At 44.4% G+C, this 126765-nt stretch overlaps 1 protein-coding gene across 2 annotated transcripts; it reads left to right on the top strand.

Annotated features, from left to right (window-relative positions):
• Nucleotides 1-30349: 30349 nt before the first annotated feature.
• Nucleotides 30350-117200, top strand: Entpd1 (ectonucleoside triphosphate diphosphohydrolase 1). Of its 2 annotated transcripts, none has more exons than XM_041662039.1 (10): nucleotides 30350-30448; nucleotides 85393-85520; nucleotides 94724-94841; nucleotides 99172-99322; nucleotides 101067-101226; nucleotides 102183-102419; nucleotides 103469-103729; nucleotides 109867-109986; nucleotides 111613-111750; nucleotides 113838-117200. In XM_041662039.1, exons 1-10 carry the CDS (start codon nucleotides 30433-30435, stop codon nucleotides 114042-114044), a joined length of 1536 nt encoding a protein of 511 aa, XP_041517973.1. In that variant the 5' UTR covers nucleotides 30350-30432; the 3' UTR covers nucleotides 114045-117200. The 2 variants fall into 2 exon arrangements, with proteins under 2 accessions (XP_041517973.1, XP_041517974.1); XM_041662040.1 differs by having other exon boundaries at nucleotides 30368-30448; nucleotides 85468-85520.
• The last annotated feature ends 9565 nt before the right edge of the window (nucleotides 117201-126765 follow it).

Below are 126765 nucleotides of genomic sequence, written 5' to 3'. Positions count from 1 at the left end.
CACATTGCTTGACTGTCTTGTTGGACTCCTTCAATTTAGTTCTTGGGTGATTATTTTATAAACTCCGCTTTATATCGGATCATAAAATCTTTTAGATCTCAAAGTGGAGAATTCACATTTCCACTCAGCCTTATTTCTGAACGATTGTTGGGAAACTCGTCTGATTGAAGTAATCTCAGGGTTGACTGATAAGGGAGTGCTGTTTGGCAACATTTCAGTTGCTTTTTCTTATCTTCAGGTTTCAGCACTTCAGGACTGGGTTCAGCTCAGTGCCAGAGTGCTTGCCTACTGCGTTGCAGGCCCTGCACCCTGGCCCCAGCACTGAGGGAGGGGCAGTTTAGGTCTCCATCCAATTGTTCTGTAATTTGTCGAGAGCTGGGAAAGACGGAAGAAGAGAGTTAGAATTTGTTCCCAGTCTTCCATCTTGATCCAATCTGCTATGTTTTTCAACCACATGTTGCATGCTTTTCCTCTCAAACAGAGACAGTTTGCTGAAATCATATGATCTAATTCGGAAACATCTTCTTCTAAAGTGATGTCATATTATCTCATCCAAAGACTTGGCTCTGTCTTAAAATTGGCATCTGCTTGGCACATGACAACAAACTTCATTCTCCTCAAAATCATCTTTTAGATTTTATTTATTTATTGGTTTTTTGAGACTGGGTTTCTCTGTGTAACAACCCTAGATATCCTGGAACTAGCTCTTGTAGACCAGGCTGGCTTCAAACTCACAGAGATCCCCCTGACTCTGCATCCCAAGTGCTGGGACTAAAGGTGTGTGCCACCACCACCTGGCTAGATTTTACTATTAGATCTCCAAAGAATTGGATTTCTTTTTGTTCTTTTGTTTGTTTTTCGAGACCGGGTTTCTCTGTAACAGTTCTGGCTGCCCTGGAACTCACTCTGTAGACCAGGCTGGCCTCGAACTCACAGAGATCCACCTGCCTCTGCCTTCTGAGTGCTGGGATTAAAGGTGTGTGCCACCACCGCCCAGCAAGAATTGAGATTTTTGTGGTACAGGTTCCAACAAACAAAGTAGGAAGAATTTAGGCAAATTTTTGGCGAACTGTTAGAACTGGGAACAAATTCTCTCCTCTGTTGTAAATCTAAACATCACAGCAAAGGTTGCTGAGTGCACAGACTCATGTGCAGAAATGAACACACCTTGAAACTGAAAAACAAGAAAAGGAGAAGAGATTACGAGCAGACAGCTGTGAGCTGCCCACCTGCTGTAGCTTTTGGTGTTGTGGAACCTCAGTAGGCGAGGCAGTCTCTCATCTACTACCTCTTGTGAAGTTTTTGATCTTCTGCTATGTTTTTCTTTCTTTCTTTCTTTCTTTTTTTTTTCTTTCCTGCTTGTTTTGGGAGAAACCTTATCAACAAAAGAGATGGCTAGCAATGTTACCAACAGGACGGCCCCTGGATCCATGACATCCCCAGTATTCATTGGGAATCTCAGCACTCTGTGGTCAGGAAGTCTGGTGTGGAGACAATCTCTTCGAAGTACGGCAAAGCTAAGGGTCGCTCTGCCTTTGTCAAGTATGTTAATGAGAAAGACGCCTGGGCTGCTGTAGCCACAGAGGATGACAGAGTGATTGCTGGCCAGAGTTTAGATGTTAGTTAGGCTGGCTGCAGAACAGAGAGGGAACTGAGGAAGTGTAGGCGTGGAACCATAGGCAGCAGGAAGGTATGGTTCCTTGTTTGACTTGGACTCTGACTCCCACGGAATTATCATGACAAGATGGATGTGCAGTTACCCATCCCATCCCCAGTGGAGATGAGGAATGATCTAGAGAAGGGCTGAGCCGCCTGTCTGTGAGGAAAGATGGAGTCTGAGGCAGATAGAAATGACTCTGCTGAGCAGGTGGCCGGCTGGAAGATGTGGGGAGGGTGTGACGAGCTGGAGTTGATCAAAGGTGATGAGGAAGAGGCTGAGGAAGGAGAAGATAACTCTTAAGCACAGGGTGCAATTTAGAAGTGGTACCCTGTTATTCTGTTACCTAGGTGCCTGTGAGAGACTGAACTAACAGCAGCTCCTCTCCCCTGGTATCTTCAGCAATCCCCATTGCCCTCGCTCTCCTTCATAATTGCCCTACACCTGGTTCCACTTCCACTTCTTCTGATGCTCCTTGGTAGTTCTGTCAGGTCTTTTCGCTTTACATTTTGGTACCTCTTCGGTTTCACAAGAAGGTTTTTCGTTTTTAATCAAAAAAAAAAAAAACCAAAACCATGAAAAGGTGTTCTCAATAATTGTTTATGATATATATATATATATATGTTTGTGTGAAATAAAGACTTTTACCTAAACTATATGAAGAACCCATAGGAAAGTAACAAAAATTGACCAAGACTTGACCAAGCCCTTTATGGAAGAGGATGTCTACTCTAATTTGGATCTGAAGTCTCAGAGGACCGGCCTCAGAGGCTGTTGTGTGATGATAGAACCTTCTAGAAGTGGGGCGTGGCAGGAGGAAGTTTCCTGGGTGCCACGAGGTGAGTACCTTCCTCTTGCCTTGCGCTTCCCTCGTCACACTCTGCCTCACCCAGGCACAGAGCCTGTGGGGCCGGATGACCATGGGATAAAACCTCTCGTCTAGACCTTTCCCTCCTGAAAGCTGTTGTGTCAGGCATCTTAGCACAGCGCTGGAAAGCCGCCTAACACGATATCCAAATGACTAATAAACAAAAGAGCAGAAACATCGTTGATCAAGAAGACCAGAATAAAGACACCAATAAAATACCATAACCCTCAGAAGAGCAAAAGATAGAAAAAAACAGCTAATACAAAGTTTCAGTGAGGGTGCAGGATTACCAGATTTTCCCCTCTCCCCTTTTTGAGACAGGATCTTATTTTGTAACCCAGGTTAACCTCAAACTGATGTAGGATGTCCTTCTGTATGCTGTGAATATGCTTTCCTCCCATTGGTTAATAAAGAACCTGCTTTGGCCTATGACAGGACGGAATATAGCTAGGTGGGAAATCCAAGCAGAGACAGAGAGAGAAGGAAGGTGGGGGTTGAGGGAGATGCCAGTGAGCCGCCCAAAGAACCAGATGCCAGAACACCATGGCCCCTAATACAGACTATTAGGAATGGGTTAACTTACAAGTGAGAGCTAGCCGGTAGTAGCCTAAGCCATTGACCAAGCAATTATATTAATATTAGCTTCTGAGTGATTATCTTATAAGCGGTGTGGGCACTGGTGGGCAGAAAAACCAGTCCAGTGGAACCTGGAGAGATGGAGGAAAGTCTCCGTTTACATTGAACTCACAGTGATCATCCTGCTGTCAGACTCCTGAGGGCTAAGATTATAGGCCTAAGATATCATGGTAGCTTCACATTTGTTACTGGGAAAGTAAATTGTTATGACCAAAAGGCTTACATGAGAATATTTATAGCATAGCATTGTTTATATCTCGCCAATGATCACACAGCAACAAATGTATATGTCATAGTATAGTATAGTCAGTCCTATGAAAGAACAATTGTGAAGAAAATGAATAACTTTTTATGATTTTATTAAAAATCTGTTCAGATGTATTTATTTTGTATGTATAAGTGTTGTGCCTACATGTATATATGCACTCATGGAAGCCAGAAGAGGACTCAAGAGCCCCCGGAGCTGGAGTTACAGATGGTTATGAGCCACTATGTGGAGGCTGGGAATGGAATCTGGATTCTCTGCAAGAACAAAGTGCTCTAAACCCCTGAGCCATCTCCCCATCCCCTTCCTCATTTAAGGGAAACTCAAAATAAGGCAAAACTGTCCTGTTCCTGGGGCCAGGACACTGGCTTGTCTGAGGAGAGCCGCGAGTAGGTGGGAGGGCAGTGGTGTGTTCTGAGCTGACCATCAAGTTCCTCAGTTTACTGTATGACTGTATGGGGCTTTTTGTTTGTTTGTTTGTCTGTTTTCCTGAGACAGGGTTTCTCTGTGTAGCCCTGGCTGTCCTGGAACCTGTTCTGTCGACCACACTGGCCTCAAACTCACAGAGATCCGCCTGCCTCTGCCTCTCAAGTGCTGGGATTAAAGGCGTGCGCCACCACTGCCTGGCACGACTGTATGTTTTTGGTAGTTCTGCGCAGTGTTAGTGAATGTGTGCCCTCATGTTTCTGCCACGACAGAAAAGGCACAGAGCTCTGTCTCCTTCCTTGTGCTCCTCCCCATGGTGCAGTTTTAACTATCATTAATTTATAATAGACATGATTACCATGATCATATAAGTTATTTAAAAATGGATCACAGGGCTGGAGAGATGGCTCAGTGGTTAAGAGCATTGCCTGCTCTTCCAAAGGTCCTGAGTTCAATTCCCGGCAACCACATGGTGGCTTACAACCATCTGTAATGAGGTCTGGTGCCCTCTTCTAGCCTGCAGGCATAAACACAGACAGAATATTGTATACATAATAAAATAAATAAATAAACATTTAAAAAAAATAAAAAAATAAAAATGGATCACAGAAGGGTGTGGTGGTACTTTTAATCCCAGCACTCAGGAGGCGGAGATAGGAGAATCTCTGTGAGTTTAAGGCCAGTCCTATCTTCATAGCAAGCTCCAAGACACCAAGCACTATATAGAGACCTTGTCTCAAAAACTAAAACGATAGTAGTAATAGTAATAATAATGATAAAGCAGCTTACCAACATTTATCAAGTATCAGATGTATGGTGTTTGTATGTTACCTGGAGATAAAAAGTTGGATAACTCCAGAAGAACTGAGTCTGCCTGCCTGCCCTCCTCCTCTCTTTCTTCTTTCTTTTGAGACAGAGTCACATTAAATAGCCCAGGGTGACCTTGAACTTCAATCCTCCTGCTTCAGCCTCCTGCGCTCTGGGAATACGTGTGTGTGTGTGTGTGTGTGTGTGTGTGTGTGTGTGTCTATGCCCCACTTCTGGTCCTTGCTTTTCAGTGACCCAACCATCAGCCACTTTATATATTCTTGCAGTACAGTTAAAAACAAACAAACAAAAAACAAACAAACAAAAAAAAACCCTCTGCATTGTCAGTATTGAGACCACACTTATCAAAGTCTCCCTGAAGCAGTGTCTCTGGTCTTCAGTGAGCACCAGCCTCACTCTTTCTGCAATTCTATTGTCTCTGCCATTAGCTAGAGCTACATAAACTCCATCTTTCCCAATTTGGGGTACTGGAATGAGTTTTCTTTTTTAATTTATTTGTAGTTTTTTTTTCTTGTATATTTGTAAATCAAGAATCAGGGAACTATGAGCAGTTTTAGAAGTTATACTTTTAGTTTCCAGGTGTCAGTGCTAGGGTTTCATATGAACACGGTAAGTTGACTTTGCTTCTGACGTACAATAAATCACATGGAAGTTGGTTGAGTCAAACAACAAACCATTCTTATGATTTATTGGTTCCAGCCTTCTGAGCTGGGCGGGCTTGGCAGGACTGGATGGTCTCAAATGACCTCACCCAGCAGCCTGGGTGGGTCGTGGTGGGAAGGTTGGGAAGACACACATCTGGAAATTTGGACTAGTTATATTTTTGTTTGGTTGGTTTGTTTTGTTTTGAGACAGGATTCCTCTATGTTTCTTTGTTTTCTGGCTGTCCTGGAACTAGCTTTGTAGACCAGGCTGGCCTCAAACTCACAGAGATCCACCTGCCTCTGCCTCCCGAGTGCTGGGACTAAAAGCGTGTGCCACCACTGCCTGGATCAATGAGGTTATTTCTATATGTTCTTAGTCATTTTAATTTTATATGGTTTTAGGAAAAGGTGTGTATATATTTATTTATTTATTTATTTGGTTTTTCGAGATAGGGTTTCCCTGTGTAACAGTCCTAGCTGTCCTGGAACTAGCTCTTGTAAGACCAGGTTGACTTCGAACTCACAGAGATTCACCTGCCTCTGCCTCCCAAGTGCTGGGATTAAGGCGTGCGCCACCACCACCCAGCCAAAAGGTGTGTATTTTGAAAAGTACATATGGTAACAGGATGTAGGAGTTATATGATGACTGTATATTAGTTTACTCTTATTTAAACAGCTAAGTTTAGGGGTGAACCCTAAGTTTTAAAAGGTCTTAGTTAAATATGAACCTTTTAACTCCCACATATGACCACATTCCAAAAATCACTTAATAGTTTCAGAGAACATAACCATGTTTATTTTCAACATATTCAATCAAGAATTACTAGATAAATAGGTTGGTCATAAGTTTTAAGTGGAAAATCTTATATTTTGATTTATGCTATTAACTCACCGTCTAGGTTATGGTTTGACAGTGTTTACAAGACACCAGATATTTAAATAAAAAAAAAAACAAAACTCTTGGGGGTGGCGAGCTGGCTCAGTGGTTAAGAGTGCATGTTGCTATTGCAGAGGACCGGTGTTCAGTTTCTAGCACCCACATTGGGCAACTCACAAGTTCCAGGGGACCTGATCCCCTCTTCTGGCCTCTGTAGGCACCCGTACACATGGCACACAGACATGCGCTCAAGCACACGCACACCGAAAATAAAATAAATCTTTAAAAAAAGCTCTTAAAGACTAGTTTTTGCGATTAGATTTATTTAAACTCTTTATACAGATGATCTTTATTTATAAAGATGTACTTAAACACATTTAAGCTAGAAATCTAAGGAATTTCGGGAGTCACTCAAGGCGGACTCTCTTGAGAATGTGAAACACGTAGGGAGCTGTTCGTGTTGGGGAGTTCTCACACTTCTGCAGGCTCCAGCACCCTGCCAGCTCTAAGAAGGTCAGGAAGAAACTGTAGAAAGTCCTCTCTCTTCCCTCCCCACAGTGATGCTAGAAGGAAGTGGTGCCACCGTGCAATCCTTTCAAACATCTCCGTTTCAGAACATAAAACTTGATGTACAAAGTGTTCATGTGGGAGAAACAGTCCTTGGCTTGTAGGCCGTGATGAAATACCATTGTGGGGAGGGCTTGCTGGAACTTTGCTCTCACCTCACCTAAACTTCGGAAGCTTTACTCAGTCGGGAAAGTCCCCACAGACAACAGAGCTTTGGGGTGACTTCGAACCCCAGCCCATAGATACCTAGTGCAGCCAGGGCAGGGGTGTGGGACGAGGGTGGGGAGTTCTTAATTCCTCTCTGATCAGGAGCAGAAAGGAGGGAAATCTGCCATCTAGCTATATACCGTATCCATGAATCAATTTAAATAGTCACAGCTAGTTTGGTTTTAGGGAATAAACCCAAAGATTTGTGCAGATAAAAATTTAGTATGTCTATATTTTATTTTCTCTGTGTAATAATGACATTGTCCCAGAAATAAAATATAGTTTTTTTAAAAGTTTAAACTTAGAAAACTTAGTTTACCAGCTTTATCCTTCTTCCAATTAATGATTCCCAAATAAAAATTATAAAACTGTATCGACCTTAATGACATGTTTCTTATTACTTAATATTAAATTATCTTAATTTGTAGTTAAAATTTTGTTTTAGGTTAACAGACAGACATTTGTAATGTTAAAGGAGACAGAGACCTTCATAGCCTTATTTTAGCTTGGAAAGCAGGACCATATGATTCTAACTAACTCTGAAAGAAAACAAAACACTTTCTCCCAGGCCTCAGGTTTTGGGGTGTAGCCGGTCATGCTTCCTCTGGGAGACGGGTCGCCTCTGTAAAGTTACCCGTCACACCCTGTGTGCAAGTTACAGTTCTGTGCGAAAGAGGCCGCCTTGTGTTCTGAGCTGAAGATTATATTGAAAAACAGAATAAGAAGTTTAAAACAGCTTCATTTATGATATTATACCAAATAGACCCCATCTTGAACTAATTAAGTTCATAATCTCTTACCCCTTGCACAATACTTTTCTTTGTTTATTTATCTGGTGTTATTTTTATGTCCAGTCTGGAGTATATATAATTTATATTCATTTTTCTAGAAGGAATTTTAAAAATTATTTCCTTTATTATAATTAATTAATTTATTTTTTTAACTTTTGAGACAGGGTCTCTCTACATAGCCGTGGCTGTTCTGGAACCCACTATGCAGACCAGCCTGGCCTCAAATGTACAGCAATCTCCCTGTCTCTGCCTCCTAAGTTTGAGCCCAGGATCAAAGGTGTGCACCACCTGTCTTCTGACACCAAGCTATCCCTGCAGCTAGAAGCTTGGGGATCCAAGTGTAATACTGGGAACTTCTCACTGGCCAAAAAGAAAGAAGGAAGTTGGCTCTGCCGCTTGCTAAAAATCCATGCACCCTCTGCCTTGGGCTTCTTTCTAACAGCAATCCATCGTGTGTGTGTGTGTGTGTGTGTGTGTGTGTGTGTGTGTGCGTGTGTGTGTGATCTCCTTTGGGACTTAAGGGGAAGGGGAGCCCTTGCACACATGCTGATGCTGGTCCTGGCTAGGAATGACCAGAGGCTATGACTTCCATCTCTTCTGCATTTTCCCCTAACAACTTTACCTAGCTACATGATGATTCGCTTTGTTTTTATCTTACCTGTGCTTCATCGATGCTTGATTTTCCTAGATTTTCAGGTTATTTTTAAAAATCAAATCTTTTTTTCCCCCTAAAAACTTGCCTGAGATTAAACTCCAGAGTCATTAAACCTCTGACTTCTGTCTTCATGGTGTGTAGCCACTAGGCTGTCTACCCATGCTTCTATTCTTGTGTTTTGGTCTGCTTCCCTACAAGTTGCCCAATGTTTACCGTACTTTAACGGAGGGTGCTATAATTGGGTGTAGCTTGTCCCAGCAAAAGCTCAGTTTGAAGTTTGGTTGCCAGTGGAGAGAATCACCGGTGTTAGGAGGCTGTCTTCTCAGGGATGGCCTAGTGTTCGTATTAGCATATTGTTAGAAAATGTCCTGAACCTTCTTGACGCCTCTTCTTTTTCCTGTGGTGGAGACATTATTCTCCCAGCGCGCCCATTCTGTGAAAAGTGATGTAGCATGAAGCCTCAGCAGCTGTGCTGCCAGCTCAAGAATGTCTTTGCCTCCAGAGCCATGAGCCAAAAGATTCTTTATAAATCTTCCAGTCTCGTGTATTCTGTTAGAGCAATAGAAAACAAAGATATCAGCCAATGTTAGGTAGGAAAAAAAAAAGAGTCCATGGAATTTCACACTGCCTATAAATCTGCGTGAGTTAGGACTTGTGTCCAGCTCTCAGGCCTGGCTCTCACTTTGGTTAGGTTTTTTTAGAATCTCTCACAGAGCGATCCGAAGACCTTCTGTCGATGCAGAGAACCTCAGTAACTTTCTGGATGGTCCACCTCTAGACCCCACTGGAACCACAGAGCTGCGAATCTCCCCCTTTCACGCCCAGTGACTGCCACTTCGTCTGACAGGCCTAGCTTCCTCCTTCCATTTTGGATGTGAGTCAGACTTCTCTGGGAGGAAAACTGCTGGGCTCCACGGCCGGCCCTGTACTGACAGAACTTCACTCCTGCCAAGCTTGTGTGTTGGAGGTGGAGAGGAAATAAAACACATCCAGGAAGGCAAGTCACAGTTCCCATTGTCTTTACCCAAAGTTTTGGCAAATTTTCAGAAACAAATGCTCTCCAACTTCTCTTCTTTAGTCTGATTTTCTGTGTCGAGAAATGTAGTTGATAGTAGGAATCTTTTTCTCCCTCTTTTTAATTTCTTTAAATATGCCTTTTACATACATATAAGGCTTGACAGAACACAAATGCTATTTTTTCTTCATTCTTCAAACAAAATTTAAAAAGCTCAAGAGAAAATTAAAGACTGTTGTGCTCCCTTGTTTTTTTGGCTCTGGGTCCTCTTTATCCTGATGTTACCCAAGAAATTCGCCTGCCTCTGCCTCCTGTGTGCTGGGATCATAGGCGTGGACCTCCATGGCCTGGCTTTTTCTTGGGTTTTAACACTGTTAGGCCTTTTTATTCAAAACTATCAGTCTCCTCATGGAAGTATCCTTTAGAAGTAGATGGATTTTGCTGGATTCTTCGCTTGTGGGTTTCATTTATGGGCATCCTATAGGTTCAGGCCTTGAGCCTCTTCCAGGTTAAAGTAGCACTGCTTCTCTGTAGGCAGAAACTGCCCAGGTACTTGCTCACTTCTAGCTGCAGTCAACAGCTTCCTTCTGATCCAGGAGCTTCCCAGAATTCCAACCCCACCTCCTTTTCCATTTATTTATTTATTTATTTATTTACTTTTAGATTTTATTTTTACTTAGTTACATGTATATGCGTGTCTTTGTCCAAAGGAATGTGCACTGCCCGTGGAGGCAAGAGTGGGTGTTGGATCCCCTGGAGCTGGAGTTCTAGGTAGCTCTGAACTCGGGTGTAGGGAGCCAAACCCAGCTTCTCTTCAAGTGTGTGTGCTGGGAACTGCTGCCCCCTCCTGAGCCCCAAGGCGGTGATGTTCGTTAGCGGTGTTTCTGCAGGAAATTACGATCCAGCACAGGTCCAGGAATCAGTAAAGATCCTCTTTGTTTTACCTGGTGATGTTCCCGAGCAGTCTCATCAGATTGCGAGCCTTATTTGGAGCTCTACCATTTGAAAATGGGCTCACTTTGCTATCCACAGAGTTTCCTGACCTTCAGAATCCAGCATGGCTTGGCTACGTGGAGTTTTCCTGTTTACCCGAGGAAAAGAAAAGGAGAGAGTTGTTTAATCAAGAGCAGGTCCTGTCTTAACAGACCTGGAAGACCAGCAGAGCACAGGGCTTCCATCATGTTTGCTCTCAGGAAAATGTCTCCCCCACCACTGAGAGCAGTGGGCAAATTTCGCCTGGAAATGACCCCCAGATCCTTATTCGTGCTTGGAAGTTGTGTAAGAATTCCCTGCAGATAATTTTTATGCGACCAACTTTTTTAATATCATAAAGATTTCCTTTAATTGTTACCCATTTTGTTCACGGAAAGAATCCTCATCATCCATCACCTTTATGAGTTGCCAGTGTCAGAACTTAACACGTGGGAGAGTATGATTGCTCTAACTCCTATCTCCTGTTTATCGGCAAAGCCAATCCTTATAATCCACATTAATATAAATATTTATCATTCATTCCTTCAAGTGCATGCATTTTCTTATTTCAGCCTACAAGTAGTCTTACTACTAGGTGAAGGTTGTTTCCCTTCTGTTCTTCTGGAGGAAAGAATTCTAAGAGACACAGCTAGTTTATTTAGCAATACAAAGCAAAGCACTTCAGACACACACACACACAGGACAGGACTGGACAGTGACTTGAGGAAAGGATGGCAGCTCATTCAGTTCTGCATTATGTATTTTAAAGAAGACTTTATAATGAAGTGGGCGGCCTATCCATGGAAGTAAGGCAACCTTTCTTGATGTCCCAAATCACAGTGGACTGAATCTCCCTTTCAGGTATCTCTCCTCTTGATCCTTGTGAAATGTCCACAAAAGAGGCTCAGAATCACAGTGCAGATAGTGTTACAATGAAGCTTGGTGCTTCGAGGACGCAGATCTTCGTCAGTGTTCACACATGGCCGTTAGGGCAGTCTGCCAGGCTTTGCTGATGCAGTGGGAAGAATCCACCTGCAGCTTCAAGGATGATGAGGGGCATCTGCCCATCGGGAGGTACAGTTGCATTTCCCTTGGTTCCCTCCCATCTAACTCCCTGCCTTCTGCTCTCAGTACCTGTTGGCATGACTTTGCTCATGGGTAATTACTACCAGCTGTCAGCCAAAAGCACTCCTTTGCAGTTTAAAAAATGTCAGGTATTGTGGGGCACGGTGGCACACGCCTCTAATCCTGGAAGAAGCAGGTAGATCTCTGTTGGTTCAAGGCCAGCCTGGTCTGATAGCAAGTTCCAAGTGGGACTCTATCTCAATAAGATAAAATAAAAGCATGATTTCAAGAGTTCTTGCAGAAGATCAGAATTTGGTTCCAACCTCCCACTTTGGACCACTCTTGACCACCTGCAGTGCCGGCTCCAGGGGGTCTGATACCCTCTTCTGGACACCATAGGCACGTGCATGCACACAGATGCACAATATATACATAATTAAAAATAAAATCTTTAAAAAATGTAAGATGTAGGGGGCTGGAGAGATGGCTGTTAAGTATTTTCTCTTAGACAAGCCTCTCCGCTGATGCAAATAATTCCAATCAGACTGAATCAGATGGAATAAAAGATGCCCATGTTTAATGGAGTCCTCCCGGGTGACCCCGGGGAAATGTGGAGAGCAGGAGAGAGAGAGAGAGAGAGAGAGAGAGAGAGAGAGAGAGAGAGAGAAGGGGAGGCCACGTGAAACCTTGAGATCGCGTGTTTATTCTCTGGGAGGCAATTTAAATAGCCTCTTAGAGTGAGTGGTCTTGACCTTCCTAGAGAAAGGTCACCATTCGGCAGGCTTTCTTGACCCTCCCTGGTGAGGGGTCACTGTTTGGTGGGCTTTATCAGAGGTGGAATTTGAACTGAGGCAACTCCCAGGGGAGGGGGCTTATGCCAGGAGCTGGAGTGAAGCCCAGGCAAACAATGGCTTAGTGGTTAAGAGGACTGGCTGCTCTTCCAGGGGTTTTGACTTCAATTCACCACAACCACATGGTGTCTCTGTCGTGGGATCTGATGCCCTGTTCTGTCATGGAGGCACACATGCAAATAGATCACTCATATGCATAAATAAATGTTTAAAAATTGAAAGATGAAATCAGACAAACAGTAGAAGACTTTTACTTTGATAGAGGTTCTCTTAGCAATAATCTTCAAAAAGATACTAAAATATCTCCTACTTAATGTGGTTGTTTCTGGCAGTCTGATTGTAAAAGTATAACCAAGCTGAAGCTTTCATTTTTGAGATGGTAGTTGTTGTTCTTAATTTCTGTTTGTCCTATGGGGTAAAGACGATTACGCAGGGAAAAGACACAGACACGCGGCGGTACCACGTGGTAGGTACACTTTTTAATGGGAAGGGAAAACACACTAGGAAAAGTGAAAGGAAGGGACCAAGGGAAGGGTTAAGAAGGGAAGGGAAGGGAAGGGGCGAACTCGTGGCTTGTCCTTGCTTTTAACGGAGGATGCAAAGGCTTCTGGGAAATGTGTCCCGCGCTTGCCGTCCAGAGGGATGTTGGGAGTTGTAGTGTTGCAAGGGAACAACAGTAGTTATATAAACACCAGAATATTCACCTAGATATTCTGTGCAAGTTTAAGTTTCTTTAACCCAGGTTGTTGTTCTTAATTCTGCGGGTTAGACGGTAGAGACGTTACGCGAGGAAGAAGACACAGACACGCGGCGGTCCCACGTGGGTGCACTTTAATGGGGGAGGGGCAACAGGCAGGTAAAGGTGTGTGAACACGTTAGGAAAGGCGGGGGAAGAGAAAGAAGGGAGAAGAGAGAGAGAGGGGGGCTCGTGGTGGCCCCCGCTTTTTAACGGGGAATGCAAAGGCTTCTGGGAAATGTGTCCCGCACTTGGTGCGCTGGAGTCCAGTGGAACGCTGGGAGCTGTAGTCTTGCAAGAGAACAACACAGGTGAAATTAAATCTTTATGTCAGTTAGTTAATTTTAGTTTTAGGTTTGTGATTTGGAGCAATCTAGTTTGAGAATATAAAACTAACAGCCTTGTAAGGCTAAGTACAGAATTTCTTCCATATTACTTGGATTTTCAATTTCTATCTATCTATCTATCTATCTTTCTATCTATCTATAATAATTTATTTATTTTATCTTGTTTTTCGAGACAGGGTTTCTCTGTGTAACAGCCTTAACTTTCCTGGAACTAGCTCTGTAGAGTAGGCTGGCCTCAAACTCAGAGAGATCTGCCTGCCTCTGCCTCCCTAGTGCTGGGATTAAAGGCGTGCGTCACCACTGCCTGGCTAAACATCTATTTTAATTGTAGCCCTTACAATACTGTTCCCACCAGTAATCTACAGAGAAGCATGCTGTGGGCCCTGAAAATTATCTCTGGAAAATGACTTGTCTCCTCCTCTTCCTCCTCACTGGAGACATTTTACAGGCTTTCCTATAGAACCCAGGTTAATCTCAAATTTGCCTCGGACTCAGTCTCCCTAAACCATAGTTTTGGTTTTGGTTTTAGGCAGTGTCTCGTGTAGCCCAGGCTGGCCTGGAACTCACAAGGTAGCTGGTGATGACCTGGAAGTCCTGACCCTCCAACCTTCACTTCCTGTGTGCTAAGATTATCCACACCTGGCTTGCTTGGAGGTTTTCAGAAGCCGTTTCCAGCAGTGTAACTGGGAGTCTGTGCTTTGCTGGGCTGTCAGGCTGGAGCTGCTGCATCTGTTGCTCCTCCACAGAGTTCAGGAGGGCAGTTCCGTTGCTTCCTCAAGATGGTGTGATAATGTGTCACAGCGAGAGGCAGAGATAACCAAAGCCCAGCAGACTTGCTTTACTAAAAAGGGCAGCCCCTTTCCTTCCCTCCATTCTAAGTCTTCCTGTCCTCCACCCACTGTGGGAGACTTGAAACAATGGAGCCAGCAGAGAGAATGGCACCTTTGTGTTAGGACCTTTGCTTAGGAGAGTTTGTGTTTTGTAATGACGTCAACTCTCCACCTTCCTCTGCTTTGTCTAGGATGAATAGGAATGGTAGATGCTTGTTTTCCCAGAGGCGGCACATTTACAAGGTGTCTCCCTTTCCCAGAGCTTCTTTTGAGAACTGGCAGGCCAGCCAAGCCAGGGTCTCCACGCCGGGTGTGAGCTAAGGCTGATTCAGGCTTACTGTGTCCTAGTTCTCAATCTGTCACAAGGCAGAAACCTTGACATCTCCACAGAGAAATGATCATTTTGCTAATTCACCGGCTTTGGTTATGGAAAACACAGGTGACGGTCTGTCGAGTATTTCTTACTAATGCTACCGCTGCCGTCATTGCTGTGCTCTTCCCACTGAAAGGGAAGTGAAAGAAGGGATGACTGGAGGCTGCTACTGGGCTGTCAGGGTGGAGTTTAGGCCTAAGAGGAAGTGGTTGAAAAAACAAGCACCCCTAAGAAATAGAAGGAAACAAAAACTGACTTATGTTGTGGTGACCATGAAGAAAAGAAAGAAAGAAAGAAAGAAAGAAAGATCTAGAGAAACAATGCATGAATCTGTTAGAAGCTGACATGTAATTAGGCTTATGTTGTCATCCCCCACCCCCCACTCTCCCCACCCCCACCTCCCCACACCCCCCTCCCACCCAGAGCACCCCCCTCATGCCTGCCAGCTCCCCTGAGTGATGGAATGCAGGAGGGCTTTCTAGGGCTGGTGGGCGGTGCTCTGTCTTGAGCCATATTTCCTGCGAGGAGTATAAATAGAATATAAATTCATTTTTATTGGAGAGGGGGGATTAGTGGAAATAAAATAATTATCAATAAATCCTCCCTTTGAGAAAGCTCTGTGATGGTAAATATTTATGTAAATGTCATTCTAAAGAAGCAGTGGGAAAAATTGTCTTATTTGTTTCTTAAATGCATTTAAAATTGGATTTGCTCCTTCTAGAACTGCAAGAGAATACCAATAATGCACCCTTGATTTTCACAACTGCTGCTGCTATGGTGTTGCAGCCCACCCAACCCCCTCTGTTTCACCATACAGAGCATGTTGGTCTCAGATCCTTGACCCTCCCGCAGCTATCTGAGTGCTGGGATTGTAGGCGGGTGTCACCAGACCTGGAACACAATAGTTTCTTTATGTCAACAGGACCTGCCCAGTTAGAAGAGTAAGAGAACACTCAACTGCCAAGGATTTATCCAACTAGCAATTTTAACAACTAGTTCAAGCCAGAGCTAGAATGCAAATTTCTGTTTAGAATTTCTCTTCCACTTGCTTAGACTGCCAGGTAATGCTTTCCAGTTCCTTTCCGGTTTCACTGGTTTTAGCTAACACCTAAACATAACATCTGCATAGCCACACAGAGCTATTTGAGGTTTTAAATGTTGAAGCGTGGCAATGTCTGAATGAGGAAGCCCTGGGTATTCGCTGCTCACTGTCTTCTTCCACCTTGTTGGGTGTCCCGGTTGGCCAGCCAGATGAAATACATCGAGGCGGGGAAGAGAGTGAGCTCTGGCCTTCACTTTTCAGCTCCTTCCACACCTCAGTGTTGACCTTGTGACTCCCTGACCCACACACCTAACCTCTCTGCCCCTTATGCATGAGGGTAACTCCTGTTGAATATATCTGACATTTTTACTCCCAAGGGATTCTTTCCAATCACAAAAACATGCTGAGTCCATGCACAGGGCAGGTTCACAGGCACCAGTCAGTCTAGAGAAGGTCCGTGTGGCAGTGGTGCAGGTGAATTGGCAGACCAAAGCCTCCCCCTCTCTTCCTTTGGTTTGGAACATCAGTAGCCTTGTTCTTCCCCCTCCCCGCGGTCCTCGTCAAGGCTGAGCTTCCGTGGCATTCAGCAGTCTGCTTCTGTGTTAACCTTCCTCCCCAGCTCATTCCCCACAACTCTTCCAGTGTTTCCTGAGCTTGCCACACAGTGCTCACACCTAAGCCTCAAGGCAGGCTGCAGGGAAGCCTACCTCAACACTGAAGCCACAGCTGTTGCCACACAGCTGCATCCTTACAGCCATGCTGCTGGACTCTGGGAACTTTTCTCCCTCTCCTTGGGTCTTCCGGGCAATGGAGTTATTCAGGTTCTTCATGGACACACAGTTTTTATCTAGACAGCAGTTCACTGCCCTTGTGAACACAGCCTTGGGACAAAGGGCGGTGGAATCTTTCCTTACTATCACTGTGCATCCTTTTCAGTCAGGAAGGTGAGGCTAACAGCACTGAGTCCCTGCTTCTTCTACTGAGGTACACTTGAAAGCTGAACTGTGGAGGTACAGTAGGCTAACCAAATGCTTGGAAGCAACAGGAGTCAGGGCAGCGAAGGTTGTAATGTGGTCTGTAATGCGGTCATAACCATGACGTCAGAAGAAGCACTAAGGGATGGCCTGTAGGTTTTCCTCAGGCTTAGAGACTGCTGTTAGGGAAGAGCTGCTCTGGGCCTGGTTGTGGTCTTCTCAGAGGCAAAGGTGATCTTAGGTGACAGCCCGTGCCTCTCAGGACAGCAGAGCTCTTCTACCCCAGGCTGCCTCATCTCTGGTATTGCTGTGACCAAATTTACAAAAAAAAAAAACTTTTTATGAAGTTTTGGAGGGACCCCTGAGAGGGATGTGCAGTGCTGAGAGTTGGGGCACCTTAGAGGATACCGGCCGCCTTTCCTTGTAAAACTTTGGGTGTGGCAGAGGTAGAAGGGTGGGTAGGAGTGAAGGGAAGTTTGAGGTAAGAAGAAAGAACAACATGAGCCTGGCCAGCCACTTTAAGAAGTCATTCATTAATGTGCAAATATATACGGTGGTTTGTGGTTGTTTTTAAGACAGGTTGGCTTAGAACTCACTATAACCAGAGTGGCTGCAAGCTTGTGTGTGTGTGTGTGTGGAGGGGCGGTTTCTTCTTCAAACTTCCACCCACATAAAAGATGGCAGTGCCATTATACTAATTACAAGGCTACCCACCACACACTTGTATCACACCTACACCGCCTCAGGTCTCCACTGTTTCTCTGACCCAGTACTGGCTCCTGGTTGTGTTGGCCTCAGGTTGGGAGAGCATTCTTTACCTGTGCACACAGGGAAGTGCCTAGGAATGTATCTTCAACTTTTACTCTTGGAGACATGACTGGCAGATGCAAAAATATAAAGTTGAATTCTCTTAGCTCTCTCCAGATAGTCATTTCAGGTAATTCCACACATCTTGGGGGGGGGGGCAATTCTGGGTGTACAACTTTGTTTACATATCCTGAGTATTTACTAAAAATGGTGTTTCTGCATGGAAGACGTCCCCCTTGAATCTACTTGAACTAAGCCAATCTCTGCAATAGTAGATAAAGTAGTGAGCCTTGAGATGTGAAAAGTGACGTAAGGGAGGAACCAGAATCAAGGACTTAAGCGCTTCCTTTTAGCCAGTACTTGCTGCCGTCTGATGGTGTGCAGGATCTTTGAGGGGCTCGGTACTTAGTGGTGAAGAGCTGAGCTCTTGTGGGCTCATCTAGCAGATGAGTGAGATGTTCAGTGATCTCATACGTAAGTCTTTTCACAATGGTTTAGTGTCACATAGAACACACTGAGTATCTCTGCAAGGGTGCATTTGGGAGGCTAATTTTAAAATCTGACAGCTTTTGGTGGGGGGAGAAAATTTGGTTATTAAATTTTAAAATTTTTCTTAGTGTTTAGATGATGTGTAATCCCTAATTTATTGCAAAGAATTGCTTTGCAATTTATACTTGGAGTTTGAAGACTTTGAAACCACAGCTTCTCCTCACTAAAGCCAGGTGCGGCAGTCAGCTGGGGTCTGAGGAGCTGTTGGAAACGTGAGTCAACACGGGCAAAACTGGATAGAGACATGCTTAAGTCTGTGGGCGAGAGGGGAAAACCAATTTCTTCTCACCTCAGCCAAGACTTGTTACATACAGGTAGGCTGCCCATAACCATGACGACCTCCTGACTGTTTGAGTGGATAGCTAGAAGCGTAAACTCTGATGTACAATTTGTTGTCCCTACTACAAATTTCAAAGAGATCAGAGTAGCCAATGAAGATCAGATATTAAGTAAAGGACTGATTACCTAAAGCCCTCAGACCTCAGCTGGGCTGAGGAACTCCAGACAGGAAATTCAACTGACAGCAGCTTGTCCGGATCCATGAACTCCTGATGAAAAGATCAACACACCAACCTCCATTGGCGTTTACAACTTTGAAACAGCAGGGAAGAGATCTGCCAATGGAATCTTCCACCCCAAAGTTCTCTTTTCTGCCCTCAAAAGCTCCCACTCCCCCTGCATCCTGGTGCATAGTTTCCACTCCCGGAGAGAGATTGCTGGCCTTCATTGTTACGATTGAAGGATGACCTGCTTCCATGGGGTAGGGGGGTCTCCTTTTTCAGTTATTACCATGTCACCTCTGCCAATACCAATCTAACATTAAGTACATATACAAAACGCTACATGTGCCATGGGATGTAGGAAGTCGAATTTGCATTCAGGTCCCAGAACTCCAAAATACACTCTGGGTTGTACACATGAAAACATTGCTTATGAAACGCTAGGTGTCCACAGCGTTAAAGAAGGGACAAGCTGCTTGGAACTCAAGAGAAGCTAATTATAATCTTAGAATTGGAAGGAGAGGGAGATGCTGGGAGACTTGAAAGATTTATGGTTTGAACGAGACCTTGAAAGGATGAGCTGGAATAACCCCATGGGCTAAGTGAAAAAATCCACACGTCTGTAAACATAATCTCAGAAGTCTGAAAATTGTGTTATCTTTTCCTGTCCCCCCATTTCCTTAGGCTCTGCTGGCCCTAATGTAGAGGGAAACAGGGGCCCTTATTCTGGCATTGTCTCCATGGCTTGTCACCCTTGGCTGATCTCTGCAAAGGTGGAGGCCTTCGAAGTGACAAGAGCGTCCAGCTGGAGCCTGGCCTGATGCTATTGTCTTTAGGATCTGGGTATGTGAACCCCACTTGTGAGGTCATCAGCTCTCGCTCAAAAGGTCTCGTGGTCTTTAGAACTTTCCACTGCCTCCCAGGAGTGTGAGAAGATAGACTTAAGCACTTTGGGATCTTGACTGCGTGGAAAGTCTAGTCCTCTGGCAGCTAGGGCCTGGTGAGTGTGGTGAAACCAGCTTTCCTGCCTCTCAGAATGCTAAGTTTTCTGGCAATGTTCCCATATAATTTAGCCTGTCTGGGGAAGCCCAAGCCTTTTCCTTCCTTTTTTTTTTTTTTTTTTTTTTTTTTTTTGTCTTCAAGGCCTAGACTAGCAATCTTCTCCTTCCTGCTCTCCCCCAGTGTGAGTTTCTGACATCTCCCCGGAGACTCGCATTTGGAAACTTTTCCGAGCTAGTGAAGAATCAACTTAGAGCGCTTTCCTTGCCCTGACCAAAGGGAATATTGTGTGTCATGGAATGGAAAGATTTGAATAGCACTATCACATTGAGGATAACAGGCTACTTGCCTGTTTTGGCACACAGCCCAAGTTTGCTTTGCTTTGCTGAATGTGGATACAATGGGTTCTGTTTGAACAAGAAATCATGTGTAACAGACGATTTTGCAAAACCATGGCCACTTAGCAGTCACTTCCATAAAAGTGGGCTTCAGCCGCGGACTTCAGCACGAAAGTTGCATCTGAACTTTTATACCGTGTTGGACTTAATACATTTGTAAGTAAAACTTCAATTTTAGATTAATTTTCAGTTTACAGAAAAGTCACGGTAGTACAGATGGCCCTCATATGCTGCACACTGTGACTCCCCCTAGTTTTAATGTCTTGAGTTAGAATATCATGTTTGTCAATTAATGAACTAACATTCTTTTCTGTTTGTTTGTTTGAGACAGGGTTTCTTTGTGTAGCCCTGGATGTCCTGGAACTTGCTCTATACACCAGTCTGGCCTCGAGCTCAGAGACCACTGTTTCTGCCTCTTGAGTGCTGGGATTATTTATGTGGGTGGTTATAATCACTTAATACTAATTTTTAATGTGTGTTTGTGTGTGTGTGTGTGTGTGTGTGTGTGTGTGTTAGTTTTCTCCTTCCACCATGCGGTTCTCAGGGGCAGAACTCAGGTTGCCAGGCTTGATGGCAGGCGCTTTGACTTGCTGAGCTATCTGACTGGCCCTGACACATTCTTAAAACTAAAGTTCGAATCTGTTGTGGCTTGACTATGGGATGTCCTTTATAGACTCACCTAGTGATCCGGGCCCCAGTCCTTGCTACTTCTCTGCTTCCTGTCATGAGACACACTGCTCTGCAGTCACCTCCACTTTGTTGATGCTCAGCTTCACCACGCACTCAGAATCAATGTGGGTTCATGGACTGAAAACTCTGGGTCCCTGAACCCAACACACCTCTTCTCCTTAGGTTGCTTCTTTGAGCTCTTTGGCCACAGAGATAGAAAAATCTAACACAAGATTTTATTCATATTCCCTTAGCTTCCCCCCCACAGATGTCACATATTATTTTTAATCCGCATATTTTTTAGACTCCTCATAGCTGCTAAGATTTCTCAGACTTTATTTTTGATGACCTTGATAGTCTGAAGTAAGGCTGGTCAGGATATGACATGCGTGTCCCTCGGTCACGATAGCTGTGTTCTCTCTTTCTTATGATTAGCCTGGGGTTAAGTAGCTTTTGGAGGAAGACCATCGAAGTAAAGTTCCATTTGGGAATCATCATCCTAATTGTGTGTACAGCAGGACTCGTCACCATCGCTGCTGATTTTCCTTCTCTCTTTTTCTCTATGGTCTACTCTTTGGAAAGAAGAGATGAAGTACATGCCACATGCAAGGGGTTTTGCTTTGTCTCCTGGGTAGCAGAATACCTCTGTGAAGGTTTTTGAGTTCTACTGAACAGAAATTTGCTTCTTTTCTTCCATTTAATTATTTAAAAATATATCAATTTATTAAATAGTCTATATAATAAAGTCTCATGGATACTTACTTTATAGTATAATAGAATCTGTTTTGTTGCTTGGATTGGAACGTCTTCAACTGGGCTCTGTTTTCATTTTGATATACCTATCTTTGCAAGCTTTAAAAAACAGCTTTCAAAAATTGCTTTGGGACTGGAGAGATAGCCCAATGGTTAAGAACATTGACCGCTCTTTCAGAAGACCCAGGTTCAATTCCCAGCACCCATGATATGGCTCACAACAGGCTGAAACCCTTTCTGGCCAATGCGTAGACACATGCAGGCAAAACATCCATTCACATAAAATAAAAAATAAATTTAAAAATAAAACCCCGCCTTGTGGCACTCTGAGATACTCAGCTTCACCACACTCATTGCCTGTACATCCCTAGAAGCAGCTATTTCTTAGAATAATTTTGGTTCCTGGGACTGGAGATGACTTTAGAGGTAAAGGCCTGTGGGTAAAGCTTATTGCTACTGAGGCATCTCTGTTCACTGATACTGTCAGCTGATGACGTGAAGAAATATGTGTGTATTCTCAGCCTAGTATCCGTGTGCAATGATAAATATTGCTCTTTGTCCACTGTATCTGTATTCAACTGAACATGAACTCATATTGACCCTGATTCCAGTCTACTATGACGTGTATCATTAGAGCAGCTTCTCCTTGTTTAAATTGCCCCAAAGCTGCTACACCAAGTGACCTGCTTCCTACTGCCCATTCTCCACCTCCTTGTTTGATTCCAGAAGTATGAGCAGTGAGTGGTCTTTCTGCCCCCTTGTCTTATGGCTGCCACTCAGCTCCAGACTGATTTAAGCCAGGGCCCTTTTTCCTCCCAACCATTCAGTGAGGTTGTTCCCACACTTTAAACACAATCAGACACTTTTTAAAAAAGCACAACTTACACTTGGTTTTGGGATCTCTTGACCTGTTGAATTTTTTTTAAAAAATGTATTAAAGTTCATTCTTTGTGTGATAAAGTTTTCTAGGTTTTGACAGATATATATTGTTGTGTAGATAGCATTACAATATCATATAAAATATTCTTGTGGTACTAAAAATCTTTTGTTTTGTCTAAGGGTCAATTTCTAGTCGTACCAAAACAAGAAGCCCCATACACACGTATTCTCGCTCACCTATTTAAATCATTCTCCATTTCCAAGAGTCTCAGGCCACACTGATATATTTGCTGTCTTTATAGTAATTTGATAGATTAAGGTTTTAAACTTTAAATATTTTCAGATTGTTTAATATTCTAATATGAAGTCTTATTTTTTAAGTTATATAGGTATTAATTATTATAGGTCAATAGTCATTCATGTTTGTCATACTTATAGTCAGACTAATCAGGTTCTTTAGATACATAGAGATTGTATTCTGCATAGATAGGTAATCTTCAATCACTTCAAAGAGCTGTAGAATATGGCATTTAAATAACTTAGGGTTCTGTTGATGTGACACTGGATTGCTCCTGCCAGCACCGATCTATTCCCAAGAGAATGTTGAGCACCGAACACACTCCACTTGTTTTCTTCTTGGCAAAACTGGTCTTTGGGCAAGGAACTGCCCATGCCACGACCACTGATAAAATGCATGATGTCTGGACAGAACATGCAGGATACAAGCAAAAAGACTACCAAACCTTGCCAAGACCGGGTAAGATGGTTCTAAAAAATTTTCCTGTCTTGGAAAATGGTCTGTCAATTATTCTAGGCCTTAGCCAATGTTGGTTGCTTCAACATTGCAAATGAGACTTTGGGTGATTGCTCAGGTAGCCAGTTGTCTCTGTCATCTACTACACATTTTGGAAGCTGCTTGATTGTACTTCCTGCCTACTCAAGTAATATTATCTCTCTTCCCAGATAATATTGATGGGGTTGAAGATTAGATAGTCATAATTACTTTCCTCTTATGATTTAGCCACACCATTTCTAATATAAGACTTAGACTTATTAGGGTAGAATGATTACTGAAACATTTAGCATATGTTCCTTCATTAATATTGTTTATGATGGTTGTAATTATAGTTTTTATACTTGATATTTGTTCTTATTATACATAGCTTTGTATTAGGCTTAGAACTCTTTTAATTTAAACAAAAGGGGGAGGTGCTGTAGAAACTCTTTCAGCAGTAGCCTTTAAGATACCAGCCCACCTGTGCCTGGCCTCTTATACTATAAATGACGATGACATAAAGTGCACTCCATGCACTCCGCGCATGTTCATTCAGAGGACTGTGATCTGTGAGTCTACCTCTAAATAAATAACCCTTTATTATACACACTTCTGAACTAGTGTGGGATTATTTTGTAACTTCCATCTTCTGGTGAAAATTAACAAAATCTCAAGACTGGATTTTGTATTGCTTTATAATGTATATTTTCCCCCAATTCAGAGAGCACCTTGACTCACTAATTTCATGGCATTGCTACCAGTGATAAAACCCATTACATCCCATTACATCCCACCTGCAGTTTCCCCTCCCTCCACTCCTCTCAGTCTCCCTCCTCCCACCTGCCCTTTCCCCCAGATCCGCTCCTCCTCCTTTCCCTTAACACAAACAAACAAAAACAGGTCTCCCAGGGATATCAACTGAACATGCCATAACAAGTTACAATAAGACTAGTCACAAAACCTCATATCTAGGCTGGACAAAGCAACCCAGTAGAAGGACAAGGGCCCAAGTGCAGGCAAGAGTCAGAGACACCCTTCCACTACCACTCTTAGGAGTCCCACAAAAACCCATTCTTTTCATATCCTTTTTACCTTGAACAGGGCATGGTGGTCACTCCTATAAATGCTAGCCTTTTGGGAGGCTGAGGCTGGAGGGTTCCTACAGGTTCAAAGCCAGCTTGAGCTACACAGTGAGAACCTGTTTCATCAAAACAAAACAAACAAACAAACAAAAAGACAACAAAAACCAAATAAAACAAAAAAATCCCAAACTAAACAAAGACCCCTTCATTAAATCATGCTATTTAAAAAATACCAAAGGAACATAACATCTTGAACACTGAAATACTGCAAAGAGTCTTTCAGTATATTCACTCATAACAAAAGCTGAAGGGATAAATACAGGCATTCTTAGAACTGGAAGAGCAAGCCATTTCTACAATAGTTACCCTGGGCATTTATTTATGATACATAAAACCCGAGTACCTCTTTTCATGAGTTTTATCAAAGGACTACTGTTTTAATGGAGGCTTAGAAATGAAACAATATGGAGACCAGAATGCCCATTGTCCACGCAATTCAACCAGCTGCTTCCCCTCCCCCTGCCCTAGGGATGCAGACATTGCATCAGCCCTGAGTCTGATGAATGTGGCTTCTGCCTGATCACTACTGTGTATATAGAGAGCCACAATGCATGATGTATATTGGATGGAGTATATAGTCCTTCCTGACTTCTATCATATCAAAATAAATGGAGATGTGATGTTGCTTCTCAGTTTTGCTCTACAGACAAACTGCTCGGTGAATCTGTTTATCTTGCTTACACCGGTGTTTCTTTAAGGTTTGATCGGCTTATTGCTCAATCACTTTTATTTTTCTTGCAAATGATCTCTTTCATCTGACCATTCAGGGACGTGCTTGACCTGGTATTTTTTTATTTTTTGTTCTGTCGTTGTTTTTTTTTTTTTTGTCATTTTTGGAAACTTACAGGTTTTATTTTTTTTTAATTTATTTATTTATTAAGGATTTCTGCCTCCTCCCCGCCACCGCCTCCCATTTCCCTCCCTGCCACCGCCTCCCATTTCCCTCCCCCTCCCCCAATCAAGTTCCCCTCCCTCATCAGCTCGAAGAGCAATCAGGGTTCCCTGACCTGTGGGAAGTCCAAGGACTGCCCACCTCCATTCAGGTCTAGTAAGGTGAGCATCCAAACTGCCTAGGCTCCCCCAAAGCCAGTACGTGCAGTAGGGTCAAAAACCCATTGCCATTGTTCTTGTTTTTGTGAGGCATGGTCTCTCTGTGTAGCCCTGGCTATCATCAGGTTTGCTGTGTAGACCAGACTAGCCTTGACTCACAGAGATTTGCCTGCCTCTGTCTCCTGAGTGCTGACATTAATGCCAATGTTACCATGCCAGACTTGACTTGTTTTGTAATGATCCATCTGCCAGATTACAGTTTTTTTAGGATGAACCTTGCCACAGTTGAACACTGCTACCCTGAACCCCAAGCTATTGTAGCATATGGATATAGACTCAGTAAACACTGACCAAGCTCTCAGCCTCAGTTCCATCTTGCAGCCAGTGCATATCATGAATTCAGCATCCACTCTTGGTCTAGAATCACTTTCTAACCTTTTATTTCAGGAAGCTTCAAATGTTCAGATTATAGAGAAAATAGTACTTCATTTCCTCTTTTAATAGCTCACCTGTGTGCATTTATTTCATCATGTATCTCCAACGGGTAGACTTAAAATTATAGCCGCAACAATATTATGCTTAAAAGTGAAAAATAATAATAATACAAAATAGCCAATCAGTGTTAAAATATTCAACTCTCTTGATTTTTTAAGGTGTTGTGCTGTATATTCTAGGATGGCCTTGAACATGAGATTTTCCTGTCTTATCCTCCTGAATGCTGGGGTTATAGGAGTGCGCCACCATGCTTCGCTCTCTAGAGCGGCCTGATGTGTTCTGTTGTTCTGTGTCAAATATTTCCATTGAAATGGTATTTAGGTGTAGAAACCCCTCCTCCTTCTGTCCCTCCCTCTACTTCTTCCCCCCTCTCTTCTTTTACAAAACAACTTCAGACAGGATGGTTTATGTGTCCATCAGAAGATACATAATGAATGTGTTGTACCTCCTTTTGTGGTGCGGACAGCACTGATGATTATTACATAAACACATGGTATAATCAGTTGTTGGAGAAACAGTGACAAGCAAACGCTGTCAGTGGTGTTCCTTTCTTTTCTGTAAGCCTTGAAAGAGAACTTTCCTCATGAACCATTGAGTTGTATGGTACAGTTTGTGTAACCCAGGTGGTGGAGTGTTGATATCCCCCATTATAAACACTACCCATCCATGTTTACATATCAGATGAGTTCAACCCATTGTGCTTATTGTTTTGATTTTTGCTTCAACTTTTCCCACTTGGACTAATGGTGTCGCCCTGGGGTTGGCCCCTCACTCTGGTGTGGCCCTAGCTGTTTTGGATAGCAGTCCTGTTTTCTGGAATAACAAAATGCTTCGGATTCATATTCTCATATGCTCTCTGCCTTAGGCTTGGGTTCAGCTGTGTTTCCAGAGAGTCTGGTTCATTACTGGAGAATAATAGTGCAAATCCCAGCCTTGACGGTAGGTTGTATAAAGGAGAATTGCTTAAAGAGGCTGTGTCCACAAACCGCTCAAACTGCACCTATATGGAGATGTTAGAATGTTACAGGTCCAGAGGCCAATTCCCTTCTTTCGGGTAATTAGCTCCTTGAAGCCACTTCTTGCCCATCTGAGTGTCAGAACTAACAACCTATAACAGAACAGCTAAAATCCTTTGAAATCTACTAACTTAGCAGGTGCTAACTTCTACCAACTCTAAGCTCAGAATGCCATCAGATATCATCTTGGGATTCTAGAACAGCCTCCCTCCCCATCTCTTATGTAACTATAAAATCCATTTATGGATTGCTGGGAGCTAGGGGCCTGCTAAGTTTCAAATGTTTTTTATCTATTTGCCTCCGGTAGTCAGTTCTGACACTCAAGTGGGTCAGGAGTGGCTAGCCCAAGATAAGGTACTGAGCCTCTGGGACTGCAGCAATCCCAGTTCGCCACATCACCGTCTTTTGATTGGTCAAGCAGTCTTTGCAGACACAGCTTCTTTCTCAGGAATTAGGAGGGTGTGGTGGTGACCCAGGGAAGGCAAAGTCACAATCTGTGAAAAAGGAAAGAGGCACCAGGCTGGTAGCATATTTGCTTTTAAATAAATAAAATCAACCAACATTATGGAAAACTACATATAGCAGTTACACTATTAACATCTTTGGCTAATAGTTAAGCCTTGTTAAATACATTTGCACTTGAACAACTGATCTCCAAAGTGTTGTCATCTTGCAGAACTGAATTCTCTATGTTCATTAAGTCCCAGAATTCATCTTTAAGAGTAGGAGTTATTTAACTTTAGATGCTAAGGGAGGGACTGACATAATGTAGGAGATTGAAAGTATAGGAAAAAAAAATCAAGCTTTTTTCTAAGAACATGCGTTAAAAATACATTCCATCAGTAAAAGGAGGACTGGTATATTTAGTTGTAGCAACCCCCACCTTTCTTGAGTGCCTTTCTTACTTTATACTTTCTTTTGGAAAAAAAAACCCAAATTATAATGATGGAAATTTTTTTTGTACATTTGTACAGAACACTGAATTTTAAAGCAATTTTCAGGCCTTTACACAGCACTTTGATCCCTGCCATCTCTCCTGTAAGCTGCTGCTCCTCGCATGTGAGATAACATGCCTGCCTACCATGCTTTGCTGATACCAAGGAGCTGAGCAATACAATTATAACATAGAGCAAACTACCATCAAAATCGTTAGCGGCTGGCAGGCGCTTTGTGTACGATGAGCTGGGTGCCAAGGCTACTTCCATTACTACGTGTTCACTTCAGGTGGACTTTAGTTTTTAAGAACAAATTCTGTGTGGGAGGGTGGGAGAAGGGTGTGTGTGTGGGGGGAGCATGTGTTGCGGTCAGAGGAGAGTTTGCGAGAGTCTGTTCTCTCCTTCCACAGAGGATGCTGAGGACTGAACGCAACGCAGGCTCTCAGTCTTGGCAGCAAGCTCTGTTATCCACTGAGCCTTCTCACCAGTCCAGAACTTCACCACATTTTTAGGGAGAGCTGGTAACTGATGAGATTTCGCCTCTCCTGGCTGAATCAGAAGTCAGATATTAGATTTCTCTTCTCTACCCAGCCCCATCCACTGCTGACCAAGCCAAAAAGACTGAAAGAGAAGGAATCAGATTTTTAAGAAATCTTTAGTTGACAGAATCTGAGTGGGACCCGAATTTTAATTTTTCATTTTGATTGATTGATTGACTTTTCAAGACAGGGTTTCTCTGTGTAGCCCTGGCTGTCTTGGAACTCCCGCTGTAGACCAGGCTGGCCTCAAATCCCAAGAGATCTGCCTTGCCTCTGTCTCGAGTCCTGGGATTAAAGGCGTACATCACCACCAACTGGCTTTGATTTTGTTTTCAATAGAGCACTGTGACCTGGTAGCCTCAGTGGAGGGTTCACTGTTAGGTTTGGGTGAGTTCCTGACCCTTTCTTTGCTCTGGGCCTTCCATTAATCACGCCCCCCCCCCTCTCTCTTTTTTTTTTCCCTCCCTCCGTACTCCCGCCCCCCCCCCTTGCATTGGTAGTTCAGTCTCCATCCTGGAGTACACAGATTATTTTGTATGTATTCTGTTTTTTTTTTAATTGTCCCCTAAATAGTAGCGGTACGCATGCGATCACAAAGTCTCAAAGATGACTGATATTTGCAAATATCCCATTATGCCACTTTAAAACAATGTTACTCTTACAGGACAAACATCAAACCAATATTCATTATTAGAAACGTAGGTTGAACTGGCCCTAGAGAAGGCATTCATTAGATTTTTCATTTAGTGTAATTAATTGCTCTTCTAAATGCAAAATCCTGTAGTTATGCACAGAAAGACACAGAAAGTCTTGTGATACAGTTCTAGATTTAGCTAAGTACCCAGAATTCCCTGAGCACATGCTGTGTGGCAGGCACTGCCCTGTATAAGGCCACGGACCTCTAAACTGAAAAGTCAGCCCTGCCCCCTTATTATCTGTAGTAAAATAGTGTAGCAGGCTGAAAGTGTAGACGAGGATGTACTGCCGTCAAAGCAGTATTCAGTAGTCACAGGGTAAAGGCTTTTGTGCAGAACTATGTCTTGTGGTATAATTAGCTTCAGACACGACCTCTCTGCTATAAAAGAAATACAGAAAAAAGCAAAACCCAAAGCAAACATGAGGCAGGAATCTGAAGGCGGTGTCTGCAGTCCTGCATTGCTGCTATTCACAAATCCGCCATTACCCCGTGTTTAACTGAGTACCTGCACTGTGGGAGGAGCTAGGGTTGGGAGCGTGGTGGCAAACAGCAGAAACTGGACTCCATGCTCTGTGGCATGTGAATAGGAGCAGGTGGCTCGTTTCTTGCTGTCTTGGTTTGATGGGATGCCAGAGGTCTCCTTTAAGCCTCAAATGCTAACACATATTGTTTGCAGCAGCCTTTAAAGGAGCAACTGTTTATGTGATTTTTTTCCCTGAGGCCCAGCCCTTGTCTTCATTTCAAAAAAGTTCATAGATAGTTTCAAATTTATTTGGTCAGCCTCTTGCCTACATTTTGGTCACCTTGCAAAGTCTGGGAGTGGCTATCCATGCTTATAGGACTGGAGGTAGGGAGTCAAAGCTGGGCAAAGGTGAGTGATTTTTGTCACTTGAGAGGTGGCAGAGGTACCTGGTGAGCAGTTTGCTCTGTGAGGCTTTCCACAGTAATAAGGTTTTCCCTGCAGCTGCTGGTATTGCTTGAGTTCTTCTCCGAAAAGAAAGGATTGCTCATCAGGAAGTGATCAGCTTCACCTGGCGAGAATAGCCACACTGGCCTTCCACAGGCCTTGACTATCAAGGGCACAGGTTTCTCATTATTTGGCTTCGTAATTACAGACACAGAGTTTTGTTGTTATTTTTCCCCTTGCAGTAAAAAAAAAATTTTTTTAGGGAGATAAAAACAGATTTTATTTATTTATTTATTTATTTATTTATTTATTTATTTATTTGTAACAGAGAGGGTGAGGGGTATATAAAAGAAGAAGGGGAAGGAAAGGGCCTTGAACACATACTGCTTCACGCCCAGGAAAAAATAAACTACAACCCGTTACAACCCCAGTAAGCTTTCGAGTAACTAGGGAAATGAACCGCCTTACTCTTCTACCAATCTGTATTTCTAGTAAATGAAAAAGACAGAAGCTTTGAGAGGTTCCTTCAGAAACCGGGCTGGCTAATTTAGCCCCTCCCACAAGCCCTAGGGTCTGTTATATCTCTGATCCGTGAGTACCTCTCTCACAGAAAGCCACCCCAGCAAGCAGAGGCAGCAAAAACAAAAACACCCAAGACAAACGAGGAAAGAGGAAGAAAACAAAAAGCTGCCCCTTATGGAAGATATAAAGGGTAAGACCAGAACTGATTTGATCCAAACCCTTCAGGGGAAAAAAACGCCCAATTCCAGAGCAAGTTCTTGAAAGAGGCAAAGGCAAAGCGCCTGAATGAACTTTCCCACTCCTCCTGAGCGAGGCGGAGGGAGCTTTGGGAAGCTGAGCTCCGGGCTGCCTGCCGTGCAGGCTGGCTCTTGATGAATATTCATAATTAATTGGTATGCAGATCTGCTTTTTTCCCCCTTCTTAGCGGCAAGTAACTGTTTTTCAATCCTCCAGTACCTAAAGAGGCGGCTGTTTCATCCCGAGTCATCTCGTCTCGGTTTGAGTCCCTGGTTAGCAGATGCTGGTTTCTGCGTGTAGATTTGTTTTGTTCGAATTTCCTGCGTTCTTACTTCTGGGACATTAGCAAAGGCTCCTGCTCCTCTGCCGGGAGTTGGACAGGCTAGTTAATGTGGCAAGAGACTGTCACAACAGGACCCTAGAGTGCGCCTTGTAAAAAAGACTGCAAACTTCTTGAGCTGTGTGGGGGAGTGCTCTTGTCCCCGCAAGCGAGGGAGAGAGGGCTGGAGGAAGGAAAAGGAAGCGATCCTCCAAAAAGAGCAGGTCGTATCTGACTGACCACATTAGATTTTGTCTAGGAAACTACAAGGGCAGACTGGTTTGCACAAATGGTTTGCAGTCTCTGCCTTTTTACCTCTTTTGGGCATTTTCTGCCAGGACGGAGAGCCAGCTGCTTGCCAGTTCTGGGGAGCCAGGAACAAAGGGGGGAATGTAGGGTCGCAAACCCACTTCATGGCCAGCTGCTAACAAGCTCACAGGTTTCTGTCACAGGTTGCAGAGGGGACTGGAGGATAGCAAACAGATTTCTTCCTAATTAAAGTAGAGTCAGCTGTGTGGGTTTCCTAAGTCTTTACACTGTGCTGGGACCTGTGTCCCCCTTTACCGTGCCTGCTATGCATCTCTCTCATCCATATAAGGTAAGTGCTATCCTTATCGCGTCTGTTTCCCGTGGAAGAAGAGGGCAGCTCACCTTGCGATCTGATCTGGTACTTAGGAAGTGACACCTGTGAATGCAGGCAGGCATTCTGTGCTTAGACAGTGGGGAGCATGGGTGCAGGGGGCCAGGGCACGGCTACTGTCTACTCCTCCACGCTGCCGCTCTGTTCAGAGGGCTTGCTGGGACACAGAGTCTGGATCACTGGGTTCTAGGCTTGTGGATCTCTGAAACTACTGGGGAAGAGTCAGTGATGGACTCTAGTCTGTGAATGAATTCCTATTTTTGCAGTCAAGTTTCCACTACCAGTTTCAGTTGGTTAATGGTAATTCTTCATGGGGGAGAGACAGACATTATTATTATGTATGGCCTTTACCGAGGGAGAATCTGAGCTTGGAGGCAGGACTCAAACATCTCTCTGTCAAAAAGTCTAGATCTGAGGAGGTTCCTCTACTTCTGGTTTCTCTTCTGAACATGCGTCCCCACCCCCAAGTAGCCCTCAGCAGCCACTTTCAGTTCCCTGAGGAACTGGTATTTCCTCCTGCCCGGTCTGCTCTAGGGCACTTTCCTCTATCTTGAAAGCATAGCTGGCCACTTTCCTTCTTCGTCCTGGAGCCAACCCACCTCTGTTTGACTTCCAGTGCCATCATTTGTACTGTGAGCCTCAGTTTCTCACCTATGAGTTGAGGAGAATAAACCTGCCTCAGAGGGTTATAAGGATGGAGGAACGATCTACACGAAGTTCCTAATGTAGACCGTGTACGCAATGAATGCAGATTGCTGCTGTTGTTCCTGGATTTTTCTTGAGTATTGCTCTCCCTTTAAGCCTCTCCCATACTTTCACCTAGGTCAGTACCTGCCTTGGATGTTTCTGCAATACCTCACTTTTAATGTTTAAGATGGTACTTATCATGCCCACCTGTTTTCCTTATCTCTGTGTCATTTTCCAGCCCCAAATGATAACTTCTATATTCATCTTTGGATGTATGATATCCAGCGCACCTTTTTTCCCCAGCCTTAAAAGTCATGGTCACTTTGTTGTTCGTGCAGGCAGAGGGATGGGAGAGAGGCCTCAGTCGTGACAACAGGGCAGAAGGCAGCTGTGGTGCTAACACAGTAGCCTCAGACATTCAGCAAGAATCCTGAGCCTAGGTACTGACTCAGTAAGAGCCACAAGACAGTCGTGGCCTGTGGCTGGGCTAACAGTTTCACCACACGAGGTCCACAACAGGTCTCTGATGTCCTTATTACAAATCAGCTTGGTGCTCATAAGCCACAAGGAGAAGTCCTGGGAGTTGATAACTAGCCTCTCAGAGAAGATGCTAGTTTCGTCTAGAGGGTGGAGCTTCACAGGCAAGTCTAGAAGTTCTTGTTAGTCACAAGCACCTTGAGCTTCTTAGCGGGCACTCAATAAGCTATTGCTATTCTAGTTGATGTTCATTCAAGAGCCCAAAGGGTTTACAAGGGACCTTTGAGTTTGTAGTACGACTCACCCACCCCCGATTGATGCATACAACTCCTAACCAGTTCACAAACAACTTTCTTGGTAGATACTCAGAAAAACAAAATGCCCCCTACCTCTAGGTTGATGGTCTTAATTGATGATGTGACTTGATGCCAAGACACCTGGTTTGTCCAGTAGAGCTCTGGATGAGCTTCAGTCTCTATCCCTACTCAGCCAGACACCAAAGTGGAGATTTTTAGGATCTCTCCTAGCATACCTTTACTGACTCTGAACAAGATACCTGGCTTGATAGAGCCTCTCTAGTCCCACTTTCTAGAACCCTTGCTGTCGGAGGCAGAGTGTTATGGTAATGAAAGAAATGCAAACACTGCCGAGCCTGGCCCTGGGTAAAATCATAATGTACACTGTTTGTTCCCAGCACCCTCTTTTCCTCTTTCTGGCATGCCTTCAAAGACGTTTGACAAATAGTGTTTGTCTGCCATTTGTAAGTACCTGTGCCAGCTCCTTGGGATATAAACAGTCTGCACATGATGTGGCAGGGAAGGGAGACATATGAAACCAATTCTAATGGAAGCCAGACTCTGTCGAGTGCTAAATATAGCTCGCATTGATTATTAAGAGCCAGGCATTGTAATGTTTTATGTATTTCGTCTCATCTAATGTTCTCATCAACTCTCTGGTATGGATTTATGTTTGTCACCCTTATGGAAGGAAGTCACTCAGCCAGAGTCACTCAGCTGGTAAGAGGCAGAGGGACCATTTTTGGCCAAGCGGTCAGTCTGTAAAGCCTGAACTAGCAAACAAGTCCCCCGCCTCCTGAGAGCCACAAGAGCAGTCCGACGGCAGTGCCGTGAGGAACACAACTCCTCTGATAACTTCTCAGAACACTTCTCAATGCGCCCCTTTCAGTTGGCCTTACAAGGTTAAGTGAAGTGCAGTGCCCACAGAAAGCCCCTTCCTTCCCAAGTCAACAACGCAGAGGGAGTTTTTCTTTTTACTAAAGCTGCAGCCTGTCCTGTGGAGTGAAAAGCTCCCTCTCGTTTCCACATTCCGAGCAGGACCTACTTGCTTCCTACCCTGGAGATTCGAAGGCAGAATTGCAGGGAGTCTTGACCATTGTTGCGGCCAGTCCTGACAATTGTAGAGAGTTGGGGATGACCAACCATGCAATTAAGTAAACATTTACAGAGTGATCAGCTGCACATTAACTGATGTCCTTATAATGATTTCCCTCCATAGCAACCGAGTAAGTGATGAGTTACATCTGGCAGCAGCAATTGCAATTCGAATTGCTTTTAATTGGCCAAAGCGTCTTTTCCTCCCCTGTGGTGCTATAGTTGCTTCTCTGTTCTAATCAGTAGTTATGACCAAAGGAGAATTTAATTCAGGTGTGCTGGGCTCGTCCTGTGCGGGGTGATGGAGAGGTCTGCGGGAAATTATGTAGAGTTTATTCCTTCAGATATTTCAGAGAGGCCAGATCTGAGAGTAGCCCTTGTGGTGAAGAATCATCAGGCATCCTGACAATTTGACGGAAGGTGGGAGGGGAGGCACGTGCTTAGTTGTGTGTGTCGGTGTGTGCGTGTGTGCATGCATGTGTGTTTCTGGGATTGCGGTTTTTAGACCTTAACATGCATATGCATCTTTGAAGATAATAAAATTCAGATCCCTTCAGAGGTTCTGGGGTGATGCTGAGGTCCTACAATCCTCTCACAGACCAGGTGGTGATGCTGACCCTCCATAGCAATCCGACTGACTGTGTCAGAAGGTCATCTCTTAGTCTGGGGGTTTATTTGGTACCCATGGATCCACCTTACCCCTCCTTCACCCTGTACTCTCTGAGCTGCCGCGGGGAGCCACCAAGTATCCAAGCCATGCAGGATAATGGGAAGCCAATTCATTTTTACTTTCAGAAAAATATATGCCCTACGACAGGATGTTCAGCCTCCAGTCTGCTATAACTTAGAAACAAGCCCACCTTTTCAGCACACAATCTACTACAGAACAAAAAGTCCTTCTGTTAGAGCTCATAAATATCTTCGCATTTAAACTTTTAGTTACGTGTATGTGTGTGTTTGTATGGGTATATGCATGTTACTGAAAGTGCCCATAGAGGCCAGAGACGTTGAATCACCTGAAGCTGGAGGTACAGCAGTTGTGAGCCACTGACATTGGTGTTGGGAGCAGAACGCAGGTCCTCTGCAGGAAAGGACATGCTCCGAACAGCTGAGCCATCTCTCCAGGCCCAGTCTCAACTTTTCTCTGCATTTCCCCATGGCTCCCAGGTCCCCTAAGCTTCCCTTAGTCTCCACTTTCGCTTGAGCACGGCTTGAAGTTCATGCGTGGCTGCCTACAGAATCCTGTGCTAGACTCAGAAGTGTCAGGGGAGCTGGGGGCTGCAGAGACGCAGGGCTCGAACACTGGGCATGGTCTGTGGGAAGGATCCCAGTTGCAAAGGTAGGAAAGTGGATGCGGAGAGTGTTGGGATTTCTTTAGGTTTGGGAAATTGAGGGAATTCTGAGCAGAAGCCATTGTTGGAGAGGTGAAGCTGAGGAAGATGTTTGATGGGCACACAACTTGTACTTTTTTGATTCTGTACTATCAAATTATAGAGACCAATTTATAGAGCTTGATCAACATGAATAGGGGTTTCCTTTGGTTTTTTTTGAATTTTTATTGTTTTATGTAATAGTTTTTGACCTAGACAAAATGTCTTTTGCACACACACACGAGGCCTGGGATCCTATTGCCTCAGACCCCTGGTATTGGAATATGGGCATGTGTCACCAAGCCTGGCAAAGGAAAATGCTTTATAAAAGGAGAAAATAAGTAACAATGGCATTTCAAAACAAAATGGGAGAAAAAAAAAAGACTAATGCCCTTGAGGTTGAGTAGAAAGTAGAAGATGAAGGAATGTAAGGAATTATTTTTTTGCGGTCAAAATTCAAGGAATCATTTCAGAGATGTTTCTCTTGGCCTCATGCAGAGTATGTGTACAGTTCCTCTGTGTCCACGAGGAAGCCAGTGGTCCAGTGCCTACCGTGAGAACTCCATGTAACCCCGATTAGGGTGAGGAGAGGGCCTCGAGAGTTGGGGGTCTGCCCCTCTCATTTCACCTTTTCCAGAGTACAGCGCCATGTCGCCAGGCTGTGGACAGTTTTAAAGTCTGGCTTTAGACAGGGCATGAATCACAGGTATTTTCCATTCGTAGCGCACATTTCACAGTCTGTCGTAGATTTAACAATTTCCATCTTTTGCAATGCCCCTAAGACACGGCTGTGCAGGAGCTTCTTCCCTATAAGTAGGGGTGCACTCTGAGGATGGAATCCTAGAAGTAGGATTACTGGTTTAAAACCCGTAAATATTTTCTGAAGTTTTCTGTCACCATTGCTAAGTTACCATCCCAAAGCCAAGTTGGTTCCCAAGGTCAAGTTAGTTCCCAAGGGGTGGACCCTTTGTTCCACTGGGGCTCCCTGTGTTCTGGCATTCCCAACAGTGCTCATGATTGGTTAAAACTAATTGTATCAACTTTAAAAGTCTTTGTAACTTTTTTAGTGACTAGGAGTCTTTCTGGTACTCTTCACACAGTATGTTTAGTCTTTTGCAAATGTCTACAGTCTTTTCCCATTTATGACTAGTTTACATTTTATGTTTTTAATCTAATTTCTGTGAGTGATCCATCACCTAAAGATATTTAATCTTCCGCCATACTTTCAGTAGTTTTGTGGAATCTCTTCCTAGTGGTTGCATAATATTTTATACTGTTTTTATGAAGAGATCCAACAAATTTTTAAAACAGCTTTGTAGTTTATAAGTAGTTTGATACTGTATTTTTATTACCTCCTTAAACCATGGTAATATGTTTTAAGTTCTAAATAATTCCTATTTTTGTTTAGATTATTATTAATTTTTCATTTGCTTCTTAATAGTTAGAAGATATAGTTTTATAATATCTGAAATATCCTTGTAAACATGATGAGTTTTTATAAACCTGTGAATAGTTATGAATGTAATTTATTTTTTAAAAATATAAAATTGATATTAATCAGTTTAATCTCTTTAATTATGTTGTAATTTATCTCCAGTTATAATTTTCCTCCATGTGAAATTATAGTGTACCTGCATTCACTCCATTTGATAGCATGTTAGTGTGTGTGTATGTGTGTGTAGTGTGCATGTGTTTGCACGTGTATGGGTGTAGGTTGATGCCCGAAGTTCATGTTAGTGCCTTCCTCAAAATCTGTCCACCATGTTTATTAAGGCAGGGTCTCTGACTGAACCAGAAGCTTACTTGCTGGCAGGCCAATCTGCTGTCTATATTCACCTGTCTCTCCTGCTCAAGACAGGCATTCCCAGCTATGTCTGACTGTTTACTTGGGTGCTGCAGGTTTGAACTCAGGTCCCCATGTTCTCACAGCGAACATGCTTACCTACTGAGCTATCTCCCTATCCCCAGATTTCAAGTACTTTGAGACAATAAATTGTCTTGTTTGTGCTAATTTGTGGTAGCAGCCGTTATTAGCACACTATTATGGTAAGTATTTAATAAATGGATATGAAGTTACTTTAGTTACCACACAGATGGGTTTGGGTCACATGCTGTTCTAATCACTTTATAGATGTTAATTTAGTTTTGAAACGACATTAGAAGTCGGTGCTGTTTAATTTCACTCTTACTGATATTTGAGGAATGAGAGCAGTTAAGCAATTCAACTAATGTCTCTCAATTGGAAAGTGTGGAGTTCAGACTCAAATTCTAGGCATTGGTCTCATTATTATTTGGAGATATGGTTCACAATGATCCTTGTATTTGAAGCCTACAATGAGGTGGGTGCTAGTATAGTTCCATAATTGTGGATGATTGTCACAATCAATTTTTATCATTATTGTCATTCCAAAGCCTCTGCACCCACTAATAATCACTTCCCATTTCCTAAGTGCTCCCCCACCCCTCCCCTGTCCCAGGCCCCAGGCACACACAGTCTAGTTTTCTTCATAGCTCCGTGTGTTCCAGCCATGTCTTGTCTATGACGTTCTGTGTCACATCACACTTTAGCTGTCTGTGCATCACTCGGTTGCTACGGGAACTGTTTTGTATTTGTTTTTTTTTTGTGTGTGTGTGTGTGAAGGATGCCACTTTGCATGTGTCTGGACAAACGTGTGTGTAGACAATACTTCAATTCTGTGAGTCTAAACCTGGAGTGGCATTGTTCGGTCCAGTGTGTCTATGTCTACTCATTTGAGGTTCAGCTAGACCATTTACTGAAGTAGGTGTGCTGTTTACACCCCAGAGTGTGATGTTCCAGTGTCTCTGCATCATGGCCAATACCTGTTGTCTATCATTGATTAGAGCCTTCCTAACAGGTGGGGAGTGGTGATTGGTGTGCTTTGGGTCTTGTTTCTGGATGGTTGATTGCTGTTCTTCATGAGTTCTCAAGGAAATCATGCATCCTGTTTGGAGAAATGTCTATTTGGATTGTTGTTGATGGAGGCTGTTTGTTTGTTCCCAGTAACCCAGACCCGAAATAAACACACAGAAACTGTATTAATTAAAATATTACTTAATAATAAGCTTATTATTATTATTATTATTAGCTTATGAATATTTCTAGCTGGCTCTTATATCGTAAATTAACCCATTTGACCTACTGGTGAGGCTCTGTCTGGCGTCCAGTGTCTGTCTTTTGCTGCAGCTACTTGGCTTCTCTCTGACTCCACCTCTCTCCTTCTCTATCTGCTTGGAATTCCCACCTTGCCCTATTCTGTGCTGCAATAGTCCCAAAGCAGCTTCTTTATTAACCAATGGTATTCACAGCATACAGAGAAAAACCCCACATCAATTGGTTTTCCAATTTTTAAAAGTTTGACTTTTTATTGTTGATTTGCAATAATTCTTTATGTATTCTTTTTGTTCAGATGTATGGCTTTCAAAAATTTTCTGTATTCTAAAGTTCTTTCCATTTTTATGATAACTTTTGCTATACAAAAGTTTTACATCTTAAAGATATCCATATTTTCTTTGTTTCTTTGTTTTTGATGTCATCTCTAAGAACGCAATGCCTAGTCCATTTATACCTGTGATTTTTTCCAATTTCTTTTATTGTGTGTGTATTTTGCAGTAGCCATGGAGGCCAGAAGAGATCATCAGACCCCCTGGAACTAGGTTGCTAATGGTTGTGAACCACAATGTGTGTGCTGGGAATCAAACCGGGGTCCTTAACTGCCGAGACATCTCTCTAGATGCCTATGCTTTCCTCAGCATTTTTCTGGTTTTTATCCCGATATTTAGATTTCTGATCCTTTCTGTTTCTCCCCCCTCTCTCCACCCCCTCTCTCCACCCCCTCTCTCTTCTGAATATCCAGTTGCCCCAGCATCATTTGTTGAAAAGTGTTGCTATCTTTAGTGAATTATCTTGGCATAGGTTGAGAATGAATTTGCTGTTCATGAAAGTCTGTTTCTGGAGTCTCAGTTCTGTGTTCTCTTTAGACTGTCCTGGTCACTATAATTTTGGAGGAACCATCACAATAAGAAGTTCAAGTTCTATAACTTTATTTTCCTTTTCAAAATTGTTTTGAGCCCCTTGGGTTTTGAAATGAGTATTGGGATCATCTTGTTAATTTCTGCAGAGAAACTGCTTGAGATTTTGATAAGGATTATACATTATACTGATAAGGATGATATATTATGCTGAACATAAATGTGTTTGGAGAAGATTGCCTGTTGTTTTATCTCCAGCGCAGTGGTAATGCCTTAATCTACTGCTATTTCAGCCAGCAATCGCAACTCCACAGCTACTAGCCTGCTTCTGTACCAGAGACCTAGCTGCTCAGGCTGTATGTAGCCTGGCGGGAATTCTGCTCCTGAAGGCACTGGCTTTGCTGCTACACTAAAGGTAGCTTTAACTAAATCTCTACTGTTCTGTTTATAGATAAAGCTTGAGGCTCAAAGGCTGGGGTGGAAACCTGCTAGCTCAGAGAGGTTGAGCAGCACCTAGCTAACCTTCTGTTCTTGCTGGTGTCTTCCCAAAGCCCATCCTTCTGCTCTGCCAAAACAGAAGAGCCTGTGCCTCTCAAAACTCCTCCCTAACTCTTCTAGTGTGTCTCTCTATTTCTCCCTAATGCCCTCTGAGGCTCTGATTACTTTCTGTCAACTAGTTGCTAACTCTGCCTCCTGACCCAAGATTAATTTTATTTAATTAATGCAAAGGCAAGCTTGGGGTTCACAGTGTGATTGAATATTTCCCAACAGCTGTCATTTTAAAACTATCAAAGACAGGTGGTGATAGAGTTCTCAGTAAACTCAAGGCAGCCCTAGTACTGGATTTTAAATAGATGGATGAATCATCATAAAAATAAGCCAGCTTACCCCTGAACATGTGGTAGCTCTCTTTTTATCTCCATCTTTAACTTTTTCAATAACATTTTCTGCTTTTTAGACCATAGGTTTTAGGTTCATTTTATCACATTTATTGCTAAGTTTCCTCTCTCTTTTGATGCCTTTTTAAGAATAACTGGAGCCAAGCCATGCTTTTAAAAAGGATTTATTTATTTATTTTATGACTATGGGTGCTCTATCTGCATGCATGCCTTTATGCCCGAAGAGGCATCAGATCCCACTAGAGATGACTGTGAGCTACCATGTGGTTGCTGGGAATTGAACTCAGGACCTCTGGAAGAACAGATTTTAACCACCGAGAAATTTCTCCAGCCCCAGATGCATGCTTTTAACTGCAGCACTTCTAAGGCAAAGGCAGGAAGAACTCTGTTGAGTTCTTGGGCTCATATATACTGTCCATCTTTATTTCCAGTGCATCTATGTCATTTTATCAAATACACACACACACACACACACACACACACACACACATATATATATATTTCCTCATTTCCTCATTTAAAACACTAGCTTTTGAAATGAATTTTCACATTGTTTTGATGAAGAAATTGGAATAGTCCATATTTGTTTCCTTCCCTTTTCCTTTTGACCCTGGACCTTTGCTTATTCATTGTCATGAATGCACCTTCAAAGATGTGGATGATAGATATCTTACTTTTAAATCTATGGGAATCTGAAAAGGAAAGCACCTTGTGTTTATATGTATCTTAATATTGAAGCAGAAATGAGCAATTTTGATCTTAACGTGAAGAAAGGACTCAACAGCACCAGCTTCCCACGCCCACTTTTATCTTAAGTGCCTAACCTGTGCCTGTTGTCGGCATCAGTGCTGGGGACATTCGTTGTCACGCATGATGGCTTTCCTCTTTAGCTATCAATGAGCAGACTCCTTCCTGGAGACGCGTGCTGGCGCTCAGCGTGATTCATTTCTCACTGCGCTGTCTGCATTCTTGAGCTCTTAGTCTGGGCTCCTTTCCTGATGAGCTATTCTCTTAGCACAGCAAATTAACTTTCCAGAAAGATGATCATCAGGAGGAAGGGTGACTAGCTGTCCTCAGGGCAGAAGCCTTCACTGCCACGTCCCCAGGAAAGTTCCTCCAGTGTTTCGGGAAGCCTGAAGCCATAGAGAAGCTGAGGACGATGATGGTTTTCTGCCAGAGCTGTTTGTCGTGTTCTGTATCCCAACGTTATGGTATTTGCAGCAACGTAGCTGAGGCTAGACTTCCTTCTCCAGAGTGGCCTAGGATAACCCTGCTGCTTTCCAGATGTAGCTGTTCTTGAGGGAGTGGGGGGCCCCTCCCGTGATTGCTTTGGTCACTACCCCTGCCTTTTGCCTTAACTCTGCAAGGGCTTATTATTTAGATGCCTTTAAACTTCATATTTCTTTATTTCCTTTTTACCCTTCTTCCCCTTCATTTACTTTCAGAACACTCCAAGAGTGGTTTCCTAAGATTCCCCTCTACATCATCCAGTTTCCCATAACTAGTATCAGCATCCAGTTTGATTTTGGCTTCCGTGAAATCTCTGCGTTTGTTCTTTCTCATAGCAAAATCTTCTATCCAGTTAAAATCAAATATTTCCCTTTTTGTCCCTCTTTTTGTCATTTTATTGATGGAGGTGACTTTCTCCTCCATAGTTTAACTTTATTGCAAAAGTTTTTTTAAAATTATTTTCTGTGTATGGGTGCTTTGCCTTGTATATGCCTATGCAAACACATGCCTGCAGTACCTATGGAGACCAGAAGGGAGCGTTGGATTCCCTGAAACTGGAGTTCCAGAGAGTTGTGAGTTACCATGTGGGTGCTAGGAATTGAACCCAAATCTTCCTGTGGAAGAGCAGCCAGTGCTCTTAACCAATGAGCCATCTCTCCAGCCCCATTTTTTTTTTTTAAATGTAATGGTTTGAACAGCTTTCACTGATGTTTATCTCCAGCAAGCCTGAGAGATTTGGGGTGGGTAGTTTACCCATAGCTCTTGTGGAGTCAGCTTGGATCTCGTTTAGGAGTCTCAAAGACTAGACTCTCACCTCAACGTGGGAGGAGATCTACATCCTCCGGGCGGGGCAGCTGTTTCTGACCCAGGAGAGAAGGCAAAAGGCATCTTGAGTATTTCCATGTTTCAGAAGACATGGAGACCAGGCTGTCAGAGTTCTGTCAATAATGTTGTCCAGGGGCTCAAGACGTCCAGGAAGGACCCCTCTCTGGGACATGTTCTTGCTTTGCTTCTTCCTCAGGGAGGAAAACTGTGGAGCTGGGCAATGAGCTCTGCCCTGTGCTTAGCACGTTCCCCACAGTGATGCTGTCGTGGGAGAGGGGCTAGAATCAGAAACAGGGCACCAAAGGTTACCCAGACATTCCTTTGTCCCTCCTGTCACGCCGTGTTGTATTTCCTTCTTCATGTGTTCTGTTGTTTCCAAGTGTAGCAGGGCTGGGAAGACATCTGAGTCCTTGCTTTACTTGCTCCTGGCCATATCATCCAGATAAGGACATGACGATCACTACTGCGTGTTCTTTATCCTTACATAAAATTGTTTCATTTTGCAAAAACATTCTTCCTTTTGGATACACAGGTAGATTTTTACTAAGACCGTGGGAAAATGTGACAAAATATTTTGACTTGATATTGACGCTGTCATTATGTTCAGTGGTCACAAGATTGTGCAATTGCTCTAGGGACATTCTAAGAAAGAACCAGCCAGTTAGTGAGTGGTGCTGTGGGGGTTTGCATTAGGCATATGCAGTAACACCTCAGTAAATGAGGGGTGACGGGGTCACACACTAGAACAAGGACAGAGGAATGGGCAGGGGGAGTTCAGTTTTGACAGTGTTTCTGAAGCGGAGTTGGAGAGGTAACAGTTAGGTGGCTTCCTGCGGGGAGGGGAGGGAAGAAGGATGTGAGGACTTCTCATGAGTCACAAGCTAGATGGTTGGATCAGTAATTATCTATAAGCAAGGCTGAGGACAGGTGAGGGAGAGCAGATTTGCAGGCTAGACAGCAAACACCTTGGATGCTAAATTGAGATGTCTATAAGATATCAGGTAAGGCATAGGTATTCTGTTGGTTGCTGGGAATTTGGATGTAGATCTCAGAGATTGGGAGACTAGAGGAGCTGCAATTGAGATGTAGAGTTAGTGGTTGGGAGTACAGGCAGGGATAAGTCAGTCTGTAGTACAGAGAATAAAGATGGGAGACTGGAAAATGACACCTAGGGAAGCACCATGTTAAGAAAGGAGCAAGGAGAGAAAGGGCTTAGGAAAAAAGACTCAGCAAGAATACCTTAAAAGGTAGAAGAAAGTCAAAGAGAGGGTTTGGACCTGGTAATCAGGGGACCAATGTTCAAGTTCACAGCTGCAGAAAAGGCAAGAAGGATAGTCAGACTATATGCAGCCTCTCTTGGTGGCATACCCTCCTGCATCCTCCGTCCCACCCACAGTGTGAGGCTGCATCCAGCCTCTCTCTTGTAGCATTCTCACGCATGTCCTTCCTACCCACAGCCCAGTGCTTTGGGAACTAAGATGCATTTTATGCTTGCTGCTAAAAATGTTCTTCTCTGAAAAATGAGGACCAACAAGCTGGCTCAGTGGGTAAAGGCATTTGCCATCAAACCTGCCAACCTGAGTTTTATTCTTGGGACTCATATGGTTAAGAGAGAGCAAGCCAATTACCCTGCAAGTTGTTCTCTGACCTCCGTATGAAAGTTGTGGAAAGCACAGAAAAATAAATAAATGTAAGGGAATAAAAGCTCCAATGGTATGTTTTACCATGGAGGAAATATGGTGACAGGATTGTGGAATTGTTAGTCATGTTGCTGTGCGGATAGAATTCACAGATTAAGAGACCAAAGTACAGGAATCAAGAAAGTAAGAATGGAGGGCTTCATGTGAGAAGAATGGTGTTACTGGGAAACTAGTTAGACGGAACAAAGCGTGGATTTGGTTAATATTTGAATGATAAAAGTCAGCCTATGGGAGATAACCCAATATTCATTCATCAAACTGTACTTACTAAACAAAGCATGTGCAAAATGCTATTCTAGATGCAGAGAAGACATCAGGAGACAAAATAAACCCCTTGACTTTTATGAGGCTCATATCTCAGAGGAGAGGTCGCAGGAGAAGTAAAGCATCTGTGTGCTCAGTCACAAGTGTTCAGAAGGGACGCAACAAGCAAGGAAGGTCAGAGGGGGTGTCCTGTGGCAGTTTCTGGGATGAACATTCCAGGTGGAGGGGCCATTAGCTATAAAATCCTAAAGGGAAGGGAAAGGCGTAAGAAACAAGGACTCCAGCATAATTCCAGGTGAGTAAGGTAAGAGCCCAGGGACATAACGTCTAGGTTTTTGGGGGCCGCAGAATAGGCTTCGGCTTATATTCACAGAGAAATGAAACATTATGGCAGATGCCGAGCACAGCCGTGGCCTTGTCCAGTCTGTGCTTTAATAGGGTCACTCTGGAGAGAGACTTGCTAGGTTATCACTGTAGTGATGCGGTCCAGAGATAAGGAGTCGTGATGGCAGCAGCGGAAACATTGAGAAAAAAAATTGCATTGTATCTATTCTGAAGATAGAGGCTGTAAAATTTCCCAGTTGAATTTAACAGGAAAGGGAGAGACGGAAACTTGACTTCAAAGACTTGGCACCTTCTGAGGAACTGGAGAGACGGAGTCCTTGAACTGAAGATGGACTACAGATGGGAGAAGTTTGGGTGGAGAGATGAAAAGAGTTTATGTGAAGTCTAAGTCTATTGTCTTTCCCCGTGGATGTGATAAAATACCTTATAGACGCAGCTTAAAGCAAGGAGGGTTTCTTTGGGCTCAAGGTTTAGGAGGTAGAGACTATCTTGATGGGGAGGGAGTGGTGGCTGGGATCAGCGTGGTTCAGGATGTTTGGGCATAGATTGCTCAGCTCTCCACAAGGTCAGGAGCAGAGGGCAGTCGATCAGGCTGGCCGTACCTGCCCCTCAGCCACTTACCACCTGTAGCCAGGCCCTTCTTCTTAAAAGTTCTCCTGCCTTCCAACATGGTACCACCTACTGGAAACCAAGTGTTCAAACGTATGAGCCTGTTTTGGGCCAGGGTAGGGGGTAGGCATTTTCCAGTTAAACCACAATAGACAGCTATTTTAATGTTAGAATTCAGGGCCAACTGGTAGATACATACAGAAATCTGGAGTTTGTGGGAGAGCTAGAGATAATTATTTGAGTTACCAGGAAATATTTAAGTTCAATGAAACTGGATTTAGTTGCAAAGAGACTAGCTGAGAAAAATAAAAAAAATAGGTATAGATAGAAAAGCAAAGAGGTTTGGGGAACAGAGCCTTGGACTATTCAAGAAGCATGCTCCCTCTCAGTGTGTGTGTGTTGCCTAGGGGAGAGCATAAACTAAGGGAGTATGCTGACCTGGGGAGCCAGGCAGAATGCTTCGAGATGAGGAAGTGGTGAGCTGGGTGTGCTGCTGTTCATGAGTCAAATTCAGGTGAAACTGGAGGTGGGGGACATTAGGTGGCCTTTGTAAGACATTGGTGGAGTGCCAGGGACAAATTATCCATGGAGGAGGTCCTGCTGTTCTCCTGTCTCCTCACCCCTATCCCTTTCCTCTGTACCAGAGCTACGGAAGAATTTGTAACATCTGAAGAACTTGGTTGAGAGGGAGGTAGACAAGGTTCCTCAAAGGAAATTTTGAGAGTTCTGGTGTCAGAGGAAGAGGAAGTGAACTCCTGGCACTGAGTAACAACAAGCATCCACTTTGGCTACAGATAGTCTGTTGCTGTCCTTTGGAAACATTTGTGTTCCTGTCGTCAGCTCCTCATGAAATCATTTAGGATGGAAATTCTTCTGGGCAGGCTCAAGTCCCAGCTCTTGGGTATCCAGATCTTAACATCTTCTGTGAAAGAAGGATCAGCCGAAGAACAAGCCAGTCCAGTTTATCCGTGAACACGGCGCATCCTTGATAAACAGAGGTGCTCTTTTCTAGCAGAGAAAAATGGTTCTCAGATATTGGCTTAGTTAGGTTTTCTATTGTTGTGAAGAGCACAGCATAAACACGGCAATTCATAAAGGAAAACATTTAATTGGTGCTGTTTACAGTTTCAGAGGTTTAGTCTATTATCGTCATGACAGGACATGGCAGTGTGCGGGCAGACATGGTGCTGGAGAAGGAGCTAAGAGTTCTACATCTTGATCTACAGGTAGCAGAAGGAGACTTTGTCCCACACTGGGGGAAACTTGAGCATGGGAGACCCCAAAGCCTACCCCCACAGTGACATACTTCCTCTAACAAGGCCACACCTCCTAATAGTGCCACTTTCCATGGGCCAAGCATTCAAAGACATGAGTCTATTGGGGCCAATCCTATTCAAACTGCCACAGATATTTTTAGGGTTGTGAATATTCTCCCTTAGTCAAAGATCACCACCATTTTTTGATAATTTTTTAAGTATATATGTGTGTACGTATATGCTATATGTACGTGTGTAGAGGTTAGAGACAACGGGCTGGACGTGATACTCTCCTTGCGTCTTGCTGAAGCAGGGCCTCTTCTATAGTTTCTGCAGGACTGTGTACTCCTGGCTCCCTACCCCCAAGCTTCTAGGCACTCTCCTGTCTCTGCCTCCTGTCCTGCATAGGAATGCTGGGGCTACAGATTTGTACATGGCCTCAAGGTTTTGAAAGCTAGTTTGGAAATCAAATTCAGGTCATCAGGTTTGCCCAGCAAACACTCTCACCTGCTGACTTATGATGCTGGTTGCTCTCTGACTGACTTTTAACCTTATTGGACTCTAGTTCATTTTGTTTCTAAAATTCTCCTTCACTATATGTGCGGGTCTTTGCAACTACTATGACCAACAGAATGATGTCTGTGAGAGGCAAAAAGGTAGTTCAGTTCAACAGGACTCAGTAGCAGGTGTTGGTTTAGGCTTCAGGAGTCTGACCCCAAGTAGTTTATTTCAGGCATATTTAAGCTTAGCACAATTTGGTGAAAAATCTAGTGATAAATAACTCAGTTCCCTGTACACAATAAAGCTTAAAACATGAATGACTTTGTAAACTCTTTGTAAAGTACAGGTGACACTTGCCATAAAGATAGATTCTGTAGACTGACAAGCTCATAATAAGGGCCTGGAGGAGGATCCAGTGTTGTCTTGGACACACAGATATCACAAAGGTCACCCGACTTTTAACCACATCCAGCCCCCTGGGTGGGTAACAGGTTATACATTCTTCTTCTCTTTGAAAAAACAGCTTTGTGTGTTTGACATTCCCTGTTCCTTTAGTGGCTGTCTGTGAGCACAAGGACCTACGTGCCTCCCACAACTGCTGTGCTTCCTTATAGAGAGATCGGCTTTTCATGTGTTTTACCAATTGAAACAACTCTCCCATTCCTGGTTTACTGACTAACTCCTACCCATTCGGCTAGGTTTGAGAAATACACCATGGTCTACACAGGAGAGCAGGTCGTACTGATGATTCTTCTATGGCTAAGAAACCTGGGAGGGAAATGGCAGCTTGGCCAGTACTGAACTCACCTATAATACCTTCCTCTCTTTTACAATATTTGTTTATATTACATTTATGGACTAAACCATCTTAAGTTGATAACTTTGTATTCAAAACTAAATGATTGACATTTCTTACGAGTCATCCTATTGCATACAGTTTTTCAAGGTATCCAGGCAAACACTGCAGCTTATCCCCAGGATAGTCCGGAAGCACTTGCCATGACTCCCAAGCACTCAAACAGCTGCTGTATACAATGGGTATTCTGTGTGAGTTGGCTTCAGGTCTCTGGATGGTCTATGATGTCAACAACACTCCTTGAACGACAGACACATCGTGCAACCTGCACCAGGCCTGTTTTTCCTCCTGAGTCTAAAATCAGTTGCTAAATCAAAATCTACCAATTAATGCACCAGATATCATGATTATCATAAGTAGACCCTTTTCTACTTAGTTGTTAGATTTTCATACAACATCATTCCAGTTCAAGCTGTGTGTGTGTGTGTGTGTGTGTGTGTGTATGTGTGTGTGCCTGCCTTATTGATTCTTGCAAACACCCATCCTGATATACTATACGGATATTATTTAAAGTGTTTATAATGAGTGATGAGGCAAAGGAAATTGGAAAGACTCAGGCAAACCACTAACAAAAAAGTGTGAAGCAACCATGCCAAGCCAGATGACTGGGAGAAGGGAAGCCACGCATGGTACTTTTTGTCTACCACTGTTGCCTAATTGTTTGGCACACAGACTGTTTCCCAGCAAGCCGATCATGTGACCATGGGTGGGTAGATGAGACTAGACTCCTGCTGGAGCTCAGAGGCTGGATTATGAGTGAGGGATCTCAGTGGCTAAGACTATGAGAATAATATGATATCCCCCCAATCACTAGCAAACCAAGACAACTGCAATGGTGAGATACTCTTTTTCACGTGCCAAAGGGAAGGGCTTCTCTTGCTGTTTATTTTGTTTGTTTGTTTGTTTTCATGGTCAGTACCACTGAAGATACAGGAAAATTAACATTCTCACATTGGCCAAAGTATAGGTTAAACTTTTCTAAATGGTAGTTTGAGCACCAAGAATGTTATTATCCTGACCAAACATAGCTACTACAAAAATTGTCTAAGTAAGCTATCGTATGTGCATAGCTGGTCCTCAGAGGATGTGCTTTGGTATGTTGTCTGCAATAGTGACCAGAGGGAAATAACCCAACAGATAGCTATATTCCAAAGAGATCAGGAGAAAACTTGTGAGAGTAAGGGAAGTATTGTGAAGTGGAAAACCAGGTTACCAAAGTGAACAGGCAAGGCCTACTGGTTAGAAATAATATCCTTGACACCAAATACATACATAAGGAAGACTTAAAAAGGTGAAATATTAAAATAGATTGTTTACATAGATTTTATTTTCCTTTTTGATATTTTCTGTACCTTCTGAATTTTAACAAGCATATATTATTTTTTTCTGCTATAAGAAATACTAAATGCTACTTAGAAATAGTTCTCATTTAAAGTTAACTGCAAAGTTATTAATTTACGAGTAAAAATTAATCAGATATGCTGGGCAGTGCTGGTTCATGCCTTTAAACTCAGCACTCAGGAGGCAGAGGCAGGCGGATCTCTCCAGAGCTAGTTCCAGGACAGCCAAAAGCTACACAAAGAAACCCTGTCTCGAAAAACAACAAAAATAACTGCAAAAATAAGCAGATTTAAAAGGACTCTGTGAAGCACGGTAGCCTGCTTATTAGCCTTATTTTCAACTATATGTGTAATTCCTCTACCATTTTACGAACATACAAAATCTGTCTTTCTGAGAGTCAGTATCATCCCAGAATATCAAAAGCTTAGCTAGATATGGTTCAGAAAACTATTCTAGAAACTAAAAGCGAATACATTTGGATGTGAATTAAGCAAAAAGGCAGTAAAGGAACTAAGATGCAGGACTCAACAGTAGGTTGGCACAGGAAGCCATGCATGTTGATGTGAGGTGAATGTGTGAAGGGCGGAGCTGCTCCGGAAGTGGGGATCTAATTCTTTTACCATCTGTAGAATAAAAGTTCACGGACAATGAAAGAAAAAAAGCCACGTATTTAAAACAAAACAGCTAAGCAATCCCGCAGTCAGATCTGCAACAGCGATATTAACAGTCTCCTGCCCGAACAGCAGCCCCTCCAGAGAACATCGCAATCTAGTGCTGCTTCAGGGCAGAACAGACCTTAATTCAGAGGCTCTGGGAGCTTTTACTTTGATAGATGAGTAAGATATTTTTTCTTACAAAAAAAAAAATCAGTGTTTTGTCTCAAAGAAATATAAGTGCAACTTAAACTCAAGTATACTTAGTGATAACAAGAACTGCACTCGCCCCTCCCACCACTGCCCCGTCTTCCGTTCGTCCTGTCCAGGACTGCTGCCTTTAACCTTCCTACCACGTCATCTGGCATGGTAGGCGCATTTGCTGGGTGTCGGTTGAGATAGCTGTTTCTTTCCTATCGTGACAGCCAAATGTCTCACCTTCCAAACCTTCCCTCTGCAGTGATGGACAGATCTGGGGTAGGCTGGTATTCCCTGCCTGCATCAGCATCTGAGCAAGTGTTTTCCCCTTCGGTTTCCTTCCCTATGTATCCTTTACCCTGATTCTCTGCATGCTCAGTTTGCTGTTTTACTTGGTAGCTGGTTTTTTTCTCCCTAAGCCAAGGTAAATTCACATTTGGTTTACTTTCCGTGATCAGGAATCTAACAGGTGTTTTATTCTTTTTTTGGTAGTTTTTGTTTTCTTTTGTGTTTCCCCCTCCTCTTCTTTTCTTGTCTGTTCATTTTCAAAGTCTCTCTTCTGAGACTTTTGTCCTGTTTAGTTTCAGCCGCTCTCTCTGCTGGTCTCTGTCCCATGTTGACTTTCGTCCTAACATCCCTTCCGCTTTCTAGGTTCCCAGCCTCATCTGAGTGGAGCACCCCCTTCAGGAACTCCCGAAACCAGGCACACTGAAGGAAATGTCACCGGAGACTCTCGGATCTTTTAGGATTTCCAAATTACAGCTCTTCTTCCCAAGTGTTTTTATGTCGCTCGCTGCTCCCACCCTACCCGCTAGTTCCAGGAAGGATGAAAAGTCCTTTTCCTTCTAGTCCTTTGGTACTAAACCAGTTTACGGTGATGTGTTTTGACACACGTTATTTCCTCTCCACTGTGATCCACTTGCTTTGTGTGTTGCATGGGAGCATTTGCTCCCTCCCAGCCAGGGACTCGCATCTTCCAGTTCTCGACACTTCTCTCGTCGGCTCTCTGATTTCTTCCCATCGCTCTCTGTGTTCTTTCTGCAAAGCCTCCTGAGTTGCAGCTGTGCTCTCTGACACGTACGCACACTTTCTAGGGTATTTCCTTGACTTTGTGTTCAACACTTCTGTGAAGACACTTCTTTTGGTTACTTCTGTATAACTTCTGAAAGCTTACTTAAGCAGAACCATACTCTGTCTGCTCTCACAGATGCGGCATCTCTTGGTATAGGGACTGACATTTTCTGCTTTGTTTGCTCTGTTTCTAAGTGTTTTATTTTTGTAGATTTGTCTTTGTTATTAAAGATCTTTTCTCATTCTTATTTAATCTTGTCCTATATTTCAAATATACCCTCCCCCTTGTTTTATAGTTAGTGATCTTAAAGAACACATCCGTTCTTACTTTTGTTCTCGCCATAGATGTCTGTAGTAGTTTTCTCTTCACCATGACCGAACACCCAGCAGAACAGAAACTTGGTAAAGGAAGAGTTCTTTTCTCACTCACAGTTCAGAGGAATACAGTTGTCGTGGTGGGGAAAGCATGCTGGGAGGAGCAGTTTGGTGTAAGGTGCCAGACAGTAAGCAGGCCAAGAAGACGAGGGCTCAGTGTTTCCCTTTTGTTCAGTCTGAGCTCTGATTGAGCAGCGAGAACCATCTATGTTCTGGGTGGGGCTGGAAATGACCCCACAGATACAGCAGATCTGTGTCTCCTAGGCAACAATAAATCCAGCCAATCTGGCCATGAGAATTAACCCTTACAACACCTAAACAATTTATCATGGACCAATCAAAGCCACAGTTTAGTTTCTTGATCTAGTTGACTCATCTACTGAATTCTCTTTTTTTGCATTTAAATTTTCAATTGATTTTATTGAACTATATATTTTTCTCCATTACCACCCTTCTCCCCCCTTCTATTCTCTGCCATAATCCCCAAGCTCCCAATTTACTCAGGAGATCTCGTCTTTTTCTACTTCCCATGTAGATTAGATCCATATGTCTCTCTTAGGGTTCTCATTGTTGTCTAGCTTCTCTAGGATTGTGAATTGTAGGCTAGGTTTTTCTGCTTTATATCTAAAACCCACTTATGAGTGAGTACATATGATAATTGTCTTTCTGGGTCTGGGTTACCTCACTCAATATTATGTTTTCTAGATCCATCCATTTGCCTGCAAATTTCAAGATGCCATTATTTTTTTCCACTGTGTAGTACTCCATTGTCTTTATCCATTCTTTGGTTGAGGACATTTAGCCAGGTTCTGGCTATGACAAATAATGCTGCTATGAACATAGTTGGGCACATGTCCTTATAGTATGATTGAGCATCCTTTGGGTATATACCCAAAAGTGGTGTTGCTGGGTCTTGAAGTAGGTTGTTTCCTAATTTTCTGATTTCCAAAGTGGCTGTTCCCAATTGCACTCCCACCTGCAATAGAGAAGTGTTCCCTTTCCCCCACATCCTCTCCAGCATAAGTTGTCATCAACGGTTAAGGATGTTGAACATTTCCTTAGGTGTCTTTCAACCAATATGGAGTCAGATGTTGAGAGTTCTCTGTACCCCATTTTTTGTTATTGAATTATTTGGGGTTTTGGTTTGTTTATTTGTTTTTGTTTTTTGAAACACGGTTTCTATGTAGCTTTGGGGCCCGCCCTAGAATTAGCTCTTGTAGACCAGGCTGGCCTCAAACTTACAGAGATCCACCAGCCTCTGCCTCCTGAGTACTGGAATTAAAGACATGCATCACCACTGCCCAGCTTGGATTATTTTTTCTTTTGATGACAAATTTCTTGAGTTCTTTGTATATTTTGGAGATTAGACCTCTGTCCAATGTGGGTTGAAGATCTTTTCCCATTCTGTAGGCTGCTGTTTTGTCTTGTTGACCGTATCCTTTGCTTTACAGAAGCATCTCAGTCTCAGGAGGCCCCATTTATTAATTGTTGCTCTCAGTGTCTGTGTTACTGGGGTTATATTTAGAAAGTGGTCTCCTGTGCCAATGCGTTCAAGTGTACTTCCCACTTTCTCTTCTAGTAGGTTCAGTGTGGTTGGTTTTATGTTGAGGTCTTTGATCCATTTGGACTCGAGTTTTGTACATGGTGATAGATAGGAATCTATTTTCATTCTTCTACATATTGATATCCAATTATGCCAGCCCCATTTGTTGAAGATGCTTTCTTTTTTTCATTTTATATTTTTTGCTTCTTTGTCAAAAGTCAGTTACTTGTAAGTGTGTGAATTGATATCCGGGTCTTCGATTTGGTTCCATTGGTCCTCCTGTCTGTTTTTATGCCAGTACCGGGCTGTTTAAAGCACTGTAGCTCTATAGTAGAGTTTGAAGTCAGGGATTGTGGTGCCTCCAGAAGTTCTTTTATTGTACAGGATTGTTTTGGCTATTCTGGATTCTTTTGCTTTTCCATATGGAGTTGAGTATTGTTCTTTTGAGGTCTGTGAAGAATTTTGCTGGGATTTTGATGGGCATTGTGTTGAATCTATAGACTGCATTTGGTAAGATTGCCATTTGTATTATGTTAATTCTACCTACCTAAGAGCATGGGAGATCTTTCCATTTTATGGTGTCTTCTTCAATTTCTTTCTTCAAAGATTTAAAGTTCTTGTCATACAGGTCTTCTACTTGTTTGGTTAGAGATACTCCAAGATATTTAATGTTATCTGTAGCTAGAGTGAAAGGTGATGCTTCTCTGATTTCTTATCAGTCCATTTCTTCTTTAAGGGCCTCAATCATTCTCCTAAAGTCATTTTTTACTGGGGTATTCAAGTCTTGCTTTTGTAGAGACACTAGTTTTTGTTGGTGTCATGTTGCTCTTTGTGGTGTTGAGTGTGTTCTTACCTTGCCTACCCATCTTTTCCTCTGATTGGTGTGATTGGATTTGTGTCTGGTGATCACTCTTCCAAGTGCCAGTGGATCGAAGGCTCAGTGGTTGCTCTGCATGGCACAGTCGGGGTCATGGTTCTACTCACGCTGAAGGTCACTCGGCACTTCCGGAGGCCACTCTACAATCCTGCAGAATGTTCAGGCCTGCTCCCATGGAAGTCGCCTACTTGGGCCTGCTCCTGTGGAGGTCACTCATTTGGGCCTGGTTATGAGGAAGTGGCAGGTTTGGGCCTACTCTCTTGGAGTTTGCTCCCTCTTACCTGCTCCTGAGGAGATCACTGGCTTGGGCCTGCTCCTGTGGAGGTTGTTGGCATGGACTTGTTCCTGTGGAGGTCTCTGGCTCAGGCCTGTTCCCTGGGAGGTCATTCCCTCATACATGCCCCTGAGGAGGTAGCTGGCTCCCTACTGAACTCTTAAAAAATCTCTCCTCACCCTGTCTGGGTTGTCTCGCTAAGCTAGACGATTCTGTCTTTTCCAAGTTACATTAACCTCCTTCCCGTTCCCTTCATCTCCCTTCCATTGTTAGAATTAGTTTTCCCTCTGCACTAGATAGAGCCTCTGCCATATGTAAATCCCTTTTGTGGGGTGAGGCCATCAGATATCTGAAATGATGTTGTCTTGGCTCTTCCTCTAACCTCAAGAAGCCCCAGACTAACCCTTCCCCTTAGGCCTTTGCTATGTTTTTAGCTTTTAGCTTATGGGTTTAGGGAGTAATTGAGTCCTCACCAGTTGATTAATCTCTCATTGGACTCAGTTATGTGATGGCGTTGTTGGAAAGAGGTGAAAAGCAGAAGTCTTGTTGGAGGACTGGGTCATGGTGGGCCTGTCCTTGGGCACTCCATTGTGACCTGGTCCTCCTCTTCCCTGCCTACCTTCTCCTCTTACCAGGATGTTCTTCCCCAGCTCTTAGAGCCAAACAGTCATGTGACCCCTTCAAAACTGAGCCAGAGACAAATCCTCCCTTCCTTAAGTTGTTTCTGTCTTCGGAGAGGAGGCTGAAGCTTTAAGGCCAGAAGCCCTAAGCAGACGGCTGCCTTTGGGAAGCTGCAGACCCACCTCCTGACTGGAAAGGGCTCACTGTAAGTGTGTCTGAACTTACACACATTTGCTTTGAAGAATAGCCTTGGGTTGGTCTCTCGTTTTATTACTGTGTCCTGTAGCTTAGCCTGGAAAATTTCCCATGTAAGTAAGTTCTTTCCTAGTTTTGATATGTTTCTCACACGTTCTGATTTCTTGGACACTATTTAACATGCTTTCTAAATTAGGGTTCTATGTATGCTTCATCTTCGTTGGCTACTACTGTTGCTTTTGGGGGTTTCTTCTCCAAGTAATCACAAGTGAAAGTTCTAAGTTGATATAACAAAAGGAAAAGTCTTGCTAATGTAAAATAAATAAATAAAACTATCTGATGTATGTTACACCCAGTCCATTGTGCACAGCGTGGAAGGAGAGAGACAACACTTGTGGGTTCCAAGTTCTTAATAAATCACCATATAAGTGGGGTCACTGACCGATTAGGGCTGCAGAACAAGGACTCGGGAGCCTTGTTGTTCCTGGCAGCCCTGAACACGGGCAGAAGCGGGGTTTATGAGCACAGAAATTACAAACATTTGTTGGTTGCCAAGTTACACGTACAATTTTCACCAATCAGGAATCAAAGATTAGGGACTTTCCCTCTGTGTTCTATCATTGTCAACTGACAACAGAATGTAAGCTTTTCAGTACAACCAATAAGATTCATTTGTTCTTTCTGTTGTTAGAAGCAACCATAATGTCTTAGAGAACTAAGGGGCATAACAGACTATTTCTATTGTCTAAGGAGGAGGTGGATCAGCCATTGGAAAGTTCTCAGCTCCCCTGGGGCTTGGGAACCTGAACTTTATTTCACTCTGCAGGTAAAATGGAGTCTGAAGTCAAAATGGCAGTGCTTACTTAGGACAAGGTGCTTTTGCCCACTCCCTTCAAAACCACAATGCAAACAGGTACTTTCTAGACATTGTGTTTAACACTCAGTTTGTGTTATTTTATTTGCCGTTTATGACAACCTTTTGACATGAGGACTATTGTTATATCCATTTCATAGATGAGAAATTGAGGCTAGTGTCACACAACTAGGAAGGCTGAGGGTATGATTCAGACTTAATTCCACAACCCAGTTGTGCTGTAACCTACAGAAGCGAAGATCTCTCATTACATTTTAGTGAATTATTGCTGACATTTCTGATTTATCTAGTCCAATGAGACATCCTATGTAGTTCCCCTCCATTGCATTTTATGCAAGTTATCACTGACTGTCCGATTTATCTAGTCTAATGAGAGGTCCTATGTATTTCCCTTCTTTATCAGATCATGCTTAAGGTAAAAGCATTTATTTCATAGGTCAACAATGACATTTGAGTGTTAATTTTTATGGTCCTTTATACGTTAACAACTCTGGCCCTCTGTTCTGAGTGCACATCAGGCAATCAGACGTCTTCAGGTCAGTGCAAACACACATACGAAGTATGAATGAGGACGTGAGTGAGGCGGGGAAAGTGCTCTGACTCCAGTAGCTTTGAGAACCGTCTAATCCCTGCACTAAGTCTTCCATAGGCTTTTTGTATTTGTGTGTTTGTCTTTGTAGTTTTCCCTTCTTTGTTGTTAGTGCTCTCAATAGAATATTTATAGACATGAATCGTGCCTGAAGCTCTTTGTACATGGACAAGAGTAAGAGGAAGCTGCTCTGGGCATGTGTGAGTGTAATGTCCAAGGGACAGGAACAAAGCCACACTTGGTCCAGGCCATGACTGCATGGATTCAAAGACCCTGAGCTAAGGTGTGCGGTCCAGTTGCAGGGTCATCTGAGAGTTATAGTCTTGGTCTGTGTCCAAGTTCAGGGGAATTGTTCTCAGGGATTCTGGAAGTCAAATTCAGACCCTAGGGGAAAGTAGTGAGCAGAAACCAGTGTAGACAGTCATCCTACCAATTTGGTCAGCGTTCAAGGTCAGACCTCTGGGTCTGAGGGTGGAATTGAAATACAAACAAGGCCCTGGGTAAGCAGACAGAATGTTGGCTATATGTCTCATTACATACTGGGGAGTAGATTGAGCCAAGGACCTTTTCTTGGATCCTCCCAAAGGAGAGTTTAAATTCCAAGACCTTACCACAGGCACGTGAGCGACTGGTTTTCAGTTACCTTCTAGCTAGTGGGGGAAAGTCTATCATACGTTCCAGGAATTAGGTGGGACTGATCCTCAGAAGACAAACTTACTATGTCTTCTGTAGGACAGGTAGAACCCGCTAAGACAAAAGGAAAGACAGATGGCCCCCGGGAGTTCGGTGAGTAGGAGTCGCTGGCCTCCTTGGGGTCCTGGACCTTCCTGTTTGGTAGTTACTCTCAGAATACACCGTCTGATCTGATGAGGATCCTGCAGCTCTACAGAACAGTGGAGGATGAATACTAAAGAACGGCTTTCTCCACCCACTAACCTCAAAGCATCTGGAACATTCCCATAGCCCGGGTGGTGGAGCTTGCCTATAATCCCTGAATTTAAGAGGCAGAGGCAGGAGGCTAGTGAGTCCAAGACCAACGTAAGAGAGGGAACAGCAAGATGGCGCCAAGTCTACAACATGAGTTCAATCCCTGGGATCCACATGGTGGAAGGAGAGAATCAGCCTTCAATATGTCCCTCAGCCTCTACACGGGTGCCCACATACAATACTTTAGCTCACTAACTAACTAACAAGATATATGCATTTAAAACTAAAACAAAACAAAACAAAACAGAATAACAACAACAACCCTAGCCTGGGCTACATAAGAAGACCCTGCCACAAGCAAATACACGTGTCCCTGTGAGTCGATATCTGTTTGTTCATTCTTGCATGATTTACTGAGTGAAGAACCGAAACTTGCTTATTCCTGGTAGGTCTTCTTTTTGTTTCTATTTTATTAGTGTGTATCCTTTTTGTTTCACATTTGAAGTCAGAGAGTGCCAAACTGCGTGGGTCTTGCAGGGCGCAGCAAGATCCAGAGACCATATCGTATAAGGAAGGGCATGTGTCAGAAGGGGTAGTGAAGAAGAAAGTGACTGGCGTTAGCACGGTAGCTCTAAGCCAAAATTGCAAACTTGCTCCTGGTCATTCAGAAAGTTTAATTAAATACTTAAGAGCTACACACATGAGCTTGGAAAAAGAACAGTATAGTGCCCGGAGTCAAAGTTGTTGCAGGGCCACCAGAGGAAGCTCCTCGTGGTGACGGGAGGGCAGGTGGTCATGAAGAAAGAGGATGCGAAGGAACAGAAAAAGAATGCCCATGTTGCCTCAGTGACTCCTTCCTTTTCTGTATTAGTTCATCTCATCTCTGTTTTTTCTTTCCCCTTCATTGTTTCTTTCTCTTCCCCCCCAACAGCCTTTCCATTCTTTTACCAATTTCTGAATTGATTATCTAGAAATTCTAAGGCTGCTTTTCAACTCCTGGTTCCTTGAACCACAAATCTTACTGGTTTTAGAATTCTTCAGGGATAGTAGCTATTTCGGGTTGAAGGCACTGGGCAGATGTCTAGGACAAGCACGCTGAGGTGGAAGTAGACATTTTGATTGAACTTGATACTCGGTTCCATATGGGTTCCACGTGGATTGGTCATGTTCCCCAGCTTTAGCATCAGGATTTTCATACCTATGGTGTGTGTGTGTGTATTGTGGAACACGTGTCTTAGGAAGTTTCATTGAAAAATTCGAGAAGAAAGCAAGCGCACACTTTGAGACAAATCAAGAGGGTGCTGAGACAATCAAAATGTGACGTTTTGCGAGTACTGTTCCCACACTTCCATTCACACACTTAGCTTTACCTTAATAGTGCCCTAATTCACAACCATTTGTGTCACTCACTATGTGGGAACCTTGCACGGTGACTTTGTCTATGATTTCCCAAAAGTAATCTAGCCTGGATTCACACGTGACTCCGGGAGTGTCTCTCACGGGCGCATCAAGGGAGCATCTTGAAGAAAACAGGCAACATTGCTGCTAGAGATGAGAGCTAGCGTGCAGCCTCGCTGCTCCCTTCTATACACTGGCACTTCTCGCTGGTCATTGCAATCCATTTTTTACCCCAAACCCTCTTTTGCATGTCCCGTATTAAATAAGGAATAATCTGACACTCTGTTTTTTACATTATATCTTCAATTTTAGGACTTGACACTATTCTTAGAAATTTCAGCTAAGTATTTTTGGGCTTCTTATTTCACAGATATTCAGGGGAGAGAAAACAATACCCATTTATATTTTTCTTGACATTTTGGTGGTAGGAAAAATGTTTGAATTTATTTTAAGGACAAATCGCATGACAGAAAGAATAACAAATATTTGTGGTTGCCTTGGGAACTAGCTTCTAGATATTTTTGATTATGGAAGGGGGAACAGATGTAGAGATCTTTGCAAACATATGTTTCTCGCCAACTGTTTTCTTGTCTGTTTCTGATTATCATATTTATCATATCCTGCCTTCCTGAGGGGGAAATGGAGTTGGAGGCTTTAGATAACCAAATTTGGGTTTATTTAGGGAAAAGGTGGTAATTTGATCCTTCGGTGTTGCAGAGGCAAAGAAAATGAAGACAAGACAAGGAGATCCAGTGTCTCATAGTCGTGGATGCTTCTTGAAACTGCGTGCCAGTCTTGGGATGTGGCCCTGATGCTCACAAATATGGTTTGCTTAGGACATACAGACTATGGAGATGCTAAAAGTAACCTAGGGACTGCTTGTCGGTGCTTTTAGCCCCAGCTTGCTCCAGCAGCTCTTTATTCCTGACAGCCTCAAAGACCTGGAGACTCCTATGAACTGTGTTGTTTTGTGTAGAGAATGGGACAACCTACAGGATATGATGACCTGGAAAGAACGTTCTGACTTTGTTCCCCAGTCCTAAGGGACCCAGGAAGCAGCAATTCTGGAGGGCAATAGCTATGAGGCCTTCCAATGTGTAAACAGTGCTTGCGGTGTCTTACTTTTCCCTCAGCAAACATTTAACGGAGATCTGGAATACTTAGACATGCTTGGAAGGCTTCTACAGGTCCCAGCATTCTTTGCTCTGGAGCTGAGTGAAGGACAATGAAGAAAGAGGGATGGCTTACTTGCTAGGAGAGGAAGTCTGGCTGGAGGCTGTGGAAGCGGCAGCAGGAAATGAGCTTTAGGTCTGCAAAGCTTTGCTGCGCCCCAGCAGGCTGAGATGGTAATGGAGGAGTGTGAGGAGAGGGGATGAGGATGAGCTCGGTCATCTGTGGCGACAGGACTGTCACACCATGCAGAGTCAGAAAACACAGCTAAAGACTCTACAGCAGTGTGCTGGCATCTCAAGGAGTAGGTTTTATGAGGACGAAGCAGCCACAGCCCAAATGACGGACCAGAGAGGCACTGTGGACTTCCCCTTTCATCACTCTGTGGTCCTCAGAACTCAGCTCTGCCCTGACTCTGTTTTCCTGTCTGTATCTCTTGCTGCAGTGACTGGACAGCTACTCTCAGGTCTTATGACTAGCATTCAACAAGGTCCTTACTTGAGAGTAGAAAAGAATAGAAAGGCAGAGAAGGAAGGAAGGACTGGAGAAAGGGAGGGAGAGACAGAAGGAGGGAGGGAGGGAGGGACAGAGAGCAAGAAAGCCAAGCAGAGCACCAGGCATTCAAATGAATTGGCTTTTAGCATCCTGACTTGTTCTTTACTGGGTGGGCAACATTAGCCAGGTAATTTACCTTCTCTAAGCCAGATGACTTTATGTATCAATTTTCTCACCTCCAAAATGTCTTTGATATCTGTCCTTAGCTTAAAGCTTTAAATGATGTAATGGATACAGGCCTAGCCCATACTTACTTTTGACTCCAGCAGCAGTTTCTAGAATAGTCTCTTTTGGCCAAGCTCATAAGGTCACAGGAAGCAAGACTGGTTGCAAAGCCAAACCAGCTACTTCTGAAGCAGAGACCACCAGTTCAAGTTTCTCAGAAGAAGACTGTGTAAACTGGTTACACTTGACCAAAGGGTGTAGGCGTAAGTAGGTGTGGAGAATGGAAAAAAGGAGTTAAATGTGTCAGTTTCTCCTAGAAACAAAATCACAGAACCCCCAGAATGAACCAAGCTTGGGTTCCATTCCCCACTCTCATGCTTCGCATCTGTGTGACTGTAAATGCCTTGGTGAACTCTGTGATCTGGGGTTCTCTCGTGTGCAAAGTGGCCTAGTGATGACAGGTGGCTGCTGCTGGCAGGCTTCCATGAGCAGTGCATGCAAGGTGCCCGTGAGCAGCAAGCATCAGTGCATGGTGCAGGGGAGATGGTGCAGGGGGGATGGTGCAGGGGAGATGGTTCTGTGAAGCTGCCCTGCTCTAAGGAGGCCAGTGAGCACCTAACAGCGGATGCTGGAGAAGGAGCTGCGTTTGTCTGAGTGCCTCCTTTCTGAGCCCATCTTCTGCCCCCTCCCCCCCACCTTCCCACACTCCTCGCCAGGTTCTATGGAGAACCCTTTGTCCCATTCCCTTGGGTTGATCTGAGGTTTCTTCCCTTTCTCATGGTGATTTCAAATCTTGTTCTTCCTGTTCAGCTGGGCCACAGCCAAGTTTTGGTAAGAGGATGTCACAGTTCTCTTTTATCTTAAAGCCACCAGGGATCTTTTAACCTCACTCAATAGACAAAAGAGTGGGAAACGACGGAAGATGGAGGGTACTTTGAGCCCAGGACTTCCACATCGGCTTAAGGAGTCTGAAGATTAAGCATAGAAGGAAGGAGGAGGGAAGGTGTGCAGGTCCCTAGCCTCCCTGCCATGTCTTACCCTTCCCCCCATCTGAGAAAGTGAACCCTGGTTTTTAGAACTAGAAGACTAATGCTGTAGAATACATGTGAGTGCGTGTTTGTGTGTAGAGGACAGACATTGACCCAAGGTTCTTCCTTTATTATTTACCTTATGTTTTTTTTTTTTTTTTTTTTTTAAGGTGGGCCCTCTGCCTGACCCAAAAGCTCACTGATTCTCTGGGCTATCTGCCCCTGAGTTTTGGGGGTTCATCCGTATCTCTCCCACCTCCCCAGCAGTAGAGATAGAGATGAATACCAGCAAGCCCACCATTTCACATGGGTGCTGGCGAGCCAGGCTCAGGTCCAGATCCTTTCATGGCAGGCAGTTTGCTGACTGAGCCATCTCCTCAGCTCCTGAAGTGTGTTCCTCATTCAAAGGTAGACATACTTAAGGAGGGAGAGCAACTGTCAAGGTGACATTTATCTGAGTGAAAGCCTGGGCACATGAAGTTGGCAGCAATGCCCAGGGCTTCGGGGAGGATATCAAGGAGGAAGAAATACAAGAGCCACCTAGATGATCCATGCCAGGCAAGAGGGTGCTGGGCGCAGGGTGCTTCTTCGTGAATTACACCACCTTCCCAGACTGTTTCCAGTCATGAAAATTCTTAAGCACAGTAACTTTATCTGGATATTAATTAGAAATTCAAATTTCCGAAGTAGAACATGGGTAACTTCCTTGATTTTGTTTGCAAGTGTCATTTGTAAAGTAAAGGAAGATGTTAATGGCCTTCTTCCCTGACTTAATTTTAATTCAGAAGAAAGACTTAGCTCAGAAGGTGGGAGGAGTGGCTAGGTCATTTAGACACTAGGAAATGTAAGGCATCCAAACACGTGGCCTCAATTAAAGGTGTCTGTGTGAGGCGTGTGCGTATGCGTGTGCGCATGTGGAGGCCAGAAGTCCACGCTGTGTCTTCCTCTGTCATTCTTCACCTTATTTTTTAAAGATTTCTTTTACTTCCAATTGCGTGTATGTAGGGGTCACATGGGTGTGAGTGCAGGTGTCTACAGAGGCCAGGAGAAGGCATGGATCCTCTGGAGCTGGAATTACCGGTGGTTGTGAGCCAGCTGAGATGGGGGTGCTGGGAACCAAACTCAGATCCTCTTCAAGAACAGCAAATGCTCTTAACTCCTGAGCCATCTCTCCAGCAGCAGACTCTACCTTAGTTTTTGAACTTGGCCTTTCAGTGAACCCAGAGCTCACTGTTTAGACTAGGATGGCTGGGTAGCTAAGCTCAGGGGTCAGCATGTCTCTAGGATTACTGGTTTGTGACGCTAGACCCAGAAGGATCAGTTCAAATGCATCCTTGGCTACACAGTGAGTTCCCTGGGCTCCTGAGAGTTTGTCCCAAGCCTCCTCGCCCATAAAGTGGGAAAGGAACTGACACATGGTGTCTGTATCTGCTCTGTTCTAATGAGGATCCTTTCACATGTTACACCATAGTGGACATCAGTGACACGCACAGCATAAGAGCCATTAAGTTTCCTTTAAAACAACAACAGCAACAATTCAGGGAGTTCTGTGGGCCAGGCCTGGGCTCCTTATAAAAATCTCTGAGAACTGTGTAGGTCCCCCTGAGAACTAACCTAATCCCTTCTAAGAACAGGGTGCCCGTGACTTATGATCTCCCAGTAGGCCCGACCTGCTAAAGGTTCTGACGAGTTCCTATGTTACTACACTGGGGACCACAGTCCCAACACACGGACCTTTGGAGGAGCAACCGAAGCCAAACCATAGCAGTAAATGAGACATTTATAAAATGCGGTTTGTGTGGTCGGGGAAGGAGACAGCAAATAGTTCACGAGAATGTTTAAAGTCTAGGAGGATTCTTTCCACACCACTCGGGATAAGTGTCCGCTGCAGATGAGGCAGGGAAAAAGTCAGAGATAACTGACTTTTATCAAGTTGTTCTGGTGTCAGCAATCGTGTGAGCAGATGTGAAGGATGCAGAAGAACTGGAACCTCAGAAGGATCCCACGTTCACATAGGAAAATACATCCCAGTCTGGACAGTGTGAGCTTTCTGTTGATAAACATCATACCAAGAGCAACTTGGGGAAGAAAGGGTGTATTTACATGTACGCTTCCAGGTCACATCCATCACTGAGGAAAGTTAGCAACTCAAGGCAAAAACCGTGGAGTAACCAAGTTGCTTCCTGGTTTGCTCCTTAGCTTGTTCTGGCTTGCCCATTCTCAGCTAACCTTCTCATATAGTGTTGAGCCTCTTGCTTAGGCGTCGCACAGTGGGCTGGGCCCTCCGCCCTCCCAGCAATCAGGACAGTGCCCCACAGACATACAGTCCCATCTAGACAGTTCTTCAATCGAGGTTCCCTTTTCTCGTGTGACTCTTGAACTAGTACAGTAATTAACTGTTGGGGGAAGGGCACTTGTCAGGGGGTCAGAGGACAGCTAGCACACACGTGGAAGTCAAGGACACCTTTTCCCCAGGGTTTATTCTCCCCTTCCACCATGGGTTGTGATGATCAAATTCAGGCTGAGCCCAGAGCTGGGGCTTGTGGGAGTCTCTAACAAGTAGAGAAAACTTTCCGGAGATTGTGTATGCTCTTTGGATTCTAAAGATTTATAATCTACACCATAAAGATGGAAGAGAAAAGACTGAGAAAATCGCCCCATTAATGTCTAGCTTACTGTTTAGAAAAATATGGAAATGAATATAGAAGACTCATTATCACTAGGAAAAGAAACTGCCCTGGGTTCACCAAATCAGCTTGGAACATATTGCCATAATATGGGTGATAGATTAAGAAACCTGGCAGTCTCTCAAATTCATAGAAGTAATATATTTTATTTCAATAAGAGATTTAAAAGGTTTTTTAGTTATAAGAATTTCAAACAAAAACAAGGCTGGTATGAAAGACTTGTGGGCTGTTACCTATTGTCAGCGGTTGTCAGTATTCTGAGGGTTTTGTTTCTTCTTCTCCTCTTTCCCTCCTGCAACACCTTTTGCTGTTGGTATTGGAGGAAGCAAATCTGGAGATTCTTTGATTTTACTGTCAGTACTCCAGTATGAGGGAGATGTATGGCAGGACCTTTCATGATGTGTTTTAGAGTGAATTAGAGAAACTTGGATTGGAGAAGGAGCTATAAGCACAGGCAGCAAATTGGCCAACAATAGGAAGCACTCAGTGAGATATAAAGAAAGGAGTTGCCATAGGCTTTGGAGATGGGGGGGGGTGGGGCTGACATTTAAAATGGGTACATGAGGTGAGGATCCTGACTTGATGATCATTGGGGGGGGGGGATCTGAAGGTTTAACCAGTTCAAATATCTGAAATGACTAGTCACATTGGTGTTAGCTTTCCGTTTGCAGATGAGACGGGTAGTACCAACACCTCGCTTGCATCACCTTCAGCCACATCTGCAGGTTTTGATGGGGTGGCTAACAAGCTAGTGGGCACGGACCGGACTGTGATTAGCGTGACATATCGGAAAACCATGAACTGGGGCTTTGAGGTTTGAAGACAGGAAACTTGAGGTGCATATACTGGCTGCCTTTGAAGTCTTGAAAAAAATAATATAAAAATGAACACATTGTAAATTGCTTGATGGTCTAGAGCTGGGTCTGTTGGTAAAAGTTAGAAGAAAACTAGACTTGGGTCAAAATCAGAGTTTCCTAACAATTAGTCTGGGTGACTTTGAAATGCTGTGTACCATAGGGAAGAATGCCCTGCAGAGGTTAAAACTTAGCACTCAAGAATTCTTCAGCAACAGATTGTGGCAGCAGTTGCTGCACCCCAGCCGCTCATTAGAATCTCCCAGGGACATTAGGCTCGACCATTGCCTGGGTACTGCCCTGGGAAGGACTGGGGAAGTCCTGGGTATTCTTTTGTACAGTCCTAGCTGGGAATTCCTGGAGGGAGGGAACACTAAGGACCCTTTCCATTTGAAAGGAGGTAACTGCCATTCATGGGATACTTTAAAAGTCTGAATGGTAGGAAGCCTCAATATGGCAGTAAAGTCAGGCGACACCTGAGCTCAGGGCAGAGCAGAGAGGACTCAGGAGCTAGACCCAGCAGGAGGGAACCCAGAGGAGGTGCCTGCGAGGTTGGCCAGTTACTGGGGTGAAGCTGGGTTGGCTGGTACAGAGTGAGTGTGACAGAAGACGGGCATGTCTTCCTGGGAGTTCTCTTGGGATGTGGGCCTTACAATAGTACAACCAGATCAGTGCTGGGAAGCTGGGATGGCTGCCAGCACTCCTCGAGAGTGTGCCATAGGCTCAGAAGAGGGCAGTGCAGGGAGAGCTCACTGTCCTAGTGACTGCCCTGCCATCTGAGAGCATCACTTTGATGTGATGCAGTACTCCAAGGCAGAGACATCCATGTTCCTGCAACTGTTTAGTCCAACCCAAGAGCCTTGGCTACTGCTTGGACCAGCGTCTTGCCAGGATACTGTTCGCGGCTTACATGCGTTCAGGAATTGCCTTGGGAGTCCTTTCCTCACTAAACAGCTTCTTGCACTTCCCCGCCTCCGGATACTTCAGCCTTCCTCCCACCTTGATGAGCAATGCCCAGAGTGATTTCAGTAAGCTAGCTGACTTCAGGGAAGGGGAACAGGGCTGCCTCTTAAAAGTGAGCTAGCAACGACTGAGGAAATTACCTAATAAGGAACTGACTTGAGGCTTGTTGGCCTCACATACCCTGACAATTTCTTCTTCTAAATGGAGAAGCATGGAGGCGAGTTGGGGTGCTTTACAAAAATAGTGCAAAGAAAAACCCCTCTGGAACCACAGGAAAAGGCTCATAACTGTACTTTAAGACATAAAGAATAAATTCAGTAATCTTATCCCCTGTACTTCTGGAAGGCTTCATAAGCCCTCCTTTCTATCGATATACATCCGTCTCCATCTAGATTTGTGCAGCTCTTTGTCGGTAATATTTCTCTATGTATGCAGGAGATAATGCATGATGTAACATTGACGAGGTAGGCGTGGCTATAACGTACCGTGAACTGGATGGTTTTCAAAGTATGGTCCCTGATGGAGGAAGGTCATTGGTTAAGTAATAAAGAAACTGCTTGGCCTCATAGGTTAAAACATAGGTGGGAGGAGTAAACAGAACAGAATGCTGGGAGGAAGAGGAAGTGAGCTCAAAGGCCATGCTCTCCTCTCCCGGGGAGATGCCATGAAGCAAGCTGCCAGGTCAGACATGCTGAATCTTTCCCGGTAAGACTGATGCTACACAGATTATTAGAGATGGGTTGATTGGGATATGAGAATTAGCCTGTAAGGGCTAGAGTTAAGGGGCCAAGCAGTGTTTAAAAGAATACAGTGTCCGTGTAATTATTTTGGGGCATAAGCTAGCAAGCAGCCGGGGTGCTGGGGATGCAGCCCTGCCACTCCCACCACAACAGGTCCCAGCATCGCCATCATCACCCAGCACCTTGTCAGAAGTGCAGACTCTTTGGCTTCACCTAAGACTTGCAGAATCAGAAACCCCAAGGAGCCGGCAGCCCCTGCTTTCCCAACCCTTTAGATGGGTCTGGTGGCCGAGAGCTGGATTTCTGACTCTGTCTTTAGAGGATGGGTTTTCTGGGGCTCACCCTCTGACATAGGTCTGAATAGTGCAAACTACATGCAGATGACCCTTCAGTCCTGGCCACTGAGCCGGGTTGGAGAGCAGAGGTCACATTTGCTTGATAAAGGAGTTCATGTGACAGTAGTGGGGAAAACTGAGAAAGAGGAGTGAGGTCAGAATGACAAGGGGGAGGTCAATCCAATTAATTCACATCCTTACAAAATTAGAGTGTCATTGCTGAAGCCTCTGAGAGTCCTAGTACAGAGCTAGACACAGAAGTGCTGGAAACTGGAGTTTTAAATGTGTTGTAATCTGTTTCATCTTACTATGAAAATACTCTATCGCAAAGGTTATAGGCCAGTGTTCATAGGTCAAAACTCTGTGTTGACAGGGAAATAGAAATGGGTCGAATTTTAAGAAAGTGATTTGGGGGACTAGAACACTTGTTGTTGTTCCAGAACCTGGATTCTGTTTCCAGAGCTCACCTGGCTGTTCATAGTTTTCTGTAACTATGGTTCCGGGGGTTCTGATGTGCCCTGCTGGCCTCTGTGGGCATGAGGCACACCTGGTACACAGATACATATGCAAGCAAAACACCCATACACATAAAATAAAAATAAATAAATCTAAAAAAATGAAATGATTTGGTTGCTACTGTTTTAATTACTTTGAGTTTTGTAGTAAGGAGTCCCAGAAGTGCAAGATAGACCAAGGAAACCATCAGGCATGCCAACCTTAATATCAGCTGCACCAGCAATAGCAGCAAAACAAGCACAGTGGTTCTGAGCAGGACTGTGCTTGGCCCTGGGATACAGCAGGGTAAGCAGTCACGACTCTCCAGGCAGTAAGACTCAAGCTCAGGGCCTTGTACATGCCAGGTAAGAGCTTCACTTCTGACCTGCATCTCCAGCCGTCTTCTTGACCTTTTAACCGGTGGTTCCCAGTTGTGGCTGCATGTTAGATAGCCCAGGGAGGTCCCCCCCCCCCCAGGCCTTTGCCTCAATTCTGATTTAATTCATTTGAGTGGGATCCCAGAATTGATATTTTTCTAAAGTTCTTGCACGAATCTCTTGCAGAGCAGATCTGGGAAATATTGCTTTAATGACACATCTACACAGGAAAGTAAACTATTAGATTACGCTGTGTGCTGTGAAGAAGTTTGGACTGCTTTGAGGGGGTTAGAGAAGGAACATCTGAAGAATGCTTGAGGAAGCAGTTTGCAGCTGGAATCTGAGGGAAGAATAGAAAACAGTTAAGCAAAAGGGTGGGAGATGAATGTTCCAGGCTGAGAAAACACATCGTGCTGGGATGCTCTGGAAAAGGGCAACTTGGTGATTCATGGCCTGAAGAGAGAGCGACAGAATGAAGGAAAGGTGATAACGATAAGAGGGGATGGGGCTAGGGATAGAGGCTAGGGATGGGACTAGGGATAGAGGCTAGGGATGGGGCTAGGGATAGAGGCTAGGGATGGGGCTAGGGATAGAGGCTAGGGATGGGGCTAGGGATAGAGGCTAGGGATAGAGGATAGGGATGGGGCTAGGGATGGGGCTAGGGATAGAGGATAGGGATGGGGCTAGGGATAGAGGATAGGGATGGGGCTAGGGATGGGGCTAGGGATGGGGCTAGGGATAGAGGATAGGGATGGGGCTAGGGATGGGGCTAGGGATGGGGCTAGGGATGGGACTATGGATGGGGCTAGGGATGGGGCTAGGGATGGGACTATGGATGGGGCTAGGGATGGGGCTAGGGATGGGCCAAACTCGGGCCTATGGGCTATATTAAGTTCCTTGTTCTGCTTTACCAAGAGCAGTGGGGCATATGATGTGTTCTAAAACTAATATGTTGTGTGCGGACAGATGGACACTTTGAAAGGGTCCCTTCATCTGCAGCTGAAAAGCATGTTGTTGAGATGAAAGAGTGGATGCAGAGACCAATCAGGAGCCAGGCCTAGGCAGATGTTGTGGTTGGAAAAGAAAGCAGTAGAGTGCTGAAGAGGGTATCCATGGCATTGGAATGTCTGGGGACTAGAGCCCTGGGATGTAGCAAAGAACTATGCTGCATTTGCTGAGGGAGCAAGCTGTGTGGGTGTGAAAAGAGAGGGTAGAGGTGAGAGAGGGGTGGAGGGGGCTGCTGCTCTCCTTAGTGTCAGGGAAGAACAAGTTTGATAGGGAGCTGAGCTGAATTCTCTTCGACAGGATATGCTTGAGGTGCTTTTGGGGAATCCAAGCTGAAAGGACAAGTTGGTGGGGGGCATCAGAAAGGTGACCCATGCATATGTCCGGGCAGAGTTCTGTGTGAATTGTGATGGACACAGGACTACACAGCTCATGATAATCACCCTTTTTCTTATAAAGCTTACTCTCTCTTCTTCTCAGCTTGCCAAAGTAGGAAATAGCTTTAAGTTTTAGTATAAAAATGAAGATTTAGAAAGATTAAGTAACTTGCAAATAATAGGTAAGGTTGAGATTCCCTCATGTAGTTACATATAGGCAAGGGTACATTGCTGCTTAAACGTAGTCTTCAACCGGATGACTGATTCTCAGAAACAAAGCAAAATTAGCCATGTTTGCTAAGAATGGCCAGCTATGGTGCAGTTCTCTCAATTATAAACATGGAATTTAAGTCTCTTATTGTTGGTAATTCATTGAAAAACATATCCGGTGGAGTGCATGACTAAGCCTTGGGATTCAGGTTTGGGATTTATTACCCAAACATCTGTCCCCTTGCTTCCTACAAAACACACAGACTAAAGTTGGGCTTGCATGGCAGCTCACTAAAAATAGAACCTCAGGGCTGAGAAGTTAAAGCACATTTGGGATGGTCAAAGCAATCTCTGTCTCTTTTCTATGGGAATCATTGCATACTGAAAATCCAGATTAACCTCATCATTCATTTATCCTACTGAATGTGCTGCTGGCCATTGCTCTGCTGGGCACTGAAAAGGTTCTTATGATATCCAGACTCAAGTAGAGACTGACTCTGGCTAAAGGTTGCTGTGGCACTGTGGTAGGAATACCCTGAGGCCAGCAAATAAGGGCTTTTGGGAAGACTTCTTGGAGCCATTACACATAAGTGACTATCACTGTCTTCATTTCCCCATTGGAGATGAATTTTAAAAAGAGGGGGCGGGAGGGAATGTCTTAGAAAGGAGATAGAAATAGAAAACTTTTTTTTAAAAAGCAAGCATGTTTATAGAGAAAAGGAGCCTAATTTCAGAGCCTAATATGTTAAGTGCCTTGACTTCTATCGCTAAATGCCAGAGTAGCCTTAACATTGTTATCAAAAGAGTCTGGATTTAGCTAGGTGTGATGGCTCAGGAGGCAGAGGCAGAGGCAGAAGCAAGTAGACCTTAATGAATTGAAGTCCAACCTGGTCTACATACTAAGTTCAAGGCCTACCAGGGCTACATGGTGAGACCCTGTCTCAAAAAGAAAAGAAAAATGTTTGTATTTTATTTTGTAGCTTTGCCATTTTAGATTACCATGCTGGCTTCCAAGGCGTAGCTTGGAAACAAAATTGCATAGACTTGTTAGGGCCCCTACAAAAGCTGCTATAGGAACCTAGGGAAGAAATAAAAAAGAAAAATAGACTTAAGAAATATTTACTGAGTAAAACTTAAAAAAAAACTAGAGTTTTGAGGGAGACTGTGGATTCTAGAAAGATATGGGGAGAAAGGGTAATGGACTCAATGAACAGATTCTGTAGAAAGATTAAGTTAGAGAGAGAAGGCTACTTCCAGGCATGGTGAGTTTGCCTGCAGAACCCTGAAGCAGATGTGAGTGTGTGTGTGAGTGTGTGTGAGTGTGTGAGTGTGTGTGTGAGGGTGTGTGTGTGTGAGGGTGTGTGTGTGTGAGTGTGTGTGTGTGTGTGAGGGTGTGTGTGTGTGAGTGTGTGTGTGAGTGTGTGTGTGAGTGTGTGTGTGAGTGTGTGTGTGAGTGAGTGTGTGAGTGTGTGTGTGAGTGTGTGTGTGAGGGTGTGTGTGAGTGTGAGTGTGTGTGTGAGTGTGTGTGTGTGAGGGTGTGTGTGAGTGTGTGTGAGTGTGTGTGTGAGTGTGTGTGTGAGGGTGTGTGAGTGTGTGTGTGAGTGAGTGTGTGAGGGGGTGTGTGAGGGTGTGTGTGTGTGAGTGTGTGAGGGTGTGTGTGAGTGTGTGTGAGTGTGTGTGTGAGTGTGTGTGTGAGGGTGTGTGTGAGGGTGTGTGTGAGGGTGTGTGTGAGTGAGTGTGTGAGGGTGTGTGTGAGTGAGTGTGTGAGGGTGTGTGAGAGGGTGTGTGTGAGTGTGTGTGTGAGTGTGTGTGTGTGTGTGAGTGTGTGTGAGTGTGTGTGTGAGGGTGTGTGTGAGTGTGTGTGTGAGTGTGTGTGTGTGAGGGTGTGTGTGAGTGTGTGTGTGAGGGTGTGTGTGAGTGTGTGTGTGAGTGTGTGAGTGAGTGTGTGTGAGGGTGTGTGTGTGTGAGTGTGTGAGTGTGTGTGAGTGTGTGTGTGAGTGTGTGTGTAAGGGTGTGTGTGTGTGAGCGTGTGTGTGAGTGTGTGTGTGAGTGTGTATGTGAGGGTGTGTGTGTGTGAGTGTGTGTGAGTGTGTGTGTGAGTGTGTGTGTGAGGGTGTGTGTGAGTGTGTGTGTGTGTGAGGGTGTGTGTGAGGGTGTGTGTGTGAGGGTGTGTGTGTGAGTGTGTGTGAGTGTGTGTGTGAGTGTGTGTGTGAGTGTGTGTGAGGGTGTGTGAGTGTGTGTGAGTGTGTGTGTGAGTGTGTGAGTGTGTGTGTGAGTGTGTGTGTGTGAGTGTGTGTGAGTGTGTGTGTGAGTGTGTGTGAGGGTGTGTGAGTGTGTGTGAGTGTGTGTGTGAGTGTGTGTAAGGTGTGTGAGCGTGTGTGTGTGAGTGTGTGTGAGTGTGTGTGTGAGTGTGTGTGTGTGTGTGAGGGTGTGTGTGAGGGTGTGTGTGAGGGTGTGTGTGAGGGTGTGTGTGTGAGTGTGTGTGAGTGTGTGTGTGAGGGTGTGTGTGAGTGTGTGTGTGTGAGTGTGTGTGTGAGGGTGTGTGTGAGTGTGTGTGAGGGTGTGTGTGTGAGTGTGTGTGAGGGTGTGTGTGTGTGAGTGTGTGTGTGTGTGAGTGTGTGTGTGAGGGTGTGTGTGAGGGTGTGTGTGTGTGAGGGTGTGTGTGTGTGAGGGTGTGTGTGAGGGTGTGTGTGTGTGTGTGAGGGTGTGTGTGTGTGTGAGGGTGTGTGTGTGTGAGGGTGTGTGTGTGTGAGGGTGTGTGTGAGGGTGTGTGTGTGTGAGGGTGTGTGTGTGTGAGGGTGTGTGTGAGGGTGTGAGTGTGTGTGTGTGGGTGTGTCTGAGGGTGTGTGTGTGTGAGTGTGTGTGAGGGTGTGTGTGTGTGAGGGTGTGTGTGAGGGTGTGTGTGAGGGTGTGTGAGGGTGTGTGTGTGAGTGTGTGTGTGTGGGTGTGTCTGAGGGTGTGTGTGTGTGAGTGTGTGTGAGGGTGTGTGTGTGTGAGGGTGTGTGTGAGGGTGTGTGTGAGGGTGTGTGAGGGTGTGTGTGTGAGTGTGTGTGAGGGTGTGTGTGTGTGAGTGTGTGTGTGAGTGTGTGTGTGAGGGTGGCTGTGCCATAAATCCAAAGCTCAGGAGAATGACCTGGGCTAGTGGTGGGGATCCTGGAGTCACAGTCATTGAGACTGGGGAGTTGTAATCATTGAGATTAGGAAGTTATCCCATAGGTACTGAGAAGCCATCACCGCTCAGTCTGCACCATGTATGTACAGTGGGAAGAACCCTGTGGGGCAGCCATTCATAGATATAGAGCAAAGACCCAACAAGCATGGACCAGAGGAGGAGGCTTGCTCTAGGAGTCTGGCATCATGGGAGCCGAGAAAGAAGAGTTTCTGTGTCAATTCTGCAGGAACTATAAATGCTGAAATATACCCACTGGACTTAGCATCACAAGACTGTGGGTGATATTTGTGTGACCAACTTCGGCGTGAATAGCGGGGCAGGAGCTGACGGGCTGAGGTTCAGGTGATCTGGAGGGCTATGGAGTTTGGGAATGCTCATCATGAGAAGAGGAGAAACTAAAGTCCAAGAGATAAAGGAGTTAGAGTTGTAAGCCCTGGTGTTTCAGGAATTAGCTCACTGCTGGTTTGGAACAGCACCATATAAAGCTCTGTGGGACAGTGACCTCACCCCACTCAATTCTGAGAGAATGGGGGAGGGTGGGTCCAGTGTTGCCTTTGACATCCAAGTATTGTCTTGGCTCACTGTTCCGACCTTAAGGATAGTTCTGCCAATTTGTCATCCTAAAGGTCAGTTCTAGGTGACAGATTTTCCCAGAAGCTGGAAGAAAATGTTCCTCTTTGACTCAAGTGTGTTTCTCATAGTCGTTTGGCCTTTACGAGTCTCTAAATAATTCCATCCCGACTGGCACTCATTTCCTCGGGTCGACGCGGTGTCGTCGTGAGCTTTCGCTGAGGTGGAGACTCACTTCCTTCCACTGAGAACCTCATTGTAGTTCCAGAGGAAAGCAAAAGGGAGAAATCATTCTTGTCTCTCTTGGTCCTCTCAAGGGGACTTTCTGGTCTGACTCCCTTCCTACCTGCGTGAGCCTGAGTTAATGAGGACACAGGAATCTGAGTGTGAGCAGGAAGCCAGAGGTGGCGCTTCCTGTCATTCATGTGGTCTCTGTGTTGTCTTTTCTTGGGCTTCTTTTTTTTTTTTTTTTTTTTTTAAGCAATCAGATTTTATCATACAACTCTGTGAACAGAAAATGAACAGAAATACACAGTCTACTTCCCTATACATGTGAACCTACTTTTTAAGCTACAGATTCTTATTCTAGCTTACACTGATTTAATTTTACGGTTCATAGCTATGTATAACCTCATTGCATTAAGGATAAATTTTACATGGAGTAGTCAAAGGTAGAGTACGCTAGGTGTCACCAGTACATTCAAAAACTGTACCTGACATGGCTTCTGGGTTTAGAGGGACAGACAATCTACTGCACTTTGTGGAACAGAAAGAAAGAGAATTCTGTGAAAGCGACCTCTGAAAGCTGGGCATGTAGTGCACATTTATCAGCAATAGCTAACCGGTTCCTTTTCCTCTTTATGGAAAAATTGATCTGGTCAGGGCTGGAATGATGGCTCAGCAGTGACGTCTCTTCCAGGGCATTTAGGTCCTTCTCGCTGTCTCTCTATTCCGTGCAGTTGGCCCTATCCCCAATGTGTTCATATAGTCTTTCTTTATCCTGGATAGAGCAGTTGTACAGTACTGCTTTCATAGTCATAGTCTAGATTTGGTAAATTTTCCAAGACATACCACTAAACACAATTTTTCTTAAGTGTGGGCGAATGTGGTAGAAGACATTCTCATCTGTTGTATTGGTCTTTATTATATTGCTTTCAAGTGGATTAACTTCAAACCACTATGTTCGGCTTTTTTCATTTTTCATAAAATTCCTTTACTGAACCTGTACTAACTGTTATTCCTTTTAGATGTACAGTTAATATGGATTTCGATAAATATGTGTGCAGTTATCTAGCCATTAGCACAAACAGGATAGGAGTATTTCCGTCATCACAAGACTTTTGTGATTCAGCAGAGTGAATCCCCGGCCCCTGTCCTGAGCCTTTGCTCAGTGCTCTGCTTTGCACCACCAATTTTACCCTTTTGATATTAGAATGAAGTCATTCAGCCTATGACCTTTGACGTTTAGTGTGGAAATTTAACCTCCCAGTATGTCCACAAGGCTACGAAAAGGTACAAGGGTCGGATGTTCAGTGCCAGAGGCTGGAAACAGCTAAAGGGCTCTTATCTTGCTCCAGTTCTATAAACTCTATAACATAGCCGGGCGGTGGTGGCGCACGCCTTTAATCCCAGCACTCGGGAGGCAGAGGCAGGCGGATCTCTGTGAGTTCGAGACCAGCCTGGTCTACAGAGCTAGTTCCAGGACAGGCTCCAAAACCACAGAGAAACCCTGTCTCGAAATAAACAAACAAACAAATAAATAAATAAATTCTATAACATCACTTAGCACCGTGCATTTGAGATGAGCCCATACGATTGCATTTATCGCTAGTGTATTCCTTTTGTGTTGCTGAAAATAATTGTGTAGTTGTAACATAATTTACACAGTCACCAGTTGGTGGACAATTGGATTTTTTATTTTTTATGGTTACAAATAAAGCTCTTAGAAAGGTGTGGATCCCGGTCTTTGCATGGAATCATCTGTACTTTGGGGGTAAACTCCTGAGAGTGTGATTTCCTGATCGTAAACACTTAGAGCTGTATCTCTGTTTCCTTGGAGTATTGGTTCACCCTGGGGTACCAGGTAGATGGAAGTGATACAGTGCTCATCCTCCAGTACGCCTCACAGCCTCCTCCGTTAGTTACAGTGCCTGGTACAAGGTAAGGGCTAGGTCTGGAGTTGTTATACTGTGTTGTTAGGGACCAATGGCAGGGGAAAAGTCTGCACATATTTAGTTTAGATGCAATAATTCTCTCAAATATGTATCTTCTACGATGGATTGAGTTATCAGGTGCAAACCCTGGAGGCATGGACGCCGACTATATTTAGTTTCATAGCTAACTGCTGGATATTTTTCCAAATTGGCTGTGTCATGTTGTATCCCCAGAAATAATATATGTGTTCCAGCTGTTCCTTATCTGATCAACTCTGAATACCGACAGTATTTTAAATTTGGGGGTCACTCTAGAAGGTACATATCTACAAAAGTATGAAAAATTCTACTTCTTTTCATCTACGTATTTTTCTCCTTTTTGTTTTTCCTTTTTCAAAAACAAAGAAACAGCAACAACAAAAAACCCAGGACCTTACTATATAGCCCTGGTTGGCTGAGAACTTGCTATGTTCCAAGCAAGTCCAAGCAAGTTCATATGTTCAAGGCTGGACTGCTCTGCCTCCTGAGTGCTGGGAATAAAAATATGTGTCACCACTCTGGTTCCACTGTCATCCTTTTAATGCAAGATAATTCTAAAGCATTTCAAGCATTTCTCATGTTGAAAATAATATATTTTATTTTTCTTTAAATTACCTATTAATGTTCTTTTTCTACTTTTCTATTAGCTGGGTTGATGATTTTCTTCCTTCCTTCCTTCCTTCCTTTCTTTCTTTTTCTTCTTCTTCTTCTTCTTTTTTTTTTTTTTTTGGTTTTTCAAGACTTTTTATAGCTTTAGAGCCTGTCCTGGAACTCTCCCTGAAGACCAGGCCAGCCTTGAACTCACAGAGATCCGTCTTCCTCTGCCTCCGGAGTGCTGGGATTAAAGGCGTGCGCTCCACCACCTGGCCACTGATTTTCTTAATGATTTTAACATCCACTCTATTAGGAAACAAGATATTAGATAGTGTTGAAAACATTTGCCTGGATTTATCACTTTAATTTTGTTTATAGTTTATTTTCTCCACATTAATATTTTTGTGCAGGCTCTAGTTTGTGCCTAATGGCTGAAAAAATGAGGCAATAGGAAATGAGAAAATTTCCACGTGTAAGATGTAGGGAAAAGCCCACCAGAGCAACATAGTCTGTGTGAGTTAGTTCATGCGGGTTCCACTGTTGCCCAGGGGCCTGATGCATAACCAGAAAGGATTTTCTCAGTGGCTGGCTGTCTCTGTCTCTGTCTGTCTGTCTGTCTGTCTTTGTCTCTCTCTCTCTCTCTCTCTCTCTCTCTCTCTCTCTCTCTGTGTGTGTGTGTGTGTGTGTGCGTGTGTGTATATGTGTGCGTGTTTGTGTGTGTGTGTGTGTGTGTGTGTGTGTGTGTGTGTGTGTGTATGCTGGCAAATAACCACAGCTTGTTGACATATGCAGCTGCTTCTGAGAAAGACTAGAGTCCCCGGGGCACAATTGTTTGATTTCAGATGTGGAGAAGACTTGTTCGGTGCAAGCCATGTGCAGAGACCTCGGATTGTTATGCCTCTTGGCTAGGACACAGGGAATTCCAGTGTGCAGACTCAGTGACATCACTTTGCCGGAAACAGCCCTCCTGCCTGCCAACCCTACCCTTAAACATGGGGATTCCGTGCTAATCACAAAGACCTTTTATGCTCAATTGTAAGCTGTGGGAGAATGAACTCAGGGGGAGCTGGAAGGGGAGTGGGTGAAGAGAGTGGGTGCTGTGGTGGGAAGAAGGGAGGACAGGAGTGGGGGGAGGGAGGACTCCTTTGCTTCCTTGCTTCCCCACTCAGAACTCTTTTGGCATCTGAGTTTGCAGACATTAGCATTTGCGAAACCAGGCACCATCAAATGCTGTGTCAGTGACATTGGCTATTGAACAAGAGCACATCACACAAGGCTGCTGAGTGGGCAGCCTAGCCTTCCTGAGCCTGCTTTTCAGCAGAGCTTGTTCTGTACACTGTCCCGTCCCCATTGCCTGATTGTCCCTAGCCAGGTTCCCCGGCCAGAACTCATCCTCAGAGCATCTGCCAGACTCGATTAAGATAAATATACTTATTTTCCAACTAAAGAGCTGTGAGCTGAGAAGAAGAATCAGCTAATTAGAGCTCAAATACAAACCAGTAATTACTTCTCAGAGGGCTAAGGTTCAAGAGATCAGTGAGCTTCGACCCTGGAAAACAGCACTGCACAGAGTTAATCATTCAGTACTCAGTTCCTGTCTCCTTTGCTAGCCTCATCCCCACCCCTGCCCTTCCTGCATATTCTCTGTCTTTGTCTTTTTGTGTCTCTCAGCTCATTGTCATGTTGCTTCCCTTCCCTTTCCTTTTGCCTTCTGTCCTTCAACCGACTGATCATAATCAAGCCCCTGAAGTTCATTTTCATCAGAATCTGTGCTGCCTTCACCAAGTGAAACTTCAGCAGGACCCCCCCCCCCGCCCACACACACACACATAGACACCAAGTTTACTGCTTTATCCTTAAACTGCACGTGGAGTGATTGGAGGAATGTGAGGGATATAAAACAGAATAAGGTCTTCTCAACTGAATGAAACTTGGGACCCAAGGCTGGTTGACACCGAGCAATGTCTGTAGATCTCTAGTGCAGGAAGGCAGTGGAAAGCATCGGAGTGGCATCAGAAGATTCAAATCAAATCCCTGTTCTGCCTTTTGTAACATTTATGACTGCACACATCCCAGATAGCCTTGCTAATCACAATCTTTGCCACCAAACTGTACAGCTTCTCACAGTCTGCATCAAAGAGCTGCAATAGTAAAGGGAAGAACATTGGCTGTATTGTCAGAGCAGTCTAGACTGTTCTCCCGTCATTGTTGGTACTAGCTGCTTCCATTTCTGGATGATGAAATTTGCTGCTACGTATGACATGATACCCCAAGCACCGTATAAGATTTTTGGAGATAGGGTCTCTCACTTAATCTGGAGATCACCAATTTGGCAAATTTGCTGTCCAGCAAACCCTAGAGATTCTGCTATCTCCACACACCCCAATCCCCCCATGGTGGGGTTACAGATGTGTACTACCATGCTTTGCCTGGCTTTTCCATGAGTACTCGGGATCTGAACTCGGGTCCTCACACTTGCACGGCACACACGATGGACCAAACCATCTCCCAGCCCATTAATTAAAGATCTTGAGCTAATGCCATTCCTTATCTAAAAATAGGTCAAGCTGGGATGGTAATGCACCCTCTAATCTCAGACTCAAGTGGCAGAGGTAGGTGAGTCTCTGAGGGTTCAGGACCAGCCATGAGCTCTGCATGGCCAGGGTTATATAGACTGTGTCTCAAAGACAGAAGATTAGAAGTAAAAATAGGCCAGTTGACTGATGTTCTAATAAGAGAAAAGCCAGATGTTTGACAGGCAGATACACACTAGAAAGGGGATGTGAAGAGACAGGCAGGAATTCAAGTGATGTCAAGGAATGCCGGGAATCGTGAGGAGCTGGAGTAGGCAAAAAAAGCATTTCCCACTGAGCCTTGGAGTGGACTGTGACCCTGTCAACACCCCAAGTTTTGGCCCTGTCCTTAAAATTGTGAAAACTTTTTATTGTTTTAAGCCACCAAGTCTGTGGTCATTTGTTGGGGCAGGCTTAGGAAACTTATGAAAGTTTTATCTACCTGATAAATGACAGTATATTTTCTCATAGGAGTAGGTGAATTCATTTGTGGTAGATGCATTATTATTTAAAAGATTAAAGCTTAAATCTGGGCCCCAGAGTTCTTAAGTGTGGGTTATGTCATGAACTCACTGTATCTTACATAGCAACCTTGTGGAGCCGGTGTCATATTACTGCCCATGTTGACACAAGGTTAAGAAGGGCCCTCAGAAGGGCTGCACAGGCAAGCCCCAGTCTGAGCATCTCTGTGGAGCTGGCTTCTTGCTGGGAGATTCTGGTGACTTTAGCCCCGACTCCTCCTGAGATCCTCTCTTAGCAAAGCACAGAAGGTGTTGAGAAGACTTCATGATACTTATTCCTTCATGGTACTTATTCCTGGACGTACCTGCTTGACTCTTTTGGACCAAGCTGCATCTGATAGATCCTGGTCAGGCCACACTTGGCTGTGTAGCCTGACCTATTGAAGTAGGCTCATGCTGTATTAAAAAAAAAGAAGAAGCAGCAGGGAAATGTTGCCCTACATGACTACATCCTTATGATGACCACATCCTCAAGCCCCAAGGACTTCAACAGCCCTTGATGGATCTGTGTTTACCTCTAAACTGTTGAACATAAATCATACAAATGGCTCTGGAATATGTCATATATTTCAGAGTTGGGCAGTAACCTTACTGGGACCTCCAAGGTCCTATGAGCAATTCCCCTCTTACCCCTCTCATCTCTCTCCCAACTACACTGTCATCCTGGCCAGGCCCCATCCTGCCTTGGAGCTATTTCCTACACAGCTGCTTAAATATTCTGATCCTCTTGACTCTCTCAAGATTACCCCTAAGGTCTTCCTGGGTTGCCTCATTCTTCTGTTTCTCTTTTTGTACTTTTTTTTAGAACTTATAATTATGTAATGTTACATGGAGAGAGGCTTGTATGTCCTGGACACCTGGCTAGCTTACACCTGAAATAATCACACAGAAACTGTATTAATTAAAACATTACTTGGCCATTAGTTCTAACTTCTTATTGGCTAACTCTTACATCTTGATTCAACCCATTTCTATTAATCTGTGTATCACCATGAGGTCATGGTCTACCAGAAGTTTCAGCACATCTACCTCCGGCCGTGGATCCATGGCATCTCTCTCTCTGCCCTTCTTCCTCCCAATATTCAGTTCTGTTTTCTCCGCCACCTAAATTCCACCCTATCAACTAGGCCAAGGCAGTTTCTTTATTCATTAACCAATGAAAGCAACACATAAACAAAAGGAACTCCTACACCAATGTACCATCCTCCAAATTTTACTACTTTGTCTTACTTTTCCTTCCACACTGAAATATAAGCTCCACAAGTGTGGGAACATTGTGTGTGCTTTGTTCACTACTATAGCACAGGGCCACAGGCAATTCTAGTCCCATAGCGCAGTGTATTCAATGATTATTGAACACTTAATTGAAAGATCAAACAAAGCACAGCCGCCTATCCAGCAACTGTAGAACTCTGAAACAAAAGTGCTTACTAGAGGGTAGCACACAAGGGCAGACTCTAGTGGGGCCGGCAAGTCGGAGCAGCAGGAAAAGATACCTGCAACCAAGCCCGATGACCTGAGTTCAATCCCTACAGCCTACATGGAAGGAGAGAGCTGACTTAGGCAAGTTTTCCTCTGACCTCCACCCTTGTGTCATGGCACCCGTACACCTCTAAATACACGCACACTAAACGAACGCAATTTAAAGAGGAAGGGGGAAAGGTATGGAAAGGAGTTTAACCTCCGATTGAGCCTGATGTAGGGGCAACAAAGAAAAAGACTTGGTGAAGAACGAGAAGAATACAATTCCAAGTGAAGAAAATGTCACATTGAAAAAAAAAAAAAGTCCAAGAATCCAAAATTCACTCATTCATTTACCCTGGGGACACAGCTGTGAACAAGCGGGGGAAAACAGTTCCTGCCCCCGGGGAGCGCACGCTGCTGATAGCGCTGAAATATCAGTCATTGTCATCTTGGACGCAGCAGACAGCAGGAAGTTAGCACAGATTCTTGGTCAGGAAGTTCCTTGTTCTAGAAGCTCTCTATGATCATCCAAAAGAAGATTTCTGACAGGGAAGGGAACCAGGAAGTGTGGGAGCCCCCGGAAAGGGAAAGGGCTTTCTGGGGCAGGTGGGGCAGGAGTGTCAAGAGCAAGGGGGTGGCTATATCCAAGGGACCTGGCACAAAGCCCCCCAAACGTGATTGTGGCCTAAGTGTGTGTCCTCTGATGGCCAAGAGGAGAGTGGCAGAGGCAGACTCAGGAAGGAGGGGGGTAAGACTGTAGCATGGCCCTGAACACCTTGAGCAAGCGTTCCACCTTTGCCTGGAAACACAGGCCTCCACAGTGTCTCTGTCTCTCGTCAGCGCTTGTCTGTGGGTGCCGTTTTCTCCCATGACAAGCCAGGATTACTCTGGATGCGGCCCCCAGGAGATCGGATGCAGCCCCCTCAGTTCCCTGGGATCCATAGAGGAAATGTTTGGTTGCCTTTGCCTGAGACTCATCACATCTGTCAACATCAAAAAGCTTTTTATCAATGGAAAAGTGTTTGAAAGATTATCTTTTCGGGATTACATAACAAAGATCCTAGGACCTCTCTCTACAGTTGCATTTTGATAAACTAATTATGATTTTTTACTATAGTAAGATTCTAAACTGAGATCAAGAATGAGGAATTGAAGTGGGGATTCTTTTTCTGTAGCTTATTAGCTTGAAATTAGTTTGTATTTTCCTAAAATTTGGGCTTTTTTCAGAGCTTTCTGTCAAATGAAGGGTAGAAGTTATTCCTTGGTACATGGGTCTCTGACGTTAAACAGAAACAAACCTGTTTTCCTGTCCTGTGAAATGAGGAAGGTGGCAGCTCTGAGCTTCCCAGTATAACCAAAGAGAAAAGTGATACTTTGTGCTTGGATATTTTTGGTAAAATCATTTTTCTTTTTTGAGAAGTTTATTTATTTATTATGTATACAACATTCCTTCCATGTATGCTTGCATGCTAGAAGAAGGCACCAGATCTCATTACAGATGGCTGTGAGCCACCATGTGGTTGCTGGGAATTGAACTCAGGACCTCTGGAAGAGCAGTCAGTGCTCTTAACCTCTGAGCCATCACTCCAGCCCTAAAATCATTTTTCGAACTTTTAAAAAGCACTGTGTTATGGGCTAGGGATGTAGCTCAGTTGGTAGAGGGCTTGCCTAGCATGTATAAGCCCTGGGCCTGATATCCAGTACCATATAAAATTGGTAAATGTCACAGGCTTGTAAACCTAGCTCCCAGGCAGTGACAGCAGGTGACCAGAAGTTCAAGGTCATCCTCAACTATGTAGCAAGTTCAAGGCCAGCATGCCAGCAGGCACTACCTGAGCCCAGTCTAGCACTACACAAGCCCTGTCTCAACAAACAAACAAACCCAGCAAAAACGAAGGAAACACACACCACTCTACGTCCAGTGATGGAAACCTCCTCTGTCACCCATGCGTCAGTGAGCTGCGGCTTTCTCTGCAGAAGAGAGTCAGCATGAGTTTTCATAATAAACACGACTGTTTTAGTAAAACCGGATCTGAAAGAGCTGCAGGCCAAAGGCAAGCCTGACGAAGGTGGTTCCCCAAACCCTTTTCCCCTTTTCACTCTTGGAAATTGAATACAGAGACTTCAACATGCTGAGCAGGGGTCCCCCTGCAGCCTGTCCTTCCCTTTTCTACCAGCCTGGACCTCCACATCTAGCACCACTTCCTGTGAAATGTCTGGTTTCCTGCCTGTGCTAGGGCTTTTGAGAAGTCCGTGGAAGACACAGCATCTCAGATACTCCTTGTGGGGGAATGACGTGAGCAACAAACCGCCGTATTTTTGGTAGTAAAGATTTTGAAAGTTACACATGGAAAATTCGTATGTTTAAGTTCTTTTGCTTATCTTTCATAAGAAATAAGAGGTGAGAGTAAATGTGGAAAGCAATTAACAAATATTTGCATAGAAAAAAAGTTACCTTGTTGTCACGTTGGAGCTTCTGCAGTTCTTGTGCCTTCTTTCTGGAATGTTCCTATTCCATCTCATAGCTGGTGCTTTCCCATCACCCAGTTCTTTGCTGCAACATCAGGGAAGTTTTCCTGGCCTATAATCTAGCGCTACAGTTTATTTATCTCAGGCCCCAACTCTGCAGCAATCAATTGACCACATTCCCTGGTTTTAGCTTTGTCTTAGCGCTTACCATAACCTGGGAACATTTTTTCACGTGGCCTCTTTTTTTGGTTTGTCTGTCTCTCTCTCAATGAAAGGCTAAGTCTAAAGAGCAGAGATCACGTGATCTCTTTCATTGTAGTGGTTTAGATGCTAAGAATAATGCCTAACTAGATGTGGTAGGAAAGTGAGTCAGCAAAACTGTCACATGAGAAGGAAATAGCTGTATGGATAGTACTGTGTCAGCAGCCTCGGGAATGGGAAAATAACAAAAGTGACACCAGCAACAAATTGCTACCTATCCACATTGTACCTGATCGTTCATGCTTGATAGCACTGTTTTAATTTCAAAGCTTTGGAAATGAAGAAGGTGATTACTCGCAGATATCCCTCCTGATGCCCAGACTCTAGAGTTCTGTTATCAAAGAGAACAGTTTTCCTGCCACAGCATCTATACATGGATGTGTTAGCTTCAGGTAATTAGTATCCTGGCACTACGTCAAAGAATACTCTTATGGGAAGATGAGCTCCAGGTTGGTCAACTTAGCATCTCTAAATGATCCTGAGGACTCAGGTTCCTCCGATCTCTCTCAGCTCTGCCATTAGTGTCTGCCATCTCATCCAGACAGGGCAGTGAGATGAGAGAAAGTTTCTGCTTTTTCCGCTAGTCTCTCTCAAGCAGATGTCCGGTGGTTGGGGAGGTGACTCGGTGTCTGAGCAGGTCTGTCCCTTAGCTTGGGGGAGGCAGATATCTAAACAAGGAGCATGTTTATTCAGGAAGAGAGGAGAGAAGTGCTGTGGGTCTCATTTTCTGTTCCTTCTTTGGAAGTAAGAGGTAATATATGGCTAGCATTTTTGTCCTGAGTTTTGTACCGTTTGGCCTGATGCATCGAGACTTTTTGAAGACTCTGGGGATTGGAAAGACTAGGCACCCATGTTACAGTCTTTTGAAAAGAGTTCTGGTTTCTGCTCAAGAGCATAAGGAAGAATTCCCATGCCAGTCCCAGCCAGCTGATGCTGACAGAGAGGTGAAGCGGGGAGAGGGAAGCTTGGGCCTCTCTCTCATCTCTCTTGCTCTCACTCTGCCCTTGGAGAAAGGTAAAGTTCTTTGGAGAACCGAGCTCATTTAAGATGACTCTGTTATGTGTTCCCATCCTTCCCGAAAGTCAAAGGAGACGTTTGAGGGTAGCTGGAGAAACTGACTGAAGAAGAGGTCGAGCCATCCAAGTGGATGGACCTTCCACTTCCTATCCGTGTCCTCTGTGTGGTCTAGTTAAGTCCAGGTGAAGTGACTTTATGTGATTCTTCACTGGAGCTTTGAAAACTTGCTTTGCTAGGGTCTGACTAAAACCAGAATGGATTAGCTAATGGAATAACAGTTGAAAGAGTTTAAAACCCCTCAGTCTCAAGGTGATTGCCAGCTTACCATATAGAGGTGATGGCATCCAAAAGGCATGTCAAGCCAGAACATGCTCTGCTGTGGCAGGATTTGATGTTTGATGGTGTACATATGATTGGTGTCTTTTTTTTTCTTTAGCAAATTAAATATTTTTTGTGTATATGTATAGTTTAAGAATAAAGAGGGCGATTCTGTCTTCTGTTAGTTGTTACTTATCTTTTCTAGATACACCAGATCCATTAAATGAGGCAGCCATGATACTCTTCCTCATTCCACACCAGTTTTACCCATCCTTTCTCCCATACAACCTGCTTGGTTTGGTCTTCATGGTACAGAAAAACCTTCTTATTCTTCAGTTGTTTCCAATTATTTGTAACTATCTGGTGGATACAAATAGGGCTTCATATTAATGTCTCTGGTGTTTCTGGATAGTCATAATAAAACCAGACAAAAAGGGAAGAAAATTCATTGTTTATTGATTTCTTACTCATGTTTTGGTTTTCATTTTAGATTCTAAGGTGAAGAGATTTTGTTCCAAAAACATCTTGATCATCCTCAGTGTCTTCTTTCTCTTGGCCGTGATAGCTTTGATTGCTGTGGGATTGACCCAGAACAAACCGTTGCCAGAAAATGTTAAGGCAAGTGAAATTACAAATATTTGTAATGCAGTCATTATTTTTGCTTTATTGTCTAACTTAAAAACGTGGTAAATTTATATATACATTAAAATACACCGTTTTCTGTTCAAGCTGAAAAGATAATAAACATTTCTATAAGGGGCACATCCCACACGAGTGGGCCAGTGAACACATATGTATACCTATGCAGTGACATGTGCCGAAGTTAAGTCCTGAAACCCACATTTTGAAAAACAGTCATTCTACTGATGAGAAGATGATGACCTATGAGCCGGCAAAGTCAGATGCATGCCCTGCTTCTGAAGCTATTGCCACCCACGTCACTCACTGTGTAGAAAGGCGTGGGTGTTCCGTTGGCATCTGTTTGTCACACAAGTTCACCCCAGTTGTTCTGGGTACAGCAGCCGCTTTGTCAGGATAGAAGTTGGTGCCGTCTCATTGATGGTGGTCTCTTGCCTTTAATGTTTAGTGGCATTGGTTCTCCTGGCAAGACTTCACTCGCAGCTAAAGCCTCATGACATCTTGCTTTTGCTATTTGTTTACCAGCTCCGAAAGTAAGTGATTGCCTTCTCGGTCTGACCTTTTTGCTTCAGTATTGCACCACAGGGCAAAGAGAAGGTAACACTTGCGCCTTGTGTTCCCCGTGTTTGCTGTGGTCAGAGCTGGCTCCTTCACTCGCAGTGATCTTCAAATCTGCCGGGCTTCTGCTTTGTTCCATTGTTTGACAAAAGGGAGTCGGGTCTTTGACATTCATTAGATAAAAGGTAATAATATCACAGGAGCAGCTACTGCCATTGAAGCGAATATGGAAACATTGCTGATTGATTTTATATGAAGATCATTTTACATACAAAAGCTGGTCATTTGTTAAAGTTCCTTGCTTATTTCAGTAAGAGTTCTATCACATATTGGGAATGAAATGTTCAAAGGTCAGTTGAGTGGATATGGAGTATGAGAACGTTTTTAAAATCTAAAACAAGAAACAAAAAATGGAACCATTTTTATTGTGTGGTCGTCACATCACAGCCTACTAAACTATGTTGAGAAGTTAATTAGTAAGATACACAGTTGGCCCTCAGAGTCTATGGGTTCCAAGACACCCACCTTTGAGTATCAAAATCTGTGGTATGGGCATGGGAGAACTGGCTCCACCCCTTGCAGGGGCAGGGTGAGGCCCAAAGGAGGCCCTGGGTTGACCAACTCAGCTACCACCCAGGCCCAGATCCAGGGCCTTGAGCTGTCCCACCCCAAACATCTACCCCCTCCATGAACAACTGGAGGGTGTGAAGGGGCCAGTCCTATGGAACCCTAGGCACAGGATCTCCGTGACTCTGGGCAATAGCAGGCTCTCTGAGAGGAGTTTTGGTGAGGGTCCAGTACTGATAGGGTAGCAGAGGCCAGAAGCCTTGAACCAGACCAAGGACTCACTGCAGCGAACATTTGCAAGTAAAGCTGTTAGGGCAAAAGGGCGTATGGCATGACACAGCACAGGTCCCAAGGCCACTACGGTGAATGACTATGATGAATGAACACGTGATGGAGAGGCGGGAAAGGCAGGTGACAGGAGAGGACCAAAGATGCGGCAGCTGTGAGGTATGAGAGCAGCAGGTCGTTGCCCAGAAGGCGTGGCAAGACTTTTTTCTTTTATTTTTTTCATTTTAATTTTTTATTTTCTTTTGGTGGGGAGGTTACAAGGGTAGGTAGTAGATTTGGAAGGACTGGGAAATAAGTGGAGCTTGGATGTATAATGTGAAATTCTCAAAGAATCAATAAAAAATTACATTTAGAAAAAAATCTGTGGCTAGTCAAGCCCTTTATGATACCCAAAGGGTAATATTTGCATAGAACCTATCTGAGGTTCTGAGATATAATTCCTATATATTTAAAATCTTCTCTAGATTTCCCATAAAACCCAATATAATATAACATCTAAGCAAATAGTTGTTATACTATTATAGTTTTTTAGGGAACATTGGCAAGAAGAACCTGTACAGGTTTAGTATGAGTTGTAAGAAACTGCTGGTTCATTTCCCGACTGCCCAGCAGCTCAGACCCCAAATAATCACACAGAAACTATATTATTTAAAACATTTCTTGATCAATGACTAGTGTATTTCTAGAAAGTTCTTACATATTAAATTAACCCATTTCTATTATTTTATATTTTATCATGAGGATCTACCAGCAAGGTTTTGACTGGTGGCTTGCATCTTTCTCGTCTGGCGGCTCCATGGTGTCTCACTGACTCTGCCTTCTTTCTCCAGGAGCAGATGTGTCTCATTGTCATGAAAAGTCCTAAGTTCTTAAAACATTTTAAATGCCATATTCTAAAGAGCTCTGGAAGATTTGAAGAATACATATCTAACTGAAACATATCTTTGTATATCTAGAAAACCTAACTAACATGACTACAAACTTGACTATTATAGATGATTACGTATTACCCTATATTTCTTAATTATACATTACATTTTTTTAAATGAACTACACAAACACAATACCTTAATCAAGAGCAGAAATATACATATAACAAAATTGACCTTAAATTTGTGTCAATAAACCAATATTCATGCCAATGCAAATCTCTATAGCATAGCCTCCTTTAAATGTAAACAAACATTTATAAACAATCATTTATGGAATATGGCTGTAGTTCTCTCCAAACTGCTTCCTGCTTTTTGATGGGCAAAGTAATTTTTAGGGGTGTTTATGGCAGCCTTTCAGGGGTTCTTGGTCCATCAAGCCATATTAGTTTGGAAGGATTCCACAGGTTCTCATCTTCGGGTACAGTTCCATTCAGTGCCTGTTTCTAGCAGGGCTACGTGGCTTCTCCCTGATTCTACCTTTTTTTCTCCCAGCATTCAGTTTAGTTTTCCATGCCTAGCTCTATTCTGCTAGGTCACTAGCTGAAACAGCTTCTTTATTCATTAACTAATAAAAGCAACACATAGACAGAAGGACTGCCAACACCCAGTATAAACAAATTTTAGGAAATGTTTTTGCTCTTCCACTTGCATATTTTTGCTCTGCCATCTGCCATATTGTTCCTGCCATTCTCCGTGAGTGCAGGATCCATAGACATGCAGAATTGGTTGTTTTCACTTCTAAAATGACCATGTAAAAGACAGCACTTATCTGACTGTTTGCACACAGATTCTTTGTTTCGTTCAGATGATCTAGCCCTATTTTGTTTCTGCTTAACATGGTTTGGGTTCAGTCTTGCTGAGGAGGTGGTGACCTCATGTCTGGGATACCTCTGGCATAACACAGCAAGAGGTCTTTATTGTGTCCACATACTTACTTGGTCAGCTACTACCCAGTTCTAAACATACTGAGGACAGGGACTGGGTTCCATTTGTCTTGCATACATCTTATGTACTCATCATTTAAAAGACAGTCATTGGGGTTCTGGAAATATACCAGTGAGCAACACTGGAAAATTATATACACTGAGGGGGAGGAAATAATCATTGGTCAAATAATCACAATGTTGTGGTAGCTCACAGCCAGTCCTGCACTTGAATTGAGTGGGGATGCTATAAAAAGTTGCTGACTCGGTAAAGTGAACAGGATCTGAAGAAAAAACTGCATCCTTCTTGGACACGGGGATGTCAGTGGGGTGGCAGACCACCAGCCCAGGACCCTCCAGACATCCTGTTTACCCTCAGTGTGAATGTGCAAAAAGAAAGGTCAGGAATCTTTCTTCAACAGACATCCTAAGGCGTTCTCTTGGCACAGAAGTCAGTGAATTACTGAGTACCAGTACTAAGTATGCACTTTTAGGTGATCAGTCTATGCTTCTAAGAAGAAAGGCTTTAATGGAGTGGACAGTTCATAGCAATGTCTGATTTTGTCCTTGAAAGAGTGCTTCTGTGTCCGTGGGTCTAGGTGGAGAAAAGGCTTTGATTTTTGCCCTATCCCTTGCTCATATGGACACTGGCCATTGGTTGATACCTTTGCGCATGACTATCCCACATTTTGATGTTCTAACTAACCCTATACCAAGCCTCAGGCTTGTGGTCAGGAAAGTAGGCTCAAGGGGCAGGACTTTTTTTTCCAATCACAGTAACAGTGGATGTAAACAAGGTAGATTCCTTCCTCTTAACCTAATTTTCCCTGCATGTCAAGTGAATAGTAATAACACCTACTTGGAGGATGAGTTGGGATTAAATGGAATAAAGCGAGAGGTGGCTTGTGAGAGCATCCATTGCAACATAAACTGTGGGCAGTGGTCCACTGTAAACACCCCTTTACAGACTCCATGGAAGCCCCGTCTGCCTTAGTGCCTTGGGGTTTCTGCAGCGCTCTGCAGTTTCTCACTTCTGCTGACGGGTAGTGGACTTCCCCAAATCTGCCTTTTCAAAGCAGACTGAGATGGTACTCTGGAACTGGCATTTGTGGTTCTCTCTTTTTATGGAGACCTTGAAAGAATTTGCTTTGGCTTGTACTCTTGGAAAATAGCTGTTGTTATTTTTACTTTACCGTATTTTTAACATTATCCAGTTTTAAAGGCGGCACATGGAAACGGATGGCAATGATTGCTGGACAGCAGTGATAACACAATCACCAACTGCTAAGGCGGTTCACCTCAAAATGGTTCACATAGGATAGTCTGTGTTAGGCGTGTTTTAGCACAGGTTTAAAACCAGAAAAATAAGAGTTTCTATTCAAGAACAAGTAACTCTAAAGAAAAAGAAAAGAATAAATAGTTTCCTAAATGTTTATCAGCTCCACCAGCATCTCCGTGGCTCCCTGTAGCCTGTTTATAGGGATTAGAAACACATTGTAAAAGATAAGCTTTGTTTATAAATCCAGGCTCCCTGAGCCAGACCAACAGGGCTGCAACAGTTACTGTTAAAGCTACAAGACCTTTACAGGGGATGGGCTAAAGAGTCAGTATTTCCGAAGCGGCCCTGTGAATTTGCTCCTGGTAGCTGCAGTCAGAGTCCCTTTTGAACTACTCTAGCAGACTGCCGTGCAAGTGGAATTTATAAAGATTGGTGTTTGCTTTCTTCAGCTTCTGGAAGAGTGGGAAGTCCAAGGTCCACGAATTTGTGTACTTCAAGTCTAGCAAGGACGAATCTCTGGATGCTGTGTTCACAGAAGGAGAAAACCCCTCTTCTTCGTAGGGCAGTGGGTTCAGAAAAGACAGACCCCCTTCCCAAAGCCCACTCATTGGTTCGCGAGTTTACTCCTGAAAGTAGCATTTTTATGTCCTGCACACACCACTCCCATCAGGCCCCACCTCCCAGCTTATGCATGTGGGGAGTCAGCTCCCAGCATATTCAAACGGGAGAGGAAACCATTAGCTAAAGCACTGGGAGGTGCGGTTTGGGGTAGTGTGTAAAGCAGCCCCAGGGTCACTGCTTTCTAGTACGAGACTGTAGGTAGCTGAGAGCAAAGTCGTTTGCACAGACGGATCACTACCCTGTGAAAAAATGCACACATAAAAAACACTGGGAGGAAGCAAAGGTTTGGTGATAAAGTGACAATAAAAGCATCTAGATGGAATTTCAAATGTCTTTCCCCTTTGTTTTCTAGGTGATGTTGAATAGGTCCTTAGTAATCTTAAAATGGAAAATACTATTGAAACAATAATAGTAGTATAATGATAATAATAGTGGAGGCCAGATTTCTTCCTCACCATTGGAATATTAATTTTTTTCTTTAAAATGAAAGGCATACTCATAGGGGCTTCTAGAAATGCCCTGCATGTGAGCTGCAGGAAAACAATGCTTTTTCCTCCTGGTCAGATTTCCCTGGCATATTCACTAGCTAACGGGATGATGGGTCCAGGAGGGAGGGCGAAGGGACGTGCCCCAGACTCCTGGCAAGGTTATTCACCAAGTTTCCGTGGCCCGGTTCTCCCTGGAACATACTCTGGAGAATGCTGTGGTAGTGGACAGGCACAAGGTGGGGGCTATCTGGGCTCCTGGGGGACACTGGAACCACAGGAGGCAAACGCCCCTAATGTGTAGACTGACAACATTGACAGTCCAGCTTTAGCTGTTCTCAAAGTGTCAACTCTTTGTTCTGTGAAACAATTTGGAGCAACCTAAACCAGCCCTCACGGGTTAGCCTTTGGTGCCACGCATGGGCTGAAATGTCCTCTATCCCTGAGGACTGCTCAGGGCCACCTTCTTAAACACTTGCAGACAGATGCATAAATGTTTTCGTCTCTCCACTGTCTCACTGCACAGGGCCTCAGAGAAACAGGCGGACAGCAGCAAGGCCAGCTCTTCGGCTCTCCTGGAAGGGAGGCTTCATGCTGACAAAAATAGAAAGACCAGGGCCTCCTGATTCTAGATAAAGGCTGCTTTCTGCTGTCTCGCCAGCTTTTATCATATGCCACTGTGGCTGGAACATATTCTGGTAGGAAGAACTCAGGGGCCCTGCTGGGAACAACAGAATTTTTTTATTGTTTAATCCAAGAGCCTTTTCTCAAACTCTGGGAGGTTTCCCAGTGGTTTAAATGCTCTAGACCCCAGTCAGCAGCCCCTCCTGCCCACTGTGATTACCTAACTAAGCCATCTTGGATTCCCATGTCTCAGAGGAGCCCGGCCTCTTTGCTTCTTGGTTATACTTAGGGCAAGTATACAGATACTATTTTTTGAGCACATAAAACTAATAATTAAAGAGACTCCCCACTGTACATAACAAGGCAGAGAACATTGAGGTGGTGTGGGAGGGTCAAGCATTCTTAGGAAGTCTGCACACTGGTGCCTCCCAGTGAAATGGAATGACCCAAGAGGCTTTACCTTTAGCTATTCCTAGTGGGCCTGGGTGGTCTCTTACATCCTCACTCCTGCCTTTTCTGCTCTTAGGTATTAATAGATGAGACAATGTGGACTTATATAATATAAATACATATCACACACACAATTTTCAAGTGGAAGAGCAGGTTTTGAACTGTGCAGCGCAAATGGGACTATTTCTCTGCTTTGTTTTTCTTGCTTCCCTGTTAGAGATGAGTAAAACCCGTGTATTCTAGGGCTAGGAAGACAGCACTGGTGAAGCACTTGCTGGTGAGCAGGAGGATCCGAGTTCTGGTCCCAGAACCATATGTCGGAGGGCATGGCAGCCTGTCTATAATCTCACCACTCAGAAGCTGGAGACAGGAGATCCCATCGCAAACTGGCTAGACAGACCAGTTATATTGGTGATCCCACCCCTGTGAACCAGCGGGAGAGCAACTAAGGAAGATCCTGGTGTCATCACACACATGTGCCAACATGTATGTGAACATACACACTCACAGGGCACCACTTACATACACATACTTATGTAGGAAAACAAACTGTGTTCCATCATGGTGTTCTCACAAAGTCCATGGCAGACAATGCTAATTGACATCAGATTTATCCCCAATTTAGGAATATAATCAAAAGTGAATATCAGTTTATCAAAATGGACACTGGGTAGTTTACTCCAGGTGAGAAATAGCTTAAAAAATACTCCATAAGCACAAAATTCCCAAGAATGTTCAAGGCAGCTATGTTGCTAATAGTCTCACTTAGAAATGATCCGATGTCCATCAACATCAGAATGAATAGAAACATAGTTTGTGCACGCAGTGCGATACTCCCTAGCCATGGAAACGCATGGACAAAGGTACAGTTTAAATGCACTTTACAGTGTAGCGTGACAGGGATTATACCGAGTGGCTGTGCTAGGTGATTTCCCTTTGTTACAGTTGACGACGAAGGTCATCTGTGATGTCAAACGTCAGAATGGCCATTGCTCCTTGGGGAGAATGACTAAGAGGAAGCCTGCTGGGGCTAGCAAGCTTTCTGTATCTTGATTTTGCCGGCGGTCAGATGAGTGTGCACTGGGCAGAAGTTCACTGGGGTACATCCTCGCGCCATGCTAGAGCTGTCCTTGGCTTGTCCTTAGGAGGGAGCATCTCCCTGGAGCCTGGCACTCGGCCTTTGCTCCATGTTCCATGGATAAGGCCTTGATTCTGGTCTGCTTCAAGTTAGAATTTTTTTTAACCTTCTGGTAGTTTCTTATCTATATTGAAATGATAAAAATAGCCCCTGATAATTTACGTCTAAAATGCTGGACATGGTCAGCACACTCATGAAATCCAGTGTGGGGACATTACTCTTCCTTTTCTCCTCTACCCACCTAGTTCATCTTCACACTGCCTCTTCCTCTTCCTCTTCCTCTCCATGTGTCAGGAACACGTGGGTATGGGCACATTTACACATGTGTGCATATGCACATGGAGGCCAGAAGGCACCCTCGGGTGTCAGGTGTCGTTCCTCCTCAGGTGCCATCTACCTTATTCTTTGAGCAGAGCCCTGGCTGGGGCCTGGTCCTTGCTGATTAGGTCAGGCTAGCTGACCAGCTAACCTCAGACCCACCTCTCTACTTTGGGTCTGAGCGTTGGGATTGCAAGCGTACACCACCATGTCTGGCTTCTCATGTGGATGCAGGGGCTCGAAGCACTTTCTGGCCTGAGCGCCCTCCCTGCTCTCCCTGTCTCCTGATTTCCCTTATTCTTATGACCTTCTCCTTTTAAAGAGCTGTGAACATGAAACTTATTTACCTTAGAATATACTGAATACAACTTCAGAGTTATTTTTGGAATAAAAAAAAAAAGCAAGCACACGTAGTGTTTCTCTCTCTTAAAATACACTCCACACTCACTGAACCCAAATCAGATGACCTTATATGCAGCCTTCGTGGGTTAGCTCAATGGTTGCCAGGCTTGTCTGCACATAAGGGTCTCATAGGATCTTGTGACTATGCTCATGACCAGACCACTTTTAAACCAGTGTCTGATGTGGGCCTGGGCCTCAGCCTGTGGAGTTCTTGGGTGATCCCAGGGTGTGGACAAGTTTGGGAAGCACTGAATTTATTTTCTGTTCCTTCCACAGAACTTCCTTATCAGTTGCATCTGCACTAGAATAACTGAACATTTTCTAAATAACCCCATGGCTTGGACCTGCCCCGGGCATGGCCCGAATGTTTGTAAGATTCTCAATGCAGCCTGCATTGAGAGTCCTTATCTAGAACAGTACACTGGTAATCCTTGGGATTGGGTGACTCTAGTCTCCAGTGCCAAATGTTCCCCGTGGGTTAGAGTACTTTCTCTTTATGGTGTGAAGAAATTCCTGCCGCTGTCTACTTGCTTTGCAAGCTAAATATGGACAAGCATGTGCCATGCTGATAAACTTTTAAATTTGCTTCGCCCTCAGTTTGGGATTGTGCTGGACGCAGGGTCTTCTCACACCAACTTGTACATCTACAAGTGGCCCGCCGAGAAGGAGAACGACACAGGCGTGGTGCACCAGCTACAGGAATGTCAAGTGAAAGGTGAGATGAAGGCCAGGGAAGTGGGGCGAATGGGACTCGAGGGCCTGAGAGGCTCTGGTAGTACCCAGGGGCAGAGGAGCCAGCACAGAGACAAGCAAGGAACACAGTGGAGCTACCGGTACTTTATGGCCACTGTAAAATGACTTTAAGCCAGGCCTAGAAGCACAGGTGTGCAGGAGGATCCTAAGCTTCGGGTCAGCCTGGACAGCACAGTAGGACTCTGCCTCAATCCAGTCATGGAGGTAGCCTAGCTGTAGACAGTGTCTCCCATGGTCAGTTCCTATTACTGACATCATCATCATTATCTTCATCAACATCAATCCTTGAAAAATAAGCAAATTTAAAAATAGCTGAGGTGTTGAAGGTGTGGCCCAGTGGTGCTGTCCAGGCTTTAGAGTCATGATGTCCTTGGTTAGTGTAAGGAATATTCCCTAACGCGAGTTCTCTGCTGATGCAAATTCCCAATCAAGCCAAATCAAAACAAGCCAAATTAAGAAATATCCAGCTTTAATGGGAGTTCTGCGCTCTCAGGTGGCCCCGAGGGGGAACCGGGAGGCCACAAATGTGATCACCAGGAGGAAGGAAAAGAGACCATGGTGTTCCTCTTTGGGGAGTTCATTTAAATACTCTGTGGGAATGGTCCTGACACGCCCCCCCCAGGGACCTGGCCTGCTGGGATTTGGAGTCCAGACCAATACAACTCAGGCCTGGGGGCTGGGATAGATGTGAGGGGCTGGGGTCTACGCTCCCAGTTTAACAGTTAGATTCCCAACAACAGAGAGAGACAGAGAGAGAGAGACAGAGAAAGAGCAAGAGAGAAAGAAAGAGAGGATTGAACAGTAATAGTTCTCATCAACAGGGCTCTCCTGTGTGTCTGGCACTAAGAACTCAACATGGGTTTTCTCACTCTTAGGATTGGCTGGGTGAGTCGCGGTAGCCATGTTTTAAAAATGGGAGCAGCAGATTCAGACAGGTCAGGCCACTTGTTTAAAGTTACTTAGGCTGGCAACTGATGGAACCGGCTGTCAGACCACTGAGCCAGTGGCTCTTAGACTCAGAGCCCTGAACTACTGGATGGGGGTAGGGGAGGAGCGGACCTCTTAGAGCATGGATGTGAGGCCCTCTACTACCAGAGTTCCTGGGGTCAACAGATCTGGGCTGGAGCCTAGAGATTTATGTTTCTAAAAGTCCCTGGGGGCTTCTGATGGCATGATCTCCTGTTCTCTTTATTTTTAGACTCAGCTCTGCAAGTTGGAGGAAAATCATAACCACTTTTGGTCTCTTCACAGGCAGGGAAGAGCAGATCACAGACTTTTAGGGCTAGGGTCATCTAAATCTTGTGTTCCAAGGAGGGAAACAAAAGCCTGGAGGATTAGTACCCCATAAGTGGCAAGAATCTGGCTGGTGAGCCAGGCCCCACAGAAACACTGCTTTATATGCTGATAACTGCCCCCCATCTTCATCCCCCCCCACTCCAGCTCCCAGCCCAAGTCAATTTTAAGGTCACACCCAAGGCTGGCTGACTGCCATCTCCCTGGCTTGCTCCAGCCTGCTCTTCATCCTGCACCAGACACCACATCTCACCACCGTCCCTGTGATCATCGTCTCTTGGCCTTTGGAGCCAGGAACATCCTGTTTCTTTTCAAACAGGTAATCTAGATCCCAGAGGAGAGCTGGCTTTTTATCAGATGGCCTGTAGCTTCCACCGATTTATGTAGTTTGTCCAGGAACTAGGCAGGGTTGGGGAGGGAATGCCATGCTACCCAGAGCCTCTTGGGCCTCGCAGTAATGGGGCAGAGCTCCTGAGTTCCTAGAAGTTCCACCCTTCACTTCAGACTCCACTTTAAACTACAATAAACGATTACAGCAGATGTCTTTCTTCTGAGACTCATCCCGTGGATGCAGGTGTTTGGCTCAGCAAATACTGGAGTTTCTCCTCCAATCAGAGTTAACAAAACAAAGGGTTTCCTGAGTCAGAAGCGAGCTGCTAACACGGCTTGGAGTGTCTCATTTGTGTTAGGCAAACAGGCTCTTGAAAAGCCCATTTGAATAATAACCTTGAAAGTGAATTCTTGCTAGGAAGCGCTCTGGAATTCACCTCAAAGTGAGCTGGAACCACGCAGTGCTAAACTCAGCAGGTCAGGAGTCCAGCTCCAGTGCTCTCCATAGCAACCGTTAGTTTGCTCTAAAATGGAAGAAACAGTCTTAGTAGGGAGGCGTGGTGCTGGAGTGGAACAGACTCGTTGGACATGCAGATTCTGTTTCTGTTCATTCTAACAAAGGAAGAAACGGCATAAATTTTAGGGCACGGCTATGACATAGCAAGTTGGTGACCTGTTCTGTCGTTTCCGGAAAAGCCAGTGTGTGGGGTACTTTACTTAAACTTTTGTGCTAAATGTCATCTTTACCGCGGCCCTCTAGGAACTCATGTTGCTAAGTATAGCCCCATGGCAGGATCATCCAAAAGTGGCTAACAGGCCACCATAGAGCCAGAGGACATGTCTCAATTGAATATGAAATTGCACCACCCTGTGGCTGAACTGCTGAACACCAGGCTTCCACTGGCAACAGTTTGAAATTACATCATAAGCAAAGCCATAGGCATTAGCTACATTTTTCACAGCTATGACGAAACACTTGGGAGTTAAGGGAAGAAGCACTTATACCGGCTCTTGATTCTAAGGGAAGCAGCCCACCTTGGTGAGGAAGCATGGGGACTGTAGGGAAATGTGGTACAGTAGTGGTATTGGGATATCCTGACATACCCGGAAGCCAGGATATACTTAGAGCCTCAATAGGATAGCTCTGGAGGGGTAGAGCCACAAGAGAACAGCTCTGGGAAGGGGGTAGAGCCACAATAGGACAGCTGTGGGGGTGCGGTTAGGTAGAGCCGCAATAGGACAGCTCAGTCCTGGAGGAAAGGTGTCCGGACTATCTGAAAGCCAGACTACCTGAAGCTGGGGTGCGGTGGGGGATTGTCTCCCTGCAGGATATAGGGATCCTGCCCCTCTCCTGGAGAGCCACTCCAGCTGAGTTCTGCTCTGCTCCCTTATGGGAGTGTCCTAGCCGATAGCTCTCTGCTTCTCTGGCCCAAGATGTTTCTTCTGCTAACATAACACTGTGCTATGGAAAAGCCCCTGCAGAAATGTAACAACCTCCGCTGGCCTTGCTCAGCCCCTTAAGAAGAGTCCTAGCAAGGTTCTGTTCTGCTCCGCCTAGGGAGTGTCTCAGCAAGGTTTTTCATCTTGGTCCCCTAACGGACATCCCAGCCAGGTTCTTCTTCTCTGGGTGGCAAATAAAGGTCATGACCCAAGACTTGAGAAAGAGATTTGGGAAGGAGGAGTCCAGGAGAATGGCTGCCTCTGCCACTCCAGGGCAGCTCTTAACTGAAGGGGTGGAGAGGCTTATATAGGGCTTCTTAGAAGTGGAGATTTTCCCAGGGAGAAAGGGGATTGGTTAATTTTTCCCTGTTCCGGGATTGGACAGTTTAGCTGGTCAGGGGCAGAGATGGCTCCAGCCTCATGGCCAATCTGTGTTTCTTTCCCTGGTCCTTTTTAGCTTTTTGACTCGAATCTTAGGACCAGGGCATATTCTTTCCCTGGTCCTTTTTAGCTTTTTGACTCGAATCTTAGGACCAGGGCATATTCTTTCCCTGGTCCTTTTTAGCTTTGTGACTCTGATCTTAGGACCAGGGCATATTTCTTCCTCTGGTTCTGATTCTAGGGACAGGGTGTGTTTCTTTGACACGAGTTTCACATCCAGGGCACATGTCTTTACTCCTGGATTCAGGGATAAAGATGTTTCTCTCCCTGGCCCAGGTCTCAAATACAGGGTATGTTCTTTCTCTGACTGTGGTTTCAGAGTCAGGGTGCTCAGTGATTGGTTGGTTTCCTGCCCCAGTTATCCCTTTTACCCCGCAGGAACAGGAGCTCCTCACCTCTGGGCAGAAGGGGAAGCAGGAAAGGTCCTCCCCCAGCTTTCTCCTTCCCCCTTTTTTGCTCAGTCTGGAACTCTAGCCCCAGGATAGTGCTGCCTGCATCTGTATCTTTCCCCTCCAGCTAAACCTCTCTTCAGCCAGCCTCACAGACACGTACAAAGGGTTAGGATTAGGGCACCTTGTTAGTTCATTCACCTGGTGCTTCTGACTACAATTAAGTTGATAATCAAAATTTACCACGAGTAACACAGCATAGTATATGTCACATTGAGAAGCGTTTCCTTCTGTTTTTCTTAGCAAGCACTTTTCTTTGACATGGTCAAGGTACGCCCCACACATTTATTTACTTATTATTTATTTATTAAGATTTTCACCTTCTGTATCTTTCCTTAGGTCCTGGAATCTCAAAATATGCTCAGAAAACAAATGAAATAGACACATACCTGGCCGAATGCATGAAAATGTCCACTGAGTTGATCCCAGCCTCTAAGCATCATGAGACGCCTGTTTACCTGGGAGCCACAGCAGGCATGCGCTTACTTAGGTAGGGCAGTACGTAGAGACTAGGCTACCAGAGTTCAAGGCAGTGCCAGGGCACCTAGGATTATGGGACTTATAGCTACCTCACATACCAAAGCCTGTGCTAAGAAATAAGTTTCATTAAGTATATATTATGGTAAGTCTCAAGTATCTCCCTTGGGGACATCAAAGGGGACAGAGTATTGGAGAGAAAGATTAAGGATGTGCACTCTGAAATAAGGAAATGAAGACAGAATTCATCAATATCTGGGAGGAAAAGGGCAAAAGTAGACCCACAATATCCCAAGACGAATAGGTCTAGCTAACGAAGCGTGGTTGGTCATCCCATTGGTATGTGAATTGTTTCTATCTTCCATCCATCCATCGAGGGTGTTGCGAGTGCCTGCTCAGTCCACCATATAATGAGAAGGTAAAGCAGCCCTCAAGGGAATTAGATTTCCATCCAGGGCGATCTGTTGTTTGACTGTGCAAAGCTGCTGTGGGAGGCCTGGCCTTGCTCAGGAAGGAAGGTAGTCAGAATGGCTTGCCACAGCAGGGCTGCGTGAGCTGAACCAGGAAGGAGGGGCCAGAGGGGAAGGAAGGGCAGAGCACAGCTGGCAGAGCTCAGCTGGCAGAGCACAGCTGGCAGAGCACAGCTGGCAGAGCACAGCTGGCAGAGCTCAGCTGGCCGAGCACAGCATCCACTTAGTTAGCCATCCATTCAGCACCTGTGACTTGTCAGAGAGGGCTTTAAGTGCTAGGGATAAAGTATCGAGCAAAACACAGCTCCTGACTCCATGCAATTTGTGCTCTAGTGGATGCACAAAAATAGGGAAAGGAGAGAGACCAGGGCAGAGGCAAGGATTGCCATAAATCATCACATGCAGAAGGGTCTGCCTGGGAAGGATATGGGGAGGCAGTGAAATACTAATAGAAGCTTGTGTTCTCAGAGCTGTGTCAATACTTGACACACGTTATTTAATCAAGGTCACTCTGAAGCAATTGAGCCGTGTCGTCACGCACCTGAAGCCCCATGGCTGGAAAGTGGCATACTAGGGCAGTGAGTGGCAGGACCTGCACTAGAAAGTGCCTTGTGGAGCACTCCAGGAAGGCTGGAGAAATGACATGCTGTTTAAGGAAGCAACAGTTGTTGATACTAGAGGGTGGACTGGAGCAGAAAGGCGAGGAGCACTATGTCTATGTGAGACCCAGCGGGAACCTCTCACTCAGGGGTTCCCGGAGTTTCAGACTAGGTCTCGGGAGCAATTACATCATCATAACACAACCCTAAAGACTCCCTTTAGGTCTCAAAGTTTCAAACAGACTTAAGAACTGAGTGATAATAGGAAGATTTTCCCAGGCTGGCTTCAGGGGACCTTGGGCATCTGTTGTTCATTTCTACAGCCCTAACTGATGTTGCTCAGAGTCTAAAGTATAAGCAAGCAGGGGCCACAGTGATGGTTAAAGCAGCGCTTACCAACCAGCTCTCAATATGGCCAGACAGGACCAAGCTGCCACCACAGTCAGTTTGAAAACCTCTGGTACTTTGAGCTGGGGAGCAAAGATAGACCAGTACTTTGGAAAGATACATCTACTCAGTGGCTGGAGGATTTGGATGTGGAGAGGCAGAGCCAAAAGGATGACTCCCGTGAAAGCCATGCTCCGGGCCCTTGTGTCTCCTGTTCTCCTGTGTTATGTTCTCTAGCTGACATGGGTAGGTGGGACTATGAAGACGAAAAAATGATAACCTCACCTCTTCTTTTGTGTAGAATGGAAAGTGAGCAAGCAGCAGACAGGGTCCTGGCTGCAGTGTCAAGAAGCCTTAGAAACTACTCCTTTGACTTCCAGGGTGCCAAGATCATCACTGGCCAAGAGGAAGGGGCCTATGGGTGGATTACTATCAACTACCTGCTGGGCAAATTCACTCAGGTAAATACCTCACACCGATGAGGTGGTTCCTAGAGGGTCAATGCCACTGCTGTCTTAGGCAATATTTAGATCTTTAGCAAAATGCATGATGGACGAGAGATGAATGAATGAATGAATGAATGAGTGAACGAGCTCCTACATTTGTAACCATCCCTAGAGAGGTATATTTACTTTACTGTTACCACTGGAGAATATCGAAGCCATGTCTTCATCCCCGGGAAACACAGAGGAGATTAAAATCTAAAGATTTTATTTTTATTTTTAAAAATTATGTGTATGGTGCGCCTCTGTGTGGCCATGTGTACACGGGCATAAGTGCTTTCAGAGGTCAGAAGAGTCTGTTGGATCTTCTGGACCTGGAGTTACACGCAGCTGCGAGCCTCCCAATGTTAGGAAACAAATTCAAGTCCTCTGCAAGAGCAGTATGCACACTTAGCCGCTGAACTTTCTCCAGCCCCCATATGTATTTCATCTCAGATCATTTTCATCTCATTTAAAGTAAGACTATCTGGGCAGAACTGAGTGAGACTGGAGCAGGAGAATTTCAAGTCGGAGTCTAGCCCGAGCCACGTGGTGAGACTGGTTTAAAACAGAGCCGAATGAAGCAGTGTTTGGAGTGCCTCGGGCTCTTCTCTCTTCTTGTGGGGTAGCTCACCTCTCAGGACAGCACCCACATTAGCAGACCCCACCCCACAATGAAGCTTGAAAACAGAACCTTTTCTGGTCTAGACAGTGTAGTTGGTGACTAACTGGGATTTGCTCTTGCTTGTGAGCTGTAAGCTTTCCTGGCCTTACATTGCTGTTCTCTGAGCTTTGTCTTCAAAGCCCTCTTGCTGGCTGTTGATCTGGCGCTGATTGGGGAACCCACAGTGGGCTTTGCCCCACTCTCTGACCCTGGTCCTCCATCTTTAGGAGGTAGGCTGTCCAGAGACTCCTACTACTGTCCTTTCTTTCAGAAACAGAGTTGGCTAAACCTCATCTCAGCGGACCAGAAAGAGGCAACCTTCGGCGCGTTGGATCTCGGTGGCGCCTCTACACAAATCACCTTTGTGCCAGTAAACAGCACTATAGAGGCCCCAGAAAACTCGCTGCAGTTTCGCCTCTACGGCGAGGACTACACTGTGTACACACACAGCTTCCTGTGCTATGGGAAGGACCAGGCACTCTGGCAGAAACTAGCCAAGGACATTCAGGCAAGTGCAACCGAATTCAGTTCTGCCTTCCCCACATCTGGGCCTCAGCCCCCACATCCTGTTGTTCTCTTTTTGTAATTCAGCAGTCGGTCTGAAGCTGGGCATTGTGCCTTCCAACCTTTCTCAGGCAGGACACCAAGCTCCATCTGGTGGACCCCTGTGACTCGTCCACCCAGACATCCCCTCCCATGTTTGTTTACTGCACGATCTCCAAGGACATCACTCGGATCTTTTCTTGGAAATTAGTGTCTGGCCCCAGTGGTGTTGATAATGCGAGTTACATGCTAAAGTATTGTCTGGGGGAGGAGTGGCCAATTGAAAATTTGTCCACACCATTTTTTAATCAAAGAGGGGGGGAAAAAGCCCTCTGTGTGGAAAATACAGAATTTGTCAATCAGCACTTTAAAAATTGTCCCCAGATGTTTTCTGCGGTTTGAATTGAAGAATAAATACTTGATGTGACGAGAGGGCTGGACACACCCTGGCAAATACACACAGAGCCAAGTTGTCACATCTCTGGGAAGAGACAGCCCTCACCCCATGCAGTCTCGTGTTCTTAGAACCATCACCATCAAGACTGCCCTCTTGAAGCAGGTGCAGCCGAGAGGTGTCCCCACACCCCCAAGTCCACACTATGCTTGGCCATAGCAGCCTTTCTTTTCCTCTTGGGGCTTAAAACCTGTTTCGTTTGTCATTGCTGGGATAAGAGCCCTGAGGCATCTTCCCTCTCCGGTAGCTCCCAGTCTGCTGGGGGAGGAGAGGAGACAGCATGCAGACCCAGCTCCATCCAGGCTGGAGTCTCTGGACATGTGTCCTTGTGAGCCTGCTCCTCATCTGTGATCTTAGCACTAAGAGCCCAGGGACATTCCCAGTTCATGGCATTTGTGGGTTCATGCATAAATACCCTGATACATCGTATACCATGCCTGGACCCTTGTCTCTAAACCTTCCTTTAAAAACTAATTCTCAAGGGGGATAAGGCAGAATGGGGCCCTGAGAATGCCGTTCTGAGGACCATCATTTGGCATTCAAGTGCTCCTTCCATTCAGGTTTCAAGTGGCGGGACCCTCAGGGATCCATGCTTCCACCCGGGATACGAGAAGAAAGTGAATGTCAGTGAGCTCTACGGCACCCCCTGCACCAAGAGGTTTGAAAAGAAGCTACCGTTTGATCAGTTTCAAATCCAGGGCACTGGAGACTACGAGCAGTGCCAGCAGAGCATCCTGGAGCTCTTCAACAACAGCTACTGCCCTTACTCCCAGTGCGCCTTCAATGGCATCTTCTTGCCACCTCTCCATGGGAGTTTTGGGGTAAGTTTATGAAATGGTAAGATATGTCAGCTAGAGTGTTTTGGATTATAAGTTGTGCAAGATGCACCTATAAGGTATTTAAATAATACCAACTTCTTTTCTTACGCATAATAATGTCCTGATGCGACTGAGGGTTTGTCACTTGGCCTCACAGTGTCAGTTTTTAGGATTGCCTTCCCCATTATCTTTTTGGTATTCTCATGATGCTAAGAATGTGCCTGCTGCTCCAGGCATCACGTGGTCAGCAGCAGAGTCAAGGTAGGAAAGAGAACGATGGCGAGATTTCTCTTTGTGCGCCTATCATACACCAGACGCCTTTGGGGGTCTGTTGACCAGACCTTGGTGAAGTACATGTCCTGATGCCATCTGATGAAGGGAATTGATAGGCTATTTGGCTTAGTTTAATTGTTGTTTGTTTTCTTCTACCTGGGTAAAATGAGGCTTCAATAAGCAAGGAAGATAGAGCTAGCTTCAGGATATATACCCCTCAGAGTAGGCGCACGCAATGGGCTGCAAACCTGAGCTCTCAGTGCACAGAGAAGGATGTCAGAGTAGCAGCAGCCATGGGATGACACCACTGAGGGATTTAGTCTCTAACAAACAGGAAGCAGAAATTCGGGAACCACCAAGGGAGAACTTAAATAAGCACCCATTTCATAAATAGTAATAAATAAACATCCCTCAAAGTTTGGAGAACTGAGGGGATTATTTGATCCTGACTCCCCATTCCTTCTCGTCCTAAGCTCTCCAGAATAGGATAAAGTGTTGGTGCTGAGGAGGAAGAGATGCCCCTTGATCTAGTCATTGCTCACACTGCCTGTTTGTTTCCCGAGACCAAGCACTACTGCCATCACAGTTAAGAAGTGTATCGTAAGAGTTACCTACCATCCACCAAGTGCCAGCCGCAAAGCAATGGTTACAGATATATTCATTGTCTACAAAGGACCAGGGCCTTTATCTTCCTTTCTCCCCTTTCAGAAACCTGAGCAGATAACAAGGGGAGATTCAGTTTTGCCCCTAGACCTCACATGAGAGGAGTTTGTGTGTTTACAAGGTCTGCACACCCAATTTAATGTCACATAAAGAGCTCAGGGAGAGAGCACCGGGTCTGTTGTCATCAGACCTGACTGAACCCCTGCCCTGTGAACTGTAGGTGCTCTCAGTTGGAGTCACCTCTGAGGAAACAGTGGGAGAGCCATGACCCCAGACCTGCCTTGTGGCAAGGCTACAGCTTTCCCCTTTGCAGGCTTCTGGGATGAGTACAGCACCAACAGTGGCTGCTGAATACAGCTGTTGGCATCAGTTCTAACCCCAAACCTGGCTTGGGTGCCATGTGGCTGATCTGGTACTAGCTTCCTGCCATGGGGCTTTTGGAAGACCAAGCGACTTTCCCTGACTTGGAAGAAACTTTTAGAAGAGGAAAGATGGGAACACAAGAGGGAGGCATATGGCTAAGTTCTCTGGAGACAGCTAAGGGCTTTTTCGTTCTAGTTGTAGCTAGGGAGGATAAAGCGAGAGAAAAGTGAATGCATTTTCCTATTAGAAGGAATGCACCCCTGTCGTTTCCAGAGCCAGTTAGCCCGGAGCTGTGAAACCAGAGCATTTGCAGTGAGGCGAGCTTTGCTGCAACTGCAGCGGCATGGTGCTCTGTACCTCACCCTGTAAATGCGGCATTAAAATCAGTCCGTGTTCTCTAGTCTGGCTGTGCTGTGGCCTTGGCATCTAGATTGAATCTCACGTCAAAGCAAAGTGGAAACATCAAGCGGAGAGAGAACATCTGTTGAGAATTATTTATGAGGTAATTTAGAAATTGTTTCTTCGGAACGCATTGTACAACTTCAATAAACAAGAAAGATCAGAAATAGAGAAGTATAATGAAAGCTCATTTAAAATGCTTTTCATACGCGTGCGCCCTGCTGGCCAATGAGCAACGCGATGGAAAATCCACATGCAACAATTTAAAAATTACTTAAGCATTTATTAATAGGCGCTTTCTAATTTTGCATCAGGGATTTATTAAGTTGTCCAGACTGGCTTTTTTTTCTTTTTGCAAGCTTCCTGGCTCCAACTCCCAAGTAGTTACTTGGGATGATAGACATGTGCCACGAGATGTCCCTTCCTTCCTCCTCCTCTTTCTTTCCCTGTTATCCTCCTTTTTGTCCTTTGAAAGAAATTAAGTTTGTAAGTATTTATTACAAATTAAAATTGGAGTTCTCAGTGTGACCAGACATGAAGGAACCTAAAATCTTTAAGGGAGAAAATCAAGGCTTACAAAACCACATTTGTCAGAACCAAACAGAGACATCTTTAGGGAAAATGCCCAAAGCCCCACTGCCTAGGTAATGCCGTTGTCATTATCTGGTCAAGGGGCAAAAATCCAACGCCTAAAGTCTCAGCTTCAATCTCCCTTCTCTTTTTACTGCCAAGGAAGGCTTCACGCTCACCCTCTGTGGTTGGACTATTGAACGGTGTATAAGACTGGCAGACATTTACTCGGCGGTTCCCCCTGCCCAGCCTCAGTAAGCATGGATCCTTGGCTGTTTTTGTCTGCCATCTTGTGGCTCTGAGTATTCTGGACATCTGTGTTAGTACGTGAAGTGAGGTGATACAGACCTGTAGGGGACCTGGTGGCCTTGGGGCTCATCTGTGTTAGTGCATGAAGTGGGGTGATACTGACCTGTAGGGGACCTGGCGGCCTTGGGGCTCATCTGTGTTAGTGCATGAAGTGAGGTGATACTGACCTGTAGGGGACCTGGCGGCCTTGGAGCTCATCTGTGTTAGTGCATGAAATGAGGTGATACTTGTTGTAGGAAGAACAGCGGGCTGCATCCCACCACCTGGCTAGCTAACACCCGAAATAATCACATAGAAACTGTATTCATTTAAATACTGCCTGGCCCATTATTCCCAGCCTCTTATTGGCTAACTCTCACATATTAGTTTAACCCATCTCCATTAATATGTATTGCCACTTGACTGTGGCTTACTGGCATGAGTCTAACCAGCGTCCGTCTCAGGCAGGAGAACCATGGCGTCTGTCACTCTGTCGTGCTTCCCAGCATCCAGTTCTGTCTTCTCTGCCTATCTAGGTTCTGCCCTATCAAAAGGCCAAGGCAGTTTCTTTATTCAACCAATGAAAGCAACACATAGTCAGAAGGACCTCCTACACCAATACTGACCTGGAGGGGGCATGGCGTCCTTGGGGCTCATCTGGGTTTTTATTTTGTTTAGAGATTTATTTATTTATTTATCATGATTGCAACGTTGCACCTGTATCCAGAAGAGGGCACCAGATCTCAATCAAGATGCTTATGAGCCACTATGTGGTTGCTGGGAATTGAACTCAGGATCTCTGGAAGAGCAAGCAGCTCTCTTAACCTCTGAACCATCTCTCCAGCCCCTTATTACTTTTATTGCTGCCCACTCTGCTTGTTTCTGGCAAGAAGGCTCCTTCAGAGTCATGATCTGTACCCACTCCCCTCCATACAGATTCTGTCGCACTGCTCTGCTCTGCTGTCTTGCCCGCAGGTTGCCAGCATTCTCACCTATTCCCACACTGGGTGGGGGGTGGACTCCTGTGGGTCAGTGCTCATAGAATCTTCACAAGAAGTTAAGCAGAAACCCACGTTCTGCAGGGCTAGCGCTGTGGGGTCTGTCTGCCAGGAACAATTTCCAATGCCGCCTTGCCTATTCCCTGCAGTTCCTTTGGAGACAGTGTGGAGCAGTCTTGTTATGTGGTTGTATCTGATGCTATCTGCTGCATGTTCACTGCCCTGAGATAGACTGCAGCAGAGCCTCTCACAGCTGCTGCCTGTGCACCCCTTTCTCCTCCAGCACCATGAAGGTCCACACTCTGTTCTGTCTGAACACTGACAGGTTACTTGATGGGTTGTTATCTTTGGAGGGATCCGGTGTACAAACACATCCTTCTTGGTGGTGCTCACTTTTGTTGATGAAGTCATGTTCATTTCTTACTTGGAACCATTTTAATAATGACCTTGTTGGCCACTGGCTGCCACCACCACTGTACAAAGCAACCAGGTCCAGAACGCCCTGAGTGCTGCTTTAGAGGGCAGTGGTGGCTTTGGGGTCCTTGCCTCACTGATCCTGGTGGCAGTAATGACAGATATACAATATCTCTGAAGTCTATTCTCTGTTCTTACTACTGATCAGACTTTGAGCTCCCCACAAACATTTAGCTGCTAGTAATATACTGCTGTTGACTAGAATCTTTGCCAATAACCTTGAAAGCCAAGTAAAACATATTTTCTATGTTATGCATAGAAATAAGCAGTGGAAATATGTAGGAACAACAAGAGATAGCTTTTTGCTATTGTACAACTGCACTAAAAGATACATAGTTCATGGGACGAACAGAAGTGCAGTGTGGCCTTCTGTCAACTAGAGGTTTGCGACACCAGAGCTCACCATGAAGCAGCACGAAGGGCCATGTAGCGGTGAGAGTCGGGCAGTGACTAGTGTATTATCTCTTAGTACTACAACATTTAGGTTTCTCTTGAACGTTAATGGTGTCCTACACTAGTGCCCATCAGGGCCAGTGTGCATGAGATTTGATCTTTTCTCTTAGGTTTACATGTGTTTTGTGATAGTAGATGATAAAATACCTTCAAAATCCAAACGTCCCAAGTCTGAAACTCTCTGAGATCTGAGATTCAGATTTCAGAATGCTGTCATTTGGCCATTGAACACCCTCCAAAGGTCGGAGGGTGGAGGTCCTCAGAGAGAATGATCGGATCCCTTTCTCCGTTTCTTTCTTCTTTCCTGTGAGAACAATCCACAGACCCCTGCAGGCTATCCAGGTGTGCCACCATTGCAGAATCAAAGGCAATTTACACTTTTGTGACTGGCTTATTTTGTTTAGTCTAATGTCTTCAGCAATCCAGTCCGGTCTGAACCCTCCAAGGGACCACAAAATTCTGGAGAATTTGATGAAAGTTAAGGATCTTCCCATCAGAAAAATGGACATCAAGAAATAAACTGAAAAATCAGCATAAAATTCATAATACAATCCCTTATGGTGAATCTGTGATCCCCAGTTTATGAACCTTTATCCCACACCAAAAAGCACATGGAAAATAGGAATTAAAGTCCAGGCCTGAGCCTAACTAAGCTGGGCAGTGTCTAGGAGTGAACACTCCTACAGGCGCTGAGGGCCAGTCCGCACAAAAGTTTGGAAGGCAGATTCAGACACCAATGCCCAGACATGTGATCTTAGAGTTTACACCACCCCTACCTCCGGCCAGGGCGGAGTCAACCTAATCCCTGGTGTTTGGTAAATAGACAAGGAATGCAGAAGGGAGTAGGGACATGTGAAGTGGTCAGTTTGGGGGCAAGTGCCTGAAGCCCGTCTCTGTCCCCACAAACATGTGTGCTTACTCTCGCTTCATCTAAACAACATCAATACCCACAAACAAGCTTACCCTTGCTTCACCTAAACAATGTCCGCACCATCTCAGTGCTTACCCCCATCTAAACAATGTTAACACCCCTCACTGTGTGTTTACCCCGCCTCGCTCCATCTAAACAATGTCCGCACCCCCTTAGTGTGTGCTCACCCTCCCTGCTCCATCTAAACAGCATCAACACCCACAAATGTGCAACACCTACAAACATGCTTAAACCCTCCCTCTTTCTGAGCAACGTCAGCACCCCTCAGTGTATTTTGGTTGTACCTTTTATTGGTTGATGGATAAATTTGGCTTTGAGTTAACTTTCTTTGTTTTCCTAGAAAGCTGATAAAAGTAGGTTGTCAGCTATATTACCAGACAACTGTTTAGACTGGAAATGCAAGGAAAATCAAAGCTAAAAAATGAAATCTTACTCCATACAAATGAACCATGTGTCATACTAATGCAAAGTTGCTTGCTTTTGTTACATTAGATATGAGTTCTATATACATGCGGTTTTTAAAATTACGAGTTTTTAAAGAAGCTTCCGCTGGGTTTATTTTAGCTGAAATCGAAGCAGCCAGCTTGTTTACACCGTGGGATTGCCACTAGAGGGTTCCCTTGTTGATAGAGTGGGAAGTGAGTGAGCTCTGGAAGGGTCTGAGTGGAGGCTCCTGCTGCTCCTGCCCGGTTGGACACAGCCTGACACTCTGCCCTCTGCTCTCCCAGGCATTCTCAGCCTTCTACTTTGTGATGGATTTTTTTAAGAAAATGGAAAAAGACAGTGTCTCCTCTCCGGAAAAGATGACTGAGACCTTAAAAAGTTTTTGTTCAAAGCCTTGGGAAGAGGTAAGTGACCAGAAATCACAACTGTGAAATTGATCCTGCACCCGCAGTGCCACGGAGGGTGTGAATCTGTGCATGACCTCACGCTGATTTGACAAAGGTCCAGCAAATGTGTTCGAAGGCCAGAGAGTGGGGCTAGGAATGCCATCATCGCCGTGCCCTGATGATTTATAGTGGCTCAAGCAACAGCCTACGTTTCTTACTTAATGCACAATTTTGCAACAAGCAGCTGCTCCCATGGGTTTAGTGGCTTCTCTCTCACTCAGCCTTTGCTTCTTCAGTTCAGTTGCCATGGATACCGGATGGCTGCCATGGCCTTTATAGGTCAAAAGAAGGAAGAAGCAGATGCATCTATCCTTTTTCAGGATAAAATAGACCATCCCAGAAGTCCCTCATCAAAAATAAAATCATCCCTTTATTTTTAAAAGCTGATTTTTCTATTGTTTTATTTCTGATTGATACATTTTTATGATATACAATATATTTCAATGTTATATGTACATCATACATATATCATCGTATCAGAACAATGATTATAATTGTCACCTTAATCATGTACCATTTATTTGTGGTGAGAGCATTCAACAACCTTTACTAGGTTTTGAAACCTGTAGTTTGTTATTGCTAATTATAGTCAAACTACCACACGAGAGAAGAGCAGAGTTTGTTTCTTTCTGGTGATGACCTATCACCTCCTTACTAACCTCCCACCATTCCTTGTACCCCATTGCTTTCCCTGTCCTCTGATAGCCAACACTCCTTGTCTCAATGCTATGAAATCTTTTGTGTGCTATTTATTATATAATAATGGGTTTCGTTATGAATGGTTTACTTTTTAATATCCCATATAAAAATAATTCAGTATTTGTCTTTTTGTGTTTGGTTTACTTGACTTAATAATAATGTTCTCCAGGTTCATCTGCATTGTACAAATGGCATATTTCACTATGTGGTGTGTGTGTGTGTGTGTGTGTGTGTGTGTGTGTAAGAGGGAGAGAGACAGACAACAGACAGAGACAGACAGACAGAGACAGAGAATCATCGAGTGAAAAATGCAGATCCTGAGTTCTGAGTTTGAATCCCTGGGTGAAGAAGGCCACCTTCCTCAGGATACTGGTGCTGTCTGTCCTCCAAGGGCTGACCTGAATGCTAAGGCTTTGTTGGACATTGTTTCCTTAAGATGCCCGTAGAGGCCCTGCACTAACTGTGAACATTATGTAAGAGTCTCTGCTTAAACAGAGACCAGTGGACTTCCTTCTGAGAATGCTTTCATGGCGTTTAATACGCTAACACATTGTTGAGTTATTCCAAGCACAGGGGATGGAATTAGATGCTGAAACTGACTGTTTCTGAAGCTCTTAAATGGAAGGAAGGAACCACCTTTTCCCTAGAACACTTACTGTTCTCACCCAGAGCCTCTAGGAAGAAAAACTTCCTTGGGAGACCCAATTGAAAACCCTACGCCCTTCAAGGAGTGAAGCGCCATCCCATCCCCACAGCCTGTAGGAGAGACTGACCCTCAGATCCATGGGAGCTGGGACTTCTTTGGCTCTTTATTGGATCTATCAATGAAAAGGAGCCATAGAGGAGCGCATTCTACAGGTTTGATATTTCCCTCACTACCTCTAGGTAAAAGCATCTAATCCGAAAATAAAGGAGAAGTACCTGAATGAATACTGCTTCTCTGGGGCCTACATCCTCACCCTCCTTCTGCAAGGCTATAACTTCACAGGCAGTTCCTGGGACCAGATCCATTTTATGGGCAAGGTAACTTGGGTATTGGTTGGGGGTGTGGAAGTTGGGAGGACGTTGGTGACAAAGCAGTTTTGAACTCAGAAAAGGTGGGGGTCCACGTGATTTAAGTTCTGACTTGACACCTGTTCCATCCACCATCCCGCCAGCTGGCGTTGGTGTCAAGCCCTTCTGGGAACAGCAGGCAGCTATAGGCTGCCTCTAATGGTAGCTGTTCACATTCTATCATTCACCTTTCCGCACACACAACTCTTAACTGGTTCTCAAAAGGTCAGTTTATTCATTTACTAGTATCTCATCAGCCATTGTCCACCCTGACTTCGGAATTCCTCAGAGGCGCCCCTTTGAGACTCAGGAAAGGGCGCTCACGGTTTCTTATCAGCCTCGCTAATGGGGCTGTTGCTTGGCAGCGTGGCCTAGAGTGAGACGGAGGAAATCGCTTCCCTGCTGTGCTTCCCCACAATGCCACCTGCAGGCATCCAGGAGTAAAGAAGCAAGCAGCCCGTGCGAGGTGCGAGCCCATTTGATGCCAAGCACCACAAACAAGCGGTCTCTGTGTTGCTAGCCCCATGCCTGCTAATGCCTAAAATATTTTAAAATACAGTGATCTCAGACAAACCAAAACATTAGAATCAGGATTATGGCAGCTCTGGTATACTCATGTGCTAATACTCTCTTACTAATGGATCTTGCCCAGTCTAACGAACCTTTTCCTTATTTTAACATCCCAGACTTCCTTCCATGCTATAAGACTATTTCATTTTTAAAGCCGGGCGGTGGTGGCACTCGGGAGGCAGAGGCAGGCGGATCTCTGTGAGTTTGAGGCCAGCCTGGTCTACAAAAGCTAGTTCCAGGACAGGAACCAAAAGCTACGGGGAAACCCTGTCTCGAAAATCCAAAAAAAAAAAAAGACTATTTCATTTTTTAGAAGGATCTGTGTTAAATTTGGTTGATATATTGGACAGTGTTGATTTATATTCTTGGAATGCTACTGATGTCTCCAAGTTGGGGTGATGACTCCCCTAAATCTCGAGACTTCTTTGGCATGTACAGTCAGATAAGGTTTCCATCCCACGTCAAGAGGAAAAAATAGTCCTATTGACAATCATGTCAATATGGGTTAGTCGGGAAGGAAGGGGTATTGTAAGTTGGCACAACCTCTTAGGGGTTATTTTTTGACGATATGTGCTAAAAGCCTTAAAAGTGTGTCCATCACTTTGTTTTATTTTCCCATTACTTGAGTACTAAGTAATTGGTTAAAATGGGTGAAAAGCAGTCTGTGTTGGAAGTGACAAGTATTACTATGTGAATTCTCCCAGACACAATTTATTATTTACTTGTTTATTTTGTCAAAACAGCAGCAATATGTTCTCAGAGGACCAGAAGGAAATGTCGCAGGAAAGGCCTGAACAAGTCCCGTGTGGCGCTGCCTGTAGAGCTTTGGGTTTTTTCTTCAGGCTGCCTATTCTTGCTAGCTTCTCTGTGTCACCATGGACAGCTCTTGTCATACAACTTTTCCAAAATTATTATTCAAATATCACCTCTATTGCTGCAAGTTCTGGGGGACTGGAAATTATTTTTTCCAAAGGCTAGAAGGTCAAAGATTGCCTCATAACTTTATGAGAATCTTTATCAGTAACGAGGTGCATGGCCTTCCAACTTCACAAAGCTAGCTTGCTGGAATGATTTCCCCCATGAAGCCCTGAGTCGATGTGGCTTCTCTGGCCTGGCAAGGATGTCAAAGGCTAGAACCAATCATTATTCCTTCATCTTTTTACCTGTTTCCTGTTACCCCTCACTTAGTCCCCCAACTCGTGAAACAGAAAGAACGTGGACTTCTCATGGTCTCTTTGAATTAAGTGCTCCCAGGCAGGTAAATTGGACAAACATTCAGTAAGTTTCCTGAACTTCTAGAATGTAGTGGTGAGCCTCCAAACTCTAATGATTTGCTTTGTTTTTCCCTCCACGTTGTTCCCAATGTAGCATATAAAGTTAATCTATTGTGTAAAGTACGCAGGGTGTTCTTTTCCCATTGGGTGCTCAGTGTTATGGGAAGGGTTGCGTGGCCACTATGGATTATCTTTTTTCCCTACTGTTTTCAGATCGAGGACAGCAATGCGGGGTGGACTTTGGGCTACATGCTGAACTTAACCAACATGATCCCAGCTGAACAGCCACTATCCCTGCCTCTTCCTCACTCCACCTACGTCAGCCTCATGGTCATCTTCTCCCTGATCTTGGTCGCTGTAGCCATCACATGTCTGCTCATCTATAGCAAGCCTTCCTATTTCTGGAAAGCGTCTGTATAGCAGGAGGAGCTGGAATTTGCTGTGTGGAGTGAGAGAGCAACTTTCTCAGGGAGCGTGTTCCTCCCTGCAGGGGACTCCAGAGTCACCGTCCCTGCTTTTCAGGGACAGTCTGGACCAGCACGAAACGACTGGGGCTTTTGCTGAAGCCTTTCCTTGGGAACACTCAACCACCTCCACTGCAAGGACTTCCTGGTGATGTTCTCTTGACTTTCCCAGCTACCTTCCCTCTCCTTTGTCCTCTGTGCTTGTGATCATGACTTTCATGGTCTGCGCTTCAAATAAAGAACAATACCAACTTTGTCTCAAAGAACTAAGAGTCCCAAGTGCCACACTGCCCAGTGTGAGCTGGCTGTCATAGCTTTGGGACTCCCCCTCCCCCATCTCGTGAGAAAGCCATGCAGTGCCTTTGGAGAGAAGAGACACAAACCCATTCCAAGCCTGCCCTTTGGATAGGAGGATTTTCTGAAATAGATATATACGTGCTAAAGCCAAAGAGTGTTGTGCAAAGGAGCCGATGTGCTTGTGCCGTTGTTGTGATTCACCGTCTGCTGAAGATAAGAGTGGAAGCCGTGTGTGTTCCTGCGTGGTGCCAAGATGCTCTCAAGAAGAGCACACGGGCCAGAGGTTTTTGAAAAGCAGATGCACACATTGGCATTTTGGGGATACTGTGTGATAGTAGTGTGTGTTGCTAGGAAGAAAACTACAGTTGCCACTCAGGACTGGGAAAATATACCCTCTAATGCATCTTGTAGAGCTCTTTTTTTTATGGTAAAATACACATAACATAAATTTCACCATATTTGCATTCTGCTCAGTACAACGGAATATCATTTAGTAATTTACAGTGTTATACAATTATCACTATTATGAAGATTTTGTTTCCAATTAGGTGTGTATGCATGGGTCTGTCACATGAGTACAGTGAACATGGTGGCCGGAGGAGGGTATCAATCCCTCGCAGCCGGAGTTAGAAGCAACCAGTTGTCAGCTGTCCAGTGTGAGTGCGGGAAATCAAACTGGGGTCCTCTGCAAGAGCAATGTGTGCTCTCAACCTCCGAGCTACCTCTCCAGCCCCTACGCCGCTATTTTATCCCCTTCTATAACCAAGGTGTTGGCTGGGGACAAGAGCACACATGAATTTTCTCAAACCACAAACTGTTCCATTGATCACTAAGTAGACTCTGCTCCTCAGAGATGGGTTACTGGGTTTAAAAGCCATACAGCATCCTAGTGTCCCAAGACTTAATTTAGCGAGGGGAGCAGACTTTAGCCCTGCTGTGGTATTTACACATCAAATGTCACTACCCCTCTGTTATACAACACATGCCTTATTTCCTTATTTCATGGAGTGTTTTGTGGGGTAATGGCTAAATGTTTATTTTATTATAGAAAAGTGGAGAGGTCTTGTACCTTTCCTATGAGTATTGCTGCAAGAATTAACTGTTGAGCAGAATTGAGCAGCGATGTATCCTCACTCTGCCCCAAGCTGTCTGTCCATCTCTGGTCTGGGGACGTACTGCCCAGAAAGGAAAGTTTCCCATAAACTAGATGTCAAGTGCTGCGTATCTCTTGGGTAGTCAAGGCATTTCTCCTTTTTACAAGTGTCTTCTGTTATTCCCAGTAGATGTGCTGACTGTATCGTAGGTGCCATTGACCATCAGCTGAGCATCTGTGGGATGTTCTGTGCTTGGGTGCACTGTGTTCATCTTCCCATTCTGTTCTCACAGCAGACTGAAGAAGGCAGCTCTTATGGCTCCCAGTGCTCATGGCAGAGTTGTGTGCAAACTCACATCTTTTTTCTTTTTCTTTTGCTTTTGTTATTGTTTTTTTTTGCTTTGTTTTGTTTTTGTTTGCTTTTTTTGTTTTTGTTTGTTTGTTTTAAGACAGGATTTCTCTATGTATCCCTGGCTGTCCTGAAACTCACTCACTCTGTAGACCAGGCTGCCCTTGAACACAAATATCCACCTGCCCCTGCCTCCCTGGAATTAAAGGTGTGGGCCACCACACCTGGCCATTTTCCTCCTTTTGAACACCCCACTACCACTGCTGCCAATATGTTGGAATTCAAAATGACTAGTTTCCTTCAAAGAACGAAAATATCTCTTGTTTAATTACATTTTTGTCTTGTTTCCCAGGTTCAAAAAAAAAAATAATGGAGATAGTTAGGTACAACCTGAACTCAGTTCCATTGGCGGGAAGGTTAATCCAGGGGTCTTCTTTGGGCCCTTCTGGGTGGAGCAGGCTGATAAAATTGAGCAACTATCAATTAATTTTAATATTGGATTGTTCATTTGGTTGTAGTTAATTATTGTTCATCTCTAGACTTTTACCCAGGACTCCGAGTCTGGTTCTGCTAACCCTATTCCTTTGCACATTGGTATTTTTTTTTTCTACGAGCCTACAAGGGCAACCAGTCAGCAGAAGTGGGCTCATCGGGATATAAATACAAACATGAAATTACAGAACTAGGCTTTGTATGTGTGTGCACATGGGTGTGTATGGGAGAGAAAAGTGTCACTTCATCCAAATAAATAAACAATATCATGTGACATAAACAAAAGTCTCAAAAGTACATTTCATTTTAGTGTTTTGTTAACCAAGATCCACATGGGAAACAAATGGCATACTCCAAGGCAGGAAGCAAGCAGAGTTTAAGAAAGAGATTAAACTCAAAATATTCCCATTTCAATAATTAATCAATGTAAAAATTATTCATATATGGTTTCAAAATCTCACACTTCCAAACCCTGTTGCGTGTATTACATTCACTTCATGATGAAGACTAGCCACCTTGTAGGTACCCAACACTGGCTACATGTTGGCATATTGGCACATTTGGAAAATGCTTCTGATGTTTACAAGGTAGGTAAGAGGTAAGCTCTCGTTGCCTTCTCCTTGGGGAGCATAGGCTGCAACATCCCTGTTGTTCTCTTGTTATACACAGATATGAGTGGTATTCCTAAACAAGCTGTTTAGAGCCCAGCTGAGCATTTCTCTGTCTTCCTATGGCTTTGCTACCTTTGTGTGACAACGGGGTCAAGACATGTGATGTGAGCTTGAGAAAATTCCACTTGGAATCAGAGGTAATACTTCATGTTTGCATTTCCCGAAATGTAAATTTCAATGTCAAAATAAAAATCAAAGATTAGCTTTAAAACCTTCAAAAAGTCCTATATGTATGGGTATTTTGTCTGCGTATTGTATGGGCCCCACCTGCATGTAATGCCCAATGAGGCCAGAAGAGGGCATCAGAGCCCCTGAAACTGGTTTTGCAGGGGACTTTGACCCACCACGTTGGTGCTACGAATCTAACCTGGTTCCTCTAGAAGAACAGCAGTGCTGGTTCTCTATAGCATCAATATTTTTTAAAAGTAGAAACAGCTGTGCATGGTGACGCATGCCTTTGATTCCAGCCTGGCCTACATAGTGAGTTCCAGGACAGCTAGGATAGTCAGGGATATGCAGAGACCTAGTCTCAAAACAAAGCAAAAACAAAATAGAAATGATATAGATTACTCTCGTATGGAAGTCTCAAAAAAATAATAAACAAGAAAAAATTTAGCTTTAAAAATAAAAAACTCAATTTAAACCATACCATCCCTGATTGGAGTCATAGGCGATATCCTGTTGCCTACAAGTAAGATTCCCTAGCAACACCCAGGGCTCCAGTAGTCCCTGGCTCTAAGCGCTCTCCAGGCTCACGTCCCATTTCACCCGCAGGTGTTCCTTGTGTTCTGTCCAGGTAGGTCCTCTGATTGGGCTACCTTTGCTCCACCCTACCTTCAATGCCCAGCCCAGGTGTCCTTCCTGCTGCAATCTGTGTCCTGATCTCCAGGGCAGCGACTTCCTGTACTACCACAGCCCTTCAGAACTTCGTTAGAAAGCTCAGCCCATTCTGTCTAAAATATGCTCCTTGGGGCCAAATATGTGACCTGTTTCCTTCTGAAAGGTGGGACTCAGATATTTTAGTGGAGGGAACAGTTCTAGCCGACCTCTCTCCCGACTGCCTGGCCAGCTAGAAACCTCCGCCCCTAGAGAATTCCCTTGATGCAACTACACTTCTGCACTGCTCGGCTAACTGGGCAGTGACACCTTTAACGACTCTAGACACATGGAGATTTTCCTACTGAGCAAGTGCAGTCTAGTTTCTGAGTAGTTCATCGTCCAGCACTGGACTGTGGATATTAAAATGGGATTGCATGGATTTAAATGAATCTTAAATGGTCATGCTTATCAACATTTAAAGTACATACAAATCACCTGACTCCCAGAGGTTGTCCTCTGAGCTCCTCATGCATGCCATGGCTTGTGTGCACCCACACAATAAATAAGCGCATACAGAAATACATAAGTAAATGTAATAAAAAGGAAGTCCTTGATGGCATGGTAGGTGCCGGAAGCCAGACACTAGGTAAGACAATACCATGTAAGGAAAGGAAAAAGATTACTTTTTCTACAAGTGTGGACATAAAGAAATCTGAGGATTATTTTCCTTTTGTTGTTGCATGAGGAAGACAGAGCTGGTGCAACGAGGTGGGGAAGGGGTGAACCTGATGCTTAAGTCATCAGTAATGTCACAAGAGCCCAGAAGGGATAGTACGGCTGGGACCCAGGACAGATCAGCCATGATGGGCCGGGCACACTCATTCTCCTGGAGCAGGAGCAACAGCTGTCTGCTCGTGCTAGGTTAGTCTGGTGTCTAACATTCGTGTCTGAATCTCTGCTGCATCTAAAAAGTAAAGTCAGCTGCTGAAAATTCAAGGCTGACAGTGGGGTGGGCTTGAGAAGTGACAGAAATTAAACACCTGCTGTGGGCAGGAAAGGAAATGACGGGAGGGCTGCCCCACGGACTGTGCTGTGTGCTCTTGGGAACCATCTGTCTGTGCGATTTTATTCATTATTATTACTAATTTAATTTAGTGTCTTTTTTATGGGCCCAGCAGTGAAGGGCACCTGCTGCTCTTACAGAGGCTGTAGTTTGCTTCCCCAGCACCCACATAAAGCAGTTCACAATTGCCTCTAACTCCAGCTCCAGGGCGCCTGGAATATATATGTCCATACACATACAAAAGTTTCTTTATTCAACCAATGAAATAAAAAATTATAGTATTTTAAAATTTGTTTTTCAGTGATATGGAAAGGACTAAAGCCACAAAGGTGGAAGAAACAAAAGTCAAGGAAATTTGGGGCTGGCGAAGAGAAAACAGAGCCAAGCAGCGTGGTCGATGAGTGCAGTAGACGCTGTAATGACAAACAGTGGTCAGGGGCATGAGCTTGATGATGTCAGAGATTAAAATTAAAGGGAAAGAGGGGCTAGCAGTTAAGAGCACTTGTCGCTGGGCTGGGGAGCTGGCTCAGTGGTTAAGAGTGCTGGCTGCTCTTACAGGTGACTCTGGTCGAGTTTCCAGCACCTACAGGGTGGCCCACAATATCAAATTTCAGGGATCCAACACCCTCTTCTGAGGTCTGTGGATGCCGTACGTCCATGGTGCATGCACATTCATGCAGATAAATGCTCAGACACATTTTTTTTTTTTTTTTGGTTTTTCGAGACAGGGTTTCTCTGTGGTTTTGGAGCCTGTCCTGCAACTAGCTCTTGTAGACCAGGCTGGTCTCGAACTCACAGAGATCCGCCTGCCTCTGCCTCCCGAGTGCTGGGATTAAAGGCGTGCGCCACCACCGCCCTGCGCTCAGACACATTTTTAAGGGCAATTGTTGCTCTTGCCAGGATCCAGATTCAATTCCCAGGACTCACGTGGTGACTCACAACCATCCATGACTCTAAGGGATCCAAGGTCTCTTCTGACCTCTGAGGGTACCAGGCACACACGTGATGCACAGACTACGTGTAGGCAAAACACTCATCCAGATAAAATTAAAAATCTTGAAAAGGCAAAGACAAACAAAGGTGAGCAGAGAATGCCAGAGTTTTAACAAAACACAGTGATTGGTGGAAGTTGGGGTTCTAGGCCTGGGCACACAATGACTATTGTAACCTTCCTCAACCCCAGGATCCTGCAGTGAAGAAAAAAAAAAAAAAAGACTCAATTTGGTGCCAAATTCCTTTATGAAGGGATTATGATTCTGACCAAGTTTCTTGTTTGTAGCCACACCTGTTGTCAACAACTTTGAAAGAGTAAAAATAAACTCAAACTCTCTGTCCTTTAGTCAAGGTGGACCAGCACTCACCTCTGTGGGCCCGCACATTAGTGCTAGGATTGCAGACACGGGCCACCATCCTCAACCTTCACTTAACCTTTACAGGTGGCATTTTAGACTCAACTGCCCAGACAGGTTGACGCCCTAAGTACAAGGTGACCAAAATAAAGAAGATCATAAAAAGACAACTGATGCTGAGTCTCTCAGGACCAGAGAGTTAAGAAGGCCACTGTGAAAAGCCTTGGAGCAGCTTTGCCTGGGGAGAACGGAAAGACCTCTCTGCACAGAAAACAGCTGCAGACTGCATTCATTGACTACTGCGGTTTGGGTGGCTGCCCATCCACCTCCCCGTCCGCCCACCTCCCCGCCCACCTCCCCGCCCACCTGCCCGCCCGCCTGCCCACCTGTACAGATGCTGGCTTTCTAAATCTTTGCCAAGAAGTTCAAACTTTTATGTGAAATCTGCTCTCTAGCTGGAGCAGTGTAAAAACAACAGCAAGGAACTAAAGCCACAGTTCTACACGTGACGTTAGGCTACTGGGCTGAAATATCTCCTGGAATGCTAAGCATCTCCTCACTTCCTCCCCTCTGATGGAAAACACTCTTTAGCCTTGAAAATATTTAGGATTCCTCAACTTCTGTACTATAAACTCTCTAGTAGGAGATCTCAAGTCCTGTACTACGTTGACTTAGTTATTTGGACAATATATTTAACACTTAAGTATAATAATAATACATCATAGTATGCATACACATAGGGATTTTCTTAAAAATCCTAGAAGTTAAGTGTCCTTAAAGTACGTCATATTCCATAATACTTGCCACATGCAGACATAGCCTGTTTAGTCCAAGATGTCAGTATTTAAGGAAAGCGTTCTTGACTCTGCTTCAAGACTCTGCTGTTGGGCTTAGATATGGCTCAGCCCTTAAAGGCTAGGCTCATGACCAAAGAGACAAGAATTTCTGTCATTGCTTCTAAAGTGTTATACCAGATGAGCCCTCGATAACAAAGATGAGACAACCCCAGGGATTTTATTTGGAATGAGAATTTGGCCAAATAATTTTGAGGCTTAGACACTTTAAACAGTGAATAGTTTATTTTTTGTTTAGTTATTTATTTATTGTCCAGATAATGTGGCAAATGGAACTTCTGAGTTCATTTCCTCGTGCTCCAGGGTCCCTATCTAACCTGTTACCTTTGCAGCGTTTCTATACCTCCCTTTCCTCAAGTGTGGGACCGTCTAGTTTTAAGGCCCTGCTACATGTCTCTAGAATCGCAGACCAAGCATTCAATGGGGCGAGCAAGGAAAGCACCTCATCAAATGTCATGTTGAAATGGTGGGGCACACGGCACTGTGCTGAGCCCCAGTAGCAAGCGCCCAACTTTGCAGGGTTTATTTGGACCATTATTTTAACAAGGAGAAGGCACATGGGGTGGAGGTATACTGTTATTTGTGTATTTATTGCCTGATTGGTACACTTACAGTGCAGGTGCACTCAGAGGCCACAGTCTCACGATGGTTGGCTTTCTCTATCACACTCCAGTTTATTTACTGAGGAATTGGCCTCTCCTGGAACCCAGAACTTGCCCCAGGGATTCCCACCTCTGCCTCCACACTTTCCTGGCAATCCGAACTTCACTAAACTCAGACCAAATGTTTTATGTGCTGAGCCATCTCCCCAGCCCAATAATTAACTAAATTGTTAATTTTGTTTGTTTGTTTTGTTTTTTGTTTTTCGAGACAGGGTTTCTCTGTGACTTTGGAGCCTATCATGGAACTAGCCCTTGTAGACATTGCTGGCCTCCAACTCACAGAGGTCTGTCTACCTCTGCCTCCTGAGTGCTGGGATTAAAGGCATGTGGCACCACCGCCTGGCAAATTATTAATTTAATTAATATTAATTTAACATTAATTAAGTAATTATAATTATTTAATTTAGAAATTTATTTCATTATTATTTTAATTATGTGTGTATGTGTGTAGGGGAATACATGTATGTGTGAGTTCAGTGCTACTGAGGCCAGAAGAGGGTGCCAGACACCGTGGAGCCAGAGTTACTGGTGATTGTGGGCTGCCCAATTGGGTGCTGTGAACTGGGAACCTTTGCAAGAGTGATAAGTGTCTTTAACCACTAAACTATCTCTCCAGCACTCAGCCCAAGACTTAAAAGATAATAAATTTGTGACATAAATTGCAAACTCTGAAAATGAAAAATCGCTTGAATTGAAATCTGTAGGCATAGGTCATATTCAGGTCACCTGAAATGAATGCACCCACACCCTGCGCCTGCGCTCCGCAGGTGTGGCTCTCGAGCCTCACCCCCACTCCACCCCCCCCCCAGGAGGAGCACGAGAGGCTGACGACACTGGGGGCGCACGGGGAGATCGCGTGCTTGGAGGCGGAGCTGAGACCCAGTGGCTGGAGAGTGAAGGGCAGCGCAGAGAATACTCCCTAAGACAGGGAACCCGCAACGCGCATGCTCTTGGGCCGTGGGCGTTGGTATCTGCTCGTGATCTGCTTTCACTTCCTAGGCACGTGGGAAGAGCAGTGTCTGTCAGGTGAATGTCCTGTTGTCCTTTAAGGTCCCCACGCTGGTCTCTGAACATACTGGGGATGGAGCCTTGCGCTGTGCGGAATCTTGGGGCTGGGATAACACGGAACCGTGCCACCAGCCAGCCATCCCCATGAGGAATAGGGCTGGAAGCTTGTGTGTTCCTCAGCTTCGAGGTCAGTGTGCGATTTGGATTATTAAATTCAGGTCAGAAAACTATTTCCTGAGTGGAGGAAGGGGATCGGCTGCAGTTGAACTCTCTGCTGGTATAGACATTAAGATAACACCTTAGAATCAGCGGAAATATTAGCTTCAAAGGTAGAAAGTAAGGGACAACAAAAGGCGGGTACGAGAGCCAGAAAAAGTCCCCAGAAGACTGTAGAATAAGAATTAGGCCTAGTGGTGATGGCACACGCCTTCAATCCCAGCCTTCGGGAGGCAGAGACAGGCAGATCTCTGTGAATTTGAGGCCAACCTGGTTCCAGGACAGACTCAAAAGCTACGCAGGGAAAACCTGTCTTGGAAAAGAAAGAAAGAAAGAAAGAAAGAAAGGAGGGTAGGAGGGAGGGAGGGAGGGAGGGAGGGAGGAAGGGAGGAAGGGAGGAAGGGAGGGAGGAAGCACTAAGTTCATTGAAACAGGTTGCAAAACTCAAAGGAAAGGGATGTCAGGGAAAATAAATACTAGTCTTGTCCCAGCGTTTAAGTGGCAAGTGTGGCCCCAGGGCCTCTGGGTTGGCGTTCTCCGACTGAGACTAAATGAAGACCTACAAATGGCGGCCTTTCAGGCTAGTATCTAAACAGTGTAGGACTCCCACCAGCTTACTGGACCTAGTGGGTGTGTTTGCGCTGTAAATTAGATAGTTCTGATCAATTTCCAGATAGGAAAATTCCATTGCCGTGGATATATTAAATATGAACCTGCAATCTATGGCAGTTTATGTCACCTGTTTCCATATTTGTTTCAGCTTTTTTCAGCACACCTTCCTCATGGAGGTGAAATCTTGTCACACAGGAGCAGGCTGTGATTCCCCACTTGGGCTTGAGAGCACAGGGGAACTTAGCTTTGACGCTTTCCAAAGACACCAATTTCCAGTTCAGGTTTCTTTTCAGACCATATATTCCTTCGATCCTCCTGCCCCAGCCTCTCCTATGCTAGGATTTTAGGCATGCATCACCAGGCTGAGCCTGGGCCATGATTCCCACTTACATCATTGAAAGAAAATCCCAATTAATGAAAAGATGGGAAATTTTGAACATGTCTGGCAGTAGAGTATCCGAGGGTCATGATGTTTTTTATAGACTATGGCTGGTGGGATGCTTTTGTTAAAGTCTGACTTTTCTGTACCTACTACTAAAGGGTAGCTGATGCTGTGTGTCTAGTGGATTTTAATTTGGAGAAAATGCTGCCCACTGTTTCAGTTCTCGCTGGAATTTTTTTGGCACAGCATCCTAACTCAACTCAAAGAAGTCTAGAAGAACCTGATTTAAGAAACACAGCTTTTTAAAACCTTCCTGCTGTGTTACCGTAGATTGGCTGAGGTAAAGAGAAAACCACACAGGACTGAAGTGCTTTAAGTGTGGGAAGAGGGGACATTAATACATTTAAAAAGAGGTGCAATAAGAGCCCAGGGAGAAACGCATTGCTGGAAGCATTCTCAGCCACCGAGCCATCTCTCCCATCCCAGCGTCCAAGGGTTTCTGAACGACAAGCAGGAGGCAGAACCTTTTACTAGTAAAATTGCCACCTTCAGCTACAAGAACTTCTGCCTTTAATTCTTGTGCTTTGATTATGAACTTGTAGGGCATCTGATACAGAAATTGATAACCCTCAGGTTTCCTCAGCCTTTAGAAAGAGCTTTAAATGCAAAAATTAACAACAATATTCGAAAGAGGTCGGCCTTTGCCCGCAGCCAGTTTTTAAAGAGAGAATGCCAAGCACTGCTGAGGGAGATTTTAATCCGGCAAATGCTAGTCTCATCTAGTGCTGCAGTTTTCTCCAGTGTCTTCTTGATAACTGTTTATTTATCTTATATCCTTTATGAAATAAAACAGGCAAAGAATACCTTCAGATTTGCAGAAAAAAAATGGTTCAATGTTTTGTTTTCTGTTTTATTTAATAAATCAGTAAAGTTTTATTATGTAGAGGATGTGTGACTGCTGATGTTTCCTGTAATTTGCACATGCATCAGAAAGTCAAGTATTTGAAGCTTTTGTTTGTTTGTTTCTTTGTTTTTTTCCAAGACAGGATCTCTTTGTAGCTTTGGAGCCAGTCCTGGAACTCGCTCTGTAGACCAGCTGGCCTCGAACTCACAGAGATCTGCCTGCCTCTGCCTCCCAAGTGCTGGGATTAAAAGTGTGTGCTACCACTGCCTGGCTGAAGTTCATTTTATTGTGTGTTTTTGGGGTTTTGAAACAGGGTCTTCCTATATAGACCACAAGGCCAATTAGGATCCTCCTCCTTGAATGCTAGGGTTATGGGTGCACTATCATGCTGGGCTTGGGGTTCATCTTAGAAGGTCTTGAAGAATGGGAAGAATTGGTAAATTAGAAGTTGGTTTTTTTTTTTTGCCATCCTATTCCTAGTGTGTCTAACTTTGGCTCATCAGCCGTGAGAATCTTAAGTGGCCTTAAGCCAGTCATTGAACTGTCCTATCTACTAATTAAGAAAACAAAACAAAGCCCTTGGTACCTTAGACTTGACTCTTCTCTATTCCAAATCTGTTCAGTACTTTTCCATCCCGTCCAGATCTCCTCCCTGAGTATCTCATATGCATCTGTCTCTGCTCCATTCCCACGTCATTTCTAAGTTTGGTTCTCTAGCATTGCCTTCTTTTTTAAATGACAGCCACCATTCATCATTTTTTAAAAATCATTCTTTTACATATATAGGTGTTTTGCCTTATTTATGCATGTGCACCACTTGCATGCAGTGCTTGTGGAGGCCAACAGATCCCCAGGAACTGGAGTTACAGAGGGTTGTGAGCTGCCATCTGGGTACTGAGAATCGAACCTGGGTCCTCTGCAAAAGCTAGGACTTTTAACCTTTGAGTCATCTCTCCAGATCCTCTGATATTTCTTATTAGGACTATTAAAAGTGTTCTGCCTCTGTGAAATACATCTATATTTAATCAAAAATTTTCCACTCGTATTGTTGCCATGTAAATACATTCCTAGGTATTAAGAAATTTTAAAAGTTGATATGAGTGGGGGGGCACGTACCTTTAATCCCAGTATTCAGGAGGCAGAGGCAGCCGGATCTCTGTGAGTTCAAGGCCGGCCCAGTCTACAGAGTAAGTTCCAGGCCAGCCAAGGCTACACAGAAGAACCATGTCTGGGGAGGAAAGAAAAAAAAGGGGGACACACACAGAGAAACCCTGTCTCGAAAAACCAAAAAAAAAAAAAAAGGAAAACAATTTGATATGATAATTTTTCCATCATATTAGGATATATTTAAAACATATTTAGTTTCAGGACTCAGGAAGCAGAGACAAGTGAGTCTCTGTAAATTTGAGGCCAGTCTGCTCTATACAGTGAGTTCTTCCAGGACAGCCAGGGCTGTTTCCAAACAAAACAAAACAAAAACCAAACAAACAAAAAACTATCGTATATGTTACTTTAATATGTATCCTGTGTAGTCTCCTGTTGAAAAACTTTCTAACTTAGGTCTGGAGAGATGGCTCAGAGGTTAAGAATACTGGCTGCTCTTCCAGAGGTCCTGAGTTCAATTCCCAGCAACCATATGGGGGCTCACAACCATCTGTAATGAGATCTGGTGCCCTCTATAGAAAAGACTTTCTAATTTATCTCTAAATTGTTCCATTATGTTCCTTGGGTTTTCAATGTGTGCACATCTGTCATTCATAAGCGATGATAATCTTACCTTCCCCTCCCAAGAACAGTAACTCTTGCATGTCTTAGGACATTAAGCAATATTTCTTTCTTTTTTTCTTTTTTTCACACTGGAAGTTGTTTTAGTTATTATGCAAAGTAATGGGTTTCCTTATGATAT

Source organism: Microtus oregoni, unplaced genomic scaffold (assembly GCF_018167655.1).
Source record: "Microtus oregoni isolate MIOR12 unplaced genomic scaffold, Mior012 000012F_ref0000307, whole genome shotgun sequence".
In the NCBI taxonomy this organism is placed as follows: domain Eukaryota; kingdom Metazoa; phylum Chordata; class Mammalia; order Rodentia; family Cricetidae; genus Microtus; species Microtus oregoni.
Note: the sequence above shows the minus strand (reverse complement) of the source record. Positions and strands in the feature narration are given on the sequence as shown.

Bases quoted from the DNA above. Each gene is read 5' to 3' on its own strand.
- Entpd1 (XM_041662039.1), top strand. The intron at 99,323-101,066 runs GTAGGGCAGTAC...TCTTTTGTGTAG, and splicing joins GCAGGCATGCGCTTACTTAG to AATGGAAAGTGAGCAAGCAG. The intron at 111,751-113,837 runs GTAACTTGGGTA...TACTGTTTTCAG, and splicing joins AGATCCATTTTATGGGCAAG to ATCGAGGACAGCAATGCGGG.